This window comes from Gymnoscopelus microlampas (assembly GCF_963454915.1).
Source record: "Gymnoscopelus microlampas genome assembly, chromosome: 20".
In the NCBI taxonomy this organism is placed as follows: domain Eukaryota; kingdom Metazoa; phylum Chordata; class Actinopteri; order Myctophiformes; family Myctophidae; genus Gymnoscopelus; species Gymnoscopelus microlampas.
Genome location: NC_139957.1, coordinates 8,687,451 through 8,831,629, shown reverse-complemented (window position 1 = coordinate 8,831,629; position 144,179 = coordinate 8,687,451). Strand labels below are relative to the sequence as shown.

Sequence of the window (144,179 nt, the reverse complement as noted above, 5' to 3'; positions counted from 1 at the left end):
TGGACTGGACTCCTCTCTGTGTGGACTATAATGATGCAATAGTTGACCGCAGCATAAATCTGTCTGGGCATGTCCGCACGAAGCTCAATGTTTGTGACCGCGCGTACAGCAGTGTTCACATACTGGCATTGGCTCAGCGTGAAACTGTTTCTTTCTTTTCTTTTTCCTTTATTTATTCAGGGAAGCCCATTGAGAGCAAACTCTCTTTTTCAAGGACGCCCTGATGACAACATATAAAATGCATATATAATGAGAAACAATAACAAACAAACATAGTGTTGCATGAAACGGGTGCAGTCACTATGTAGTGTGTCCTCATGAAGCACCCTGAATGTCTCTATTGAGACCAGTCGCACCAGTTTCAGAGAGTCCTGAAGTTTGTTCCATTTGTGTGGAGCATAATACATGAAAGCAGTCTTTCCTTGTTCACTGCTCTTACGTGGACTGGTATACAGTATCTAATGTGTGTTCGTGAACGTGTTGAATGTCCAGTAACCTTTGGTTCCAAAAGCGAGGCTAGATATAAAGGAAGTTTACCACACAAGGCCTTATAAATAGATGCAATACAATGTTGCTCTCTACGAACTGAGAGAGATGGCCAACCCACTTTATCATATACAATACAGTGATGGGTGAGATAATCATCGTTTCACATCAACATGCACAATCACAGTGAAAAGGTATTTCAGCTGTTCTGTCTTTAGACATGGCAAATATAACGAGCATTGTGTATGTTTTGTACATGCATAGATTGTGCTTAAGAACTACAATGCAATTTTGATGAGGTGGCATTTCATTCTGTTGTCACCGTGGCCAGGTTTGTGTATTGTTGCTGTGTCTGTAGCTCGGAGGACAGGAGTGTTGTGATTGGCTAGTAAGCAGTGGTGTAAAGTAACTACGTACATGTACTCAAGTACTGTACTTAAGTACAATGTTGAGGTGTCTTTACTTTACTGGAGAGCATCCCATTTTCAATACTTTTACTTCTACTCCACTACATCTCAGAACCAAATATTGTACTTTTACTCCGCTACAATTGTTTGAAAACTTTAGTTACTATGCAGATTTCGATTACTATTACAAAACATACATGAACCACTCCAGCACTTTATATACTTCTACAAGCTGAGCTTGTAGATCTGCTTTTTTATACATTTATAGCATTTTCATACATTTGGAAACTTTTGAAATGGGACGTTCTGCAAAATGAGTACTTTTACTTTCAGTTCTTACGTATATTATGTGAATACTTTTGTACTCTTACTCAAGTCAGTTTTGAATACCGGACTTTTATTTGTAACAGAGTATTTCTACATTGTGGTATTGGTACTTTTACAAAATACGCATACTTTTTCCACCACTGTTAGTAAGTTGGTCCATAGCCTGGCAGGATGCGTATCTCCTTAGCCTGGAGGGATTATTGCTCTGTGATTATTAATTCACACAAATAGTTCTTGACCGATTTGAAAAATATTCGGGAATTGAGGTCCTTGGCCTGCTGGCAGCATGCAAAATAAATATAATTGCCCTAGTAGTTTGCAACATTAGCTGTGGACACGCACACACACACACACACACACACACACACACACACACACACACACACACACACACACACGCACACGCACACACAAGTGATCCCAGTGTCCCACTATCTCTGCCTGCCTGGCGAGATGACGAGACTCGTGTGTGCTTCATTGTGAAACCAGCCTAAGCTTTCTTAATTACATCCACAGAATACGCACCTTGGAGACCGGTCAAAGAGATAGGAGAATGTCTGTTGATCCAAAAAGGCCTGCCAAATTGAGTCCCATCATGTCCAAATGATTCAGACACAAGACACATTGAGGCTTTCCTTCCGAGCCAGTGGGGGAACCGCAACACTATAAAGGCTCTGGCCAATTCTGTTCTGTGATTTGGAAGCCAAGGTGTTGGCTGGCCTATTAACCACAGTCCAAAACAGAGACGCCACATTCATTTTTTTTGTTTTTTCTTTTACTCTGTAAGATAAATACAACAAAATTCCATTTCATTCAGTGGACATTTCTGCACTGGAGGTTATAGGTACTCTGCTACTATTTAACCCATTGATACCTGGAACGCATCTGTGTCACTTTAGATGTCTTTGGCTATTCAAAAATAGCAGACCTACAAGCTCATAGCGCGGCACCGAGTGCCGCGCTATGAGCTTGTAGATCTGCTATTTTTTTTAAATCGTGAAATAAGAAAATTGGGGATTTTACAAAAAAAAAAAATAGGATTTAGAAGACATTTCTAGAATCGCCTCAGGTCTTAAAGGGTTAAAGTATTTTACACTACACACAAACTGGAATGAGGAGAGGAAAGTTAATCCCTGTGGTTAATGAATTAGCCACTTTACAGCATGCCAATAACCAGGTTCAGTGAGCACAGCTTGCAGCAAATTCCAATTAGCAATCAAAGGTGTGCTGACAGGCTTGATGTTGTGGTACACTGTACTGTACTGTACTGTACTGTACTCACTGGCTGCAGCCATCTGTGAAACTGTTCAACAATTGTTTCTGAAGATGTTTAACAAGTAAAGCTGTCCTGTTATACTGCACCTCCTGTTTTCATTTGCAAAATCACAATCACAATCAACTTTATTATCACATCACAGGATTACAGGTGCATTGCAGGAGTTAGAATAGGAAAGACAGAATAGAGAAGAAAGGAACACAGAACACGCCAAATAAAAGGTCTGCGTTTGTTGAGTATTTTACCAAACATTGCAACATGACACTAGACAGTAGTCCATACCCGTGGGGGGATATGCGCACATGATCTGGCAACCCGGGAGGCAGTTCGTCCCATAGCTCGCGCAGCCGTAACCATGGCGACATAAAAAAAAACTGGCTTTGCTGTTCCGTGCACATGGTAATGGTCAATGGCTGTGTGCAAATTCAGATCAATTGCTCCAGCCACTGAGGAGAACCGGGCAGAACACATTTAGGCCTCACCACCACAGAGCTTTGTAGAATTATAGGAGGATATCACAATATATATATATATATATATATTTTATATTATAACAATTTCAATTTAAAGAATAACTTCTATAAGAAAGTTGTCCCCGCGCCTGCCTCCACAAACAAGGAAGTCTTTGTGCAAATGCATGGGAGGTGTGCGTACAGAGTGGTACGCGTTGTGGTATCTGCCTTGTTTTAAAGGGGGTCATCCCTATGTTCCCCGGGTTCTATGTTCCCCCACTAAGGTTAGGGTTAGGGTTAGGTTTAGGTTAGGTTCTATGTTCCCCGCTCTCCCTAGGAAAGCGCAAAGTGATTTGTAAAACCTTGCACGTACACAAAACGGTAATACAGTCATGAAATGTTACGGTGAATATTGTAAGCGAAAGAAAGACGTTAGCGGAGTAATACTGATACATGTGGGCCTTATAGGTGGGTGTTTGAGTATTTTACAATGGAACTCAGGTAATGAGAATCAAGCAATGGAATTAAACATTTTAGAATATCATTTTTAATTTCTGAGACTGGAAGGCTTGAAATCGCAGAGAGCAATGAAAGAGGTGAAGTGCAAATTGACTACAACGATAAGATATAAAGAGAAAAACTCACAGCTGAACTTAATTTCTGCTGTAATTGTTATTGCCCTGTAACAAATCTGTCCCCAGTGAAAACCTGAGATGGGAACTGTGAAACAGTGCAGTAGTAATTGGAAAGCTTAATCTGAAAGGTTCACAATAACACACACAGTACAGTTAAGCAATATTACCAGTTACAGTAATTTAGCTGAAATAAGGTTGGCAATTTCACTAATGAAGTGTTGTAATTTCACACAATGTTCTGAAAGCTACTGTTGCAGTTTACAGCCAGTTATTTTAGTTAAGTTATAATACTTCAGCACTGATAACCTGCACAGCAACATCCTTGTGAGTGTTGATTTACAAGTCCATTTTACACTCTCAGAGTGTGTGTGTGTGTGTGTGTGTGTGTGTGTGTGTGTGTGTGTGTGTGTGTGTGTGTGTCTGTCTGTCTGTCTGTCTGTCTGTCTGTCTGTCTGTCTGTCTGTCTGTCTGTCTGTCTGTCTGTCTGTCTGTCTGTCTGTCTGTCTGTCTGTCTGTCTGTCTGTCTGTCTGTCTGTGTGTGTGTGTGTGTGTGTGTGTGTGTGTGTGTGTGTGTGTGTGTGTGGGGGGATGGTTGATTCATCCTGTATGTGTCGATTAGCTTAATGCACAACAGGTGTGTCGTCACACCCAGCTAAGAGTCTAATATTAGCTTAACTCATGGCGGGCCGAGATCACTCCTCACTACTGGCACTGATTATGCCATTTTATAATAATGTATAGTGATAATTATTATACCTCATAGAGTGGAATCATCCCACAATGCATTGTGGGAAGTAAGGTACCACCGGTGGTCACTATTGCAAATCCTACATATCATGCATTTGGCTGAAAGAAAAATGCCAATATTTATTGCTCACTAATAGTCCCCATACAGTAGAACGACCTAAGACCTAACCTATGCAGGGAGAGTAGTGAATGAATGAGTGATTTTGGACACAGCCCATACAGTTTTGTGGGGACTGTGATTGGTGCAGCACGACCAGCTGAGCTGTGCAATTTGCTGTGATTGGTCTTCTTTCGTTGACACACACACACACACGCACGCACGCACGCACGCACGTGCGCGCGCGCTTTAGCAGTGTTGTGACAGAAAGTTATATACGGCCAGGGGCTGGCATGACAGTATTTACAGTAGCTGCTCACCAGGGCCCCGATGACGCCATCTCCAAGTTCTTATTACATTTTGTTATAGCAGATCTGCAAGCTCACAATGTTTGTTTGTTTGGTAGTGGAGGTTCTTCTTATGGGGTCCAGGCAAAAAAACATCGATGTGGCAAAATATTAGCCTGGTAAACCATCCCGGTCGCGTGAATTCACATTACCATGTGCAGTGGTGGAAAAAGTACTCCAATTATTTACTTAAGTAAAAGTATCAATACTGTAATATAGAAGTACTCTGTTACAAATAAAGGTCCAGAATTAAAAGTACAAAAGTATTGGCATCAAAATGTACTTAAAGTACCAAAAGTAAAAGTACTAAAATGTTTGAAAATAGCCGATCTACAAGCTCACAACGCGTCGCGATAGATCTGCTATTTTCAAATAGCCTAGGTATAAAATAGGGCTGAAGTGGTTAATGTATGTTTTATAATATCATCATTTATATCTGAAAAGTAACTAACTAAAGTTTTCAAATAATTGTAGTGGAGTAAAAGTACAATAGTTGCCTCTGAGATGTAGTGGAGTAGAAGTAAAAGTATTGGAAATTGGAAATACTCAAGTAAAGTACACATACCTCAAAATTGTACTGAAGTACAGAACTTAAGTAAATGTACTTAGTTACTTTCCACCACTGACCATGTGTCTTCTGCAGACCGGTCTATCCCCAAGCGCTGGGTGGGCGTTTTGCAGAAACCGAAAAGGTGTAGGAGCCAATCAGCATCTGTCAATCTGTCAGGCGACTGGGATGGTTTACCAGGCTAGCAAAAATGTGTCAACATGTTATATGAGCTTGTACCTCCACTCAATTGTTTCCCCACATATGTTTCATGCTTTTTGAAATAATTCACTGTAATTTCATAATGGAAGTCAATGGGGCTCTGGTGAGACTGAAACCTTGCCAACATTTGGAGTCATACATCACAGATATGTCATAGACGACTGAATTCACAGGCTGGCCACATTAAGTCTGAGATCCACATAGGAGCCACAGCATTCCCATGTGGATCCCGAGATCCACGATTGGATTGTTTAAAGATTTTCCAGGCATGATATATTAGAAGTAGAAAAGAATAGAAAACAAATACTGTAGCTTTGACATATATGATGCAATATGGGCAGAGAAACCGCCCTGAAGGAAGACCAGAATTACCAAAACGCCACAGAACCCTAAATTCATATCCATTCCTACAGTATAACACAAAGTCTACCTCACCGCGTAGCTCATATGTATCCACTTGAAAAGGTTTACAAGGACACAGCAGCAAAGTTAATATAGCAAATGATAAAGAAGAGCACTTAGAAGTTGTGCGACAGCACACAGACCTTCATTTGTGCCAAGGGCCAACTTGGCCTGTCTCACACACTGCAATAATGGCACCAGTACATTTATGGAGGGCCCTGCAGAAGGCTGTTAACAGGCGCAGGTGAGAGCGAAAACCTCGCACTTGGCAATTTCCTGCGGCGAGAGCCACTCACATGGATAACAGGCGGCGTTATAACGGCCCTCCGCGGACAGAGATATCAAGATCCTGACACACATACTATATTGCACCCGGCAAATTCATGACATCTGCACACGCTGCCGAAGATGAAAGCCAGAGTGCGGTGCACTTTGGGGAATGGATGTTGTAACTAGAGCCTTGGGGCCTGCCTTAATGAGGCGGATTAGTGAACCGCGATAGGGTTCTCAGCCACAGCGTTTGGATGGATGAGGGTAGCGGTAGCAGCGTGGTTGGTTTGTCAGGTAGAGGATGATCTCACCTCTAGCACCATGCAGGAGATCCTTGATTTATTAGGCTGTGGAATACAGGAACTGCGGACGCGACCAGATTGTGAAGTTGACAAGTGCAATCAATAGATTGCATGGGGATGTGAACTCGCCCCTGTTATTTTGGGTGCCCCCGCCGCGTTGGGACGGGAGGATGGTGTGTACAGTATTCTGAAATGCTATGCTGTGTAATCCGCTTGTTCACCACTTAAGCCATATTTAATGCTTTGTCTAGTTGCGAAAAGCAACACACACACACACACACACACACACACACACACACACACACACACACACACACACACACACACACAACCACATCCTCTGTCGTGACGTATTGTTTGATCTGCCCTTGTTTGGATTGTATTTCTCGGTGGTAAACATACTACCGATTATACAACCTAAGGAATGACAAGCAGATGAATGGTTTCTGGTGCTATACAGATTTATGTATGGGCAACTTTGAAGGAACCCCGCTGTTTGCTGTCCCTTTGCTGCCGAGCCCATTGCATAGACCGATCAGCGAACTACACAGCTCAGCTCATACTCCAATCACAGCTCAGCAACATTACCACAAAAGCTCACGTTGGCATCTTAGCTTAAGGAACTGCAACGGAAATAAGCTTTTAGCTTTCTCGCGTTTTATCCTTTTGACAGTGGTGTGCAACTGTATGTTTTCTTCCTCTTCATGGGCATAGAGATGAAAGGAACACAATCACACAGAACAGGTTGATAATAGGAAGGCATAGACCAGTGGTTTTCAACTTTTTTCATGCCAAGGACCCCTAAATGGATATACATTTGGCCGCGGACCCCCATCTGAAAATGTTTTGTGCCAGGGACCCCCAGAAGCAAAGATTTGAGCTAAAAATGTTAGCTTTAAAAAATATGTTTACAAAGATATGCACACATTTTCAAGATTTTTCAAAAATAGCAGATCTACAAGATCTATATCTGCTATTTTTGAATAGCCAAAGCTAAGTGGTTAAAATGATAATGACGCTAACCTAATTTAGCTGGGGACCCCCTGGTACCCCCCCAAGGACCACTGGTGGTCCCCGGACCACTGGTTGAGAACAACTGGCATAGACAAACCAAAATATGCAAAGTCCAATATACATAAGTAAGATTTTATTTTATTTCATTTTTTTGCAACGGATATAGGTAGCAGACCGTATAGCACTACGGAAACTAGAAATGCTTCTCTTGCGGGTGCCGGGAAACATATCCAGCATATAAAAATAGCAGCAAGGCATATAAAATCGCATTGGAAAATGTGAAATGGATAAATATATGAAAAATTTAGCAACGGGTATAAACTCGCAGTTGGTTAAGTGGCAATACAACATTGCGACGGGGCTCAGCACTTGTTCATCGGTCCGACAGTTGCCAGGTGAAAAATATAATGAGGGAACATAGACATGCTCCCCATATCTCTGTAGCCCAGTGTGAAAGAATGAAGGAAAACTATTCTCCCACTATAGTAAGACTGACGAAATCAGTCAATTCAATTTACATTTTAAGATGATGTAGGCTAAAGCACATGCAGGTGTGTGTGTGTGTGTGACTAAGTACATTTACTTAAGTACTGTACTTTGTACTGTACTGTAAAATGTTTAGGTATTTGTACTTTACTTGAGTATTTCCAATTTCCAATACTTATACTTCTACTCCACTACATCTCGGATCCAAATATTGTACTTTTATTCCACTACATTTATTTGAAAACTTTAGTAACTAGTTACTTTGTAGATTTTGAGTATTATTACAAAACCTACATAGCTCTGCATGTCGGCCATTTGAAAATTGTGAGCTTGTAGATCTGCTATTTTCAAAAGATCTCATTTGAAATGAGACATTCTGCATAATGAGTACTTTTACTTTTGGTACTTTAAGTACATTTTGATGCCAATATTTTTGTACTTTCACTCAAGTAAATTTTGAATTCCGGACTTTTACTTGTATTTGTATTTGTATTTACTAGTATTTCTACATCGCAGTATTAATATTTTTACTTAAGTAAAGCAACACTGTGTGTGTGTGTGTGTGTGTGTGTGTGTGTGTGTGTGTGTGTGTGTGTGTGTGTGTGTGTGTGTGTGTGCGTGTGCGTGCGTGTGCGTGTGTGTGTGCGTGGGCTTGGGCGTGTGCGCTTGTGCGTGCGGGCGGAAGGCATAACACCATGTTACTGAGGAGAAAGTTAATGTGTCTGATAAGGTATTGAACAGTGAGAGCATGGAGTGTTTTAAGTGATAAACAGCAAACAAAGACTGTTATCATTATTTTCAGATATTCCATGCCACACACTGTCTTCAAATGCAATTAAAACGTTTTAATGTGAAACATTCCATGCTAAATTCAATTTAAATGTAATTGTCTGGCTCAATATGACGTCCAAACTTCAATAACACCTCCAGTCAGTCGCAAAGAATATCAATCTGCATGATCAAAGCCGACTCGCTCGCTTGTGCGATCCCAAACATGCTTGACAATTTTGCATTGGAAGTAGCCAATATGTTGAAATGTACAAATGAGGCTTATACTTACTTTATTGATTATATTAAGCATCAACTTTAGTATTTTATTGCCATTCCCGTATCATTCCTTTCATGCTTCTGGTAATTCATCCATTCTCAATATCGCTACAGAGGCCATGCTGTCACATAAATATTGACCAACTGCATCTGAAACGAATACGATTCTGTGCCAGAGACCATGGTCTGTTGGTGCTGGTCGATACCTCTCTAACGCAGGCTTCAGTAACAGGATCATTATGCGCTAACAAGCCGCTGGGCATCGTTGCTAGTCAGCATGGCGGTATAATCTCCGTGTTTTGTTCGCTTGCCATGGGGCCATTCATGTTTTATCAGAGCAGTCAAACATGTTATTCTTCTATTCCACTTTTGAGAACCCGAGGTCAAGGGGTAGTGCATCCTTTAACTGAAGATAACGTTGCAGTAGCAATATAGCACACACATATATTCCTCTTAAGCAACAGTAATACAGACAGATCCACTGAATGTTCCATGAGTCACGTACATATTGTGGATCGTGCAGCCCATTCTTCTGCCAAAGCTTTGACGTGACAAACTCTTTCGGAATGCTAATTATTGAACGTAATTATAACTATCAATTAGCCGAGTTGTAGCAGGTTGCATATACTGTACCTGTTTTTGTTCTTGTTTTTTTTGTCACTTTTTAGTCTGCTTGTATCTCTCCCAGCACTTGGCACTCAGTTTACACACACATTTGCACTCAAAGGACCACAATGGAAATGAGCTCTATAGCTTTTTTTGTGGTTTATCCTTTTGACAGATATGCATTTTTGTCAATAAAACATCAGTCAATCAATAGAAATGCTAGCTTGGTTATATAGTTTGCTTAGTAAAATTATTATGCAGAAAACAACTTGAATCGTCAAGACGAAATGCTGTAAAATGGTAATGACACACACTCAAAACTCCATTTGGAGGACAAGCACAGTGCGAACGGCTAGAACTTACTGAGGTGAATCAAGCAATGTTCTGAGGATGTACTCATTTACTCAGGCCCTTATCCATTTTTTATGTTCTTGTCTCAAAACAAACACTCCAGACAAGGCAATGCGCTACATTTTAATGCCAAGCGCCTTAAGTAGTTGCAGGGAAAATTAACACACTTTTTTCTCTCTCCACTCTGATCACAATTTTCAGTCTCTAGTGCGAGCGAATCAGAGCGCAATGTTTTGCGTGTTTGTGTTGTTTTTGAATCTGCATCAAAGGTTACCGTGATGTATTCCACATGAACTCTTTGGCTGCCAGCTCAATAGTGAATTAGTGTGCCACTGCTGGCTGAAAAAACAGCGATTTTACTGTACCTTTGAAAAATCATGGAATATTCTCTGTGACATCGGCGCATTACACACACGGGGTTGTCGTAGTAGAGGGGGAAAAGAATAGTCTGGTCCCGATCCTCCATTCAAGAACTATGGCCATTTCAATGAGCTTGTTTTGCTGTAAAGCTGGAGGAACGGAGATCTAGCAGAGATATGGCCATTTCACTGCAGGAAATAAACAATATATTCTTTTTTTAAACGCCGTCATTTTTGGGTCTGTCAAAGCACCAGCCCCCCCCTCGGCTATCTCTCTATCCATGTTCAGAGGAAGCTAGTGTACCCTGACTGTCTGAGGTCAGAGGCAGTATGGGTGTTAAAGAATTGACACCGCCATGCACCTTGAGTGCTAATGTAGGACAAAATGGGCAAAATGTCTTGATGCTGCTGCTAGCTTTGATTACAGTTGTTTGTGTTATTCCGTTGGCATTGCATAATATGTTCTATGTATATTCTTATTCTTATTATTACTGATGCTACAGTCTCTAAGGATACCGCACAAAATAAAGAAACCTTGAGTCCTTAAGCTTCACCAACACTGCTGCACTCAGCGACACAAAATCGTCTACGTGGAACATTAAAAGAACAACTATCCTGCAAGGCCATTATGCAACAATTGACTTGCGTGTATGAAGTCACTTCCACTGCAAAAGGAGATTTATTTTTTGACCACTTACCTACTTTGTGCATGCCATTGTAGGCGAGAATTTTCAAAAGATTCCCAACGATTTTCATGAACAAAAAGTGAAAATAGCAGATCAACAAGATCGGCTACTTTGGTTATTCTTCTTACAACAGAAGTATATGAGGGCTCAACCCATTAAGACCTGGAACGCATCTGTGTCATTTTTTGATTTGAGCTATTCAAAAATATCAGATCTACAAGCTCGGTGCCGCGCTATGAGAAAATGTTTTAAAATGTGTGCAAATCTTTGATTATATATTATTTTAAAGCAAACATTTTGTATTGAAATCTTTGCTTCTGGGGGTCCCTGGAATAAAATATTTTGAGGTGGGGGTCCGCGGCCAAATACATATAATTTTGGGGGTCCTTGACATGAAAAAGTTGATATAGCAACAACTCCTCCGGATATGGGCGGATAAGTGACATTGAGGGGAAACCACAGAAAGTAGGTAATGGTGACAATGTGTGTGGATTTGATAAGCCCTTTTTCCCACGGGTACTACAGGCACCCTTGTGGAAAACGTGATTACACATCACCACAGGAGGTGCACTGTGGGACGTGGCTGCGAGTGAGGACTCCACTTGTCACCGAGGCCCTGACAACCTCCTCCTGATGCTCAACAGCAGCTTGTGATGAGTGCCCGCCCTGAGATTGTGAGGTTGGGGTTCAATCCCCTGGCTGGGGTCATACCAAACACTATAAAAATGGGACCCAATGCCTCCCGGATTGGCACTCAGCATCAAGGGTTTGATTGGGGGTAAGTCCCTGCCTGGGAGCTACTATCGTCATTTCCAGGGGGTGGTACATGTACTATCAAGCCGCCGCACGCTGCAGAAACTGTAGATTTGCTCCTGCCCTATGGGCCACATGGCTCGGGATCCATTGGCTCCCAAGTCTACTTACTTGTCTGCCTTTATGTTCTAATTCAGTGGTTTTCAACCTTTTTCATGCCAAGGACCCCTAAATTGATATACATTTGGCCGCGGACCACCATCTGAAAATGTTTTGTTTCAGGGACCCCCCAGAAGCAAAGATTTGAGTTAAAAAATGTTCGCTTTAAAAATGTATATACTCAAAGATATGCACACATGTTCACCATTTTTCAAAAATAGCAGATCTACAAGCTCATCGAGCGGCACTTGGTGCCGCGCTATGAGCTAATAAGTGTGCTATGCAAAATTGTACAAGTACAAGTGCATTACTTGAGTACCACCACTGTATTTTTGCTAACAATGTGAGGGGGGGGGGAAATATCAAAAGTTTACATTTTCTTCTATAATGTCAATCCCAAAATAGAGACGGCATGTTGAAAATAAGTATAGTACTGTAGTTTGCCACTGTATTGGGTAATGAGTGCACACAAATTACTGATAGTAAATAAGGAAAGTAATTCAGTAAAGCAGGGGTCTTCAACGTTTTCAGGCCAAGGACCCCCTAGCTGAGAGAGAGATGAAGCAGGGACCCCCTACTATATATTGCATAAAATTGTGTTTCAGATTCAGCTTTTTTTTGCTTACTTGGTCTGCTCTTTTTTCCCTCTACACCAAACACCTCTTTTTAGACAAAAATAGCCGATCTACAAGCTCACAACGCCTCGCAGCACGAGTGAGCTTGTAGATCTGCTATTTTTGGCTAAAGTTGTCCTCAGAAAAGGGATGCTAGGGTTCAAGTGGTTAAGGTAAAAAAAAAAATCATATCACACAAAGATTTGGCGGACCCCCTGTAGTAACTCTGAGGACCCCCTAGGGGTTCCGGACCCCCTGTTGAAGACCCCCTGCAGTAAAGTATCAAAAGGAGCAGATCTATAAGCTCAAAACACGTCGCTTCGTGCCGCGTTTCGAGCTTGCGGATCAGCTACTTTTGCTGCTTTTGTGTGATGCTGTAGTATGATCAAGTAGGGTGTTAATTTACGAAAAAAAAAAAAAAAGGTTATAATATGGAGATAAGAGGTCTCACGGTACACAGTTTAGGAACCGCTGCACTATTACAGTATATTACCAGAAACTCTCATGCTGTTTGCTGGAAGGGTCATAGAAAGGTGGGGTACAGTAGCTGAGCTTTGAGAATAGAATGAAAAGGAAAACATCCAGCCATATGTTCCCAATCCATGGATTTTTAACATCAGCCGCTAGAATTGTTTAACCCATTAAGACCTGGAACGCATCTGTGTCACTTTTTAATTTGAGCTAAAAAAGCATTGTTTTACACTTTGGCTATTCAAAAATAGCAGATCTACAAGCTCGTAGCGCGGGAAAAATCGTGAAAATGTGTGCATATCTTTGAATATATATATTCTTTTAAAGCAAACATTAACTCAAATCTTTGCTTCTGGGGGGTCCCTGGAACAAAATATTTTGAGATGGGGGTCCGCGTCCAAATTCATATCATTTTGGGGGTCCTTGAAAGTTTGAAAACCACGGATATAGAAACATACGTTTTTCAGAAAACCGTTAGGATTAAGAATACATTGTGCAGAATCGGAACCTCATGCCTCAGTGGGTCAATGGAATTTGCATCCCACTGAGTTCCATGCTGAGAACTCCACCAACTAATAACCCATGAATGGTGTGGTCTGAAGATATCGTTCCTCCTCCATTATGCCATTCTTTAGTGCGCTCTAATGTAGAAAATGTCCTAATATCATGCTAAAATATGCGGTATATAAGGGCCTAATCTAAGCACATTCATAAACGACCATAATTTGAGCGATGGGCTTGTCTCCGGCGACAATTACTTCTTCCAATCTAAAAGTCGGCCTCATGTTCTCGTTAAGAGTATTCTGCTACTCCCCATTACAGTAATGGAAGTTATTCTGATATTTCATTTGGATTTGAGTTTCCGGAGTTTTATTTCAGTTTAATGGCTTTATAATTTGATGAGACGCGGAACCATTTTAATCTCTCCGGCAAAGGGCAATTCATAATGTGGGTGTGCGAGCTTCAAGGCATTCCGTTTCCTTTATTTCTAAGTCATCTCTTTGTTCTCATTAGTCGCCATTCTTCCTCCACCGCTTATCGGGTTACCTCAACCTTTGTAACAACAAAATGCAAAACATTTGTCTCACAATCCATATATACAGAACCAACCGGAATTAATCATTGTATTATTCAAATGTTGCATTCTGCAGTAGTGAGCAGTAGTTGGTGTGTTTGTATACGAGCACATTTGGATTAAATCCCACCTCTGTATGAATTATACATGTATTTCTCACTCGTATTTCTCACTCTCTCGACCTTATTATTATGCAAATGTTCATGTCCCCACACAACTTTATCTCACATTGTGTATAGCTGAGGTATGTTTGAAAGAGGATAAATATGTATAGTACTTGGTCTGAGTTATGGTGCTAGAAGTGATGGAAAAGGATTCTCCCAAAATGTGTTTAGACTGTATAATAATTCATCTCAATCGCCCGGGTCCAAATTTAAACTCATGAATTTAGGATGGAATTGGATGGGAAGCATGAATACCGGTATGCAGTGGTGGAAAGTAACATTTACTTAAGTACAATTTTGAGGTATTTGTACTTTACTTGAGTATTTCCAATTTCCAATACTTTTACTTCTACTCCACTACATCTCAGAGGCAAATATTGTACTTTTAGTCCACTACAATTATTTGAAAACTTTAGTTACTAGTTACTTTTCAGATATCAATTATGATATTATGAAGCATACATCAACCGCTTTAGCCCTATTCTATACATAGGGCATAGGCTATTTGAAAATAGCCGATCTACAAGCTCACAACACGTCGCATCGCGGCGCGTTGTGAGCTTGTAGATCAAACATTTTCAAACATTTTTGTACTTTTACTTTTGGTACTTTAAGTACATTTTGATGACAATACCTTGGTACTTTTACCCCATTACATTTTTAATTCCGGACTTTTACATGTAATTTCCACATTGCAGTATTACTTTTACTTAAGTAAAACATTTGAGTACTTTTTCCACCACTTCCGGTATGCAACTCAAATCATTGTGGACCTTTTAATAGCAGAGAGCGACATAAGTCTTTGGACCAATGGAATTTAGAATAACTAGAGCGATGTCCGTTCCGTTACCAATATCGTTTTAGCAAAACGTTGCATTTATTGTCTATTACTGTTCCTCTTTGGGAATCTTCTCTCTGTTATTTTCACGTCGCATCATTGTATCAAACTGTGAAGCAGCAGAAAAAGTTTTCTAAGAGGTTAGGGTAAAGGCTTCAGGGCTGTGAGACGCTGCCGGTGAGGCTCTCCGGGGTCGGAATGCCAAATGACTTGTTCCTGTCTCCACTTGAGTCCCAGTCCGCGGCTTCTCCGAGAAGCAGTGACCCCGACAGTGCCTTCCATCACTGCGGTCTGCCGGAACGGGAGTTCACTAGACGTGCTCAGGTGGATTCAACTGCAGTTTTAGAGCTCATCCATTGGGTCATTGTTTTATAATATGATTTTGCAAAGAGATGTGGAAAATGGCACTAAATGGCCAATTTGATATCATTTACAGGTTTCTGTATGTCCCCATGATAGTAAATGATTGAATTATTCAGCAGTATAGAATCACAGGATGCCTGATCTCCTAAGAGTACTATCTACAACCTGGGCAGAATATAAAATAAATCACTAGTGACAAGCAGATAGTAAAGGGCCTCACCAAGCACTATAACTTGAACTATATTATTTACCACTGTCGTTCTTATTGGTTTTTCTTATCCACTTGAGTCAGAACGATTTTAAAAATGGTATAGTTTATAATTATAGTTAAATATTTATTCTTATAGTGCTTGATGTGAATGGCGCTTTTCATTCACTAGCTCATCCCTTCTGAACATGTGCTTGAAAACTATGAGCTTCAGTTTATGGAGCTTTCCCATGCTTGCAAACAAATGAACAAATAATGAATTAGGCTGATTATAGCTGATTGCTGTTTGTTGTGCATGCTTAGAAGTAGTAGCATGTATTTATAGGGGCGGCAGTGGCTCAGGTGGTAGAGTAGCCGTGTGGGAATCGAAAGGTCTCCTTATTAGCTCTTCCAGGCTTCGTGTCACCTGGTTTAGTGTCCCTGAACCCTTAACCCCCAATAGGCTCTACGCACAGCAGCCATATTGGAAAGAAATGAGGCCGGGTGCTGATGTTGTTTGTGCATGTTGGCTCACTGGAAACAAAGTGTGGTCCAGGGACCCTCATGGTTCCTTGAGAGGGTTCCAAATGGCCCCTTACGGGTGTGTAACTCTGAGAGTGTACAAATGGAACCAAATGGACCCGTAACCCAGAGGAAAGCATAATCCAAGTTTGAGCTCTCATCTCTGGCTCATTTGTTTCTTAAGCCATAAATGAGATAAATGTGAGGCAAAAAGGAGATATCAGCTTATGGCTCCTGTTTCTCATCGTTTTCTCCTGAGAAATAGACTCAGTATGTCTCAGATGGAACCTCTGATGAGCCATACAGGATATCTCAAAAATGGCTTAAATGTTGCTCAATGTAGCAGCATTGTTGCATCTCAAATGTATGTTTCTCATTGTTTTCTCCTGAGAAATAGACTCAGTATGTCTCAGATGGAGCTCTGTTGAGCTATACAGGAGATATCAAAAATGGCTTAAATGTTGCTCAGTATAGCAGAATTGTTGCTTCTCAAATATAGCTCAGAGTGAGAGCTCAACATAATCTCATTTAGAGCTCTTTAATACTGAGATCGATCAAATCCCATAAGACTCAGATAGGCACCAGACCTTAATTATTCATAACATATCAAAAGTCTACCAAAGTCTGACCACTAGAAATGACTCAAAAGACTCCTTAATTTATTATTCATCATAGACAAATCATTTTGGTGATCCAATTAGCACATATCAATTATATAATAGTTAAGTCATTATGAGCATATTTATTCATATTTATGGGTGGCAGTGGCTCAGGGGTAGAGTGGCTCACTGTGGCTGGATGGTAACCACAAGGTTGCCAGTTCAAACCCGGTTTCACTGAACCTCTACAGTATATTGCTCCTGATGTGCTGGTTGGTGCATTGCATGGTTTCTGCCGGCATCGGTGTGTGAATGGGTGAATTGATGCACAATCTATGTAAAGTGCCTTGGATAAAGGCGCTATATAAATGCACCATTTACCATTTATGTTAAAATCTAAAAAAGTCCAGTGTAATTGGACATTTCTCCTTTTTCCACAAGACAAAATGTCCAGTATCAGTGATTTAATTTCAGTTATTATTAACAATTTGTTAAAGCCTTCAGGATATCTCATTTGACACCAATAAGGAATGAATTCATTATTTCTGGGACTTACTATGAAATACAAATACAACAAGACCAGGAGACCTGGTTCTGCCAGACCCAGAATAAATTCCCTTTTATGCCCATGTATGGACGAAAGGGGGACAGACTTTTACGGCCATGTATGGACGAAAGGGGGACAGACCGTGTTATGCCCATGCATGGACAGTGAGGTCTACAAACTTACAGTAGCTTGTGTTATGTCATAGAGAGTTATGTAGGCTACAACCTCGCTGGGTTAAGGATATAAACCCGACACTCCAATATTAACGTGGCGGCAGTCGCGGAACGGTATCACTGCATTCCGCGAGTCTCATGACTGCTTTATTTAGTGTAACTCGAACACGCACTGCTCGGTATGGGTTGAATAAATGGGTATACAAACGTATTCCATTCATGGCGATATGATTGGTATCATAATGTGTCATTCATGTAGGCTACAAGCCTGCACTGTAACAAATTTCTGTAATTTCTACAGTAAAAATTTACAGTAACTTATTGTTCTGTCATTTTACAATGTTTAACTGCATTTTTCAATGCATCATGGGAAAAAAATCATTACAGAAAGTTACTGCATTTTTCCACAGTAACATAATGTAGAAATTACAGTCAGGTTATATTCTAACTGTAGAATGTAGTTTTACAGTAATATGTAAAGTATACATATTCATAATAATAATAATATAATTTATTTATACCACACTTTACATTTTTGGAAATCATAAAGTGCTTTACATGATGTGAACATCATTGTAGAGTCGTATATTTCCTTCAAAGTATATCTTCATAAAAAAGGTGAGCACGTAATTTGACGCACGACGCACTTTGTATCCGGTTTTAGAGACTTTACTGGTATTCAAGCAAAAAAATATAAGGCATACAGCAAGTGGTTCTTGTAGTGGTGTAGTGGTAAAAACAATGTGTGCTCTCAGCTTCAACTTTAGCTTCTTCTGACACAACTCAAACAGCACAGCAAAAGACTAATGATCAAACAAAAGAGCACCGATCACAAACATTCAATCAACAGTACACTGCTGCACATAATCATTAAGGCATTACACACAGCTGCAATAACTTGGCACAATTAAGATCAATGCAAAATCAGGTCATCATGACCTAAGCTCGTTATGGCTCTTACAATCATCATCATTATCAGTTATCATCATCATAATTAATTTTATCCTACAACTTCTTGTTTATGCCCCAAAAAAGCATTTATAGAAATATTAGACTTGATTGTCGAATGTTTAAGAATGTTCTAATCATGTATACTTGGCTTAACTTAAAAATGTTTACTACAATTTATTTTTTTATATTATATATATATATATATATATATATATTTTATTTATTATAATATATAAATGTTATCAATTTTCAGAACCGCTTGTCCGTGTGTGAGGAAAGTTATATTGGCGCGTTTGGGATGAAAAACTGATCGAGAATCCATTGTCCGATAGTTTTGGTGCCCCCTAGGGGCCGAGATAATAGTGAAAAACTGTTTGAAAGGATTAAAAACGAAATTGAACACCAAATTCTGGGCCAGCGCGTCACCCCGAACGCGAACATATAACTCTCCTCACACACGGCCATACCGTTCTCCTTAATTGGCTAGGGTCCAATGTCAAGTTAATACGTGCAATAAAGTGATATATCTCAATAACCATACATCTTTAGAATCCGCCTTTTGGATATGTTGTACAACTCGCTAAGGCGCACACGTGGATGTCTTGTTTGTCACGGTACGACACTCCTAAGTTGACCTTCTATACTTTCGGAAGGCTCATAGAGTCTTAAACCTTAAGACCATACCAAAGGACAAAGTCCAAAAAAAAAAAGTGCCGTAACGGGACAAACAAGACATCCATGCGTGCGTCTCAGCCAGTTCTACAACATATCCAAAAAGTGGACCCTAAGTCCTTATCGTATTCGAGATATTGAGCAAGATAGCGAAGCCGTAACCATAGCCAATTAAAGGATAATTAAATCATGATTTGATATCAGGGTTTGATCATCTCGACTTTTGGCATTATTTTACGTGTAGATTTAGGAAAAAAATATATCGGGGAAATCACGGGCCTGGAACACCCTAAAACCAACCAGGAAGTGGCCTTTTGAGGCACTTCCTGTTTTCAGAGAAAAATAAAACGTAAATATTTGGAATCAGTGTCATCATATTTGTCTAAAACCAGAGTCTCGAAGAAAAATACAATTTCAAAAAATTTAACAAGAGTTGACCTTTGCAGTCTTTTCGCTGAACTTTGAGCTTTATCAGTGTCAAAAAAAATCAGGGCTGGTGCCAAAATATCCGGCTTACTCTCAATATGGATGGAGAGAAGTTTTAGATTTTAAAAAAATATCTGGAGCGATTAGTTCCAGATTTTGTGCTAAATTTTGTGACAAAAGTCAACGTCCAATCTTTTTGGTGAGCTTTTGTATTTCCCAAGGTCCTAGAGAATCGAGACCTATTCCACTCAATTCAGCGTCCTTTTCTGAGTCAGAAAAAGTGTTTTTAAATTTAAAAATAAAATATTTTTAAAGAATGTGAGAAAAGATAAACTTTGAACTATTTCAAAAATCTATAACTTCCCTATTAAACAATACTAGACTATTGTGTAACCTATCATTCGACTCAAAATCATCTAAATAAGAGGGTGGAAGGGTCAAAATAAAATAATAATAATAATAATATGTTTGTGAGAAAAGCTTCCAAGTTTATGAAACTTTAACGCTTGTTTAAACCACTTTATAAGGGTCATACAAAATCGAGACCTAGCCTATTCGATTCAGCGTCCTCTTTTGAGTCTGAAAACATGTTTTTTAATTTAAAAAAAATATTTTTGAAAAATGTGAGAAAAGCTTAACTTTGAACTATTTCAAAAATCTATAACTTCTTATTGCAGATCAGCTATTTTTTTTTTTCTTTGACCATTTTTTTAATATAGTTTGTTGATTACTTTTGATGCAGTAATTCTTTTTTTTTTTAGGTATTAAAAGGGTTACTTAAATTGTCACTTCACTGTCACTGCCACCTACAGATCCCCCCCAATCAGGTGGGGATCCCCCTGGGGGTCCCGACCCACAGGTTGAGAACCTGACCAGACCTACAGTGCGACATTACGTCATTACGTCACGCAGCTGTTCAAGGCGGAGCTTATCAGTTTTGAACCGGCCGGGCGGGTTCAGCCAGAGAAACGAAACTAACTAACCGTCGGCTAAGCGAACATTTATTTACAAACCAGTTGCTTCCGTGCTTCTACTCTACTAGATAACAGGTAAGATGAATTACTTTATGGAATTAAAGTGTTATCCAACTTGTTAGTATCGTAAACGTCGTGCATTTGTCGTGTATTAGCTATGGATCACACGACGCTCGTCCATCACGAGCGTCACGGCCGAACTTCAACCATTTTTTTGCACTTTCTCCATTTACAACCTGTACATCTGCATAAACGTTCAGATTTTAAATATAAAGTGCTCAATCTATGGTCACGGATGTTAAAAGTCTATTCGGGCACTCAGCAATACCCGTATCGTCTGTATTGTTCAATAAAAAGCATTTTAATTCGATCGATGGCCATTTTCTCCGTATTTCTGTACGCTTTCAACTACTTGACCCTATCGGTTGGGAGGAGTACTGCACTCTGTTACATTATAACTCTATGACAAAATGGCCACCGATCGGATTAAAATGCTTTTTTTTAACAATCCGGAATATACGGGTACTTACACCGACCCGAAGTGGATTGTAACATCCGTGGCCATGGGGTAAGCACTTTATATTTGAAATCTGAACGTTAATGTAGATGTAGGGCATTACATGGAGAACGTGCAAACACCAGGTTGACGTTTCGTCATGACTGTCATAATACAGGGGGTTATACAGACTCGCGCATGCCCAAACATCACTGATCTACAAGCTCACAGCGACGCATTGTGAGCTTTTAAATCAGTTTTTTGGGGCGTGCAACACAGTCTTAGACATGGCATTAGCATATTAATTTCCATGTGGTGCATGATGTCATGTTTATTTCAGGTATAAATCAGACCACATCAGTGAGAGCTAATGTTGGCCTCATTTGTTTTAACTGTAATTCATTATTATTATTATTATTATTATTATTATTATTACATCTATGAATTTTGTTTTGAACCTACAGTACAAAGTAAAATCATTTAATTTAGGGAAAGAGAGTACAAGTGTACCAATGGAATGAATGGATCCTTAAGACCAGGGGTCTTCAACGTTTTCAGGCCATGGACCCCCTAGCTGAGAGAGAGATGAGGCAGGGACCCCCTCTATATTGTATAAAATTGTGTTTCAGATTAAACTTTTTTTGTTTACTTGGTCTGCTCTTTTTCCCTCTTTGCCAAAAATAGCTGATCTACAAGCTCACAACGCCTTGCAGCGTGAGGCGTTGTGAGCTTGTAGATCTGCTATTTTTGGCTAAAGTTCTCCTCACAAAAGGGATGCTAAGGTTCAATTGGTTAAGGTAAAATAAATAATCATATCACACAAAGATTTGGCGGACCCCCTGTAGTAATTCTGAGGACCCCCTAGGGGTCCCGGACCCCCTGTTGAAGACCCCTGCTTAAGACAGTTAAATTAACATATAATCATATCACACAAAGATTTGGCGGACCCCCTGTAGTAATTCTGACCCCTTGTAGTTATTCTGAGGACCCCCTAGGGGTCCCGGACCCCCTGTTGAAGACCCCGGCTTAAGACAGTTAAATTAACACTGAGTTTAGTCTGCACACTTTTTACTGTTTTTTTCTAATCTGTTTTAAAGCATTGCAAATACGGAGACTATATGGAGGTCATGTTTTAGTTTAACAGTCTATTGTTATGTGGAAAGCAACAGACAAACACTGTTAACATGCAAACCATATATGTCAAATTATCTTAGGTGAAGTTCTCACAGCTACACAATGGATGCTGAGCATTGAGGTCGGTCGTTGTGGCTCCACAGATCAACTGGAATGGCAGTTTTCCAGTTATTACAACTTTGGTGTACCAGGAGGAGCACGCCTGTTACACACTGGAATTCATTCAAAGGTAACTTTCTGCTTGAAGTAGAACCATCATGTGTAACTCGAAAGATGTGCTCTCTTGTAGAACAGCTGTGAGTGCACCTTTTCCATATGTGTTTTGTGATTTCAGATGTTTCGTTGGGATCAACCCATTGGCGCAATTTGGCGGTGGCACCAAACAACAAAGCTGCTCAGCCAGAAAAGTGGGTTTGTCCTCCTGTCTCCTCCCTCCTGAAGCAATTGATGGACTTCGATTGGCTTTGAGTGTAAGTTATGTGCAAAACATTTGGACCATTCTCTTCCCCACTATATGAATGACATTGTCATGGTCATATTTTAGTAGAGTTTTATTACTTAATTAGTTTTTTTTTAGATCTCTATCTCAGGCTCTGATTTTAGGAGTTGTTCAGAAGTAAAGAAGTGGTCAGAACACTGTCTTAAGTTACATTTTATTTATCTATTTGTAAGAACGTTTCGATTAGCTGACCTTCATTAGGTAGTTAAGCAAAAAAAAAAATCCTCAAATAAATCTTAAGTAATTGAATATGGTGTGCAGGACCACTTATTTTCTTCTCTACGTTGGCTGTCATCTCCTGTGTAACTGCATGTCCTTTGTAAGTAGGTGTGCAAAAGGACTTTACCTATTAGGTGTTGTTCAGAAAAGGGAAAGTCAACTAATGTAAGAAGAAAGGATCACAGGGCAGTTTCTGGATTGCCCCTCACCTCCCCAGACCTGCCATCTTCTAACTGTCCCCAATTCTCAGCCCACCTACACCTCATAATCAGCTTTCAATACTTATATTGTTCTTTTTTGTGCCCTTCCAGATTGTCATGTCACTGATTTCCAACCATGAGTTCCTCACCCCGGTGGATGCCTGCTGGTTTAGACATCCTGCCTGAATGGACTTTTGACATCTGCCATCTCCTTAACGGACTTGTTTGCCGTGTGAGTTTTATGCCTCAAGAGTCTACCTCCATGTTTTGGTTCCACGCCCTTTTTCTCTTTTTTTGTTTTGGTTTATTTTCAGATATTTTTTTCTAATGTTAGATTTCATGTCTCTCCAGCCTTCTGCTCAATGGTCTGCACCACAGCTAGCAAGCCCTAAGGCCATCACACCAGTCCATACCCAGGGCTTCTGTCCACAGACTCCTGACACGGTACAATGTTCTTTTCAATACTATGTAAGGTCTTTACTTAACCCATTTAGACCTGGGAACGATTCTACAAATGTCTTCTAAATCCTGACAGTTTTCTGAAAAAACCCTGTTTCTATGTCAGTCATTCTCAAACATTTTTATGTCAAGGACCCCCAAGATTATATGTAATTGGCCGCCGACCACCATCTGAAAATATGTTGTTCCAGGGACCCCCCTGAAGCAAAGATTTCAGTTAAAAACGCTCTGAAAAAATATATCCAAAGATTTGCACTACATGTTCACGTTTTTTCAAAAAGTGCCGCGCTATGAGATTGTAGATCTGCTATTTTTCAATAGCTAAAGTATAACATAATGCTTAAAACACCAAAAGGGGTCCCGTACAAAATGGGTTAAAGATAAAAATGTCGTAAGTGTTGGTTAGTTAATCTACAATTGGCTGTAGATTTTCAATTTGACAGACTACAAACTACCGCTAATGTTATTTTGCTATGTCTCCAGCTTTATGATCCGTTTTCAAGTGGGGCTAGCCCTTGGGCCACACCGGTCTTTCCCCAGGCCCTCTGCCCAGCTCTTGACACGGTAAAATGTTTTCAATACATTTAATGTCTACATTTAAGTTGTGACTTTGTAACATTTCAGATATACTGTAAGTGTTGGTTCACTAGTAGTAAGAGACCACACCTTCTGCTGAAATTTAACAGTATCGCAGGGCAGCTGTGGATGAAAAGGTTTGTTGGGGAGGAGGGGGGAATTCATTTGAGTCAACTGATCTCGGGTGTATTTATACTGTGGTGAATGTTATGTGATGAACACAACACTCCATTGAACACAACTTCATTTAGTAAATGTATTTGTACTGATCTTTGACAGACTACAAACTAATGTCATTTTTCTGTCTCTCAGCCTTATGACCCATTTAACTATGGTCTACAGCCATGCCCTCCGGCCTCTACACAGGCCTGTCGACCTGTTGAAGAGGTATGTTTTCTTTAGATTGAATTTATTTGTGACTTGTATTACATTCCACATTGCTTTTGATTGGTCTATCTAAAATCCACAATGCATTGCATAAAGGCATAGCTATTTTTTTAAAGATCTTTGACAGACTACAAACTAAGGTTACTTTTCTATGTCTCTGCAACCTTGTGATACCTTTTACCCCGATCTACAGCCATACCCTCCAGCCTCTTCTACACAGGCCTGCCGACCTGTTGATGAGGTATGTCTTTCTTAACCCATTTAGACCTACAAGCTCGGAGCACAGCACTCGGTGCTGCGCTATGAGCTTGTATATAGTAGCCTATAGTTTTGATGATTTTTGACCAAGTACAATTAAGGGCCTTTTCTCTTTTCTGCACAGCCGTATGCAGCTACATATATGGACTTGGATCAGTGGAACCAAGAAACACCCAGTGTACTGCAACCTCCATCTCCGTCCAGTGATGCTCCAGTAGAAGGTGTGGTTCCTCAGCTAAGTGTCAGTAGACTTGGCACTGTTGTCCTTCAAATTCAGGATTCATAGATGAGTTTTGCATTCTGCTTTTTTTTTTTTTTACTTTTCTTTACAGTTTTTGACGTGCTTTCAATCTTTCCAGGTCAACCAAATCCATCGGACCAGAGCATACCAGAGGGTCAAGGGTGGCAGCCTTGCGACTCTTGTCGGTTTGAGGTGGAGAAGCTCCAGCTCCAGTTGAGGAGGATAACCACTGTGCTCTCCAGTATCAGTAAGTTTTATTGCCTGTAATGTTGCAGTTTTCAGTTGTCTGCTAATGTCTTTGTCTCACTTGAAACTTTACTTTATCCTGTACCTCTTTTGTGAGTTCTCTGACATGACTGGAAAACTTTGGTATCCCAAAATATCCCTACATTTTCTGTTTACTGAAGAGCAGGGGAGATCGACCCCTGCTACTGAACAAATACTTATCAATGACTGCTATCAGAATAGACTGTAGAGCTATATATTGTTTTACAAATACACTCAGTAGACTCAGATTTTTTGGTCTTTTTTCTAGGCTCTGAGCAACTAGATGCACTGAAGGGCTTTATCACCCTGGTGACCTAGAGTCTGGAGTGTCCAGTCTCGGGCAGCAGGAGCTATATCCAGGTATGGATGTTTACGTTTGCCATACATTTCACACTGAACCTGACGTTCTTGGTAGCGAGTGATCCGTGTTGTGAGCTGCAACTAGATAGTGAAGTTTTCAGAAGGTCACAGTTGTCTGTTTTCATGGTGCACTGAGCGCAGAAAGGGGTCAATGTAGCTGAGCCTTACAAGTGCAAAACTGATGTCTTAAAATGCAGTTGGTTAATTGCTCGCTCTCTATTCACAGGCTGTGGACAGTTGATTTCCTCTGTGCAGCTGGCAGCCATACACCAGCGTGCCAGGAAGGACTGCAAGAGGCTATTCCACGCGTTGTTCGAGGTGTTCTTCACCCATGAGGAGTGCCGCAATGCCGTCATATGCGGAAAGCATGGTGTCATCCCAGAGGGGAAGAACAAACTGGATGAGGCGAAGAGGGATGCACTGTTCAGTAAGTATTTGTCACACCACTAGTTCCTCAGAGTAGTGTTATAGATGGCCAGTCAGTGGAGTTGGTAACCACTTATAGATATCTTGGGACCATAATCGACAATCGTCTGAAATTCGATTCCAATACTGAAATTGTTTGTAAGAAAGGCCAGCAGTGCCTTTTCTGTTTAAGGAAGTTAGCCAGGTTTCAGGTAAACAAATCAATGATATAGAGCCTTCATTGAATCTGTCATATACTTTGCTGCTATTTGCTGGTATGATAATCTAGGTATTAGACAGAAAAATGCCCTTAAAGGAGAATTCCATACTAAAAGGCTTTCTTACCTTTCTTTGTAGTTGTTAAGTACACACCAAAGAGGTCCAGGTGTTATTTTGTGCAAAAGCTCCTTATTGGCCTTATTTCCCCTACCATGAGCCCTAAATGAATTGCATTGAATGGGGCTATGGGGTGTTGTGCTAATTCGCTTATTTCTTTTGCTCAAAATTATTATTATTTTTGTATATATCCTCTTTTCATAATGTAAATAATATCCCAAGCGGCACACTTTACTACTTATTTCGATGGAAATAAGCAAATTAGCACAACACCCCATAGCCCCATTCAATTCCCATTCCATTCAATACAATTCATTGAGGGCCTATGGTAGGGGAAATAGGCAATAAGGAGTTTTTGCATAAAATAAACACCTGGACCTCTTTGGTGGGGACGTAACAACTACAAAGAAAGGTAAGAAAGCATTCTAGCATGGAATTCTCCTTTTAAGGGGGCTAGAAAGATTGTTGGGGGTATCTTGTGACAATATACACATGTCTGTCTTACTGTATTGTGTTTTAGGGCGTTTATTATCTGCTGTGAAAGGCCCAGCTTGGGACATATACTTGATCCTTGACAAATCTTGGTTTTGTAAATTATATTCTCAATTTATGATGTCACCAATACATTATCATTGGGCAATTTGGCTGCCTTTGTGCAGTAAAAAAAATGCATGTACCAGGTTGGCCTCGTCTGTGGCTATGCTGTGCTCAGTCTGTAGAGTCATATAGTCTTTAAAATGTATATATTTAACCGGGGGAAACCCATGTTGACTGACTTGTGTCATGTCATCTTCTCTGTCTGCAGACTACGTCTTGCGGTGTTCCTCTCTGGCATCATGGACCAATGGTTTCAGTGAAGAGGGCTTGAAGAAAGCCATGACCAACAAGTGCCGGAGCCGTGCTGCAAAGGACTATGTACTCCCCAGTGTTTTTGGCAGCAGATTTTAGTTTTAGTCATTAGTCTCTTGAATAGTTTTCACTTAGTTTAGTCACCTGGAATGTTTTAGTGTTAGTCTAGTTTTAGTCAACTAAATGTCATAAGATTTTAGTCGACTAAATCTACAGTTGATTTAGTTGACTAAAAATGTATTTTGTCGGGCCTTGATGCCGTCGTAATGACTGTTTTTACACTTGCTGTAAATAGCCAATCTACAAGCTCACAACACGTTGCACCGCGACACGTGAGCTTGTAGATCTGCAATTTTCAGCATGCAACTAATTGTAAGATGACATATACTAGATCGCTTGTCCACTAGTCCCTTCCTAACATTTTAGTCTAGTTATTTGTTGACGAAATTGTCAGTATATTTAGTCATCATAGCTTTTATTTAGTTTCCATTTAGTTTGTCAGTGGAAAAAGGTAGAACATTTTTCGTCTTAGTTTTAGTCTCCCCACTCCCAGTATACCTAAGTTTCAACTTTTATGTAAATTGATGCCAATACATTTTTGTTTTTGTACATATAAATATATGTTAAAGCTGCCTGCTGTTTGTGGATACTTCAATAAATGTGTTTTTGCCACAATTAATGCTGTTTTTTAAATATTTATTAGCATGTTCACTCATTTATACCTCAGTGAGAAATGGGAAATTAAATCTCAATTATTGCTAATGTATGTCTCAATGAGAAGCTAAAGAGACTTAACAAAGCCAATAGGGAGATCTCACCTATGCCTCATTTATCACTCAAATACAGCTCTTAATGTATCTCGCCTATGTCTCATGTATCTCTCAAATACAGCTCTTAATGTATCTCGCCTATGTCTCATTTATCTCCCAAATACAGCTCTTATTGTATCTTGTCTATTCCTCATGTATCTCTCAAATACAGCTCTAATGTATATACCCCTGTCTCCCCCTATGTCTCGCTTACGGATCCTAGTATTCAAGTTAGGAGCCATAAAAAGACATAGGTGATCTTTAAGTGATCTTCAAATGAGAAATAAAAGCTGGTTGCTCAAGAGAAGCATCTGAGATTAAAATGAGAAGCAGATTTTTCCTCTGGGAAGGGTCCATTTGGTTCCATTTGTACACTATCAGATTTATGGGGGTGCTTGAAATTAAAACGTTTGAGAACCACTGTGCTACACGAAATGGAACAGAGCCTTCATTAGTATCATTGGTAACACCTGTGAAGGTAAAGAAGAGGCCCAATTTCCTATAAATATGGCTGCTGCGCATAGAGCCTATTGCCCCTCCATGCCCTCAGAGTAAGCCACCGCTGGGTCCATGCAGAGAATTCCCCCTTGGGGATCACTAAATACTCTATTAGCAAATTATAGTAAGAAACTGTCAAGTTCACACGCATAGTAACATGGTAAATGCTTCCTCATGGGTCTTTACTGTAAAGATTGTTTGCCTCCAAAAAGGCATCATTGGAAACATCGGGCCTTATATACTGACGAATATCGTTTCTTTCTGTGATTATGAAACTGTACAGTACAATAACATATGGTACATTTACACTTCCAGATCGTATTGCCAACTTGAATTTCCACCACGTTATCGCATGGATCAGTGACTGTGTTTCGCCTGCCATTGGAGCTATAATTAGGCTGATAATGATGGCTAGCAAAGAGCCAGTCAATAATTGACTCTGTGGTGTTCTCTCTGGCGCTCCTATACTTTAACCCTTTAAGACCGGGAACGCATCTGTGTAACCACTTGAACCATTATTTACTTTGGCTATTTAAAAATAGCAGATCTACAAGCTCATAGCGCTATGAGCTTGTAGATCTGTTGTTGTTTTTTTGTTGTTTCCAAATCGTGAAAATGTGTGCAAATCTTTGAATATATATTTTCACTCAAATCTTTGCTTCTGGGGGGTCCCTGGAACAGCACATTTTGAGATGGGGGTATGTGGCCAAATGCATATCATTTTGGGGGTCCTTGACATGGAAAAGTTTGAGTACCACTGATTATACAGTAGCAACAAGTTTAAAAATAAAAACAACTTTTAGGATTTAGAAGAGATTTATAGAATCCCCAGAAGCAAAGATTTGAGCTACAAATGTTCGCTTTATAAATATACATATTCAAAGATTTGCAAAACATTTCACGATTTAAAAAAAAAATAGCCCAAAGAAATCTATAAAATAACACAGATGCGTTCCCGGTCTTAAAGGGTTAAGAGCCCGACAAGAAAATAATAAATCCTCGGAATGGTAAATCCCGTGCTATCAGCATCCTAATCCACCATCCATCTTCTCAGATCATTCCGGCTTACTCAACAGCAGTAAATATTCCGGTCAGGAAGCAGGCTCGAGCAGCGTTAGCTACAGTCTCCAAGGTGGGCATGCAAGCTGCGCTCTGTGTTAGCACGGTTATAGCGCTATACGCGATTGACAGTCTAAGCCCAGTTGGGGACGTGCTATAAATGGAGGCTTAGGTTGTCCTTTCCGTGTGCCCTGCGGTTTGATGGACAACTGGCGATGAGCATTGTTGCCAGATATTTGCAAGAGAGAAATAAGCAACCAGGTCTAGGAAAAAAAAAGTCCAAAAGGAGCGACTAGGCCACACGAGCACTTTAGACCTATATGCATCGGATATTTGAAAATAGCTGATCTACAGGCTTGTAGATCTGCTATTTTCAAAGAAATCATGAAAGAATTGCAACATTTTGAAGATTTTTTTGAAACATTTTAACCACACAAATCTGGTACCGGGTCCCTGGCGCAAAATATTTCCAGATTGGGGGGGGGGGGGGGGTCCGTGAACAAATACATGTTAATTTGGGGGTCCTTGATTTGAAAATGTTTCAGAACCACTGGTTTAAACCAATGCCAATAATTGACACGCAACTTTACAGAAAAACAAGCCCAAAGTCGCTTATAAATCAGCAGACATGGCAGCACTGCGCGATGAGCGAGATCTGTTCCTGGAAATCGTACCGCCGGTGGGGGGTGCTCCCCGCACGGCCTTTCTCTCATCAAACTGACAACCTCCGCGGGATCGCCAGGGACTGGGGGGTTGGGTTGGGGGGGGGATGGAGTGGAGGGAGGAAGGTGTGTGTGTGTGATTGTGTGTGTGTGCACGTGGAATCTGTGAGACGGGAGAAACGAGGTGCATCATGAGTCCGTGGATAGCAGGAGAGGGAGGAGGGGGAAAGCCGAGGGGTGTGAATGTTTGTGAACGTGAGTCACGGCGTTTGACAAGAATGTACAGGGTGTACTGTTGCATGACATCCTGTGGGAGGGGAGGGTGAAGCTATATGAAGAGGACCAAACACTGTAGAGGACAAACACTATTATTATGTTGTGTATACAACTAACAAGCCGACTCTTGGCCCTCTCCGTTTTTCCCTCTACACCAGGGGCCTTCAACATTTGACCCCTGGCCCTTAGCAGAGAGAGAGAGGTGATGCATGGACCCACACACACACACACACACACACACACACACACACACACACAAACACACACACACACACACACACACACACACACACACACACACACACACACACACACACACACACACACACACACACACACACACTCACACATTACATATCAGAACTATCATTGTGTATGTGTTGGATTCATGTCAATGTGTGTTTTCAGACAGTCAACCACTTAAACCCTCAATACCTTCCCTCTGCACCAAATCTCCAAAAATAGCCGATCTACGAGCTCTCAACGCCTCGCAGCGCGAGGCGTTGAGAGCTTGTATATCTGGTATTTTTCAGCTAATGTTACCCTCAGAATAGGGAGTGGTTAATGTAAAAAAATAATCCTATTGCACAAAGATTTGATGCCCCCCCTGTAGTATCTCAGAACAACCCCAAGGGGTCCCGGACCCGCTGTTGACGACACCTGCTTTACACCAAATATCTTTGCCGAAATAGCCGATCTACAAGCTCACACAACTTGTCACGTTGAGACGCATTGTGAGCTTGTAGATCTGCTGGGTTTAGCTGATTGTTCGGCTGCCCGTGCCCAGAATAGGGACGCTACAGTTCAAATGGTTAAGAGAATAACTCAAAATGTGTGGGCTCCACTTTGAGCAGTTTGCACTTCCATTCTATACCCTTTAACCTGGACTGTAGCAGAGCTTTAGAATGGCACAGATCGGCAACCTCATTGTGAGAGGATGACATCATGCCGAAACCAAGCAGTTGGTACATGACATCCTTAAATGACTTTTGTACCTTTTTTAAAAATTCGGTCATTCACATTCAGATACAATATGCACCAGCACACTCGTACGCACACACACAGATGCTCACGCATGCACGCACGCACACACACACACACACACACACACACACACACACGCATGCACGCACAGGCGCGCGCACACACACGCACACACAGAGTAAACTAATAACACTCCTCATTCATTCTGCATTCAGCACAGGAAACGGCTTCCAGTTCCAGGAAAACTGTCACAGAAATAAGTGGAGAGAGAGGGGAAATAATGTATTTTCAATCATTGTCGAGATCATAATGTCACTGGGGAGCTGGAGAAATGCGCAAACACCCCACTGTGCTCTATTTTCAATAGTTTTCCATAAACTAAGCCAGTCTAGCCCTTCCCCCTATGTGCTTTAAAGGGGTTTTTCAGAGTGTTTGTTTGAGAAGCGTGTAATGTGTTATGAATCATAATGTCACTGCCTGCACAGTGTGAGCAGCTGGCGCAATGTAAACTCATAGTTCCTGCTAATCTTTACAGTCAGTTGTGAGTCAAATTGCCTCTCTTCTATAGGTTTTGAGTTAAACTCTTAACCACACGCACCCTAGCTATGGCCAACATTCAGCGAAAAATTGCTGATTTACAAGCTCACAACACATCGCAATGTAACTTGTTGAGCTTGTTCGGCTAGATTTGGTGTAGAGGGGAAAAGGAGGGGGAGTAGTTTCTTATGTCATGAGTACATTCACATATATATATATATATATATATATATATATATATATATATATATATATATATATATATATTACGTCATTTTTTAGAGCGAATACATTTCCATTATGTCTTTTTTATTCATCCTTGCGAAGACCGTCTGCAGTCTCGGGCGGCTCAGTCCGGCACCTAGCCTGACAGCGTGTCGCGGGTTCAAATCCCGATCCCGACGACCTTTGCTGCAGGTCACTACCCATCTCTCTCTCCCCATTTCCTGTCAGTCTATCTATCAATAAAGACAGAAAAAGCTAAAACAATATATAAAATAAAATTTTAAAAAATACGTGCAAAAAAGACCTGCAACCTCCCATCATGCCTGTGTCCGCAGTTTGTGAGCCTATGCCCTGTCAGTCGACAGCAGTGGTGTAAAGTAATTAAGTACATTTACTTAAATACTGTACTTTTACTCCACAACAATTATTTGAACACTTTAGTTACTAGTTACTTTTCAATTATCAATGATTATATTATAAAACATACATTAACCCTATTTTATACCTAGGCTATTTGAAAATAGCCGATATACAAGCTCACAACGCGTCGCATCGCGACACGTTGTGAGCTTGTAGATCGGCTATTTTCAAACATTTTAGTACTTTTACTTTTGGTACTTTAAGTACATTTTTATACCAATACTTTTTGTACCTTTACTCAAGTAAACTTTGAATTCCTAAATTTTACCTTTAACACACTAAATTGCAGTATTGATACTTTTACTTGAGTAAAACATTTCAGGACTTTTTCCACCACTGCCTATGCCCGGTCAGTCGACAGTAGACAGTCGGCCTACGTTTCAAACTTGAGAAGACCCTGAACTCCCACTGAACTGACTGACATGTACTCCTCACCACCGACCTGGCAGTAGGGGATGTGGAGGACAATCCTTCACATGGTGGCTGAGATGTGCTCTACTATAGAGCAGAGGTTCTCAAACCTTTTCGTCTCAAGGACCCCCAAATGGATATGTATTTGGCTGCGGACCCCCATATGAATGTGTTTTGTGCCATGGACCCCCAGAAGAGAAGATTCGTAAAAAAAATCTTCAAACATTTTTGGACATTTTTGAATAGCCAACGTATAAATGGATAAATTGGTTAAAATGATGATCGGTCCCACCCAAGGACCCCACTTTGAAAAGCACTGCCATAGAGCAGTGATTCAACCTTTTTCATTTCAAGGATCCCCATTTCCCCACTTGATAGGATTCAAATCTCTGGGATCCCAATCTAATTCTCAGTGTTAATAGGCTCTATGCACAGCAGCCACATTGGTAAGAAATTGGGCCTCTTCTTACTTCCTTCACAGGTGTTACCAATGATACTAATGAAGGCTCTGTTCCATTCCGGTCAGGGTGCTGATTATTGAGCATGTTGGCTCACTAGAAGCACTAGTTCCCAAATGGCCCCTTATGGTGGGTGATGTGTAACTCTGAGAGTGTACAAATGGAACCAAATGGACCCGCAAGGGTCCATTTGGTTCCATTTGTACACTCTCAGAGTTATGGGGGTCCTTGAAAATAAGACAACCACTGTGCCACACTAAATGGAACGGAGCCTTAATTAGTATTATTGGTAACACCTGTGAAGGAATTAAGGAAGGGGCCAAATTCATTCCCAATATGGATGCTGTGCATAGAGCCTATTTAACTCGTATGGCACCCTTACGGGTCCATTTGGTTCCATTTGTATGCTCTCAAAGTGTCCAATAGGCACCTAAATATTCATCATTTAGCTGGGGACCCCCTGGAACCCAGAAAAAAGGGGGAAGCACGCACATCTCAATGTTTCGACCCCTTCGGGTCTTCGTCAGGTATACCTGACGAAGACCCGAAGGGGTCGAAACGTTGTTACCCTGTGAGCCTAAATAAAACTGGTCGCTGGAGCTTCAAAAGTGTGCGGACTTCTTCTTCTGTTATTGACCCCCTGGAACCCCCTCAAGGACCCTTGGGCGGGCCCCGGCACGCCACGTTGAGAACCAGTGCCATAGAGCCACACAGTGAAAATGTGTTTATTCTTTTCTACAGGCTGTTTGACTGCCTTACTGGGTGTGAATGTGTGGCCTTGCAGTTGTTACGAGGGACCATATGGCACAATACCACGCAATATAGGTAAGAGCTCTCCTTTGCTCCAGTGGATTTATTTTCTGGTGTTCAGTACTGAAATATTTTGATCCAGATGATGCTGTTTCTAAATCTTTTACTAAGGTTTTATTTTTTATTTTTTTGCCAAGGTGCGCACAAACCACCCACAGGCCTTGGCAAGCTATTCACTATATACCGGAACAATGCAATGATCCAAAGTTAATGCTAGGATAAGAAACCACAGTCAGCCTATAAGTGGAGGAGAAAATTATTTTTTCCATATTTCCCAGAGGACTAAGTATGCAGCAGACGTGGGGAAATACATGTTAGATTAATGCAGTATGCGGAGGGTAAACGATCAGCCAGTTCCTAGGAAACAGTCAAGTTAATGTAAAAACCTTGCTTTCTCACACAGCAACCTGAACAGACCAATATTATAGAACAGAATAAAGACATCAGTGGGGGTACAGGTAACATTGGGTGATATACTGCAGGTTCTACGTCCTCTTTTTGATGGCTCAGAATCAAACGTCACGGCTATGAGGTCAGTTGTTTTCAATCTGTAGGGAAAACATATATATAGTAAGATCGATTCACTTCAAAATGACATCTGCTTGTACAAACCAAATTAAACATGCTTTCTAAAAGACATAGATGTAACAGAAACAGCAATGAGCATGAAACACAACATATCTACAAGATAGGTACAAGGGGGTAGTTAGAGAGGTCAGAATAGGATTACAAATATGAACAAAAATAGACTTTTAAAATTAAATGACTTACAGTCTGATCCTAGTCATCTGCACTTGCCTGACTGGGTTAACATAATGTATATTCTATCAATAAACATACAAGCATACAGTAAGTATAATGTACAATCTATCCACAGTAAATGTGAACATATCTATCACCTGTGAATATAATACAGCAGAGGCTATCGACAGTGGATAAGAGGCCAATACTGTATACAGCATATACTGTGTCAGCATATAGTGGGTATTATTGATAGTACAGTATGTACATTATCGTTACTGTCGGGCAGACACCTTTAATGCCCAAGTTCATCAATTTCATCATAAAAAATAGCAGATCTATTAATAAGCTAAGCTTGTAAATCTTATATTTTCACTATTTCAAAATGTTTTTAAGATGATAATAAAAATCACACCTGTGTGAAGGTAGCGGCGCCTGTGATACATTTTGTATCACATAAATTTACATATTTCCTGACATCTGAGCCTTCTACGACGACTCCTTGAATTTTCCAGGTCATAGAGACTCTAAGTTCGGCAATAGGGGTTATTGAAACATTGGCTGCTACTTCAGTATTTGTGGTTCCATATACTTTGGTCTCGGTAATTCGTAACAGAGTATCTGCACTTGCACTGTTACAGATCGAAGGTCTCTCTAGCTGTTTTAACATCGGGTTCTGTGACATGGCTGCGTTTCTACCTCTAAAAGCGTCGAGTTCCTTGGTGAGCAACTGTATTTGAACATCACGTTCATTCAATTCGAACTTATAGGACATCATTATTTCTGTGATATCCTTTGAAATTATAGGGTCAATGACTTCGCTTGTTTCCTCTGGGATCCTAATTTTTGGTTCGATGACTGCATTTTTCGGCTCCTGAAAGAAAGGATCAAGGATTCTTGATCGTCTTTATCAAACCATTCTCTCATAACGGACGACGGGATCCCCGAGCTCAAACTTTCTACTACAAGCGAGGTCATAGGGTCAATAACATTGTTTGTGTCCCTACCTCCTCTTGTGTCCCCCGGGATAACATCACTCTTTGAGATCATTTTTGGGTCAATGACTGCGTTTTTCGGCTGCCGAATGAAAGGACTCTTGGACACTAGATCTCCTTCGTCAAACCATTCTCGCATAACGGATGACTGGATTTCCTCATGAACATGACGTTCTTGTATCTTTCTCTTTCTATTGGTCATATTGGGAGGAATCTTGGACAGATCCCAAGATTCCCAAGATAAGGTTAAATTGAGGATCTAACTTTAAATAACTTACCTAGAAGGAGACTTTAGCCAAATGAATAATAAAATGAAATTAATAAATATTTCTGTTTATATAGAGATCTAATTCTATATTCATGACATCATAGTGATGTCATGAATAGTAACATAGTGATGTCATGAATAGTGACCAATCCCAACGTTGATGGACCTGACCAATCAGAACGTTGGCGAGCCTGACCAATCAGAACGTTGACGGACCTGACCAATCAGAACGTTGGCGAGCCTGACCAATCAGAACGTTGACGGACCTGACCAATCAGAACGTTGGCGAGCCTGACCAATCAGAACGTTGACGGACCTGACCAATCAGAACATTGGCGAGCCTGACCAATCAGAACGTTGGCGAGCCTGACCAATCAGAACGTTGACGCAAAAGCCAGGTATAGAGGGCTACTATCCGCTCTATACCTAAAGGTATAGAGCGGCTAGCGCCGCTAAAAAATCACACCCTGTGTGAAGTGAGTGGTGCCTTTGATGAGCCCCGTATTGATGTTGTCATCAATGTTTGTTTATTGGACATACATACATACATACGGACGGACACACGGACAAAGTCAGATATAGGAGTGGTTGGCACCACTCAAAAAGGAACGGTTTTGAACGTACAAGGTTTCCACCCGACAGCAACGATATACTATCTATAAACAGTGAATATAATTACAACTAGAAAAAGTGCTCCTCGGAGCACAAGTCTCCGCCAGCAGACTTGTGTTGGGAATGTTGGGAATGTTCTAATTCTTATGTTCTAATTAGAACATGTTACTGTGTCATAGTAACATGACACAAGTGTCCTATCCGTGTCCTATCCGTCTGTTTTATCCAAACCTTAGTTGGATAAAACTGGTATCCCCACCTGGAGTTACTGTATAACTGTCCTATCCGTCCTGTCTGTATAAGTGTCCTATCCGTCCTGTCTGTATAAGTGTCCGATCCGTCCTGTCTGTATAAGTGTCCTATCCGTCCTGTCTGTATAAGTGTCCTATCCGTCCTGTCTGTATAAGTGTCCTATCCGTCCTGTCTGTATAAGTGTCCTATCCGTCCTGTCTATGTAAGTGTCCTATCCGTCCTGTCTGTATAAGTGTCCTATCCGTCCTGTCTGTATAAGTGTCCTATCCGTCCTGTCTATGAAAGTGTCCTATCCGTCCTGTCTATGTAAGTGTCCTATCCGTCCTGTCTGTGTAAGTGTCCTATCCAATTGTTACAGTATCCGCCATTTCTCAGCCATTTCGTGATTATTCATGTCTTACCTCACTTTGAAAGAGGCATAGACTCTTTCAAAGTGACACATGTATTTATAGCCCGTTATATGTCACTAGCCAATCAGATCACACTATTTCACCCTATTGTCAAGTGTCACGTGAGGCTCGACCAATGTTTGCTTGGCTGACGGAAAGTGAAAACAAACTCTCCTGGCGGAGACAACAATCTAGCAACAATGAGGTGGTTACACGGCAGTTCTAACAGGCATCCGTTATGGCATGCCCCCTTTTGTGCCCATATATGGAGCTGACTGATTTGTTTGCAGCCTGATGCCATGCATGATGACACATTGAGGTTAGACAACCCACTCCATATTTGGGCGTAGCTGCATTGGGCACTCCTTTGGCTGAGTCAGAGTGACATGAGCGTGAGCGTCACAACAGTATTCAACAGTATCCAACAGTATTCTGAAAAACTTGTGTTTCTATGTCAGTGGTGCTCAAACTTTTTAATTTCAAGGACCCCCAAAATGATATGTATTTGGCCGCGACCCCCATCTCAAAATATGTTGTTCCAGGGACCCCCCAGAAGCAAAGATTTTAGTTAAAAATGTTCGCTTTAAAACAATATATATTCAAAGATTTGCACACATTTTCATAATTTTTCAAAAATAGCAGATCTACAAGCTCGTAGCACGGCCCTCTGTGCCGCGCTATGAGCTTGTATATCTGCTATTTTTGAATAGCCAAAGTGTAAAATAATGCTTTTTAGCTCAAATCAAAAAATGACACAGATGCGTTCCAGGTCCCAGGGCTGGGACTCGATTAAAAAAATTAATCTAATTAATTATAGGCTTTGTAATTAATTAATCTAGATTAATCGCATATCAATATTTGACCTGAGAAGCAATTTCTGTTCAGTTAAAACAGATTTTGGTATATGAGTGAATCAATGAGTGAATACATAAGTTTAAGCAACAAAAAATAGTTCTGCACACAACCGTGTTTTTATCCACGCTTCCATCAGAGAGTTTTTTAAATCTAAATTTCCCATCCACTGGGCCAAGCAAAGCAGTCTGATTGGCTTCTTGTCCCATTGCGTGCACTGGGGTGTGTTGGCTGTTGGTTGGTGCACTGGTATGATCGGTACGCCTGAAACTCGTAGAGTGAGAGTTCTGTGGTGCATAAACTAGGCGCGATTAAAATGCGATTTATTTTTTAAATCGCGTTAATTTTCTGTTATTAATTAATCTAAATTAATCAGTTAAAGTCCCAGCCCTAGTTCCAGGTCTTAATGGGTTAAGACAATTTTAATATAGGGTGTTCTCATTAATGAAAAGATTTATGATAAAGCAGGGTATGCTTTCGGGGCTTGTGATTGGGTTATACCAGTGACTAGTGAAGACCCACCCCTCGCTCCGAGTCCCTACCCACCAATTTAGTTACGGTTGCACTCGCGGCCATTTTCCCTGCATTAATGGCTTCAAAACGGGTCTGTAAAAACCAACGGGTGACGTCACAATCGTCTTAGTCCATATTATAGTCTGGGAAAAAACCACACCCACCTGTTTCTCTCTATAAATCATAGCGTAAAGGTATGATCATGTGTGGATGTGTGAGCATGTGAAGATGCTACGGTCCACTCCCACAATTATGGGAGCAACATGGAGATCTTTTCTATGCATTTAGCCTAATGGTTAGAAAAATGCCCCTAATTAACCTGTTTAACATTTCCAGGTTCATCTTCATTTAGGCGAAAAGATTGGAGACAATGGCTGAGAGAAAAGGAGCATGAAAAATAATTGCAACTTCAGCAACTGTGGAATATAGAAACCGTAACCAATTAAGCCCATATATAACGTACTTAGTCGTACGGCAAATAGCGACATAGCCGCTCTGTAAGCTCATACCGTGTCATGTTGCCAGGCGTTGTGAGTTGTAAGTGTCAGAAGATCACTGCTGCAGTCAACACTGCAAGATCAGTACTGTGTATATTAGAACAGTGGTTCTCAACGTGTTTTTATTTAACCACTTTAAACCTGTGTGCATTGGCTATCTGAAAATAGCCGATCTACAAGCTCACAACGCGTCGCATCGAGCTTGTAGATCGGCTATTTTCGAAAAATCTTGAAAACATCATCCTATCATTATCCTATAATTCTACAAAGCTCTGTGCGTCAGCTGTTTATTAGCATTTTTGTGTTCGCTGGCTCCCGGGTTGCCAAATCGTGTGCGCGAAACAAGCGCCGGTGTTGCCACATCCGTGAAACAAGCGGACCATGACGCGTGCGTGGTGCTCATATTCCCCGACGGGTATGGTCTAGTTTGAATAATCTTGAATATTTTTTACAACACAAATCTTGTATGGGGGGGGGGGGGGGGGGGGACTATATATCTTCAGATAGGTGTCCGCTTTGGGGCGTCCTTCCTTGACATGAAAAAGTTTGAGAACCCACCGCATTTAAAGGCAAAGAAAAAGTTGTGTGACTTTTAGAGCGAGGAGGCCATAAAGTCAGTTGGCTGGAGAATTGGTGCCAAAGCCACTGGAGGAGGAGACGGGACCCCATCGCTCTCTCTCTCCACTCAGCCAGAGCAAGGCTGGCGTCCTTGGACCACGAGTCAGAGCGGTCTGGAAAGTCATGCTCACGTCTGATTAGATTGTTCTCGTGTCCTGCGGTGACCCCGATAGCCAAGTGGTTAGGGTGCAGTGGTGTAAAGTAACCACAAGTACATTTACTCAAGTACTGTACTTAAGTACAATGTTGAGGTATTTTTTACTTTACTTACTGGAGTATTTCCAGTTTTCAGTACTTTTACTTCTACTCCACTACGTCTCAGAGGAAAATATTGTACTTTTACTCCACTACAATTATTTGAAATCTTTAGTTACTAGTTACTTTGTAGATTTAGATTATTATTACAAAACATACATTAACCACTTCGGCCCTACATACATTTTGGCCATTTGAAAATAGCCGATCTACAAGCTCACAATGTGAGCATTGTTTGCTTGTAGATCTGCTATTTTTAAAAGATTTTAATACATTTTATACATTGAAAACTTAATGAGTACTTTCTACTTTTGGTACTTTAAGTACATTTTGATACGAATACTTTTGTACTTTTACTAAACTACATTTTGGAATGCTGGACTTTTACTTGTAATGGAGTATTTCTACATTGCAGTATTGACACTTTTACTGAAGTAAAATATTTGAGTACTCTTTCCACTGTTAGGGTGCAATACCGTACCACATCAGCGAGTCCCAGTGGCTCCATTCCTGGCTGGCCAGAGAATTTGCTGAATGTCAACCCACCCTTACTCTCTCTCTCTCTCTCTCTGCATTTCCTGTCTCTCACTTTCTACTAACACTGTCGAAATAAAGGCTTCTTCTCAGTGTCCTCACCAAAGGAGCCTTTGTGCTTGGTAATACTGTAACACACTCATTACACACTCAAATATAGTGTGTGACGCAATTCTGTTAGGCTTGGGCACACGCGTGCTTTAGATAATTAGGGGGAGCTGATATAACATTTCTGAGAGGTGAATCAGCAGAGTAAATAAATAACATCTTGCACCAGCGGGGTAACAATCCATTCAACAGGCGATATCTTAGACAGATTACACCCATTGGAAAACACTAATGGTAATTCTTATGTCATTGTCAACTTTTTATTGGATTAAACATACTGTAAACCGACTATTACACTGAGAGAGAAAAAAAAATCATAATTCTTTATGCCTAATTTTTTCTCGTCACGATACATTCTCCCCAAAAATCGGTGCCTGCCTGCTGCACCTTCTCACGTCATGTTTGCTTATCATACTGTAACTACCGATCTTTGGGTAGAAAGTCACTCATCGTCATTTTAATGCATACAAAACAGTACACACCCACACCCTTTCATGCATATGGCCCAAGGTGAGTGAGAGTGACACAGTGACAATAGCCAATCTGCAAGCTTTTTTTTGCTATTTTGCATACTGTACAGTACATACAGTACTCTGCAGGGCTTAACCATTTAAGACCGGTAACGCAGCATCTGTGTGTCATTTTTAGATTTCTTTGGGCTATTCAAAAATAGCAGATACTTTTGATAGCTATTTGATCTGCTACTTTTTGAAAAAATCATGAAAATGTGAGCTAATATTTAATTTTTAAAAACATTTTTGGCGGACATTAGTAACTCAAATCTTTGCTTCTGGGGGTCCCTGGAACTAAATATTTTACAAATGTTCGCTTTAAAATATAATATATATTCCAAGATTTGTACACATTTTCACAATTTTTCAAAAAAAGCAGATATACAAGCTCATAGCGCGGCACCGAGTGCCGCGCTATGAGCTTGTATATCTGCTTTTTTTGAATAGCCAAAGAAATCTAAAAATGACATTATTAATCCCGGTCTTAATGGGTTTAGTGACTTTCCACTCTCCCATACAAAATGTATTGTGCACCTCCCTGCATAGTAAATATCTGCTTTGTTGTTTGCTGCTGTAAGTTAATCACTATACTGCATGTAATTGCAGCGTAGCCACGCATTTTCCCAACTGCCCATGATGATAATGGCCATTCGGCTCAAATAAAAGGAAAATAGGCTATGCAAATGAACTCTGGCTTTGGAAATTAATATTCTAAATGCGTCTTTTTTTATAGAGACTTTTATTTTGGCAAGGAGGTGGAAGGCCTCGCCAATGGTGTACAGTGCGCGATGATGGCGGCTAATCCAGAAGGAGTCGCAAGGAAAATATTTTGTACAGATCCCTTACAGATGGGCCTCTGTGTGTGGTGGTATATAATTAGCATGATATTTACAGACGGACATAGCAGTGGGTTTCAATAGCACCGCGTCGTGTAATTTTAACAAAGCGATCAAAGGAGCTTTCATGGTTTTGAAAGCTTTGAAGCTTCAAGTTGCTTGAAGCATATGGAGGAGCACGGCGATATCTCCGACACAAAGGGATTCGATGCATTATTTAACAATCCTTTTGTTCTTAACCCTCTATGAGCTGGAACGCATCTGTGTCACTTCTTGATTTGAGCTAAAAAAAAGCATTATTTTACGATTTTTTCAAAAATAGCAGATCTACAAGCTCGTAGCGCGGCACTCGTGCCACGCTACGAGCTTGTATATCTGCTATTTTTTGAAAAAATCAAGAAAATGTGTGCAAATCTTTGAATATATATTCTTTTGAACCGAACATTTTTAACTCAAATCTTTGCTTCTGGGGGGTCCCTGGAACAACATATTTTGAGATGGGGGTCCGCGGCCAAATACATGTACATTTTAGGGTCCTTGACATGAAAAAGTTTGAAAACCACTGACATAGCAACATAAGTGTATTAAAAAAAAACTGTTAGGATTTAGAAGACATTTTGTAGAATCGGCTTCGGTTCTTAATGGGTTAAAACGTAAGGCTTCGTGTCTTGTTTTGCCAGATTGGCAGCAGATGCACTTCATTTCCTATAGGTGAGGTACAGCACTGTATAGGCGGGACATCCTCACAGACGGGAGGCCGGATCAGTGCTCATTGAATGATTACCTCTAGCTTGTGGGGCTTTTTTGGTTTCCTTTGACCGCCAATCCACCGTATGTCTAGTTTACAGCATAGTTAAAAAGGAGAGGCGTGGAGATATACTGCAGAGTGGTGCATCTGGCACCATTGTCGGACCTCAGCTGCTAAGCGGAAATGTTAATGCTAAAGAGAAGAGCCATGAAGAATTGATGTATAACATCCACTGCTTTATATTGCCACGTATTTGACCATGCCACTTTAACCATGCACGTGATTTTATACTGCTGTCGGATATGGATATGATTTTATACCAGATGCTCTGTTTTTCAATTCCATGTCACTTTAACTATGCACATAAAACTGCGATTTTAAATACCTGCTACTATTTTTATATGCTGGATATATTTTCCTCCTGCACGAGAAGCATGTCTGCCTTCCGTAATGCCGTCTATCCATTGCTATCTGTTTTTATTCATTTATATATTGATTTGACTGTGCCTTCCTGTTACGTGTGTTCCTTTCCTTTCTAATCTCTCTTATCTTCCCCACTCTAACTCTTTCTGTAATTACAATAATGTAATGTAATTTACTCAGTCATATGATGTGTCAAACGTCAAATAGCCAATCTAAAGCTCACAATGCGACAAAGTATAAATCAGGCTGAACCACTTAAGCTCTATTTTATACTATAAAAAATTGCAAAAAATGCTGATCTACAAGCGAGCCTTTCACTAAATGTGAAAGGCTCACACACAGGCGACACCCGTGAATGAGCAAAAACATTCCGCAAATCCCTCACTCTCCTCATGAGTAATTTGGCATACTGTGTAGCCATATCGTTACAGATAACCCTAACCCTGTTAACGTATGTAAGCATGTTTTTTATGAATGAAAGCTAACCTGTAACCCTTCCTTGTCCCTTTGGCGGTGAAGGATGGCCCTGTGTGGCCTTCCCAGTCGGTATAGAAAGCGGGGGAGTGTGTGAGTTAGAGACATACTTACAGCGTGTGACAGATGTGATTAATTTGGTATAATGCCCCTGATCCCAAGGGTTACAGTCATATGGTTACAGGTTCACTTTCATATACGTAAACATTGTTTTGTCTTAACTCATATACTGCCTAGAACGACTAAAACGACTTCTGTCCATAAGCCATGCCTGCCAAGAACGACTAAAACGACTTTTTATTTTTTTTTTTTTTTTTTTTTTTTTTTTTTTTTTTTTTTAGATTTTTTTTTTTTTTTTTGACCCAAAGACCAAGGAGATATGATTTTTCGAAGATATAGACTCCCATCCACTTCCTTGTTAACTTAAAACTTAAAAATTCTGTATCTCGGCTCCTGAGTACTTTTTTTTTTCAATGAAAAATATGGCAGTGTTCAAACGCAGCCAGAATAATTCTGGCAGTGAATGAGTTAATATGGACTCACGCTATACAGACAAGACAATGTTGGTTGGGTTGATGTTCCTCAAAATCAGATTCTCCCTGATGGGTAGTAATAGGTGGAGATGGAATGACGTTTTAAGAACGCACGATTGAGGCTGATGCGACGGGGCTAGTCCATTCATAAACGTACAGTCTCTGACCACATGTGGGCGTGCTGCAGAATTAATATTGAGCACATGCTTCAGTAAACAGCTGAGCGTTGGAGCTGACAAGCAGTGACTAGAAGCTCTGTAAGCTTTCATGACGCCTGAGTTGGATGAAGATACCATAAGTTTAGTCTGCCGTGAGAGGGGAGTACTGTGATGATTCCTTTTTTGACCGAGCCAGATCTGACACACTCCATCTCAATACAGCATAGTGAAGGCCGTCGCTTCCGTTGAATTTCTTATGAAAGCCACCATGTGTCGTTTCAATTAGCGCTCTCCTTTCATCCTTTGATTGTAAAAGGATGGTACCCCAATGGCCACACTTGCTGCACGTGTTGTTTTTTTTTGCCTTTTTGTATGCTTTATTTCAGATACTTTAGAGAGACAGGAGAGAGATTGGGGTTGGATTCAAACAGGGGCGTCTAGTGTTTTAAATTCAGTTCTTTTGTGCATATTTTCTCCAACTCTGAACATAATCTTTTACCAATTAATCTGATTTCAGATCGGTGCTAAGAGCATCTCAATCCACACCGGTCCACCTTCTACAGTACATGACATCTGCTTTTTTGGAAATATGGCTTAAGTGGTTACTTTTTGTTTTGCCACCCTCTACTTTTTACTGAAATGTGTGTGTGTGTGTGTGTGTGTGTGTGTGTGTGTGTGTGTGTGTGTGTGTGTGTGTGTGTGTGTGTGTGTGTGTGTGTGTGTGTGTGTGTGTGTGTGTGTGTGTGTGTGTGTGTGTGTGTGTGTGTGTGTGTGTGTGTGTGTGTGGGTGTGTGCACTAACTGGCTGATCCGCCAAGCATCCCCTCATTCTCTCATCTAACTCAAGGGTTCCCAAACTTTTCAGGCCGCGACCCCCCAAAAATGATATCTGAACTGGGGACCCCCCAGCCTGACAAGCACTTGGAATTGTAGGCATTCCATTTATTTTGACTCTGATAGTATACACTTATACTGTATGTTGGTTTGTTTACTGTTGAGTGAGAAAACAATGTTGCACATTAAGCTAATCCTCTGGGGACCCCCCAAAATCATTAGGGGACTCCCCATGGGGTTCCCGACCCCCAGTTTGGGAACCATCAATCTAACCCAGTGAGATCCTCCCTCGGTGTTTGTGTTCTCTGGGCATGTCGCAACCACACACGAAGAGAACGAGGGGGAGGCAGGTGCGATGGAAAGACAGGCGGAGAGACAGGTTGATCACAAAAAAAAAAGCGTGTAGGGAAATCTAATTTATTTTTCATACGCTTTCGAAATGGAATGCCATATATCATGCTATAAAGCAATTTCGTGGCAGTCCCCGGCTCACAAAAGATGAAAGAAATGGTGATCAAAGATACAGAGGGAAAAACTCTGCTGGCAGAGTTGCAGATGGCATCCGCTTTCTCGGAGAACAATATGTGCCAATGTTGAACTCGCCCTGTTGTACCACGCTGTCATCTGCTGTGGAACAACCCGGTGCAAACATGTGAGAGAGAATGATCTCCACCATTACTGTTCACCGCACTTTGTCAAAATAAGTTGGGATTTGAGCGTGGGATATGATGTGATGTGAAATGACACACTGTACAATACACAACATGATGTTGGAATGGTGATGTTGTGTTTTCTAGAACAGTAAGACGCTGTTGTTCATTGATTGCATTGCTGCAAGTGGAACTCTCTAGGTTGTCAAGCAATATTGTCGGAAGGGAACTATACCGTTGGGGTTCGATTGAGCATGACACGTAACCCTTAAAGTAGGAGTTTTAGTGGAGCTCAGTGGAAGACTGGTTGTGCTATCCCAAAATATGAGTGGCAGCCCAGAAGAACTCCAAACTAATGTGAAAGGCTCACACACAGGCGATAATGCTGTGCAGTAGCTCACACAATTTAACAACATGCCAGATCTACGCCATGTGTTTCTCAAATTGGGATACTTTGGAGTACTCCTAGGGGTAGCCTAGTTAAAACATTTCTAACAAAAAGTATTTTGTCTGATGTTGGTTATGAATTTATCACGCATTCATGAAGTCAGTTAAATCTGGAAATTATCATTTACATTTGGAAACTCTGTTATTTCAATACAATCAATCACCAACATGTATTTCAACCACCAGCCAATAACTTTTTTTTTTACCTGGCCTGAGAGAATTTTTAATATTTAAAGGCAAACAAACAAAGAAAATGGATAAGTGGTTGAAATGTACAACTGAAAACAAGGACAAAGAAGGAAAACTTGTGAAAAACTGAAAAACGCTAACAGAAACACCACAAACAAGAAAAGGTGCTCAGAGCACAGGTCTCCGCCAGGTCAGGTAGGTTAGTATGGGCTAGCAATGTTCGGAATTCACCGCAATCGGACCCTGCGTTCGTGATTTGCGTCATTTTGCGCAAAACGGGCCAGTCCTGCCAACTTTAGATGTCAATCTTAGCCAATCAGGATGGAATATGGAAAATCTAACCGATCCAGCTTGATCACATGACTATAGAGATCATGTGTACCGATTTGCGTGAATTCTGGATAAAATCTGAAGGAGTAATATCCAAAATTGTGTTTTACATAAGTCGGCCTCCTGGTGGCGCTATAAGGCAGATGTGAAAAATGCAGGGCAGAGGGTTTTCCGGACGGACGGACAGGGTGCAAAACATACTCTCTCGCCATGCCTTTCGGCCTGGCGGAGACAATTACTCAATATCAGGAATAATGTTAATTGGGGGCTGAAAAAATATTATTGTTTGGATTGTAAAAAAATGTTTTGATTCACGCCATTTCTTACTTACTACTGTATCTTCCAAGCAGAGGAAAAAATACCAATAATGCACACGAGGGACCTACAATGTTATCTCACTCTCAATCTAACCAGTTAGCAACTGACAGACTTCATTACCTGGGTCTATCTAACAAACAGCTTCTCCTTCATGTTGGTGAAAATGACACAAAACATTGATTTCACGAAGATGAAAGTACTGCCTGAAAGTCAGTTATATATTTAACTATATACAATAAACAATATATACTGTTCCAAAACAAAACCTGCGTTTTGCTGTATTACCGTAGATTGTTGTTGTTGTTGTTGTTGCTTTCATTGCTTTTACAATAGCCATTAAACCATGGAAGCTTTTGAGATTTATCAGAAGGTTTCCAATGCTTGCTGCTGTAGATGTATGAAGACATTATGAAGTTGGCCATGAATGCAAATAGGCTGCCTTCATTAACCCTTTCAGACCGAGAACGCATCGGTGTCTTTTTAAGATTTCTTTGGGCTATTCAAAAATAGCAGATCTACAAGCTCATAGCGCGGCACCGAGTGTCGCGCTATGATCTGCAATTTTTTTGAAAAATCGTGAAAATGTGTGCAAATCTTTGAATATCTCTTTCTTCTGTAGTGCACATTTTTAACTCTGTTACAACTTCTGGGGGGTCCCTGGAACAAAATATTTTGAGATGGGGGTCCTTGACATGAAAAAGTTTGAGAACCACTGATTATAGCAAAAAAAAGAACCCTATACCCTAACCCTTTTTTTTAAACCCAGGATTTAGAAGACATTTGTAGAATCCCCCAGAAGCAAAGATTTTAGTTAGTTTTTAGTTTGCTTTAAAATATATATATATATTCAAAGATTAAAAAAAAAAAAGAAAAAAAAACGATTTTTCAAAAATAGCAGATCTGCAACCTCATAGCGTGGCACTTGGTGCCACTCTATGAGCTTGTAGATCTGCTATTTTTGAATAGCCAAAGAAATCTAAAAAAGACAGATTATTTCCCGGTCTTAATGGGTCAAAGGTGCCTTAAGTGATTTGTTGATACAAAAAGTTAAAGCTCTGTTCTGATAGTAATCATTGCGGTAGAGTGTTTGTTCAATGACACGGGTCTCCCCATCTCTCCAGCTCTTTAAATAAACATGAAATACAAAGATCATTCTAGTTTCTCTGCAATTTTTGTTTTGTTTTGTTGCATCAATTGTATTTTCTGTTCACTAAAGAGATGTTACTGAGCAATAACTATAGCAATGATTACTATGGGGATATAGAGCTGAGCTGTTGAACACTTGTTTTAACAAAGAAAATATCAAAGCACCTTTTTGAGCCTCTCTAGAAGCGTACAATCCAATTGTTCCACTGTGTGGGATTTTGAAATTATTGTAAGGTTTCTTTTTCGGTTTGTTTTCCTCCTGCTCCCTTTTAAGTATAGTGTCTCTAAAAGGCTCGTATCAGTTCTCATTTGCATGCAGTATCGACCCCCCCCCCGCCACCCCCACCCTGCACTTTCACACATCCTGCAAAAATATCATGCAAGTTGCATAATACCGTTGGATCAAACATGAGATGGAGCAATGCTCGAGAAGCCCAGTCCTTGGTGCGGAAAGTCCATTGATCACGCAAATAATGGCAGAGAACAAGCCTGGGCTTTTCCTTTCAATTACCACCAGATTTATGTCCTCATTGACGCGAGCTGGCATTGCTTGTCTACATCAATATGGCCCACTTCCAACTCACAGTTTTCTTTTTCTTTTATTACCCTGAGGTTTGTGCATGCCGGCTGTCTTCATTATAAACCCATAGGTCAAGCAATTATCTGCATCAGACACAGAAATGTACGTATACTGTAACTCCACTCCCCTGTTAGCTACAGTTAAAATGATCCCTAGGAGGTAAAGTAATTGACAATGTTCTAACTCAGAGGTCGTCTAGGGCAGGATATTTGAGATATACTACATGTAATCGTACATTATTTAATACAATTATAGATCCCATTATGAGAGGACTTCTCACATTATCTGACAAATAAACATTCTCTACAGATTATTAGTCGTAACACTTGAATTGTTTTACCTTGCAGCTCTTTAGTATGGGATAATTGAGCTTAAGAGTTCAAGATTACAGTATGTGTCTGTTCAACTTTTGGTAGAATGATTCGCTCAACGCTGTCACTTTTTACCCAGCCGTCCAATCACAGTGGAAGAGGGGTGGGACAAACACCACAAAAGACCAGCTACTGCTTCTTCCTGAAATGCTTTGTATTTCACTATTTTCAGTACAACAAAAACAGTACTATATATAGTATAATAAAACATAATCTCTCAAGAACAGATTCTGCACTGAGGAGGAACGAACAGCAGAGCAGCAGAGGTCGCTGTTTTTCCTTTGCACTTGACTCTGGGTTCCGAGATTGAATATAATTACATTGTATTTGCTATGTATACAGTATAGTGGAGTTGTATTTTCTCGAAGGCAGGACTATTGAAAGGACACTTCACCCATTTTCAACCCTAACCCTATCTCATACATGGGCAACTGGTGGCCCGGGGGCCACATGCGGCCCCCACCTTCACTTAACTCATTCAGTGCCACATGACGTCTCAGACGTCACGTGGCCTGACGCCCCGTGCGCCACATGACGTCTAAGACGTCATGAAAAAAATGGGAAAAAAATATTTTGATTTTTTTTTTTTTTTTTTTTTTGAAAAACATGTTCAGAACCCAAGATATGATGATTTGAAGATTTGCTGCTCCATGCACTCTTTGTTTAACTTCTTACTTAAAAAGGCTGTATCTCGGCTCCTAAGCACTTTTTTTTTACAATGAATTTTGGCTGTGGCACTCAGAGCCAAAATTCCATAAATAAGCTGGGCACTGAATGAGTTAATGCAGGTCGCATGTTAATATCGGAATACTGATATATTATTGATTTCAGCTGTTCCCATTGCAAACATGACCCGCTTAAATACTTCAGTCTATATTAGTAGCTTAATGACTGGTATTAAAATTGTATTGTCTTTTTTATGTCCAATGTATTTGTATTTAAGTTCATATAAGTTAACATAAGTATAAGTAAATGCATTTGAAATTTAAAAAAAATGTTACTTAACAGGATTCCAATTCAAAAAGAGCAAAAATAGCAGATCTACAAGCTCAAAACGCGTCGCACTGCGATGCGTTTTGAGCTTGTAGATCGGCTATTTTTGATACTTTTGTGTGACATAGAATGGCCTGGCAGTATACAATGTGGCCCTCTGGAGTGAGTGTGGAAATAGTGGCCCTCTCCATCATCGAAGTTGCCCACCCCTGCCCTATCTTCATATAATTGATCCCCACTAATGTTCATATTTCTGTCTCTTTGGTTTGGTTTTGGTCTCAAAGGAGGGCTGCGGACAGTTCAGAAACCTGCCTACCAGTGACGTCATCGGTAGGCAAGTTTGGCCATTTCAAACAAGATTTCAAACTTTTTTATTTATACATTTTATATTAATGCAATTTAGCTTCTATTTCAGCATGCTAACTTTCCAGGAAGAAAAGGGCCGTAGCTTCTCAGTAGGCATTGGTAGGTTTCTAAACTGTCCATAGCCCACCAATGAGACAAAGCGTGAGTAGAAATTGTGGCTTATAATGAGCACTAGTGAGGACCAATTATATGAAGATAAGGTTGAATCTGACTGAAGTATTCCTTTAACTACAGTATATGACCCAGGGGTGTGCTGGGAACTTCAGCTCTTGGAATTTCCGAACCGGCCCACCGTTTTGTCAACGGGGGGGGGGGGGTTAACCCAGCCACCCTATGTAAATTACACCACTGCTGAAAAACGTCCTAGCCCAACAGTAACGTAACTAGGAATTGGGCCGCGCGACCCGGAAATTACCGTAGTAATCCTAAAACGGGAGCAAAAAATGGGTGGCCACTTTTTACGGGAGCAAAAATGGGTGGCCCACCGACCGTTTGGCGGCCCGTAAATGGCGCGGCCGTTCTGTAATTTTCCCGAATTTCCCAGTGGCCAGCACGTCCCTGATTTACCCATAAGTGAGTTGTGGTGCAGCGTGAGTTCCAGGTGGCTCAAGCCAGCAGCCGTGCCCAACAGGCGAGCTGATAGGCTGGTCAGGTGGTGCCCATCTATGGCAGCTTGTCAGTGTAGGATCTATACTATTTTACGTGAGAAGTAGGCCGTGCAGTTGCTCAATCTTGATTCATCTCACATCTACGCCCGCTAGTTTAAAACATCAAGTGGTATACCGTGTAGGTGTCTCAGCTGAAATATGACATCGCCCTCATGCGCTCCAGGATGGGCATAGAAGAGCGCCTTGTGTTGTCAGCTGTGATAATAAAAGAAAATCCTGAACACATAGTATCTTCAGTGACGTGTGACCACAAATGTTTCGAATTCAAAGGGAGCAAAAATACCTAAAAATCGTGAGTTAAAGTAATAAAACCACGGTACCAATGCCTAAAAATAAACGTACCGATGCTTCACAGTGATGAACAGGGTTTCTGTGTGGATTTATGCAGCCTGAGAAACCTGAAGGCGTTAAAAAACCACAGCGCAGTAACCGTACTGCAATCATCGTTCCTCACACACTGCCCAAATCAGGGAGCTCGGCGTCCGTGGGGAGAGAGTGCAGAGAGGACATGATCCAGGCAGTCTGACAGCACTCCCACGCTCCAGTTTTGCGAGTTTTCATGGCATGAACCAATTTAGAGGAGCTTTACACTGCTGCCCACATCTTTGTCCTGAACTGAATTTCCCAGGCAGTCGAGAGGTCTGGCAGCCCAGGTCTTCTTGTTTTTTTTGTTTGTTTGTTTGTGGTCCATCCGTCCTGTATATTCGCCACTCCCATGATGCAATTGTTCGATTAGGCCTATCCGCGCGTACTGTAACAATTGTCACTGGGACCTTTAATCGTCTTAATAGAACAATGACAGGTAATAGTCATAAACGCGGCGCGGCGTAACCGCATTAAATGACTGCAAAAGCATAACGTATACAAATCACAATAATTCCGCTCTTAATTGATAATTACCCCGGGATTGCGCTTGTGTTTTTTGTCATCATTATTTCACATAATAATTAATCACTTCACAATCGGGTCCTGGGTTGAAATTCCTCCTCCTGAATAGGCCCCATCATCAGCTAAAGCGGCTTATGAAGCACTGTAAAGTAGGCCACCTCTGCTGCACACAATGCACAATTCCTCGGGAAGGGAATACATTGATCTGTGCTAAAGCAGTGCAACTTCTCAATCCCCGGCCAATTCGGTGTGACAAAACCGCCGGAGCCGAACTAATGCCGTCAAAACGCCGCACCAGCTTCCGTTGTGTTTTTGTTTGATGTTTCTGTTCATGAGTCAACACCTTATGCTCAATTTATGCCTTGTCATACGGTGGTGCCGTGTGGCTAAAATAGCCGGTCTGACCTTGTGCGTCGGCTGTTTTAGCTGCGCGACACCGGTATAGTGTAACAAAGTGTGACACATGGAATGGCGTCAAAAGCAGAGGATGGCCACCCTTTGCAAAGTTAGCTCTTGACTTTATTGTAGTGCGTGCCCCATCATTTAAAATTTCACCCATGGGCGCAAATATAACTGCATTATGTGCATTCGTTCTACAGTACATAGATTTGCTGTTTCATTCTTACTGTATTTAACCATCGATGCAAAGTCGAAGTGTGAGGATGAGTGTGCTTGGGTACCCAGGATACGTTAACATTTCACCCGCTTGCATCATCAACTCAAAATTATTTTTGTATGTCTCGGTCTTTTCATGTCTGCGGTTTTGAGATGGATTCTGAATGCTAATGGTATTTTCTCTGCATTCTGATCACAGTGTGGCTTGGAGTGAGCTACAGTAAACCTCTCACTGGAAAGCCAAACAGTTTGCGTGCTGTGTTTGGTGTTCCAAGGCTGTGGTGTGGTGGCATTGCTTGTAGTGTGTGCTTGTAGTGGGCATATCAGAATTTAAATGCAGAACGGGGATTGGGGGCGAAAGCTCAGTTTGAAAGCTACCTCTACGATACACAAGCATCCATGTACCAAAAAAATAACAATAAAACTAGTGCCCTTGGCCTTTAGTTGTTTTTGGGGGTATTTGTCATGGTACATTTGCACATACCTGAAAATGTCCCTCTGCGTCTACCCATCGTAACTAGCCTCACATGCATCACCAGGAAAGCCTGGTTTTCGTTCCAAACTGGCTAGTGTGATCGGGTCTAGTCTACGCCTACTAAATATCCATATCCAGTTTGTCGCTGCAATGTTATTGTTCAGCACATGAATGCCGAGTTGAGTAGCCTAGTCTTGCAAGTCACTAGATTAAGTGGTTAGTTATAATAAAACATGGACATTATATCAAACAAAGTATACTAAGTAGTACTTGAATAAACGTGCTGGATTCATAAGATTACATAGGTTTATGGGTAGGCCCTACTACTTTGAGGCCCCCGGTTCCCGAGGGAATTATTTGTAGGAGCACAGAATGTGCCCGTGTCCGCTGACTTTCTCTAGACTGGATCAGAAAACTGCAAAATGAGTGGATCCCAGTCTAATCCTAACTAGAGGAGTGGGTGCCATTAATATGGCACCTGGATGAATTAAATACCCAGGACCACAATTGAATACGCAGGAGCACAATGGTACAGTACAAGCCCCTAGGGCTTTTTGTGTTATCCTTTTAGCAATCATTGTAAAATTGTACCACTGTACTGTTTACAAACCGCTAATAAAGTATTCAATCAATCAAAAAAACCTGGGGAGCAGTTAAGTGTCTGGCAGTTCCACTGTCAACCTGAGCATCCTCGGCTGTTGCGCCACTGACAAGAGGATAATTGGCAGATGACATTTCCAATAAGAACGTACAAGTTGAGCCGTGCATCGTACAGTACATGACGTGCATTGTAATAATGTTTTCACCAAGTCTTCATTCTCTCTTGCAAAACACTTCTCTTTTTTCATTTTGAGTGACAAGTGAAGCAGGAAGCACAGTAGTGTCAGTGTTGCCAGATTCTGTGAGAGAAACAAGCAACCAGGTCTAGGAAAACCAGCCCAAAAGAAGCAACTATGGGCCACATGAGCACTTTAACATATACATCAGCTATTTGAAAATAGCCGATCTACAAGCTCACGACGCGTTGTGAAATTGTAGATCGGCTATTTCTTGAGGGGAAATTATAATAAGCAGATCTGGCAACCCTGAGTCGCGTTTCTTTTTACTCCACACAAATGGCCCCGTGGGTCCATTTGGTTACATACGTACAATCTCACAGTTAAAATAACACTGAGGATTGTACTGTGTATACTGAAATTAAATCATTAAAAGCTATGGTATTTTTTGAGCAACACAAGATCGACGCGATGTGTTTTTTCTCCCAGAGAAATCTTTCTGCGGGTCATACTCTTGTCAAAAGAGCCAGTGAGTAGCCAACAGGAATCAATGGATGGATTTCAGGAGCCAGTGGCCCCCGCCGGGGCCACCTTTTGAAAGCATACATCCTCCTCCCACACAATCCCAGCTGTCTGTGTTGATGCCTCAATCAATGGACACCACTGACCCGCTTTCACTCGCTAGTATGACCATCTCCGTGACCCGAAAACCTCGCAGCTATACGCTTCAAGTGTTGCACACACCTGGCTGATCACACGGTTGACAGTGGTTTTTACATACTTCCACATGAAATGACTTGTTATTGCTGGTGCACGTGAATGCTTGTGTCAATAGCAGCAACATTTCAAGAAGGAAAATTAATACATTTGAATATTATGATTACACCAAACACATTTAAACAAGGCATAATAAGCCCATAAACCTATAAGGTGCATATCATATAGATTTATGGGCTTATTATGCCTTGTTTAGATAACAAGTAATTTCATGTGGAAGTATGTAAAAAACACTGTCAACCGTGTGATCACCCAGGTGTGTGCAACACTTGAATCATCATAGTTGAGTCACTTTAACATCCTCTGGTGGACAGAGTGACATACTGTACACAGACACAATAAACGGCCAGCTTTATATCATTACAATAGTGTTGCAGGTCAACTAATCGATATAAAACCATTTAAAAATAAAAGCCCTTAGTGTGGAGAATAGGAGAGAATTATGAAGAAAAGGGTGTGCGATAGCCTACATGTGGGCTAATCTTGAGACAACGTGACGGCACAAATAGTTGGGAAGTAATTAATATAAGGATGATGGGTAATGTTGCTCTGCAGTGTGGCTCAAACAAGCCCCCCAGAACCACGGTAGAACAGTGAAGCTGCCGTGGCCTGGTGGTCAAATCTGGGACTGCAGTACTTTCGCATTTAAAATGCCACTGTGCATGCCTCCACTGTTTGAAACCCAACATTTGGCGCTCAAATGAAAACAAATCTTCCTCCTAGTATAATCGTAATAGCTGATGATCATGTTTTAGGCGGGGGGGGGGGGGGGGTCACGGCACCACGTCTTAAACTCAAATCTTTACTCCAGGGGTTCCCTGGAACAAAAACATTTGAGATGGGGGTCCGTGGCCAAATAGGCCTACATATCATTTTGGGGTGTCCTTGACATGAAAAAGATTGAGCACCACTGATATATAGCAACATTTTTCAGAAAACTGTTAGGATTTAGAGGACATTTCTAGAATCGACCTCAGGTCTTAATGGGTGAAAAAGACCAGCATGTGTTTTGTGACACACAAAAGGCACCATGCAATGGACTGGAGTTATTCCACCATGCACTTCACGTCAAAGAGACAAATGTATACTCTATCACTATTTTCTTCAAAAAAACATATTGGGCATGACAATAATCCTATTTGTGCGATATCTACTGAATGAGCATCATTCATTTATTTGAATGTAGGAGTGCTAGAGAGAGAGAAGTTTATTTGCCACACACCTACATAGAATTAAAGGGATATTTCACCCCCCCCCCCCCGGATTCCTCATTCAATATTCCAATATTTAATGCATTGAAGTAAAGGAGGCCAACACAAAACTATATCAAATATAATTTATAAACTCCAAAACAACTCTTAATTACTCTTAAAACAATGCGTAATTACGACTACTACTATGGTGCTTATAAGTGATTGTTTTAAATATTGTATTGCTCATGTTAAGATTGGCCTCCTATTTACTTACAATTAAATACCAAAACAACCAAAACTCCATGAATTCAAGTTTTCAGGGGGTGAGAATGTTTTAGGAAAAAATGCAATATCTCTTGATGCAGGTGGGCGTGTGCATGAAACGAGCACGAATGCGACAGCTTGTCACTCCTCCTGCAAGATAAGCCCACGCCTCGTTACCTGCCCCGCTCACCTCAACCTCTCATTGAAAACGAACACTTGGCAACATCTGTCGCTGCCCGTATCAAAAGCCCTATAGAGTAGTGTATATATATATATATATATATATATATATATATATATATATACAAGTGCTGTTTAGCGTGTGTATGTGTTGTTTAAGTCGAGTATAGCACTTGGAAAGAATTCTATTCTTGAAACAGCTCGCTGTACATTTAATGACACGTTCGTGTTCGCCCGATGGGAGCAAGGAGAGTGGTGTGTCAGTGCAGAGTGGTCTCAGGGGTCTTTCGCGAGAGTGGGTGACACGCAGCGAGCACTCTGGATCTGTATATCCTGCCTGAAGTCTGGATGATGCGCACGCTATTCTTCCAACAACTTGTGCAGTAATGTTAACAGTGCCATACTGTAAAGTTACTGTGTATGGCACTCTATGGTTTACAGAGTGGGGTCTGGGGACCCCTAGGTGTCCTTGAGGGGGCTCCAGGGGCCCCCCAGCTAAATGTGGAACAGTTTAAACACAAGCTCTATTGTATTTTTGGGGTATTTTTAAGAAAATTGGACAAATCTTGACAAAGTAATGTTAAACATTTGGGGATCCTGAGAAAAACGCAAAATACGCTATTAACCCTTTTTGATGAGAACTGATTTTGTCAAACCAGGGGATTATCTAGACCTCTTGTGTAAAATCTCTTGTGTTACTAGTTACTTTGTAGATTTTTATTATTATTACAAAACATACGTTGACCACTTAACTCATTGAGTGCCAGGATTGCCAGAATTATTTCAGAATTGATTCTGAAAAGTGCCAGAGTTTTTTTCACAGAAAACAAAAAGTGCTTAGGAAGCGAGATACAGCCTTTTTCAGTTCTAAGTTAAACAAGGAGTGGATGGAGCTGCACACCTTCAGATGATGATATCTTGGGTTCTGAACATGTTTTTCAAAAAAAAATTTAAAAAAAATCATTTTTATGCAAATTTTTCAAAAACACGTCAAACATGTTAATGGCACGTTGAGCCATAGCGCTAAAAACACGTGAAACACGTTAATGGCACTCAGTGAGTTAAGCTCAGTATACATTTCGGCCATTTGAAAGTCGCCAATCTACAAGCCCACAATGCGTTGCGACGCATTGCGTGCTTGTAGATCTGCTATTTTCAAAAGATTTTAATCCATAGATTTTATACATTTGAACACTTGTGAAATGGGACTTTTTTTTGTACTTTTACTCAAGTACATTTTTAATGCTGGACTTTCACTTGTAATGGAGTATTTCTACATTGCAGTATTGATACTTTTACTTTTTCCACCAATGCCCCATAGCCCTCCTCCGGTCAGTACTGCACTTTTTTTTTTGCCAATTTAGATACATAGATGCTATAGTTGCTATATAGATGTATGATGTTTTGCTTGTCCACAGAGGCTATGTTATTTAAACAGATGCTAGGTGTGATGTCGCCCTGCTTTCCTAGTTGCTTTGTACAGTAGCATATTGCTTCCATGGCACTTACTTACCGTACAATGTTGTTGCAGTAATAAACCACTCTGGATAAGAGCATCTGGTAAAAAATGCCTAATCGTAAAAAGGCAGACACATTGTGATTGAGATAAGGTTGAGATTATTAGAGAGTACTTGACATGCACCAGTCAGCCAAGTTGCGTACTGTATAGCTGCCAGGGGTTGTCTTCACATGAATACAGAATGCCGCTCCCCTCAATAATATTTACACCAGGGGAGGCCTCAGAGCTAATATGCTGATTTAACAAACAGGCCAAAAGCAACAGCACTCTGATTGGTGTTGTGCCTTTCAGGTGCCGTTTATCGCGGTGGCTCACTGTCCCTGTGGATGTTTCTCTCCTTCAAACCGAGACTTGATAGTATGACAGTCAGACATTTTGTGAGCTATATAGCAATACAGTACCGGGTCCTATTTCAAAGCTGCTTGTCCCTCACTCACAGAGCTGAAGCTCTTTAACCCATTTACACCGGGAACGCATCTGTGTCATTTTTAGATTTATTTGGCTATTCAAAAATAGCAGATCTACAAGCTCGTAGCGCGGCACCGAGTGCCGTGCTACGAGCTTGTAGATCTGCTATTTTTTGGGGGAAAAAGTTGTTAAAATGTGTGCAAATCTTTGAATTTATATAGACATTTTTTAACTCAAATTTGCTTCTAGGGGTCCCTGGAACAAAATATATTCAGATGGGGGTCCGCGGCCAAATACATATAAAAGAAAAAGTATCAGAACCACTGATATACTGTATATAGCAACATACGTTTAAAAAAAATAAAAACTGCAAAGATTTTTGTAAAAAATGTTCGCTTTAAAATATATATATATATTATATATATATATATATATAAGATTTGCACACATTTTCATGATTTTTCAATCGGTGCCGCGCTATGAGCTTGTAGATCTGCTATTTTTGAGTAGCCAAAGAAATCTTAAAATGACACAGATGCGTTCTCGGTCTTAATGGTTTAACACCTGCAATATGAATTATATAACAGGCCCCCCATATGGACGGGCCGAGAGAGAGAGAGAGAGATTCCTCACCGTAAACAAACACATCTTGTTTGCATAAGGCCTTTGCTCTGAGTAAATGGAGACCAGTCACTTAGTGTCGTACAGCGTATGTAGCTGAGAGCGTAGAAAGAGGCCATCTGGGAATTGGAAGGTCGCTTGGTCGACCCCCGGCTCGCCCAGACTCTTTCTCAAGTGTCCCTGAGAAAGATACAGTTGTTAACCGCTAACAACTGCGGGCGTCGTATCAGTGGCATCCACTGCTACCCCTGTTTTCCCGTCTCTTTTTGTGATGAGCAGTTCAAATTGGCTCTATGTACAGCAGCCATATTATCACTTCCTTCACAGGAGTTACCAATGATACTAATGAAGGCTCTGTTCCATTTAGTGTAGCACAGTGGTTTTCAGACTGTCCACGACCCCCATAACTCTGAGAGTGTACAAATGGAACCAAATGGACCCTTACGGGTCCATTTGGTTCCATTTGTACACTCTCAGAGTTACACACCCGTAAGAGGCCATTTGGAACCCCCTCAAGGAACCAACATGCCAACGTGCACAACGAACCGACGTGCACAACATCAGCTCACTGACTCTGTTTGAGCAGAATGGAACAGAGCCTTCATTTGTATCATTGGCAACACCTGTGAATTTCTTCACAATATGGCTGCTGTGCATATAGCCTATATTGTATTCATAAACAATTTGTGGCGCTCGTTTTACCCCTTGGGTAGTGTTTACAGCTGCAGGATAGTATAGTGTAAACGTTGTCTACATTTGAATACATGGGACCACAGTGGAAACAAGTCCCCAGGACTTTTTTTGTGTTATCCTTTTAGCCTAAATGTTTTACTGTACCTCTGTGCTGTTTACATTCTTTTTTCTTTTTTTACTAATAAAGTATTCAATCAATCAATCAATCAATCAATCAATCAATCAAGACAAGGATGTCAAATTTGGATTGTGTTGAATATGGAAAAAGATGTGATTAGCCTCAAATACTGCCGTGTGAGTGTATAGATTTTCAACCATTTATTGAATGATAAAAATAAATGCGTAATTATTATTAACAATTTTTACCCAGGTCACGTGATGGGAGGTTGTTTTGAACTTGAAATCTAGTGGGTTAAATCGTAAGGTTTTTATATTTGGGCAAGGAGATGCTCTCTCTCTCTCTCTCTCTCTCTCTCTCTCTCTCTCTCTCTCTCTCTCTCTCTCTCTCTCTCTCATTCTTCTCATAAATTCTTGCTCCATTTTTGCTCATAAATTCTTGCTCCATTTTTGCTCCATTTTGTCCTGGTGGCTCAAGTGTGTACATTTGACTTCACGGATTTCCAAGTTGTTGTGCGTTTCTCGACTCTGTTTATTGACACTCGAAAAACACTTGAAAACAATGAAATGAAATGACAACGGGTGGTGGTGGGCTTTCTTCATCGCTCTCACTCAGTCTGACCGTTTCTCCCTCAAGCCTCTGCCTCTTTGAATGCTGTCCGATGCTGTGTGCACATCACGCTGGAGTGGATTTCATGGTGTTTGTTTGAGAGGGACGGACGACTGGTGCTGGTAATCAGCTTCCACTGGCTGCCAACCATTGTGTGTGTGTGTGTGTGTGTGTGTGTGTGTGTGTGTGTGTGTGTGTGTGTGTGTGTGTGTGTGTGTGTGTGTGTGTGTGTGTGTGTGTGTGTGTGTGTGTGTGTGTGTGTGTGTGTGTGTGTGTGTGTGTTTGTATTACTATACTTGCGAGGACCAAGTATAGTATGAAATATACATTGTGAGGACCGTTTTCCTGGTCCTCACAAGACAAATGGTTGTTTTATAGTTAAAAAAAACATAGAGATACGTTTACAGTTAGAAAAACATGCAGGTCAGGATTAGACATGTAGGTGTCTTAGAGGTTAGGTTTAGGGATTGGAATTAGAGTTCAACATGATTTATTGCACATGATTTATCACAACGCGTCGCAGCGCTTATAGATCTGCTGTTTTTCGGCATTAGGCTTACGGTTAAAATGGCAATTATTATTTTTCAATGGCATTCATAACATGGCTGTCCTAAAGTGTTGATGTCCTCACAAGTATAGTAATACAAACGTGCGTGTGTGTGTGTGTGTGTGTGTGTGTGTGTGTGTGTGTGTGTGTGTGTGTGTGTGTGTGTGTGTGTGTGTGTGCGTGCGTGCGTGCGTGCGTGCGTGCGTGCGTGCGTGCGTGCGTGCGTGCGTGCGTGCGTGCGCACTCATCTTCGAGCACGGCACTGGAAAGTGAAACTAAATTGAATTTCGGCGCTGTCACGCAGTTCACTTTCAGAATCCCGTCAAAACATAATCTCACGCGGCTTGATCAGACAGTCAGACAGTGCATCTCACTCGGGTAAAAAAAAGGGCCGTTGTTTTTCTTCCCCGCCTTCCCCATGTAAAATAGACGGAGCATCCGCCCACGTTCAAAGACAGCCTTGTGTGTACAGGCTCTCGTGCACAACGTGTGCGTGCACGCCTGGCTTCGCCTGTGGGCCCAGCGCCGTAACAAGGGTGATGGATGGAGCCTGCAACTCGGCAGCTGATTTGCATCTTTGCGCCTGATTTAGAGTTGGTTGCACTTCATGTCGCGCAACGAAAATAGCCGATCTACAACGTGCCGCGTCGTGAGCTTGTAGATCGGCTGTTTTATGTGCGCAAAACCGGCACACAACTAAGTATAAATCCGGCCTTACTGTCACCACAGCGCTGCCATGCACTGCCACACATCACTGCTTCTCTATTTCTTTTCTTTTCTCTTTTTTTAAATAAAAGGAACAGCTCACTTTCTGTCAAAACCCAACTAAAGTTGTCATGGGGACGGGGTGGGGGGAGTCTACTGTCTTTTGCCTATGGGGGGGGGGGGGGGGGGGGGTGGAGAAAAAGGGTTTCGGTCTTTGACGCTATATACCGATCCACTCACTTCTCTGAGCCTCCCCGCTGCTTCCTATCAACCGCTTCAGAATATTCTCCGGCTGTGCACCCCCCCCCCTCTCCACACTTTCTCTCTCTTTCTCTCTCTCTCTCTCCACAATGTGAAAATGTCTTTGCATGGCCGTGCGCCTTCAGGCTCGGCGTGGGATGGCGGCACTGTGGGCAAGGCATCTGGCAGCCTCTGATAAGAGAGCGAGCGACTGAGCCCACCGCTATATACTCCCCGTGAGACCTTTTTATAGTCGAGGTGTCGAGGGGGGGGGGGGGGGGGGAGTAGGCCACCCCCCCCGATGGGTCAGTGCTTTTCTACTGTGTCAGAGAGAGAGAGAGAGAGAGAGAGAGGAAAACCTCTGTTGGACAATTAGCTCGAGACCACAGCATGGACATGTTAAAATGGGAGCCCTCTATAGTAAAATCGGGCCTTTTCCGCTTGTCTCGTTAAGTTCGCTTATGTCGTGATCTTGTTAGAGACTCCTTTTTTGTCTTTCGCGGCAGTTCATGCCTCGTTCGATTCATGATGTGTGACAAAGAAAGGCAAAGTAAAAAAAAAGGTCGCAGTTGACAAAAGGATCGGCCACATTTAAATATAGATCTGCTGGATTCTGATGGCACCAGTGTGGATCCTATATATGAGTACAACCGATGTAGTACTTGTACAGCCTTGTACAACCAGTCTGGTTAGAACACACTCCAGGCGAAGGCAGAAACATATTAACTAGATTATCTCACCCATGGCCATCCTGTCACTTATCGGCGCAAAGATCTCTTTCAAGATTTGTTCTCTTTTTTTTAAAGAGATAATTTCTCAGTGGAGGAATAGTTCAACTTCCTGTGACTGTGAGTTCCATGTAATGAGTACTTTTACTTTTGGTACTTTAAGTACATTTTGATGCCAATACTGTTGTACTTTTGCGCAAGCAAATTTTGAATTCCGGACTTTAACTTGTAACGGAGTATTTCTACATTGCAGTATTGATACTTTTACTTAAGTAAAGCAATTGAGTACTTTTTCCACCACCGTACCTTTTCTCAGAGCCTTATTTTGGGTTTGACTCGGGGGGGTTGCTGTGGGGGGGCTAAGGTTATTAGTCATTCAGTAATTAAATCCAAATGTAACTCGGGGGAAGGTGGCGAAGCACGCTGAGCCAGACATACCTAATTGCTGCTAATCATCTCCTCGTTGGGCCTCGCATGCGCCGTCGCGGGCCACGGATGGCTGCTGTCTTTTTGGCTCGCAGAGGTGTTGGGAGGAGAGCTGGGCTAGGTGGCTTCATCATCATAGGCAGTGGTGTGTAAAGTAACCAAGTACATTTACTCAAGTACTGTACTTAAGTACGATTTTGAGTTTTTTTTTGTTTTTTTTACCTAACTGGAGTATTTCCAATTTTCAGTACTTTTACTCCTACTCCATCTCAGAGGCAAATATTGTACTTTTACTCCACTACAATTATTATTTTCAAACGTTTTTTTAAACATTTTACACATTTTGAAAACTTGTGAAATGGGACATTCTGCACAATGAGTACTTCTACTTTCGGTACTTTAAGTATTATTTTCATGCCAATACTTTTGTACTTTTAATACTCAAGTACATTTTTAATTCTGACATTTACTTGTAATGTATCTCTAAACATTGCAGTATTGATACTTTTACTTAAGTACAAAATGTGAGTACTTTTTCCACCGCTGATCATATAGGGTGAGAGGGCTTTCCCCTGGATGAGCGGTAAATATGAGGTTGTTCCCCATGCGGGAGACCCGGATTTGAATTCAGGTCGCGCTACACGACGGTCCATCTGTTTTACAACACAGCTCTTTTGCTCTAACTGTCAAGAGATGAGACATTAAGGCAGTGGAACAGCTAATGCCTGGCTGTGTGGTGCTGAACTGTGTCAGTGAGCTGTGACAGGTGTGGGCAGGCTCCACTCCTTCTTTTATATTCACTCAACCACAGTCAGAGTGTGAACTTTGATTGGTTCTCATATTTAAATGTGAAACACCCCCGTGCCTGCCAATCGATTAGCCACACGCCCACTAGAGATAGCGGGGGGGGGGGGGGAATTAAGGCCGATGCATAGATTGTGATTTGTTCGAATTCAAGATGGGGATATCCAATCAGCAGAGGGACCCCCCAAGGCTCAGCCCTTTTATTATCTACGACGTAACATGCTGACAAGATCAAAGCAGCCTTCACCAGACTCTGGTTAGCCAGGCTAGCAGAACTGTATTTGATCTGAATATGGGGAGAGGAGAGGAGAGGAGAGGAGAGGAGAGGAGAGGAGAGGATGTAAATGCGATTCATTAGCCTAGGGGGCTTTCTGTTTGGAAACGTAACACTCCTTTAGTCAGTATAGCTATAAATTGGCTCTTGTAGATAAACATTCACTGTTAGAAACTCACACGCACAGAGGCATGTGTACGCACACACACACACACGCACGCACGCACGCACGCACGCGCACACACACGCACACACGCACACACACACACACACACACACACACACACACACACACACACACACAGGGTTTTCATGAACACCATCTCATGCTTCAAAAGCTCAGGTTTGGGCTAGAAAGCTCAGTGGTCTGAAGTGATGCGCGGTGCAGGGGAAAGAGGGAGCCAAAATATCAAATTAATAATCAGAGACACATCAGTGACCTTAGAGTGTGACAAAAGGGCAGACGTTTCCAAGCATGGACATTGAGATGGCTATTACCCAGTCATTCAAAGTGTGTGGGTCACCGTTGTGGGTTTGTTACAGGATGTGATGCAAGACACGAGGTGGTACTGGGAGACTTACAGGATCTTGTGTGGGAGCTGTGGTTAGGTAAACACTGACATAGGGTATGGGATCTAACTATAGACGAGTGAGTCACACAAACAGTTGTAGCCCTTGTACACAATATCTTTATGTTATCATTGATTTGTACAATGGCATGTGGATGTTGCAGTGTGCAGTATCTAGAGGAGAGAGGCCTTTTCCCGTTGAAATGGTTGTTCATCTCACTCATCTCCCTCAATGAACGGTTTTTCATATTTATACTTCTGTGATGGAGTAGGCTACTGCAGATATGGGGGCCAGAAAAACATAGTTTAAAAATCGGAATATGTGATTATGTTGATTGTTGAAGTTCATGAGCCCAGCTGTTTTTAGCCTTATGCCTTCTGTTCATGTCACTGGCTTCCATTGAAAATGAACTGTAGCCTGTCCCTTTGTCGCTGCTAGTGGGAACGCAGTATTACTCACTTCAGTTCCTGTTACAGTATATCAGAAAATTACTACAACTTAGATAACCTACTCAGTGGCCTTGTGGCTAAAGTGTCCGCCCTGAGACGGGTTGGTGGCGCCGGTTCGATCCCCGGCCGGATCTTACCAAAGACTATAAAAATGGTGCTCAGCATTGACTGTTGTATTGGGGTTAAGTCCCTCCGACATGCTAGCTTCATGTCCAGGTGGTGTACTTGCATATTAAGTTGCCTCAAGCTACAGAAACAGGAGATAGGCTCCTGCCCTACGGGCGGCATGGCTCGACAAGGCTTACTTAAGTTGCCTCAAGCTACAGAAACAGAAGATAGACTCCTGCCATATGGGCCGCATGGCTCGACAAGGCTTACTTACGACTTGGCTACTTACGTAACAATTTCTGAAGACAATTACTTTAACTGTACTAGATTTTTTTTTTTTTTTTCAAGTTATGGCGTTAGATTATCATCTAACACCAATACTTGAAAAACTAATATAGTACAGTTACAATGTGAGTTATGGTAAATATTGACATCACCTTTGCTCAATGAATGACACTTTGATTGTAATACCCACATCCCGCAGCTACGAGTAGACAATTGGTTTAATCTATTAACAGGACAATAGGTTGCATTTACTGATCAGTGTGATCATCATTGGTAACCTTCCGGTTACTTAATCTGAGAATACTTGCCCTACTTTTTGTTCCACTGTTATGCAATGCAACCCTGTCAAAACCCTCAACCTGTAAAGTTCAGTGCATACGAGCTTTTGATGCATCTGCACGTCAAATCTCCCTGAACTACTTGCACAACCCGCTGAAATGAGACGATTCAGGCTGTCTCCTCTGTGACACAGTGAGTTGTGGCTGAATAGCTGTCGCAGTATAGCAAGCATTCAGCCGCAGCGCTAATCTGGAATGCATTTTCCTATTCAAGTCATTATAAATGGCACGATAACAGGAGCCTGGCGTATCTTTCCACGGCACATCTGTCACCTTATGCTTCTTCTATACATTTTTTTACCCCTCCGGCTTCTATATAATTTCTCTCCTGAATTAATTTGTTTAACGTAATTGTATTTGTCAGAAGAGCGGAGCACTAAGTGCTGGCTGTCCTCTGGTCAGGTCTTAATTCATACTTAGTTGCAGGCCGGTATCGATTGCCATAAACAACCAATCTGCAAGCATCATGGTGCGACGCGTTGTCGAGTTTTGGCAAGCGACACACCGGGGGCACGACTATAAATCACGCTTTAGATCGGTCTGGGATCAGAGAAGCTTGATAAAACATGGGACCGACTTGATTGCCAACTCATTTCCCCAGGAAATGGATTAGAGTTTCTGTAGAGAGGCAGGAGATTGGACGCATACAGGTACAAAAGACCAGAGAACATTGCAAGCAGACAGACAAACCTAAGTCCCCGCCAAAAATGTTAGTTAGCAAGACAATAAAAAGAAAACAATTTCATTCTTCTTGTTCCAGCAGCATGAATTAATTTCATTCTTGTTGTGTACTGTTGAGACCCTACTGTGCTGACATTCATTATTGTACAACGGAGCTTTCATCAAAGACCACGGAGGGCTGTGAAGGTTGGTCGGATTAATCATAGTATGTGCGAGGGTCTGTATTTGTGCGTGTGTGCGTGCGTGCGTAGGTGTGAAGGTGATTAGCGCAAGGGAAAGGTAAACCAGAGGAACGGTGAGGGAGTGCACTCTTTAATAGATCTGACCTTTCCCACCACAGCGGCTTGTTAAGGAGCCAGTTGCCTGGGCTGATGTATGAAACCGTTCTGTGAGAAATAAACAAATGCCGTACGCTACAAAACAGTGCTGTGCAACGTTCAGTTCACTCACATGCGCTTCCTTCTTAGTTCCCCCGGACAGTAACAGTCACACTCCCCTCTGTTGGTGAGACTGGTGCGGTAAAGGCATGGTTCAAAGACCAGTGGTGGTTACTTAAGTAAAAGTATCAATACTGCAATGTAGACATGCTCTGTTACGAGTAAAAGTCCGGAATTCAAAATTGACTTGAGTAAAAGTAATGGTATCAAAATGTACTTAAAGTACCAGAAGTAAAAGTACTCATTATGCAGAATGTCCCATTTCACAAGTTTTCAAATGTTTACAAATCTTTTGAAAATAGCCGATCTACAAGCTCACAACGCGTCACCACGCGTTGTGAGCTTGTAGATCGGCTATTTTCAAATGGTCGAAATGTATATAGGGCTGAAGTGGTTTTGTAATAAGAATCAAAATCTACAAAGTAACTAGTAACTAAAGTTTTCAAATAATTGTAGTGGAGTAAAAGTACTACATATGTATATTTGGATCCGAGATGTGGTGGAGTAGAAGTAAAAGTATTGTGAATTGGAAACACTCAAGTAAAGTACAAATACCTCAAAATTGTAGCCTACTTAAGTACAATTTTGAGGTACAGTACTTGAGTAAATGTACTTAGTTACTTCACACCACTGTCAAAGACACTGTACATAGTGTAGCGCGGCTTACTAGCCTAAGTGGACGTTCATTACCGCCATTTCCTCAGGAGAACAGACAACTTGCTACCGCTCGACGTTGTCCTTCCTGATTTAACTGACAACGGACGTGTGTTTAATCGCTTCTTAGATGCGGGGGCGCGCTGGTTGGTTGATACACGCCTCGGTTGCTGATTTTCATTACTGTGGGAAACGCAAGTCTATTTATGTATTCTCTTCTGCGCCGGCAGACAGAGAGGCTACGTGTCTGTCTGTCTGTCTGTCTGTCTGTGCGCACGGGGGGGTGTGCATATACGTTTGCACGCGCACGTTTGATTGAGCAAAAAGATTACTTTTGGTTATCGTCGAGAAAAGCGCAGCTTTCAGTCACAATGTGTTACTCCCATTTTCCATTCTGATAATCCCTGTCTTCTTTTCCCCGTAGATTGTCTGTGTCAGCAGCACAGGGGCGCTGGTTCAGCCCATAAAGCTCCCAGAGAAATTCTCCACTCCCAGTTATTACTCATAAAGTCATTTCTTTAACATGCAGTCTGAACTGTAGAATGGTGGTATTAAAGAATAAACATTAAGTCACTCCTCCTTAATGGACTCAAACCTTGATTTAGGAAGTTGTTTTGCTCTCTATTACATGCTTGGGAATTGAGCTGTTTGACAGGCATTCTCCTATAAATCCACCCATGCACAAGAAAGCAGAGGACTGTATAAGGAAAGATCAATCAAACAAACCATTATTGGATTGATTTGAGTATATTTAGATCATTGTCGCCTGCTCAAAATGTTCATAATGACGGTGCAATTGATATATATGCATGATATATATGATAAGATATTCAGACTAGGCTACGGTTTTATTCCTTTAAAAAAATGAAGACAAAAAAGTGTTGAAATACAACAAACGTGTAATAGTCTGTAGGACTGAAACTTGAAACAACTAATACAAAAAAACTGCTGAATGAATGATCGACTTAAACATTGATCACAGTTTTCCAGAGATACAGTATAGTGCATTTCAGTATCTACAAGTTTTGTCAGGTGGGACACTTTCACTCAGACTGTTGTCCTTGACACAGATCCCATCCCCTGGACAGCCCATCGCAGAAGAAATTTAATTGGAATTTGGCTGCTGAGTGACTGACTGATGAAGTTACAGCAATTAACTAGCCTCGAGGAATCGTCCCTCCAGGCTATGGGATGTAGTGTATCCTTATCGTTATCATTTGACGCGGGGGCTGGTACTACCACATGGTCGAGCACATATTGTACATATCTCCAAACCTCGGTTCCAGTCAGCCTGGATGATCTGTTAAACTGGCACAGTCACCTCTAGACATAACGCGGAAATATGAACATCGCTAACTGATGAATTCAGTGTGTCGCGGGTTCCTTTATCCATCGTTTCAAATTAAAAGCCCTCCAGCCTCTCATACTTGGTCCGTCCATATACTCGTTTTTGACCTAGTTCTGTTTTTTTTTCCCCTGTATGAGAGACTTCTAAGGAAAGGTGGAGGGAAAAAGTATTTCAGTACATCTTAGGTGAGAGGGCAAGGACGAACCAACACAAAATGTTCATCAATCTTCCACTGGTGTGTGCGTGCATGCGTGTGTGTCTGTGTACACACACACACACACACACACACACACACACACACACACACACACACACACACACACACACACACACACACACACACACACACACACACACACACACACACACACACACACACACACACACAAACTAATGACGTGGCCTTTGATTGATAGGTGCTATAGATCGTGGGGTGCCAAGGGGGAGTTGAGGAGTTGAGAGCCATCAGAACTGCCCTCCCTCAACACCCACCTGCTTTCTCCTTTTTTGTGCGTAACAGATGGCTATACAGCTGTGCACGTGCTCAAATCTGAAGGTTACCTTTGTCTACACAAACTTCCTCTCTGAAAATACACGTCACCTTTAGCTGCAAACTACCCCGTCTCTCTCTCTCTCTCTCTCTCTCTCTCTCTCTCTCTCTCTCTCTCTCTCTCTCTCTCTCTCTCTCTCTCTCTCCCTCTCTCTCTCCCTCCCCAGTGGTGGAAAAAGTACTCAAATGTTTTACTTAAGTAAAAGTATCAATACTGCAATGTAGAAGTACTCTGTAACAAGTAAAAGTCTGTAATTCAAAATTGACTTTAGTAAAATTACAAAAGTATTTGTATACAAATGTACTTAAAGTACCAAAAATAAAAGTACTAAAATATTTGAAAATAGCAGATCTACAAGCTCACAACGCGTCCCCATGCGACGCGTTGTGAGCTTGTAGATCTGCTATTTTCAAATAGCCTAGGTATAAAATAGGGCTTAAGTGGTTAATGTATGTTTCATAATATCATAATTTATATCTGAAAAGTAACTAGTAACTAAAGTTTTCAAATAATTGTAGTGGAGTAAAAGTACAATATTTGCCTCTGAGATGTAGCGGAGTAGAAGTAAAAGTATTGGAAATTGGAAATACTCAAGTAAAGTACAAATACCTCAACATTGTACTTAAGTACAGTACTTAAGTAAACGCACTTAGTTACTTTCTACCACTGCTCTTTCTAACTTCCCAGTATCTTGCCCTCCTCCTAATGCCACTGTGACATTCCACTACACTGAACAGCCATTACCTCGTTGATGGCCCCCTTCAAGCGCTCATTATGTACTTGTAGTGTCTGTAATGAATACAGGCACACCGAATAGACCGGGGGGCCGTTATTTACAGTCCAGAAAGCAGCTGATGCTGGGCCAGAGGAAAAGACATGAACTTGACCTGTAAACCTCATCTGGGGTAACCTTTAATGAGGTGTGTGGAGACACCGGTGGCCTTGTGAGCAGATTTTCAACTAGTAGACGGCATTGGTGGGAAAAGTAATCAAATTCTTTACTTCAGTAAAAGTACCAATACTGCAATGTAGAAATTCCCTGTTACAAGTAAAAGACCAGAACTCAAAATTTACTTGAGTGAAAGTACAAAAGTATTGGCATCAGAATTTACTTAAAGTACCAAAAGTAAAAGTACTAAAATATTTGAAAATAGCCGATCTACAAGCTCACAACGCGTCGCGTTTATATCTGAAAAGTAACTAGTAACTAAAGTGTTCAAATAATTGTAGTGGAGTAAAGGTACAATATTTGCCTCTGAGATGTAGTGGAGTAGAAGTAAAATAATTGGAAATTAGAAATAAAAAAAAGTACAAATACCTCAAAATTGTACTTAAGTAAATGTACTTAGTTACTTTCCACCACTGGTAGACGGTTAGGTCCTATGGTCCTGTCACAGCCTGTAATAACATGGATCAAAGAACTACGTGACGGCACGACGTCCCAAACCCCCTTTATCCTCGTGAGACGAGGCTTGACCTCTGAAGGACAAAACGCTGAATTTCTCATGTATTTGAGAGCATCTTTCATTGCACCACGGTCGCGTCCATTTGTGCTGGTTTCAATCAGGTTAAAGCTTCAGTTTTCTTTCGTCCTCTTCTTCTTTAGCGTCAGTGTGTCCTAATATCCCAAATGGACGTTGTTGTCGTGGTGTTGTTGGAAGCTTTGTCTCTCTACAGGAACCGCAGTAAATCGAGAGAAAACCCCCAGGGAGCCCTGCACCTTCATCCAAGGTTGTCAGCGTTCCGTGATTGGCACCCCATCTATCCCTTTCAAAAAAAGGTCACATCTGTTTGGCCCCATGCTGGCTCTCAAGCAGTACAACCACTTCAATCCTCCCAGGGAACCACTTTCCTGTTCTGCCACAGCCAGCTCTGTCCATCTGACGCGAGGCTGAAAATTATTCTCAACTTGTGTATTTTTGTTTGTGTGTGTGTGTGTGTGTGTGTGCGTGCGTGCGTGCGTGCGTGCGTGCGTGCGTGCGTGCGTGCGTGCGTGCGTGCGTGTGTGCGTGCGTGCGTGCGTGCGTGCGTGCGTGCGTGCGTGCGTGCGTGCGTGCACACTGTCAGGGATTTGTACTATACAGATTTTTTTCTAATGAAAAATGAAATTACCCTGCATTATCCATTTACACAGTATGGCTGTGTGAATGTTTGCACTTCAGTTAAAGGAGTATTCAGAATATGTGCATGGGTATGGGGTGTTATAAACTTGTTCAAACAAGAGTATGTCACTGAATAGGTTTTAGAATGTTAGCACGTATTGTATAGAACTAGTGGCGTGGCATGGCTTTCATTCAACACAATTGAAGCAACTGTCCACACTCTGCATTTTATTCTTGACGAATGTAGATTCGCCATAATGCACATTCTCATTCAGGCCCTGCCGTTTCGCTCCAATTATCTCTGTGTGACACGCAGTCGACACGCGGCAGCAGCACTACACAGTATAATTGCAAAACTGGTATTGGAAAAGAGTAGGCTTGTCATATATAACGTCGCCCATAATTATGAGTTATTGAAAAGCATGGTTTTACATATGATGGGGGTGTTGCAGGCAAGTCAAAGATAAGTAGGGCTCACGCTGCAGCCAGCATCTCAAACAGTGAATAATGGATGATGGTAATAACCTGTGCATTAAATCGTGCAAATTAAAACACAACTACACAGTACCACTGTGGCAGGTCTTCTGGGAGGCAAGGCAGACGACCCGGCCGAGTTTGTCATTAATAAACGCTGCCTCATGGCGGACGATAAGGTGATTGGAATAGATTTTTAAGTTTTCAGTGTATTCGGAATTAATGGTACAAATGTCTGGGGGAATTAAAGGCTTGCATGGAAGGAGAAAGTGTTGCCATCCATTTCGCAGTCGCCCAGGTACGAGGACTGTGCAGATGTCCTTAAAAGCATGTATAGTCTGCAGCTTTTATTTTTCTTATTTTCCACAATACATAATCTTTTAGCAAAAGATGAAGAGATAGTGTGAACAGCATTGGAGATATACAGAGTAGAGATGGGGAAAGACACAGACAAACAGGGGCTGTACTGTGAAATAGAGCAATTCTGAGTAAGAAAGAGGATTAGTTACTTTGTTACATGCAAAGCGCTGCCATGTGGCTAACATTTGCATGCTATTCCTCTTTTGAACTTCTAATGCCTGGCATGGAAGGATGAAGCTAAAAGACAACTGTATTGTATTGTAAATGCGCTGTGGTTGCATCTTAGAAGCGCATGAAACCCTCGGCTGATTTGGAAGTTCGTTTTCCGGTTCTGTAAAAACGGCAGAAAGGTACTACTGCGTCTGTCTATGCTTGTACATTTGCACACCGAAATCAAAACAGCAAACACACCCATTATTGATTGTATTCGCTGCCGGTGTGCTGCTTGCTAGCATAGCCTACCATGTTTTTATCCTTAAATCCAAATTGGCCTAGGGTTCCATTCCCCTTTAAGTATGCTAATAAGTTTATGTCCGTATATCTTTAATGATACGCATCAGTGTAATTAAAATACCATTAGCTTCTTAGCACCTCATAATGCAGGGTTTGCAGCGAGCAGACCTCATCTGATATCCGGCATGTTCTTTGCATCACCAAGTGGAAGCAGGTGAAAAATGCTATTATTAGTGAATCAGCTGGAACTTTGGCTGTGTGCCCGTTTAGTGCAAGATGATGAAAGAATCGTATCTGTTATGGCTACCCACACACACACACACACGCACACACGCACACACACACTTCCAGCTGTTGAAATATTTGCTCATTCGCTGTGACAAAAGATGCATTTATAACATGGATTTGTCAGGATATCAGAATACTCACCGCTGTATTACAATGTCTTATTATTGGCTTTAACCACCAAGTCTTTTGAAAATCTTTTTTCGACTATAATGACACTCCCAAAATAGAGACGCCAGGTTGAAAGTGGTTGACCTGGAAATGATAAAAAATGTCAGAAAAGACGACCATCGTACGGTGTCTCATCTCTCCTCTCTGTTCTCCTTTCAGGTCCCTGCGTATGAACTACCATGGACAAAGTGGTCATCTGTCTCCTGTTTCTGGGAACCGCAGTTACGATGGTCCATGCATGTCCCAAATACTGTGTCTGTCAGAACCTTTCTGAGTCCCTGGGCACCCTGTGTCCATCCAAAGGCCTGCTGTTTGTCCCCGTGGACATCGACCGACGAACTGTCGAGCTCCGGCTGGGGGGCAACTTCATCCTCAAGGTCTCCGCGCATGACTTTGCCAACATGACGGGCCTCGTGGATCTCACCCTGTCCCGGAACACCATCAGCGCCATCCAGCCTTTTTCTTTCATTGACCTCGAGACCCTGAGGTCGTTGCACCTCGACAGTAACCGCCTGACGGAGCTGGGTGCCGACGACCTCCGGGGCCTGGTCAACCTCCAGCACCTGATCCTCAACAACAACCAGCTCAGTCGGATCAACAAAGCGGCCTTCGACGATCCGCTGCTGACCCTGGAGGACCTGGACCTATCGTACAACAACCTGCGCAGCGTGCCTTGGGATGCCATCCGTAAGATGGTCAACCTCCACCAAATGAGTCTGGATCACAACCTCATCTCCTTTATCACCGAGGGGACCTTTACGGACCTGGACAAGTTGGCCCGCCTGGACCTCACGTCCAACAGGCTCCAGAAGCTCCCGCCGGACCCCATCTTTGCCCGCTCCCAAAACGGCGTGGTGTCGAGCACGCCGTACGCCCCTCAGCTGTCCCTGAGCTTCGGCGGGAACCCGCTCCACTGCAACTGCGAAGTGCTGTGGCTTCGACGGTTGGACAGAGAAGACGACATGGAGACGTGCGCTTCCCCCGGAAGTCTGAAGGGCCGTTACTTCTGGTCCGTGCGCGAGGAGGAATTTGTCTGCGAGCCGCCCCTGATAACCCAGCACACACACAAGTTGCTCGTGCTGGAAGGCCAAACGGCCAGCCTGCGCTGCAAGGCCGTGGGCGATCCGATGCCGGTCATACACTGGGTCACTCCCGACGACCGCTTGATCAGCAATTCGTCGCGAGCGACCGTGTACGAGAACGGGACCCTGGACATTACGATCACCACGGCGAAGGATTACGGCGTCTTTACTTGCATAGCTGCCAACGCGGCGGGGGAATCCACCGCCTCCATAGAGCTGTCAATTATCCAGCTGCCCCACTTGAGTAACCCTCAGTCGAGTAACGCCACCAACCGCACCGCGCAGCCTAAATCGGGGCTCTCCGACATCACCAGCTCCACCAAGGTCAGCAAGGGGGAGCCCAAGCCGCTGCCCGAGAAGGTGGTGTCCGTGTCCGAGGTGACCTCTGTCTCTGCGGTGATTAAGTGGACCGTCAGCAAATCCACGCCGAAGGTCAAAATGTTCCAGCTTCAGTACAACTGTTCCGAGGACGAAGTGCTCATTTACAGGTAAGAGCAACTACACCGTCTCCACCAGTGATTCTCAATCTCTCTAAATGTCAAGGACCCGCAGTTTGATATGCATTAGGCCACTGACCCCCACACTTTTCATCTCTGGGACCCCAATCTACACTCCTTCTCCCCAATCTAAATCCTTAGTGTTAACCCATTAAGACCTGAGGCCGATTATAAAATGTTTTCTAAATCCTAACGCTTTAAAAAAAATATATATATATTCAAAGATTTGCACAAATCTTCACGATTTTACAAAAATAGCAGATCTACAAGCTCGTAGCGCGGCACTCGCTGCCGCGCTATGAGCTTGTAGATCTGCTATTTTTGAATAGCCTAAAGAAATCTAAAAATGACACAGATGCGTTCCCGGTCTTAATGGGTTTTAAATGAACTCTGAAACTGTACAAATGGAACCAAATGGAGGGTCAATTTGGACACTCTCTGTGATACAGGCCTGCAAGGGTCTATTTGAATCATAACTCTCAATCATTTATAACCCCCTCAAGACCCCTGGGGTTTCCCAGGATCTCACATTTAGAACCAGTGGCCTACACAAAATCCAGTGTTAACCTTACCTTATTATATATACCGTAAAAATATAAATGATGAAACATGCATTAACCACTTCAGCCCTACATAGGCTATTTGAAAATGGCCGATCAACAAGCTCACAACGCGTCAACGCGTTGTGAGCTTGTAGATATGCTTGTAGATCTGCTTGCTATTTTAATTTTATTTTAGTACTTTTACTTTTGGTACTTTAAGTACATTTTGATGCTAATACTTTTGTACTTTTACTCAAGTACATTTTGAATTCTGGACTTTTACTACTACGTAACAGAGTACTTCTACATTGCAGTATTGTACTTGTACTTAAGTAAAACATTTGAGTACTTTTTACACCACGTTTGTGGTGGTTTTAAAACTTCCATGTGGTGCATGGCGGTGGTTTAGGCTGACTGAGTGTCCTCTCAGTCATACTGACTCATTGAATAGGCCCCTGAGCCCCTTACTATTGAATTAATCACCATTATCTGGAGGAATTTGATGTATTATTGTTCATATGTTATCAGGGACCCCCCAAGCTCCCACAGAATGGGGTGAAACTCCCCCGAAATAAAAAGTAATGTCGCCGAAGGTTAATTTCACCCTAAAGTGTTAGAGATATAAACCTTGGATTCTTCATTATCTGGGTTTAAAAACTCAAAACCAATATGAAGCCTAGGTGAAATCCTCTTCTGAATCGCTCATTAGAAATCCGACAAAGAAAAGGATTATGAGCCTTTACTCTTCAAGCCCCTGTATTGTAACCTTTGAGATTGAGATCTTGGGCTCTGTGAAATCAATTTCCTGTAGCACATGAGGTATTCAACTAAGATAATTAAGCAGTAAGTCATTTTATGCTACGCTTGTTAATTAACTTTGCCACTGAGGAGGAACCAATTGGGAAACTATTTTGCGGTTTCCACTTTCGAATGTGTCCACATCATACCTAATACCTTGAATATCTACTTCCTCACTACAAGACCCTCCGCCGTTTGCGGTTTCTAATATTTCTTATATATCTCTGCTGTCCGGCAGGAACCAGCTAACTCCAAAATGTACATTTTTCAGGAAATGACAAAAACAAAACAAAAAGTGGAGTTAGGAGGTTGTGTTCATCATTGATAAGAACAGCTGAATGGACCTCCAAGCTCACAATGAGGTTGGAGGTCAAAAGGGGGTGGAGCCTGGAGTCAGCTCAACCAGCTAACTCCACCCCCCTTTGGTGGAGTTAGCTGGTTTAGCAGAAAGTTTGAGGATCCAATGGAGTTAGCTGCTTTTGTCAGAATCACTTTTTAATACATTTCATTGGTTCAATATTTTTTTTACCAACACACAAACGTAAAGGGTGTTCAATAGCACTGATTTATGGAAAGAAAAATGCAAAAGCGGAAAAATGGAGTTAGCTGGTTCCTGTCGGACTGCAACGATTATACTGTACTAGACCATACCCGGTCGGCGCAGCGCAGCCGTGGGGGGATATGCGCACATGATCTGGCAACCCGGGAGGCAGTTCGTCCCATAGCTGGGCAGCCCCGTAACCATGGCGACAGTGTTTGACAGAAAAACGCTAATAAGAAGCTGAGATTTGATGAAATTGAAAAACGGGCTTCACAGTTGTGTTCAGATGGTAATGGTCGTTGGCTGTGTGCAAAATCAGAGCAATTGGTCCAGCCAGTGGGGAGAACCGGGTGTCTTCACCACCACTACAGAGGTTACTAGAATTATAGTAGGATAGTAGGATAGTAGGATAGTAGGATAGTAGGATGTATTTTATTTGTATTAATGTATTTTTTGCTTTTGTTTTTATTGGTCAGTCACAATTGATTGAACATTGATACACATAATTTGAGTGGATGGCCTTTAGTTTTTATGCTCCCTGGGCCTGGAATGAGCTCCAAAATGAGGTTGTAATGCCTGCTTGAATGCTTTTTTGGCCAGGACCTCCCTTGCAAAAGAGATTTCCACCTCAATGGGACGTGTCCTGGTTAAACAAAGGTTAAATCAAATAATAATGTTCAAGCTGTATAGCGCTAGCAAAGGAATTACATTTTCTATTATTCCAAAATATCTACTTTATTGGCTAGATCCATGTTTAAGTCAATGATTGATTGACCCTAAAGATTGACTAGCCATAACGGCGGTATCTCCTGCCTCTGAATTGCGTAGGAATTGGTTCAGGGGGTCTGGAGGGCCTATTGTGGAATGCAGTTACAGTAAGTTATGTGTCAGCCATAAACCTTCCCAAACACTCCAACTTGAATCCCAATGAACCCCTTTAGCTATACCTTATCCTATAAAAGGCTAAGGCGCCATCGCCCAACGTGATTTACTCCTCCTGCATATTCCAGCTTGTGAGTTGTTTAACCCCTTAAGACCGGGAACGCATCCGTGTTGTCATTCTAAGATGTCTTTGCCTATTCAGAAAATAGCAGATATACAAGCTCATAGCACGGAGTGCCGCCCTATGAACTTGTAGATCTGCTATTTTTGAAAAATTGTGAAAAATTGTGAATTGTTTTACTCAAATCTTTGCTTCTGGGGGATTCTACAAACGTTTTCATGTCAAGGACCCCCAAAACTATATGAATTTGGCCGCGGACCCCCCATCTAAAAATATTTTGTTCCAGGGACCCCCAGAAGCAAAGATTTGAGTTAAAAATGTTCGCTTTAAAACAATATATATTCAAAGATTTGCACACATTTTCATAATTTTTCAAAAATAGCAGATATACAAGCTCGTAGCGTGGCACTCGGCGCCGCGCTATGAGCTTGTAGATCTGCTATTTTTGAATAGCCAAAGTGTAAAATAATGCTTTTAAGCTCAAATCAAAAAGTGACACAGATGCGTTCCCGGTCTTAATGGGTTAATAAAGGATACGGTACGCTATGGGCAGGCAGAAGCCCGGCTATTAGCTCAGATATTGGAATAGCGTGTTCTATCGGAAAGAGATATTACATTGTCTATGTCGTCTGAGTGGAACTCATCATCCCCGAGAGTACGGTAATAAGGTGTGTTTATTTGATTTTGAAGCTGACACTCTCCATGCTGTTTTTCATGTTGGAGAAAATAGAAGAATATGCTTTTTCTTTGTGCCAATTTACAGTCATATAAACATCGGCTGACTCAACTGCCGTTTTCAGAAAATATCTCTCATCTTAATTCAAGTGGACCAAATGCACTCAGTATACTGAAAATATAAATGCATTTCTGTTGAGCTCTGGAAATGCCAGTCCAACCATACATAATGAGTAACAACAAAATATGCTGTTGATATAGAATATAGAATATCAATAGCATATTTTGTCATCACTCTTTCATTTGCATCATCTGATTATTCACTCGGTATTGTTAATTGAATAACAGTTGCCATTAATACTGGTTCATTTTAATGACATTAGTTGAGTTTATGCCAGTGTAACGAATGCATTAAAACATCGTTAGAAAGAGGTTTAGATATGTATTGAACTGATCTCCAGGACATTACCAGCTCATTTGTTTAATAGCATCTTCCCTAAGGGAATATTAGCTAGACAGAGGCATATTATTTTATATTTAACAGTACGCGTGAATTAAATTGAAAAATGTTTACAATTTAATATTAGGGCATAAAATCCTTATACTGTAAGGTTGATAATGTAACCCCAACCCAAAGCAGTGAAGTCTGTTATGTTCTACTGTATTATAATGGCTTTCATCCAGTGGTGGAAGAAGTACTCAGATATTTTACTTGAGTAAGAGTAGCAATACCACCATGTAGAAATACTCTGCTACAAGTAAAACGCCTGTGTTCAAAATGTTACTTGAGTAAAAGTACTAAAGTATTGGCATCAAAATATACTTCAAGAACCCAAACTAAAATCTTTGAAAATAGCCTATGTATAAAATAGGGCTGAAGTGGTTAATGTGTGTTTTATAATATAATAGTTGATCTGCAAATTAACTAATAACTAAAATGTTCAAATAATTGTAGTGGAGTAAAAGTTATGCAATATTTGCCTCTGAGATGTAGTGGAGTAGAAGTAAAAGTATTGGAAATTGGAAATACTTGGAAATTGGAACTACTCCAGTAAAGTGAAAGTACCTCAAAATTGTACTGAAGTACAGTACTTTGAGTAAATGTACTTTACACGTTACACCACTGCTTACAGTACATCCCCCTGGGGTTTGAATGTCAAAAGACAAACGAGATGATTTTAAATTGGAGTGAAGACGTAGAGAGCCCACAAAGAGGCCAAGTACAGCTCATACATAAACAATATTGCCACTGTACGATTTCTGTCTCCCAGGCCATACTTTAGAACGTGAAAGAGCCAGAGAAGGGTCCCAGAGTGCTGGTCTCCCTCAAGCCAAATGCATGATTAAAAATCAATCAGAGGAGAATGACAGGAGAATGATTGCATAAGCCCCCCCCCCCCCCTACGCTGTACATGTGAGGCAACGCGGCATCCTTCTGGTTGTGGGAAAGGCAATTAGCGATGAATAATAGAATGCATCGCCAATGGGTTGCCGGGTGAAATACTGACGGTCTGTGTGATTAAGGTGGGGTCCCGCGCTCTGCAGGATCAAAGCTTATAATGCGTATCGGCATACAGCAGAGTGTCGGGTCTATGTATCAATGGCTGCACCCTGGCAGAGAACTACAGTAGGAAAATGTTAGCAACAGTTAATTGAATGAATCGGTTGAATCGATTATTAAAATGATAATTGATCATTTCATTAAGATAATTGATTCATAATCGATCCCTATTTAAGGCATGGCATTATACAATAGGAGAAAAGTTTGCTTCTTGGGATTCTACAAATCAGTTTAAAACAGTTTTCTGAAACACTTATGTTGCTATAATATCAGTGGTTCTCAAACGTTTTCACGTCAAGGAGCCCTAAAACGATATGTATTTGGCTGCGGACCCCCATCTCAAAATACTTTGTTCCAGGGCCCCCCAGAAGCACGGATTTGAGTAAAAAACAATTGCTTTAAAAATATATATTCAAAGATTTGCACAAAATGTTCAAGATTTTTCAAAAAATAGCAGATCTGCAAGCTCATAGCTTGTAGATCTGCTATTTTTGAATAGCCAAAATATAAAATAATGGATAAAGTGGTTACACAGATGCATTCCAGGTCTTAAAGGGTTAAATGCGATGTTCAAGTCAACTGTCTGACGTTAGGAAAAAGAAACACTATGTTGTTACAGTGTGTAATGAATGTAAAATTAGTTTTATTTTATTCATAAATCAGTGTGTTGCCAGACAGTTGTCTGTCATCTTCTCTGTGGCTGCCTGCCATCCTCATGACTACGTCTCAGACTGTCTTCATCTACACTCGAAAACTAAAAGAGGAAAAGAGCATAGCCATAGAATGGCTGATATCCCATACATTGCATGCATGCATGTATTCCATATACAGCCACTTCATTTTCATCTCCACGGCATTCTAATTTGTCACGCTGTGTGTACTCAACAAATACTTAATTGCTGTGTCAATGGGTCAGCTCTTGTCATCAAATCCCTTTGAAAGTGGGGCAGAAAATGTATATTTAGTGAAATATCTCCACTTTTTCAAGAGATTCACATGGACCGTTTAGATGGGATGGCATTCAGAGCAGCACTAAACACATAATTAAGTAAACTTCTTTCAGTGAGTGCATAAGTAATCACAAATTGCCAGGTCTGATTTCTATTACTCTCACTCTGTATTAACCACAATGCAATGCACCTGTCAGAAGCATGATGTCGCATGATGTTGTTTATTTGCATCATTGTAATGTTATATGACTTGGGGGGGGGGGGGGGGGACATTGAGGGGAGGAATAGGCCATGCCGTTGCTCAATATTCATTAATTTCATATTTACAATGGGTAGTTATAAGTTTGTTTGTTCCGATTAATTTCCGTTTCCGGTGTGCTACAATGAAATGTGTCACTGCGAGGAAAAGAAAGGAAAAAAATACCACTTCACGTAGAACTACGCGACTGGTACGCTGCGCAATTATTTAGGTTTGCGTAGAACTACGCGATTGGCACGCAATGTGTTAAAGAATTAGTTGAAAAGATGAAGATACCTCATCAAGCGGTCCACGTGTCAATCACATTAAATTCTCATGTGATCACTGACAATGCAGGTGTTCATGCGTTACAATCAGCCGCACAAAATTAACTATTCCTGGAAAAACTCTCTTCTTTGGAAGATTTTCCTTCCCCAGAGACAGTGTTTCTTGTCTAATTACACGGTAGAATCCTGAGTGCAAGGGTCCATTTGTTTCCACGTGTACACTCTGAGTTAAGTTATCACTGACGATTTTACTGTGTACAAATTCACATGGGCTGGGTTTGTAGAGAGAGGAGGATAATCGCAGAGCACGCATTCAAGCACTGCAAGAACACAGCAGTTATCCAGTAGAGACGAACGGATTGTTTACATGCCGTGAGTTATTTTATGTCTCTTATTTAGACACTATGTTACCATTACTAATTCATGCACCAAGCTCTGTTGGTCTTGTCCTCCAGGCATGGCACAAGGTCAAGCTGAATAAGAATTACCTCATCGTAGCTTTCCAATCTCTGTCTAACCTTTGGGATGTAATAAAAGAAAAAAAGAGAACAAAAATGATAATGTCAGACACATTTAAATCTCTCTGTGGTTTACGGTGTCTGCTCTGACATTTACAAATCAAATCTGACTGTGCAAACTATATTCTAGGATGGATGGGCTTGTTGGAAGAAGGCTTTGCTCGGTGAGCCTAAATGCTGGAGCACAAACAGTGGCTCTTTCAAAATTTGACTGGACCGGCTGCACAGCTGGGGGATTAAAAACAACCTCTTAATTTCAGGCAAAGGGCATTGTAGCTATTTTCAGGGTTAGTATTTAATGGGAACAAGTTTGTATCAATTTACTGTAATCATTCTATCACCAAAACGAAATTGAAGCAACATCATAAAAAGTACCCAAAACATAGTCGGAGAGTGGCTGTTGAACCCGCAACTACTGTGTTGCTTCATGCATATCAAACTGTTCATATTGTGACCAATGAAGTCATCTTTCTAAATGACTCTGTGCATATAAATAGCTACTTAGCATGCTTCATTTGAACATTTCTTTGCTGATCTGCCCTGGTCCACAAGAACGAGTTGCTGGTGTAGTGCACAAAACGTGTTCTAACCTCATCTTGAACTCCCATATAGCTTAGCACGGCCATGTTGTTAATTTCATGCTTTTTTTCGTGTGCTCTCTCTGTCTTCCTGTAGGATGATTCCCATGGCAAACAAAGCCTTCTTAGTCTCTAATCTGGTCCCGGGGATGCAGTATGACCTGTGCGTCTTGGCCATCTGGGAGGACACTGCCACCGCGCTCACTGCCACCAACATCGTCGGCTGCGTCCAGTTTGTCACCCGGGACGACTACCCTCAATGCCAGTCCCTTCACAGTGGCTTTCTGGGCGGCACCATGATCCTGGTGATTGGAGGCGTCATTGTGGCCACGCTGCTTGTGTTCATCATTATCCTCATGGTGCGATACAAGGTGACCAGTGGCATTCCAACCAGCAAGCTGCCCGCCGTCAGCAACACATACTCGCAGACCAACGGCGGGATGAACCGGCTCAACGGCGCGCCGCCGCAGGTCAAACCCACCGTGGTGGTCATGTGCGAGGAGATGGTGGAGTTCAAGTGCGGCTCGCTCCAGAGCAGCCTCTCCTCCTCCTCCTCCTCGAACTCTCTGGACAGCCACGCCCACAGAGGGGACGTCGAGCGCTACAGCATGCACGCGAGCGAGTGCAGCACGCTCCCCGGCAGCAAGTTCAGGAGGCACGGGCCGGGCACCAAAGCGAGGGCCAACCTGGACCACCTGCTCGGGGCCTTCACCTCGCTGGAGCTGCGGAGCGCCGCGAGGGACCACCCGGCGGGGGCGCCCGGCACCTCCGCCATGTCCGGCGCCATGGTGGCGGTGGCGATGGCGCCCCCGTCGGATAAAGAGCCCCTGCTGGGACGCGCCGAATCCACCACCATGCTGGGCCGGCTCCTGGGGCTGCCCCAGGAGGGCAAGCCCAAGAGGAGCCACTCGTTCGACATGGGCCACGCGGGGGCCACGCAATGCCTCAGCAGCTACCCGCGCAGGATTAGCAACATCTGGACTAGGCGGAGCTTGTCCGTCAATGGCATGCTGCTGCAGTTCGATGAGGAGGGGAAACCCACGTTTGAGAGCACCGAGTGGGTGATGGAGAGTACAGTTTGAGTACTTACAGTCGAGCTGTGCGGCGTCGGGCCAAACTATGTATTCATTTCAGGAACTCGAGGGACCTCCGGGGGGGGGCATCTGCCATGCTGTACTGCATGAAGTTCATCCATGTGAATACTATCGTCTTTCTGTCCAAGTAAATAAGTGGAAAATACATTGAGATCGATGGTATGTTGGTGCCGGTGCACGGTTGGCCATGTTATCCATCCAACTGCGAATTGAAAAATAACGGTGTGTTTTTTTTTTTTAAACAACACAGAGATTGTGCGGACGTGCACAAAAACCACAGGGATTATCTCCAGAGGAAACAGGGGGGAAAGATAGACGAGAGAAATTCAAAGTGGATTTACCGCCGTGTTTATCAAAAGAGTTTTAAATTCCAAGAGGATCTGCCCTGACTGTGGTAAAGTGTATGCATATCACAATGCTCTTGGACTCTCAGCATGAAACAGGACTACTGCAATGGTAGCAGGAGCATGAGAGGAAATTGTGAAATGAAAGTCTTTTTTCTTTTTTTTTGGTTTTCGTATTATTTTTACTATTTATTATTTGGGGTTTCACGTCGCCTGGAAGGGGAAAAGCTCTGTTGTGGATGTTGTCATTGTAAATGGTGGCTAAGACTCAAACACAAAGATATTCTCTACCCCCCCCCCCAACACACACACACACACACACACACACACACACACACACACACACACACACACACACACACACACACCTCCCAATAAAGTATTATTTCCTTATTATAATTCCTCTCAAATTGCAATTACATAAGAATGAACAAAATTATAACATTTTAGAGTTACAATATGGATAGCTCTAAGTATTGCTAACGCTGACCCACAAGCCAGTCTACCTCAGGTCATGTATTATATGAGGTTATATACAGTACATACTGGAGAGAAAGAAACTACTACAAAACCCAAATGCACAAGTCGGTTTCACACAGACACACTGGAGCAAAAGAGAATGTCCCTCACTTTTCTTTTTCCCCCCCACATAAAACAGTCACTCAAATACCTTTCACAAAGTAAATTCCATTTGTTTCCGGCTCAGGTCAGAATTGTGCTGTGACAAAATTCCTATCTGAAAGCCCTGACAATTTGTGACAACTGTCTCTGTTGGCGGCAAAGGCCAGCGATGCGAGCAGAATGCTTGTCTCGGGATATGGTGTCCTAGTGCAGTGTTCCGCAGACAGGGGAGGAGTTCTTCCTGACCATTTTGTTTGCTTTAGCCCTTCTGGAGTGACAGCATGGATTTATAGGCGTGGTATAATTGACATTGACGAAGGTAAGAGAAGGTACCAGTCACAGATTTATCCACTTTAAAAGGGCGATTATGCTGCTTATAGGAAGAAGTTGAGAGGAAGAAGGACAACGTATCGCTAAGGCTAAATTTACGTTAGAAAGAACTGATTTCACATGATTGCATAGCACAAAACCACAGGTTTGTGTATTGACTGGGTTGATTTACTGGAGCTACCATTCATATTTAATTCTGTTTCATTCTCAATGGGAGTGTAGTGACATAATCACATGACAATAATTTGAATATGGAAATTATTTGAGATGGTGTTTTGTCTGTATTCAGATTACTGCCTTGAAACCACTGAGCTGTCACTGTTTATTACACACATTTTGATGCCTTCCTCAATATCCTGTCCATCTCTGCTGGGTTTCTTTTTTTTTTTTTTTTTTTTTACTGGTTCCTTCTCTAGGTGTACCATTCTGTATATTGGCATTTTGTACAATAACCGGGTGAGAATGTAAAAGGGGAAACTGTGCAGTCGTACTTATTTTTATTTTTGTTCAGCAAACAGTGAGAAGGTGCTTTACTGTGTTGTACCAAACATTGGTGGTTTCTTAGCCGGCACAATGACAGGAGGCTCCGCTTGGCATGACTTGGGAGAGAGCCTTATCTGTCAATACCTTCACTCCTGTATGGCAGTGGACTCTGTGTACGGAACATGCTGTTTCTACTGCATGTTCATGTCAAGTCCCCTTTCATTTTGAGATCTAAGAGCATCATATAAGTGTGTACTTGACTTGACATGCACTGTATACAATCCTGAGCGTTAGCGTAACTCTGAGAGTGTACAAAATGTAAACGTATTGGGTTACATTTGTGCACCTTCGGAGAGTTACGGTGTCGCTGAGGAGGATTTTACTGTGCAGTCATGATTCTCACCTGAGGTTGTAGGAACAAAGAAAAAAAAAAGAAGAAAAACAATGTTTCTCTGTGAAAACATTTTGCTACAAAAATGATATAAAATGTTGATAATTCTTACGAACCAAATTGGGTCTTTTGTGTTTGACTTTCTGGAATGTTACACATATTGCTCACGTTGTCACATTTAACAGGGTCATTCTCACACTAATTGTGGTAATTCTGTCAGTAGCATTGTGTAAAAAAAAAAAAAAAAGAGAAATAAATAATGTGCCTTTGGATTGTAGTTACATTCATCAATGTTGACAATAAAATATCCAAACCTTTTCAGAATGGTATACGCTGGCACAAATTAAGTTCATCCTTTCGCCACTAGACAAGTCACATCGCTGTCAACAGCAACAGAAGCTATACAATCAGGGGGAGTCGAGTCCCCCCTCCCCCCCGCTTGCTGCTTGTGTGTTCCTTGAATGAGAGGGCCGCTTCTCTCCCGAGGTCCAGATGCCGTAATCAGGACAGTCATTGCCTGACTCACCTCAGCACTGTCCTTATTACAAATCACCAGTACAGGCAGCTCCTGGCCAGAGCCCATAATAAGACCTTAATTCATATAATCTGTCAGGGAAGGTGCTTACGGCAGCATGAAGTAAATATAATCTGCAGAAAGGGCCAAGCGTTCGCTTGATAAGCTGCCTGTGTGCACCTGCTCTATAGCCCCGGGGGGGAACACGGCCCCTGGTTGTCAAACAGCTTTCGAATGCAGAGAGGCTGTTATATCACGCTGGCTGTCATTATACGGAGGGATTTTCAAGTTCTATTTCGTCGCTGTCAGGTGGAAACCTTGCATGTCCAAAACCGTTACTTTCCAGGAATTTGGGGGGGAAAAAGAAGAAAGAACCTGTCTTCTAAAGGATCCCATGTATTCATTATTTAGTCACAAGCTCTTGTAATACTTTTCACTGATTCAATATTTATAAAACACGCACACACACTTTTTTTTCATAGCACAAGCTTGTAGATCAGCTATGTTTTGCTATACTTTTGTGTGACGCTGTAGTATGCACAGTTTAACTGCTTCAGTAACTCCTTGGACCATGTCATTCACTCATCTCTCCATCGCAGCTTCTTGCTCTCAGGAGAACCTGTTCCCCTGTCGTCAGCCTCCAGCACAGAGGTACGCCCAGGCAAGGATAACTTTTATTACAGTTTGTAAAAGTGACAGCTTCATGCTCATTGTCTGATGTGACTTTAAGGTTGAAATGTAAATCAGTGTGAAAGACTTTGACCATATTCACGTTGCACCAGATCTAAGGGACACATAAGTACAGTCAATTATCATATTGTATTTTCATAATCTTTTGGAATATCTTTCCTCTCCCAAAATGTGTCACTACCGAAACATGTAGAATTACCTTAGAATAAAGATACTTATATGAATGTATTAATTTATTTTTTCATCCTCCCCTGTACAGACTATTTCAAAAAATTAATGTAGGTGATTTCTACAATTAAATACATTAAAATGAATATTCTAACTGATTTTTTAATATTGAATTCTTAAGATTTATCAAAATTAAATGCTATATTTCTTTGTAAAATTATAAAGTTGATTATATTGATTTCAGAATTAACGATAGTTGAAATTACACATACACCTAACCAATCATTATCATAAAATATTGGTTGATAACGCACTATCTTTGATTTTTGACAAAATAACTGGTGTTTCGGTTGTGACTGCACTATTTCGGTAGTGACTGTATTGTTACGGTAGTGACCATAGTATTTTGTTTACAAGGCTGTGCCATAGTCACTTAACTCTTTTTGCTAAACATTCATTGTTGACATAACACATACACCTAACCAATCATTATCATAAAATATTGGTTGATAACTCACTATCTTTGATATTAAACACGTCTATGGGAATTCAGAACAGGGGGGAAAAGGTTTTAAAGGTTTACGGTTCTAGAGGTTTTAAATCTTCTAAAGGTCTAAGCTCTAATTCTCTAAAATTCAAATGGTATGTCCTAAGTAGGCCGAACGTTGTAGAGTTGGAACGGAGTTTGTAGCTAAAAGTATGAAGGACTAGTTAGGGGTCAAAAAACGGGCCAAATACGTAGTGACAACAACGTCAGTGTGCTCGCTAAGTATATACTGTTAGGCACATACGTGAAATGTGTCCTCTGCACTTTAACAACCAACAGCCTCAAATCACTGTAAGATTGCCACATTGTTGACCTGACCTGGAATCGTACCCAGGACATCCAGGACCTCTGGTTCACCAGGCAGGCCCACTAACCACTCAGCTATGGCACTCCGATTAACATCATGTCAGAAAATGAATGGAAACAAAAGTCTGACTATACTGAGTCAGAGTCAAGCTTTACAAAATGTAAGTTGTGTAAAAAAAAAGTCTGACTATACTAAGTTGTTATTTGTTTGTTTAAGTCAGGCTATACTCTACTCAGAGTCATAAGTTTACAAAATGTACTAAAGTACAGTGAACGTCTGTGCGGTTTGTCTTCATCACTGAAAATAACGTACATGTAAACAGATATAAAACTGCTGTCATGTGCAGTTGGGGTGAAGAAACACAACCATTTCACTCCTAGTAGTACCTATTTGATTTGACATCCTGACTTGCTGCTGTGGCTGAGGCTTGAACCTGTTACCTGCGGCTCACTAGTCAGTGACTCTATCCATTCACCTACAGCTGTTTCCTTGTAATCTGTGGTTCTAAAACGTTTTGTTGTCAACCCCCCAAATTGACATGTATTTGGGCAGTGGACCCCAATGTGAAAAGATGTAGTGTCAGGGCCCCCCATGAAAAAGATTTATATTTATGCTGTAACACATTTTAAAGTTATTTGTCTTGTTTGTTGTTCAAGTCAAAGGACCAGGAAGACTGTACTTGAGAGCCATCTGTTAGCTCAATGGGTTGAGACACAGTATTCATGATCCAGAGGCCATGAGTTCAAATCCCATTGATGTCTTTCCTATGAGTCTTTCCTTTGCAGACTGGCTTCCAGAAGATCAAGTGAAAACCAGCAGGAAGGCTGTATTTGTCATCCAACTGTTAGCTCAATGGGTTGAGACGCAGTATACATGATCCAGAGGCCATGAGTTCAAATCCCATTGATGTCTTTCCTATGAGTCTTTCCTTTGCAGACTGGCTTCCAGAAGATCAAGTGAAAACCAGCAGGAAGGCTGTATTTGTCATCCAACTGTTAGCTCAATGGGTTGAGACGCAGTATACATGATCCAGAGGCCATGAGTTCAAATCCCATTGGTGTCTTTCCTATGAGTCTTTCCTTTGCAGACTGGCTTCCAGAAGATCAACTGAAAACCAGCAGGAAGGCTGTATTTGTCATCCAACTGTTAGCTCAATTGGTTGAGACGCAGTATACATGATCCAGAGGCCATGAGTTCAAATCCCACTGGTGTCTTTACTGTGATGCTTTCCTTTGCAGACTAACTTCTAGAAAAACAAGTTAAAAGCACCAGGAGACCTGTAACTCTCAGCCAACAGCATAGCTCAACTGGTAGAGCGTCTGTCCAATAACATGACTTGACTTCACTTGAGTGGGTTCGATTCCCACTTGAGTGAAGTTTCCCCGGTATCTTGGGGCAACGGATAAATTGACTGATATCCTTAGTGATGCTTCCCTTTGCAGACTAACTTCCAGAAAACAAGTTAAAAGCACCAAGAAACCTGTAACTCTCAGTCGACAGCATAGCTCAACTGGTAGAGCGTCTGTCCAATAACATGACTTCACTTCACTTGAGTGGGTTCGATTCCCACTCGAGTGAAGTTTCCCCGGTATCTTGGGGCGACGGATAAATTGACTGATATCCTTAGTGATGCCTGATATCCTTAGTGATGCTTCCCTTTGCAGACTAACTTCCAGAAAACAAGTTAAAAGCACCAAGAAACCTGTAACTGTCAGTCGACAGCATAGCTCAACTGGTAGAGCGTCTGTCCAATAACATGACTTCACTTCACTTCAGTGGGTTCAATTCCCACTGGAGTCAAGTGTCCCCGGTAACTTGGGGCAACGGATAAATTGACTGATATCCGTAGAATAACTTGTAGGAGTGTGCTGGTTCAAATCCAGTTCAACCCAGGACCGAGCGGTCCTGGGTTCGATTCCCACTAACGTCAAGTCCCCGGTAAATTGGGGCAGCGGATAAATTGACTGATATCCGTAGAATAACTTGTAGGAGTGTCCTGGTTCAAATCCAGTCACCACCTTAGTAACTGAGACCGAATCTGGCCAATTCGGTCTCAGTTACTGAGATAGATAGAGGGTGTGTAGAGTGGGCGGAGTAGAGTAGGGGTAGAGTAAAGAGGGAATGTAGTGGGAGGAGTAGGACTAGGAGTAGAACTAGAGTAGGGGGCCAGAGTAGGAGTAGAGGCCAGAGTAGGGGGAGGAGTAGGGCCAGAGTAGGAGAAGGGGTAGGGCCCAGAGTAGGGGGAGGAGTAGGGCCAGAGTAGGAGAAGGGGGAGGGCCCAGAATAGGGGGAGGAGTAGGGCCAGAGGAAGAGTAGGGGGAGGGCCCAGAATAGGGGGAGGAGTAGGGCCAGAGTAGGAGAAGGGGGAGGGCCCAGAATAGGAGGGGAGGAGTAGGGCCCAGAGTAGGGGGAGGAGTAGGGCCCAGAGTAGGGGGAGGAGTAGGGCCAGAGTAGGAGAAGGGGGAGGGGTAGGGCCAGAGGAGGAGTAGGGGGAGGGCCCAGAATAGGGGGAGGAGTAGGGCCAGAGTAGGAGAAGGGGGAGGGCCCAGAATAGGAGGGGAGGAGTAGGGCCCAGAGTAGGGGGAGGAGTAGGGCCAGAGGAGGAGTAGGGGGAGGGCCCAGAATAGGGGGAGGAGTAGGGCCAGAGTAGGAGAAGGGGGAGGGCACAGAATAGGGGGAGGAGTAGGTGGGAGGAGTAGAGGCCAGAGTAGGGAGCCAGGAGAGGGATATGGTTTTGGTTTCTGTATGGAGGTGAAATTTTATTAGAGATTTGCAATAAGAGGACAACTAGAGGGAAATAGGAATGTTGGCCTTAACTACATTCCCTCCACCACCTACATACAGAAACCAAAACCATGGCCCTCTACTCTCCCCCCCCCTACACTCCTCCAGCCTCTACTCCTACTCCGGGCCCTACTCATCCCCCTACTCCTGGCCTCTATTCCTACTCCTGGCCCCTATTCCTACTCCTCCCCCTATTCTGGGCCCTACTCCTCCCCCTATTCTGGGCCCTCCCCCTTCTCCTACTCTGGCCCTACCCCTCCCCCTTCTCCTACTCTGGCCCTACTCCTCCCCCTACTCTGGGCCCTACTCCTCCCCTCCTATTCTGGGCCCTCCCCCTTCTCCTACTCTGGCCCTACTCCTCCCCCTATTCTGGGCCCTCCCCCTACTCCTCCTCTGGCCCTACTCCTCCCCCTATTCTGGGCCTTCCCCCTTCTCCTACTCTGGCCCTACTCCTCCCCCTATTCTGAGCCCTCCCCCTTCTCCAGCCCTACTCCTCCCCCTACTCTGGGCCCTACCCCTTCTCCTACTCTGGCCCTACTCCTCCCCCTACTCTGGCCTCTACTCCTACTCTGGCCCCCTACTCTAGTTCTACTCCTAGTCCTACTCCTCCCACTACATTCCCTCTTTACTCTACCCCTACTCTACTCCGCCCACTCTACACACCCTCTATCTATCTCAGTAACTGAGACCGAATTGGCCAGATTCGGTCTCAGTTACTAAGGTGGTGACTGGATTTGAACCAGGACACTCCTACAAGTTATTCTACGGATATCAGTCAATTTATCCGCTGCCCCAATTTACCGGGGACTTGACGTTAGTGGGAATCGAACCCAGGACCGCTCGGTCCTGGGTTGAACTGGATTTGAACCAGCACACTCCTACAAGTTATTCTACGGATATCAGTCAATTTATCCGTTGCCCCAAGTTACCGGGGACACTTGACTCCAGTGGGAATTGAACCCACTGAAGTGAAGTGAAGTCATGTTATTGGACAGACGCTCTACCAGTTGAGCTATGCTGTCGACTGAGAGTTACAGGTTTCTTGGTGCTTTTAACTTGTTTTCTGGAAGTTAGTCTGCAAAGGGAAGCATCACTAAGGATATCAGTCAATTTATCCGTTGCCCCAAGATACCGGGGAAACTTCACTCGAGTGGGAATCGAACCCACTCAAGTGAAGTCAAGTCATGTTATTGGACAGACGCTCTACCAGTTGAGCTATGCTGTCGACTGAGAGTTACAGGTTTCTTGGTGCTTTTAACTTGTTTTCTGGAAGTTAGTCTGCAAAGGGAAGCATCACTAAGGATATCAGTCAATTTATCCGTTGCCCCAAGATACCGGGGAAACTTCACTCGAGTGGGAATCGAACCCACTCAAGTGAAGTGAAGTCATGTTATTGGACAGTCGCTCTACCAGTTGAGCTATGCTGTTGGCTGAGAGTTACAGGTCTCCTGGTGCTTTTAACTTGTTTTTCTAGAAGTTAGTCTGCAAAGGAAAGCATCACAGTAAAGACACCAGTGGGATTTGAACTCATGGCCTCTGGATCATGTATACTGCGTCTCAACACATTGAGCTAACAGTTGGATGACAAATACAGCCTTCCTGCTGGTTTTCACTTGATCTTCTGGAAGCCAGTCTGCAAAGGAAAGACTCATAGGAAAGACATCAATGGGATTTGAACTCATGGCCTCTGGATCATGAATACTGTGTCTCAACCCATTGAGCTAACAGATGGCTCTCAAGTACAGCCTTCCTGGTGCTTTGACTTGAACAACAAACAAGACAAATAACTTTAAAATGTGTTACAGCATAAATATAAATCTTTTTCATGGGGGGCCCTGACACTACATCTTTTCACATTGGGGTCCACTGCCCAAATACATGTCAATTTGGGGGGTTGACAACAAAACGTTTTAGAACCACAGACTACAAGGAAACAGCTGTAGGTGATTGGATAGAGTCACTGACTAGTGAGCCGCAGGTAACAGGTTCAAGCCTCAGCCACAGCAGCAAGTCAGGATGTCAAATCAAATAGGTACTACTAGGAGTGAAATGGTTGTGTTTCTTCACCCCAACTGCACATGACAGCAGTTTTATATCTGTTTACATGTACGTTATTTTCAGTGATGAAGACAAACCGCACAGACGTTCACTGTACTTTAGTACATTTTGTAAACTTTTTCAAATATGAGTGACTGACTATCATAAACAATGCCGAGGCTCCTCCCTGACAATATCGCCGTGGCAGTTTGTTTATTTTTGGACCACAATTCTTATGAGACGATTCTATGATGACCCAATGTTATTCTCCATAGGGAAATGACTTTACAACCCAGGGGATGGACGAGTGACGTCAGGACTTCTGTACTCTGGGTTAACATGTGCATGTACAAACTGGATGTATCCACTAGAGGGCAGTGTTGCCCTTCCACCCCGGTACGCCTCTCGGTCGGTCGGAAGGAACGATCAATTATAACAATTGGGGGTCAGGCAAACGAGCTCGACCATTTCATCTTCAGGGAACAACAGGAATGGAACAGATGTTTTCACATATACAGTATATTATTTTATTCCCAATGTGCAATGAGGTCATTTTTGAACGTCCCATTTTGGTCCCTGAAGGGTGCAGAATGAAAGTTTTAATTGCGTCTTTGTCGGATGTCTTCTGAACGTCCAAACCTCTACATAAGGGCTTATTCTAGTCCAAATGTGGTCATCTTTTCTACGTCAAATTTAGACTAATTATAGACATCTTTACCCCAATCTTAGTTTTTGTTTAGTTGATGTTTAGTCTTCTGTTTGTCCTTTTTGAATTTGTAAGTTTTATTTGGCCTTGTTTTATGTTATTATATTGTATTGTATTGTAGCTCCCCATGTCCCCTTTCCCAAAGGACCACAATTGAAACAAGCCTACGGGCTTTCTTGTGTTTTTTATCCTTTTGAATTTTAATATTCAATAAACTAATCAAACAATCCACTTCTTCTAGGCTCGGTGCATAACTGTAATCCCCATTTCCTGTTCATTTTCCTGTAGCTTTAACATAGTTAGTAGTTAACATGCTGCTAAGCTAATCAAACAAAGCTACAGGAAAATGAACAAGATCAAATGGTTATGCCACCTTCTGAAAACTGGGAATACAGTACACAGAGGTTTACAAACAAATCACAATTCAATACACACTTATTTCCTTATTATCTCTTTATTCTTCTTGTGAATACACAGCTGCGCAAACAAATGTTCCACAATTACAGTATTCCACATATTGAATATTTGTGGACTGGAACTAGACCCCCTGAAATGGAATCTAGTTCATAGGACCACAATGGAAACAAGTCCCCAGGACTTGTGTTATCCTTTTAGCCTTAACGTACCTCATGACGTTTACCTTCCTGACTAATTAAGTATTAAAACAAACAGCAGATCAAGCCAGCTTTAAATTATTTTTGACAGAACAGAAGCGGGACAGCCACTTAACTCCCACAATGTTGTTCCATGCAGTCTAGCTCAAGACTGAATACAGAAGGTCATACAGAAGGACACACACACACGCACAGAGTAGTCACTAGGGCTGATTAAGCTTGATCCAGAACAGAACAGTTAACTTCTCTTTTTTTTGTTTTTACACGTCAGAATCAGGTTTATTGTCACATCACAGGTTTACAAGGTACAAAAGTGGGTGAAATTCGTTTTTGTACATCGTTCCCATTGCAACGTTAATTTCCATAGAAAGAAGAGGGGGGGGAGAAGAAGAGGGGTGGGGGGCAAGTGGGAAGGAGATCAAACAAGACAACAACAGAAGGCCAAACAAGTTATCTACATATTTACAAAGTACCTGAGATAATAAAAACTAAGGTGCCAGAGCATAGCAGCAATGTATGTATACTGTGCATGATATACTTATGGACGTTAAGGTGCTTAGAGAAAAAGAGCACAATTAAAAAAAAGACAAAAAAGTCAGTGGGTTATACATGGGATTAAGGTGCAAAAGGTCAGCGCGTGTCCACCTAGGGTGGACTGACCCTGGTATAATCCGCAAGTAGCTCCATGAGGGAGAGCAACAAAAAAGTCATTTGTACCTGGTGTAGTCCACAGGTATGTCCGAGGGGGGCTAAGTCCACGTCACTAGTCGAATGAAAATAAAATAATAATAAAACATAATAGCACAGCCTACTTTGCAGGGACACCCTTTTTGCTTGGGCCGGTTCCACAACAACTGAAAAATATTAAACAAGTGCTGTACTGAATAGCCAGGGTAAGGTCCAACCAGAGCTACTTCGTTGAACACAACACAAGTTCAAATTACACAATACTGTACAATACTGTGACACTAAGATCCCCCACAATGGACAGTGAAAGTTCAAGTTAAATCAGTCCTGAGTGCCTGCTGTGTGTCCTCCGCCTCCCCTTCTCGCTGGAGCATGCTTGAGGTGGTCTGCGGCATGCTGCCTTATGAGGTCCTCTGTGGCTTCTGGGTCGAATTTCATGACTGCATCTGCATAGTAGAAAAAGACAATAAAAAATGTGCAACGGCAACATGCTGTCCTAGTCCCTATCTGACATAATACACAGCTCGATTGAACTCCTGCCATCTGGTAGGAGGTTCAAGAGCTCAGGGGGAAGCACCAGCAGGTCATCCAACAGCTGCCCCAAACCATCAGAACCCTGAACCCATGCTCGCCATATATTGCCCCCAAAACCAACATCTTGAAAGACGGATTGCACTTTGAATGCATCAGCACTTTTTACCAATGTTGTCTGCTCTTTACTTTTTAATGTTTGCCTCTTTTTAATGTGCACCATGAGTTGTGGAGAATGGTATTTTGCTCCCCTGTTTGCCTAGTGTGTATTGTGGAAGTGACAATACAACTGATTGTGAGTCTCCATATTGACATGCAAAAATGCTTGTACATCCACAACTTGTTTAATACAAAGCCATCTCCCTTCTACACCTAACCACCAGTTATTTAAAATGTTATGATAGCAACGGTAACGGTAGACAGTTGGCATTGTATGTTTTTATGTCAACAGGGAAGGACATGTTTTACCCAATTACGTTTAGATTTGTCCTTGGTCAACATGAAATATGGGCTTACCTTGTATTGCGCTGAAAGTCGCAGTCTTCTCTTTTTCCCCCTTCATGTTCAACTGTGCCATCAGACTGTTACTGAAGAGCCTTAAGAAAAACAAATTACATTTAATAATGTAGTAGGATTAGGATTTATTGTAAAACATGGTATAAACCCTTTATACTACTAATTTTCACTTCATGTTCAACCATTATGTCATTGACATGACATAACAGTGGATTCAGGTGTTAAGCTAAAAAAAAAAAAGGCAAATTAATGGAAACATGCAGTCAGGCGCTCATCTAGAAGAATTAACCAAATAAGTGTTCACACATTGAAAACCACAGCGCACCCAAACATCACACAGGGGTTAATTCATAGTGTATGTTGAAACATACCTGTCAAGAACTTTGTGGACACAGTCCTTAACGTCCTTCCCTCTATAACGGGAAAGTTGCAGCACCTGTTGGAATAAGTCCATGAAAACTTTCACTGACATATCCCAGAGGAACGTAAAAAGTGTGCGAGTGCATCTTATGCTGTTCATTACTTCCAGACTCTTGAAAAGCCTACCAGGGTATTAAAAGCTTGGACATCACTGAGGAGTTGCTCCTCTCTCTGGAAGTCCTCCATTCTCTCAACATGACTGGCCACTGAAGAGGCAGGTTCTTTAATGAATATTGATATGGTCAGGACCTTCTTCTGGTATACTGAAAAATAAGTGTACATTTACACAGAGAAATGTTATAGACACCACCCTACAATGATACAAAACACTGATATAATTGAAGAGCAGTTTTTGTGTCCCGAGAGGAGACAGAGAGAACAGTAAATGAAGAAAGGAGAGAATGGGCATTAGAGAGAAGGGTTGCAAATTAAGTGTCCCCCAGTTTTTTGGGGTCTTCATTGAAATAGCTCAGAACTTACCTTGTGTTGGCAATGGGAATGCCCATGTTGGCCTCTCAGTCACTGCATAGCACCTGTAATAAGAACAAAAGTACATTTTAGAAATTACAAAGTGATATTTTTGCATTAAAACTTTCCAAGACAGATGACTATACATTAGATGAGAAATAATAAATATGTCATATTGTAACAATTAGGGGTGCACGATACTACTTGCTGAATTGTAAAGGTTTTGATTACTGACAACTCACCATGCCTGACCGTGTTCCTGGATCTATCATGTCTGGACCTGACAGAGTGCCTCCGAGCTGTTGCTGTACCTGGAGTCGTGGCTGGTCCTGGACCTGATGCTGTGCCGGTATCTGACACTGTGTCTGGAGCCATCACTGTGCCTGATGGCTGGAGCCATCACTAAAGACTTAATACTTGGACATAATACTACTACAATACCATGTCACACTGAAAAAGACTACCCCTACTGGTTGGTCTTAGATGTTGACAATCACACATCTCCTCTGATACACATAGTTCAACACATTGAGCCTGTAACTACTTACTCATTGCTTGTGAATTAGGTATGGTAATGATTTCTTTAGTATGCACAACATGTAACACCTTGTACTGACTGTACTTAAAATGTGTTGGTGCAATGGAGAAAGTGAATACTCACGGGGTGTGGACATTTCTCTGCTCCGAGGTGCTACACTTGCATGTCGGGAGCCTGGAAAAGACAAAGAATGTTCTTAGATACCAAATATTGATTTGTAAACAAAAGGTGACTGCTCAAATGTGATTCATACTCACTGTGTGTAGACTTTTCCCTGTGCCAACACCCCTCAGCATGCTCCAACTCGACAGACATGGTGTCCACCACGACATCCACCAGGCCATCCAGGGCTTGATTTTCAGAGTCTGAAACATAACAATCAGCTTGTAACTGATTTCATGTTGTGTGTACCCAATACATCAGTATCATATTTCATAAATTGACATCAATACTCAACAAGCATTGAGTAACACATTGTTGTCCTGGCTGGACTGCAACTTCCTTGGTGCGATAGGAAAGGAGGGCACCTATACGGCTGCAATATAAAGTAAAAATAAACATATCCATATCTAAAATAGACAGCCTTATTAAAGTATTTGATTGTCATTTTTGACATTGGACTTATAAATTGATTATAGAAGAAAGTTACCCATAATGCTCCAAAACGTCATATAAAACATGAATGATCTACAATGTGAGGCCCAGTTTCTTTTAACACATTTCATGTTTAGAAGTTACTTGAGAAACATATGAACTCTACATCAGTCATCATCTTGTCTTTTAACAGGTTTCCTCTTCCCTCTTATCACCACATCCACATCCTCCTCTTCCTCCTCTGCTTGGCTGGTCAGGTTGTAGTTGTCACATTCACAAGCTTTAACTAGAAGTTATACAATTCAACTGTAAACATTGATTCAACTATTTGTACTTGAATTATTGAGTAAATGATCCAAAAACAAAACCTGCCTGAAGTCATCTTTATCTTGACTAACTGGGACGTCAGCCAGTCCTCCTGGGGGTCCTTTCTCATCTTGTAAGTTGTGTTTGTTTGGCATTCGGCCATCTAATGGTTCCCTTACCCCTGTCGATCCAATTATTAGGAATTGTACCCTCTGTCTCCTTTCCATCCTCCAACCACACATCCCTGGCATACATGACCTGAAAAAGACAGCACAAACATGTTAGTGCAATATCAGAAAATAAATGATGTGAACCATAGTCAATAAATCACCGGGCAAGTGGTCATGTTAGTAGAGGGCAAAGAACTAGAGGCGGCCGGATTGAAAATGCTACGATTCTCATTAGAAGCAACATGGAGGGATGAGAACAGAAATGACTACATTTGAGTATAAGCCCAGGTTAGAAGGTTAGACGATAAAGCAAGAGAGGTGGATAAAGCGAGAGGTGAGGTAGAGATGGTTTATCTGCGGCGGAGGGAGAAGGATGCTGAAACGCAAGACAAATAGCAGATTTAGGGTGTGCTGAGAGAGACAAGCAGGTGATGATCGAGGAAGGTGCAGCCGTGATGGGAACTAGCTGAAAGAAAAATAAAATGTAACCTTTAATATTGCTGTTCCAGACCATGGCGAAAGGGTATGAGGACATAACCACCAACGTTTCTTGTGGGAGGCAAGCCACCTTGCGGAACAGATCCGTTTCACGCAGTAGTCCATCTTTCATCCTACCCTGACTTGGCTTCCATTTCCTTGCTTGTTCTTTCACTGAAGTCCTGATTGTTTTTCTGGATATATGATATGATTGACAGCCGCAGCAGTGCAGCCCGTCTCATCCCTGACATTGTTGTCTCCTATCAAGGGACCATAGATGACCCACCCCAATAGGGTCCTCACAGCATATGGTCCATCTGCCTGGCTGTTAACCACCTCCAAAGGTTCCAATAACTTTGAAGCATTTCTGCCGATCAGTAGGTCAACACCAGAGTCTATTTCTTGCAGTTTGATGTGTTTCAAATAAGGCCATGGTGACAAGCCCTGTTGTTTTTGGAATATTGTGTTGTGAGCAGGGCAGGAATTTCACGGCGGCCACGACGGCCATGGCCGTCGTTGCCCCTCTCATTGGCCGTGTGCCCCTCGAATAATGACATGCCTTCACGGCCACAGTGGCCGTGGTGCCCCAGCTGCGCCCATGGCTGATTTCACAGTTTTTCCTCTGCGCGATTTTCCTGTCAATACGTTTTTTTTTAAAGACATCAGTCCCTTTGGTTGAGCTGCGCAGCTACAACATGCACAGTGGTAGATAGGTTTGATTTTGAGCCTCCTATGAACCTTCGGAATCCCGCAACACCGTGTAATAGACACAAAAGCATTACCGGGCCAAACAGGAGATAAATCTAACGCAGCCTGAACTAATCAATGGTAGGTTTGATTTCTAGCCTGAGAGAGAGAGAGAGAGAGAGAGAGAGAGGATTCTGTAGTCCTACAGACCGATGTGCCCCGATGTTTTTTTCAACAGCAAAATATAGATGAATACATCTAATAAAATACAGCAACATCCCCAAATTATGAGTCTTAATATAAAGCAAGCAACAGAATAACTGCAAACAAATTAAAAGTTTAGGATGTCAATATCATACAAAAGAGTGACCTCACCGCTCTGATGGACAAGAAATAAATCCTTTTGCAAACCACAGATATCTGTTCGTTTGTCAACAATGTTCTAATTGGGAAGTTTATTTCAGCAGAATGTGACAGTTTTAGTCAGTTCTCCAGTTTTTTGGTGCGCAACACAGCCCTCGTTTAAATTATTGCTTTCACCTGCTGCTGCAGTGTGCGGAGCTTGTGCGCAACAGGGCATATCTCCGCCAAGCCAGGGTGACCTACCCAGGGCCATGAAATTCATATGCAGGCATAGTAGCCAATTAGAATGAAATCTGCAAAAACGGACTAATATACTGATACAGAACCATATATTGGCTATATATTATGGATGTCGGGTGGAAATCTTGTATGTTCCTTTTTTATTATTATTTAAGAACAATTTAAAATCATGAAAATAGCCAATCTACAAGCTGTAATTATTAATAATTAAGAAATACTATATTTTAAAGAGAGATGAAATCAACTAAAGTCATTATTAGTGCAAGTTCAATCACGTTTCATTTGAATGAAAATAACTTGTGGGGAAAATACATAAAATCTCTAGAGGTCTTCAACAGGGGGTCCGCGACCCCTAGGGGGTCCGCGAAGGTACTGCAGGGGGTCCGCGAAATTGTTGTTTGATTAAAAAAAAAAACGTTTAAAAAACTTTTTTTCTTCTTTTTTTTCAAAAATGTAAATTTGTCTTTAAACATAACATGACATATTTTAATAGCTTAGTAATGAATGCACAATAACATGGTATGTTTATACATATTTTGTAGAGAAAGATCAGTGGTGTCAGTTCAGCAAAAGCTAAGGTATGGCAAGGTTAGGGTTGCCAACTCCCAGAGATTAAAATAAGGGACATCTATCCTTTTTTTTACGGGGTCAACCCCCCCAAAACCCCTGAAATGCATAGAAACTATGCATTATACCTATAACACAATGCAAACACAATGGTCTTACACCTGCATTAGGCTACTATTCATGATTTATTTTTCTCTTTTTTTTTCTGGAGCCAAGGTATGGCACCTGCCATGCCTTGCCATACCCAATTGACGCCCCTGAGAAAGGTCCTTTTGCACACCTACTGGGTCAACCTGTGCGTAGGAGCAGGCAATTTTGTCATGTTTATTTATATAAAACACAATTTTATACAATATATGATATATATAGTAGCCTACCCCCTACCCTACGAGGTAGGGGGTCCCTGCTCCATCACCCCATCAGTTTGGGGGTCCCTGGCCTGAAAAGGTTGAAGACCCCTTATTATTCTGTGAATCTAATGTGATTAATGTGACCCCTACTTCAGTCAGTGAAGTCCAGGGCTGAATGTGACATATTGAGACCTATATAACTAAATATTGGTCATTTGCCAACACATTATTTTGTGAAATAAATGGGTTATATTTCACAGATAGTTATACAATTCTTATAATATATTAAAATACAATCATCCTTAACCTTCAAGTTAAATGCATTATTTCCGGGGACTTAAACACTTTTTTTTTTGGATGGCCTTCCTGCCCTGGCATTTGGCCTTTGTGCCCTCCAAAAAATTACAACACCAAAGGCCAAGTGGCCTTGCCCCTAAAATGACGAAATTCCAGGCCTGATCAGAACAAAGTATTAAGGCATTCAAACAGAAAAATGGCTGCAAATACCAGTCAAAACATTTTCCAGTAAAGATATCCCATTCTAATTGAGAATAGAATGGGAATATATTTATTCAGCAAATACATTTGAAAATGAGAGCCAAACTGTTATTGAGATATTGCAGTTAGTCAGTAACTGGCTGTGGTCGGGAGAGGAAAGGGAGGATTAGTTCCTTCAGGCCCAAATGCTGCTGCTGTGAGGTCATGTTGTCAAACTGATGGCTAAACTCCTTCAAACTGGTGAATCAAACACAGAATGAGAAATACTTAATTCTTAGCTTATTGGTGAAGCTAGAGAAAAGGCAACGGAGTCATCAAAATCAAAATCATCCCCCAGGAAGAATGAAGGTGCACAGAAATGTCTATGGAAATCCAGCAGTCAGAATTGCCACTCTCATCTCACCAATCACATCCAGAACCACAGACGCTGATGGACCAGTCATGGTCATGGACTAGGGGAAGGATTACATGGATCAATATTTAATATTATTACATTTGCATTAATATTACGTGATGATATTTAGTGTATGGAATAGTAGATAAAGATTCTGGCTCTATAATAGAGATATTCTTTCAAATCTTGATAGACTGTTTGCCTGACAGTGAATAGGGAATTTTTATTAGCATTTTTTATCATTAGCAAATCTTTTTAAGATTATTAAAAACATGAGCTTTAAATTTAAATAATTTCAGAATTCAGATGTGTTACTTTTAATTAGTTTTTAGAGATTGTTCATTCTGTCTTCACCATAAAAGTTGTTTTCAGTGTCTGGTTAGAGCTACTTTTTGTACCGTGTTGGCAAGAAGATCCAGAGCTGCGACCCCAGAGGTCTTAGAGAGGAACAGCTTCCAGACTGGTCTGGAACCAGTGGAGCTGGGGGGCTGGTTACACTTCATCACTGCTGCCAGATCCTGTGCTGTCAACATGGACACCTGGGTGGAGATAATGGACAAAGCAGAACAGAAAAAACAGGAAACCTTTAATGAAGTCAAAATTGAAAAATAATAACTGTTGCGTTCAATGTGAGAGACTTAAGTGGCTTACTGAAGCACACGTGTATTCTTCAATGCCAAAGTCACAAAAACGTCCATTCATCTGTCCGTTGTTGAGGAGGAGCTGTAGTGCAGTGCTTTGGTAGCCGAAAAGGAAAACATTTGAGTTGCAAAACGAAAAGTTTGTTCATTAAATATATTTGAGATATTGTAGGCATTGCCTCAGAACACTCACCTGTTAATTCCAACACAAATGTCTGTTTCTGTGAAAACATTAATTAATTAATTCATTATGAAAATAAATCACAATAAAATTCATAACAATGAATCAAAACTACTATACACTTACCATTTGCTGAAGTAACATTGCACTTGGGAAAGAAAGAAAGAGTGAAATGTTTTTAATTTGGTGACATTTAGTCAATTAGACTTTAAAATGTGAATATCATTTCAGGTACCTACCTCTCCACTGTAGATGATGCAGCCTAAGTATAGACAGAAAAAGTTTTGTTGATTTTAGAAATGCAATGGGAAAAACATAACCACTGCCAATAACATGTGAACATAACAGCATAGTGATACATCACTTTTAACTCAGTCGAAGATCTCACCTGGTGGAATTTGATGAAGCAAAGTCAGCTTGTTGTATGTGATGGATGATGCTACACTCAGTGGAAGAGTAAACATGGCCAGGTCCAGTCTGGTGGAACTGAGACCCAACAAGTTGGTGTTAACATAGGCCAAAAATAATGATTTGAATTATTTCTACTTGGTCTTCAAAAAACTAAATATACTGATAGATAACTTACATTATTTTGTACGACAAGCAGGAAATTTCACCCTGAAAAATGACAAAAAGAGTTTGTGATTTCAAACCAAATGTGCATAGTTACAGTTTATATTACCATCATTACTTCACAGTTTTTACCTTTCCAGAGAACATAACAAGGTGGGACACAAACTCAGCCAATCCTCTCTCCTTTGGAGATTCGGTCAGATAGTCAAACACTGCGTGGATGACAACGTCTTTCTCAGGAAGAAGAGGCAACACCACAAGTTCTGCACTCTGCTTTGGAGACAGGAGCCTTACAGCCTCCAGCTAGATGGAAAGAAAGTCAAGAAAAACTTGATCACCACCACTGGACTTTATTTTATATTTAAAAAGTAATTATCTCTTGGAGTTAATAATTCATCATTGTTATGTAATGTAACAACTTTAAAGTCTTACAGGGGAGAAGCCTGGGTTTAGATTCAGGAATTCACTGACAGACACAAGACCTGAGAATGCACCAAAGTTGTTCTCCAACCATACCAGTAAACACTGCTGTTGGACACACGGCCTCGGTCTGAAGGGGACAGATCAGAATGAAACATTAAGGCATTGAAAGGTGTCTGGAAATACAGTCAATATATTTTCCTGTAAAAAATATATAACATTTTAATAGATTGTAAAAATAGATAGATAGATTGCAGTTAGTCAGTACCTGACTGTGGTCGGGACAGGAAAGGGATTATTAGTTCCGTCAGGACCACTTGCTGCTGATGTGAGGTCATGTTGTCGAACTGATGGCTAAACTCCTGCAATCAGTGGATCAAATCAAAATACAATGAAAAATACTTGTTTTCACTTCTTCGTTTTTCGGCCAATTCCCATCAGGGTGCGCCACATCATCCGTTTCCATCTGCTTCTGTTTTCGGCATCTTCCTTGGTCACTCTAGCCACCTGCATGTCGTCTCCCTCCACATTCATAAACTTCATCTTTGGTCTACCTCTTCTCCTCTTGCCTGGCAGCTCCATCTTCAGCATCCTTCTCCCAATATACCTCTCATCCCTCCTCCGTATATATCCAAACAAACATCCAAACCTCGCCTCTCTTGCATTATCCCAAAACCTTCTAACCTGGGCTAATCCTCCAATGTAATCATTGGCATCCTCAATTTTGCCACCTCTAGTTCCGCCTCCTGTCTTTTCATCAGTGCCACCATTTCCAAGCCGTACACATCTTCCCTCTCACTCTAGCTGGAACCCTTCTCTCACAAATCACCCCTGACTCCATCAGTTCCACCCTACCTATCGCTTCTTCAGCTCTCTTCCACACTACCCATTACTTTGGACTCAATTCAACTTCACTATTATATGACTTTTTACTCACGAGAAAAAAGAAAAGAAATTCAAAACATTGTGACTTAGCTATGCTTTTCACCCAAACACCCCATTATGGGAGATGAAATGTGAAATACATCCACATAAAGATGATAGCCCCAGGTGGGAAAATTCAGTCAAAGGGTATACAGATGGAAGAAGTCTCCAGCTCAATACTTACACTTGCTGGTATGTGTTACAGCTGAGGTTCCTGCTGCTGAGGCAGTATAGAAACTCTCCTGATGCAGACGACAGGAACCCTCTCAAACGTCCAGAGAACCACTTCCCAATGACATCACTGTCCCTCAACTGTTCATCCGTCAGAATCGACACTCTCAGCTCTCCAATCACATCCAGAACCGCAGACGCCGATGGACAAGTCATCGTCATGGACTAGGGGAAGGATTACATGGGTCAATATTTCATTTAAATGTGCATTACGTGTGAGCTCATTTGGTGTAAAGAATAGTGGACAGGGCTTTTCGCTCTACAATAGAGAACTTTCATTCCAAACCTGGGTGGACTTTATGTGGACAAATAACAGCTTCTGGCCAGAAATAATTGTTTTTTTATTTTTATTTTGCATTGGTGCATTTTATAATTACTAATTATAAACATAGACTGTAATTATGTGTAGGTCTGAGATGTACTAACTCAGTCATCATTGTTCATTTTAATTAGTTTCAGTGATTGGTCATTCTATCTTTGCCATTACACTTAGCAGTTTAGTTTCAGTTTGTTTCAGTGTCTGGTTAGATCTAGTTTTTGTACCGTGTTGGCAAGAAGATCCAGAGCTGCATCCAACACCCCAGAGGCCTTGGAGAGGAACAGCTTCCAGACTGGTCTGGAACCAGTGGAGCTGGGGCACCAGTAGTTCGGTAGGCTTGCGTGCCGCACGTCTGGGGGCCAACATCCTCCGAGACTAGGCAGTGGTACTATTTAACCCATAGTTGGGGGCTGGTTCGTGGGCACCAGTAGTTCGGTAAGCTTGCGTGCCGCACGTCTGGGGGCCAACCTCCTCCGAGACGAGGCAGTGGTACTATTTAACCCATAGTTGGGGGCTGGTTCGTGGGCACCAGTAGTTCGGTAGGCTTGCGTGCCGCACGTCTGGGGGCCAACCTCCTCCGAGACGAGGCAGTGGTACTATTTAACCCATAGTTGGGGGCTGGTTCGTGGGCACCAGTAGTTCGGTAAGCTTGCGTGCCGCACGTCTGGGGGCCAACCTCCTCCGAGACGAGGCAGTGGTACTATTTAACCCATAGTTGGGGGCTGGTTCGTGGGCACCAGTAGTTCGGTAAGCTTGCGTGCCGCACGTCTGGGGGGCCAACCTCCTCCGAGACGAGGCAGTGGTACTATTTAACCCATAGTTGGGGGCTGGTTCGTGGGCAACCGTAGTTCGGTAAGCTTGCGTGCCGCACGTCTGGGGGCCAACCTCCTCCGAGACGAGGCAGTGGTACTATTTAACCCATAGTTGGGGGCTGGTTCGTGGGCACCAGTAGTTCGGTAGGCTTGCGTGCCGCACGTCTGGGGGCCAACCTCCTCCGAGACGAGGCAGTGGTACTATTTAACCCATAGTTGGGGGCTGGTTCGTGGGCACCAGTAGTTCGGTGAGCTTGCGTGCCGAACGTCTGGGGGCCAACCTCCTCCGAGACGAGGCAGTGGTACTATTTAACCCATAGTTGGGGGCTGGTTCGTGGGCACCAGTAGTTCGGTAGGCTTGCGTGCCGCACGTCTGGGGGCCAACCTCCTCCGAGACGAGGCAGTGGTACTATTTAACCCATAGTTGGGGGCTGGTTCGTGGGCACCAGTAGTTCGGTAAGCTTGCGTGCCGCACGTCTGGGGGGCCAACCTCCTCCGAGACGAGGCAGTGGTACTATTTAACCCATAGTTGGGGGCTGGTTCGTGGGCACCAGTATTTCGGTAGGCTTGCGTGCCGCACGTCTGGGGGCCAACCTCCTCCGAGACGAGGCAGTGGTACTATTTAACCCATAGTTGGGGGCTGGTTCGTGGGCACCAGTAGTTCGATAAGCTTGCGTGCCGCACGTCTGGGGGCCAACCTCCTCCGAGACGAGGCAGTGGTACTATTTAACCCATAGTTGGGGGCTGGTTCGTGGGCACCAGTAGTTCGGTAGGCTTGCGTGCCGCACGTCTGGGGGCCAACCTCCTCCGAGACGAGGCAGTGGTACTATTTAACCCATAGTTGGGGGCTGGTTTGTGGGCACCAGTAGTTCGGTAGGCTTGCGTGCCGCACGTCTGGGGGCCAACCTCCTCCCAGACTAGGCAGTGGTACTATTTAACCCATAGTTGGGGACTGGTTCGTGGGCACCAGTAGTTCGGTAGGCTTGCGTGCCGCACGTCTGGGGGCCAACCTCCTCCGAGCATTATAATTGTACAAATTTAATGACCAGAAGTCTAGCTTCACATTTGCGCTTTTTATAGAATTGTCACATCAGAAGACAGACCCTTGCAGCGTAGAGAATAGAGAATAGTTATACCCTTCCAGACAAGAGCCATATCCCTGCAGACACGGCCGTCTTCAAGGCAAGAGTACAGTCAGAGTGCAACATATGCAACATACGCACTCATAAACCTTATAGAGCCGGTAGGGAGGGGCTTTATTATATTATTCGCTTATAGATTCCAAGGAGTTGGAATCAACACTCGATTAATGTTAGGACGTATCAACAGATAAATCCTATTGACACACTTCCCTAAAGGCAAGGCTCCTTTCAGTCAGAGGAGGCATTTATCTGAGCTTCAGAGCTTGCTCTATCGGCTACGGCGATCGGATCCCTTCAAGACAGACTTCAAGACTGGAAGGGTAGAACTATTCTTTACACTGCGAGGCTCGGTCTTCTGATATGACATTCTATAAAAAGGTATTGAATTCATTGTTGACGAGGCAGTGGTACTATTTAACCCATAGTTGGGGGCTGGTTCGTGGGCACCAGTAGTTCGGTAAGCTTGCGTGCCGCACGTCTGGGGGGCCAACCTCCTCCGAGACGAGGCAGTGGTACTATTTAACCCATAGTTGGGGGCTGGTTCGTGGGCACCAGTAGTTCGGTAGGCTTGCGTGCCGCACGTCTGGGGGCCAACCTCCTCCGAGACGAGGCAGTGGTACTATTTAACCCATAGTTGGGGGCTGGTTCGTGGGCACCAGTAGTTCGATAAGCTTGCGTGCCGCACGTCTGGGGGCCAACCTCCTCCGAGACTAGGCAGTGGTACTATTTAACCCATAGTTGGGGGCTGGTTCGTGGGCACCAGTAGTTCGGTAGGCTTGCGTGCCGCACGTCTGGGGGCCAACCTCCTCCGAGACGAGGCAGTGGTACTATTTAACCCATAGTTGGGGGCTGGTTCGTGGGCACCAGTAGTTCGGTAAGCTTGCGTGCCGCACGTCTGGGGGGCCAACCTCCTCCGAGACGAGGCAGTGGTACTATTTAACCCATAGTTGGGGGCTGGTTCGTGGGCACCAGTAGTTCGGTAGGCTTGCGTGCCGCACGTCTGGGGGCCAACCTCCTCCGAGACGAGGCAGTGGTACTATTTAACCCATAGTTGGGGGCTGGTTCGTGGGCACCAGTAGTTCGATAAGCTTGCGTGCCGCACGTCTGGGGGCCAACCTCCTCCGAGACGAGGCAGTGGTACTATTTAACCCATAGTTGGGGGCTGGTTCGTGGGCACCAGTAGTTCGGTAGGCTTGCGTGCCGCACGTCTGGGGGCCAACCTCCTCCGAGACGAGGCAGTGGTACTATTTAACCCATAGTTGGGGGCTGGTTCGTGGGCACCAGTAGTTCGGTAGGCTTGCGTGCCGCACGTCTGGGGGCCAACCTCCTCCGAGACTAGGCAGTGGTACTATTTAACCCATAGTTGGGGGCTGGTTCGTGAGCACCAGTAGTTCGGTAGGCTTGCGTGCCGCACGTCTGGGGGCCAACCTCCTCCGAGCATTATAATTGCACAAATTTAATGACCAGAAGTCTAGCTTCACATTTGCGCTTTTTATAGAATTGTCACATCAGAAGACAGACCCTTGCAGCATAGAGAATAGAGAATAGTTATACCCTTCCAGACAAGAGCCATATCCCTGCAGACACGGCCGTCTTCAAGGCAAGAGTACAGTCAGAGTGCAACATATGCAACATACGCACTCATAAACCTTATAGAGCCGGTAGGGAGGGGCTTTATTATATTATTCGCTTATAGATTCCAAGGAGTTGGAATCAACACTCGATTAATGTTAGGACGTATCAACAGATAAATCCTATTGACACGCTTCCCTAAAAGCAAGGCTCCTTTCAGTCAGAGGAGGCATTTATCTGAGCTTCAGAGCTTGCTCTATCGGCTACGGCGATCGGATCCCTTCAAGACAGACTTCAGGACTGGAAGGGTAGAACTATTCTTTACACTGCGAGGCTCGGTCTTCTGATATGACATTCTATAAAAAGGTATTGAATTCATTGTTGACGAGGCAGTGGTACTATTTAACCCATAGTTGGGGGCTGGTTCGTGGGCACCAGTAGTTCGGTAAGCTTGCGTGCCGCACGTCTGGGGGGCCAACCTCCTCCGAGACGAGGCAGTGGTACTATTTAACCCATAGTTGGGGGCTGGTTCGTGGGCACCAGTAGTTCGGTAGGCTTGCGTGCCGCACGTCTGGGGGCCAACCTCCTCCGAGACGAGGCAGTGGTACTATTTAACCCATAGTTGGGGGCTGGTTCGTGGGCACCAGTAGTTCGATAAGCTTGCGTGCCGCACGTCTGGGGGCCAACCTCCTCCGAGACGAGGCAGTGGTACTATTTAACCCATAGTTGGGGGCTGGTTCGTGGGCACCAGTAGTTCGGTAGGCTTGCGTGCCGCACGTCTGGGGGCCAACCTCCTCCGAGACGAGGCAGTGGTACTATTTAACCCATAGTTGGGGGCTGGTTCGTGGGCACCAGTAGTTCGGTAGGCTTGCGTGCCGCACGTCTGGGGGCCAACCTCCTCCGAGACTAGGCAGTGGTACTATTTAACCCATAGTTGGGGGCTGGTTCGTGGGCACCAGTAGTTCGGTAGGCTTGCGTGCCGCACGTCTGGGGGCCAACCTCCTCCGAGACTAGGCAGTGGTACTATTTAACCCATAGTTGGGGGCTGGTTCGTGGGCACCAGTAGTTCGGTAGGCTTGCGTGCCGCACGTCTGGGGGCCAACCTCCTCCGAGACGAGGCAGTGGTACTATTTAACCCATAGTTGGGGGCTGGTTCGTGGGCACCAGTAGTTCGATAAGCTTGCGTGCCGCACGTCTGGGGGCCAACCTCCTCCGAGACTAGGCAGTGGTACTATTTAACCCATAGTTGGGGGCTGGTTCGTGGGCACCAGTAGTTCGGTAGGCTTGCGTGCCGCACGTCTGGGGGCCAACCTCCTCCGAGACGAGGCAGTGGTACTATTTAACCCATAGTTGGGGGCTGGTTCGTGGGCACCAGTAGTTCGGTAAGCTTGCGTGCCGCACGTCTGGGGGGCCAACCTCCTCCGAGACGAGGCAGTGGTACTATTTAACCCATAGTTGGGGGCTGGTTCGTGGGCACCAGTAGTTCGGTAGGCTTGCGTGCCGCACGTCTGGGGGCCAACCTCCTCCGAGACGAGGCAGTGGTACTATTTAACCCATAGTTGGGGGCTGGTTCGTGGGCACCAGTAGTTCGATAAGCTTGCGTGCCGCACGTCTGGGGGCCAACCTCCTCCGAGACGAGGCAGTGGTACTATTTAACCCATAGTTGGGGGCTGGTTCGTGGGCACCAGTAGTTCGGTAGGCTTGCGTGCCGCACGTCTGGGGGCCAACCTCCTCCGAGACGAGGCAGTGGTACTATTTAACCCATAGTTGGGGGCTGGTTCGTGGGCACCAGTAGTTCGGTAGGCTTGCGTGCCGCACGTCTGGGGGCCAACCTCCTCCGAGACTAGGCAGTGGTACTATTTAACCCATAGTTGGGGGCTGGTTCGTGAGCACCAGTAGTTCGGTAGGCTTGCGTGCCGCACGTCTGGGGGCCAACCTCCTCCGAGCATTATAATTGCACAAATTTAATGACCAGAAGTCTAGCTTCACATTTGCGCTTTTTATAGAATTGTCACATCAGAAGACAGACCCTTGCAGCATAGAGAATAGTTATACCCTTCCAGACAAGAGCCATATCCCTGCAGACACGGCCGTCTTCAAGGCAAGAGTACAGTCAGAGTGCAACATATGCAACATACGCACTCATAAACCTTATAGAGCCGGTAGGGAGGGGCTTTATTATATTATTCGCTTATAGATTCCAAGGAGTTGGAATCAACACTCGATTAATGTTAGGACGTATCAACAGATAAATCCTATTGACACGCTTCCCTAAAAGCAAGGCTCCTTTCAGTCAGAGGAGGCATTTATCTGAGCTTCAGAGCTTGCTCTATCGGCTACGGCGATCGGATCCCTTCAAGACAGACTTCAGGACTGGAAGGGTAGAACTATTCTTTACACTGCGAGGCTCGGTCTTCTGATATGACATTCTATAAAAAGGTATTGAATTCATTGTTGACGAGGCAGTGGTACTATTTAACCCATAGTTGGGGGCTGGTTCGTGGGCACCAGTAGTTCGGTAAGCTTGCGTGCCGCACGTCTGGGGGGCCAACCTCCTCCGAGACGAGGCAGTGGTACTATTTAACCCATAGTTGGGGGCTGGTTCGTGGGCACCAGTAGTTCGGTAGGCTTGCGTGCCGCACGTCTGGGGGCCAACCTCCTCCGAGACGAGGCAGTGGTACTATTTAACCCATAGTTGGGGGCTGGTTCGTGGGCACCAGTAGTTCGATAAGCTTGCGTGCCGCACGTCTGGGGGCCAACCTCCTCCGAGACGAGGCAGTGGTACTATTTAACCCATAGTTGGGGGCTGGTTCGTGGGCACCAGTAGTTCGGTAGGCTTGCGTGCCGCACGTCTGGGGGCCAACCTCCTCCGAGACGAGGCAGTGGTACTATTTAACCCATAGTTGGGGGCTGGTTCGTGGGCACCAGTAGTTCGGTAGGCTTGCGTGCCGCACGTCTGGGGGCCAACCTCCTCCGAGACTAGGCAGTGGTACTATTTAACCCATAGTTGGGGGCTGGTTCGTGGGCACCAGTAGTTCGGTAGGCTTGCGTGCCGCACGTCTGGGGGCCAACCTCCTCCGAGCATTATAATTGCACAAATTTAATGACCAGAAGTCTAGCTTCACATTTGCGCTTTTTATAGAATTGTCACATCAGAAGACAGACCCTTGCAGCGTAGAGAATAGAGAATAGTTATACCCTTCCAGACAAGAGCCATATCCCTGCAGACACGGCCGTCTTCAAGGCAAGAGTACAGTCAGAGTGCAACATATGCAACATACGCACTCATAAACCTTATAGAGCCGGTAGGGAGGGGCTTTATTATATTATTCGCTTATAGATTCCAAGGAGTTGGAATCAACACTCGATTAATGTTAGGACGTATCAACAGATAAATCCTATTGACACACTTCCCTAAAGGCAAGGCTCCTTTCAGTCAGAGGAGGCATTTATCTGAGCTTCAGAGCTTGCTCTATCGGCTACGGCGATCGGATCCCTTCAAGACAGACTTCAAGACTGGAAGGGTAGAACTATTCTTTACACTGCGAGGCTCGGTCTTCTGATATGACATTCTATAAAAAGGTATTGAATTCATTGTTGACGAGGCAGTGGTACTATTTAACCCATAGTTGGGGGCTGGTTCGTGGGCACCAGTAGTTCGGTAAGCTTGCGTGCCGCACGTCTGGGGGGCCAACCTCCTCCGAGACGAGGCAGTGGTACTATTTAACCCATAGTTGGGGGCTGGTTCGTGGGCACCAGTAGTTCGGTAGGCTTGCGTGCCGCACGTCTGGGGGCCAACCTCCTCCGAGACGAGGCAGTGGTACTATTTAACCCATAGTTGGGGGCTGGTTCGTGGGCACCAGTAGTTCGATAAGCTTGCGTGCCGCACGTCTGGGGGCCAACCTCCTCCGAGACGAGGCAGTGGTACTATTTAACCCATAGTTGGGGGCTGGTTCGTGGGCACCAGTAGTTCGGTAGGCTTGCGTGCCGCACGTCTGGGGGCCAACCTCCTCCGAGACGAGGCAGTGGTACTATTTAACCCATAGTTGGGGGCTGGTTCGTGGGCACCAGTAGTTCGGTAGGCTTGCGTGCCGCACGTCTGGGGGCCAACCTCCTCCGAGACTAGGCAGTGGTACTATTTAACCCATAGTTGGGGGCTGGTTCGTGGGCACCAGTAGTTCGGTAGGCTTGCGTGCCGCACGTCTGGGGGCCAACCTCCTCCGAGCATTATAATTGCACAAATTTAATGACCAGAAGTCTAGCTTCACATTTGCGCTTTTTATAGAATTGTCACATCAGAAGACAGACCCTTGCAGCGTAGAGAATAGAGAATAGTTATACCCTTCCAGACAAGAGCCATATCCCTGCAGACACGGCCGTCTTCAAGGCAAGAGTACAGTCAGAGTGCAACATATGCAACATACGCACTCATAAACCTTATAGAGCCGGTAGGGAGGGGCTTTATTATATTATTCGCTTATAGATTCCAAGGAGTTGGAATCAACACTCGATTAATGTTAGGACGTATCAACAGATAAATCCTATTGACACACTTCCCTAAAGGCAAGGCTCCTTTCAGTCAGAGGAGGCATTTATCTGAGCTTCAGAGCTTGCTCTATCGGCTACGGCGATCGGATCCCTTCAAGACAGACTTCAAGACTGGAAGGGTAGAACTATTCTTTACACTGCGAGGCTCGGTCTTCTGATATGACATTCTATAAAAAGGTATTGAATTCATTGTTGACGAGGCAGTGGTACTATTTAACCCATAGTTGGGGGCTGGTTCGTGGGCACCAGTAGTTCGGTAAGCTTGCGTGCCGCACGTCTGGGGGGCCAACCTCCTCCGAGACGAGGCAGTGGTACTATTTAACCCATAGTTGGGGGCTGGTTCGTGGGCACCAGTAGTTCGGTAGGCTTGCGTGCCGCACGTCTGGGGGCCAACCTCCTCCGAGACGAGGCAGTGGTACTATTTAACCCATAGTTGGGGGCTGGTTCGTGGGCACCAGTAGTTCGATAAGCTTGCGTGCCGCACGTCTGGGGGCCAACCTCCTCCGAGACGAGGCAGTGGTACTATTTAACCCATAGTTGGGGGCTGGTTCGTGGGCACCAGTAGTTCGGTAGGCTTGCGTGCCGCACGTCTGGGGGCCAACCTCCTCCGAGACGAGGCAGTGGTACTATTTAACCCATAGTTGGGGGCTGGTTCGTGGGCACCAGTAGTTCGGTAGGCTTGCGTGCCGCACGTCTGGGGGCCAACCTCCTCCGAGACTAGGCAGTGGTACTATTTAACCCATAGTTGGGGGCTGGTTCGTGGGCACCAGTAGTTCGGTAGGCTTGCGTGCCGCACGTCTGGGGGCCAACCTCCTCCGAGCATTATAATTGCACAAATTTAATGACCAGAAGTCTAGCTTCACATTTGCGCTTTTTATAGAATTGTCACATCAGAAGACAGACCCTTGCAGCGTAGAGAATAGAGAATAGTTATACCCTTCCAGACAAGAGCCATATCCCTGCAGACACGGCCGTCTTCAAGGCAAGAGTACAGTCAGAGTGCAACATATGCAACATACGCACTCATAAACCTTATAGAGCCGGTAGGGAGGGGCTTTATTATATTATTCGCTTATAGATTCCAAGGAGTTGGAATCAACACTCGATTAATGTTAGGACGTATCAACAGATAAATCCTATTGACACACTTCCCTAAAGGCAAGGCTCCTTTCAGTCAGAGGAGGCATTTATCTGAGCTTCAGAGCTTGCTCTATCGGCTACGGCGATCGGATCCCTTCAAGACAGACTTCAAGACTGGAAGGGTAGAACTATTCTTTACACTGCGAGGCTCGGTCTTCTGATATGACATTCTATAAAAAGGTATTGAATTCATTGTTGATGAGGCAGTGGTACTATTTAACCCATAGTTGGGGGCTGGTTCGTGGGCACCAGTAGTTCGGTAAGCTTGCGTGCCGCACGTCTGGGGGGCCAACCTCCTCCGAGACGAGGCAGTGGTACTATTTAACCCATAGTTGGGGGCTGGTTCGTGGGCACCAGTAGTTCGGTAGGCTTGCGTGCCGCACGTCTGGGGGCCAACCTCCTCCGAGACGAGGCAGTGGTACTATTTAACCCATAGTTGGGGGCTGGTTCGTGGGCACCAGTAGTTCGATAAGCTTGCGTGCCGCACGTCTGGGGGCCAACCTCCTCCGAGACGAGGCAGTGGTACTATTTAACCCATAGTTGGGGGCTGGTTCGTGGGCACCAGTAGTTCGGTAGGCTTGCGTGCCGCACGTCTGGGGGCCAACCTCCTCCGAGACGAGGCAGTGGTACTATTTAACCCATAGTTGGGGGCTGGTTCGTGGGCACCAGTAGTTCGGTAGGCTTGCGTGCCGCACGTCTGGGGGCCAACCTCCTCCGAGACTAGGCAGTGGTACTATTTAACCCATAGTTGGGGGCTGGTTCGTGGGCACCAGTAGTTCGGTAGGCTTGCGTGCCGCACGTCTGGGGGCCAACCTCCTCCGAGCATTATAATTGCACAAATTTAATGACCAGAAGTCTAGCTTCACATTTGCGCTTTTTATAGAATTGTCACATCAGAAGACAGACCCTTGCAGCGTAGAGAATAGAGAATAGTTATACCCTTCCAGACAAGAGCCATATCCCTGCAGACACGGCCGTCTTCAAGGCAAGAGTACAGTCAGAGTGCAACATATGCAACATACGCACTCATAAACCTTATAGAGCCGGTAGGGAGGGGCTTTATTATATTATTCGCTTATAGATTCCAAGGAGTTGGAATCAACACTCGATTAATGTTAGGACGTATCAACAGATAAATCCTCTTGACACACTTCCCTAAAGGCAAGGCTCCTTTCAGTCAGAGGAGGCATTTATCTGAGCTTCAGTGCTTGCTCTATCGGCTACGGCGATCGGATCCCTTCAAGACAGACTTCAAGACTGGAAGGGTAGAACTATTCTTTACACTGCGAGGCTCGGTCTTCTGATATGACATTCTATAAAAAGGTATTGAATTCATTGTTGACGAGGCAGTGGTACTATTTAACCCATAGTTGGGGGCTGGTTCGTGGGCACCAGTAGTTCGGTAAGCTTGCGTGCCGCACGTCTGGGGGGCCAACCTCCTCCGAGACGAGGCAGTGGTACTATTTAACCCATAGTTGGGGGCTGGTTCGTGGGCACCAGTAGTTCGGTAGGCTTGCGTGCCGCACGTCTGGGGGCCAACCTCCTCCGAGACGAGGCAGTGGTACTATTTAACCCATAGTTGGGGGCTGGTTCGTGGGCACCAGTAGTTCGATAAGCTTGCGTGCCGCACGTCTGGGGGCCAACCTCCTCCGAGACGAGGCAGTGGTACTATTTAACCCATAGTTGGGGGCTGGTTCGTGGGCACCAGTAGTTCGGTAGGCTTGCGTGCCGCACGTCTGGGGGCCAACCTCCTCCGAGACGAGGCAGTGGTACTATTTAACCCATAGTTGGGGGCTGGTTCGTGGGCACCAGTAGTTCGGTAGGCTTGCGTGCCGCACGTCTGGGGGCCAACCTCCTCCGAGACTAGGCAGTGGTACTATTTAACCCATAGTTGGGGGCTGGTTCGTGGGCACCAGTAGTTCGGTAGGCTTGCGTGCCGCACGTCTGGGGGCCAACCTCCTCCGAGCATTATAATTGCACAAATTTAATGACCAGAAGTCTAGCTTCACATTTGCGCTTTTTATAGAATTGTCACATCAGAAGACAGACCCTTGCAGCGTAGAGAATAGAGAATAGTTATACCCTTCCAGACAAGAGCCATATCCCTGCAGACACGGCCGTCTTCAAGTAGGGTAGGGAGGGGCTTTATTATATTATTCGCTTATAGATTCCAAGGAGTTGGAATCAACACTCGATTAATGTTAGGACGTATCAACAGATAAATCCTATTGACACACTTCCCTAAAGGCAAGGCTCCTTTCAGTCAGAGGAGGCATTTATCTGAGCTTCAGAGCTTGCTCTATCGGCTACGGCGATCGGATCCCTTCAAGACAGACTTCAAGACTGGAAGGGTAGAACTATTCTTTACACTGCGAGGCTCGGTCTTCTGATATGACATTCTATAAAAAGGTATTGAATTCATTGTTATATGGGTATTGAATTCATTGTTATATGGGTATTGAATTCATTGTTATATGGGTATTGAATTCCCATTATATGGGAGCGCCAATGGAGGGGGAAGGCTGCTTCTGTACACGCTCCTCAGCGTCGCAACGTTTTTCCTTCTTTTTAGTATTTTTAAGCTTTTATTATTTTACATGTACTTAAAAGACGTATGAAAAAATTGCCTTTCCCTGTTCTCAAGTAAAATATTGATATGCGATTAAAATGTGATTAATTGTGATTAATTCATTACAAAGCCTCTAATTCATTTGATAAATGTTTTTAATCGAGTCCCAACCCTAGTTCTTATATATATTTATAATGTTCTTACCCTTCATCACAGACACCTGTAGCAGAGTCTCCAAACTTTGTAATCCAGTGTACACAAACTGACCGTTGGAGATTTCCCCAGCAGAGCCACATGACTTCCCTGTGGAAGAGAAAGAAATGTCCTTCAATACACTGGTATGAAATATCCAGTGGTGTAAAGTAACTAAGTACATTTACTAAAGTACTGTACTTAAGTACAATTAGAAGGTACTTTTACTTTACTGGAGTATTTCCAATTGTCTATACTTTTACTTACATCTCAGAGGCAAATATTGTACTGTTACTCCACTACAATTATTTGAAAACTTTAGTTACTAGTTATTGTAGATATACATTATTATATTATAAAAACATACATTAACCACTTGCCTTTCACAACCACAAGGACGCACGCACACGCCACTAACCTGTACACACTCGGGTCCAGATTGACAAAGGTATCCAGGTCCATGTTGACATTGGAGCCAGCGGCACTTCTCACATAGGAAAGGGATGCACCACCTACAGGTCATAAAGAAAATACTGAATTTATCCATCTCTGAAGTGTGCGTGTGTGCGTGCGTGCGTGCGCAATAAAGGACAAGGATAGGATAGAACGCAATGGTATGAGACAAAAGCGTCGTGTTTATTGAATTCCTAAAGGAAGCGGAAATATGGAAAAATGAACAAAACCAGTTGACTGTGCAGCCCCAGGACAGTATATATTTCAAAACACTCAAAAGCGAAATCAACCAAATCAACCACTTCATCAGTTACCGCAGCCCGACTCAAGGCTGAGGCTGAGAAGGCTGTGCTCCTTTTAAGGGCATCGACTTTAAAGGCAAAGCAGGCTCTGGAAATGGAGCAGGCTAAAATGCAAGCCAGCCAGACTGGAACAAATGGAACTGGACATATGCCTGGCTGAATCCGATGCTAGATTAAAAATCCTGGCGGATCTTGACTCCATTTCACAACCACCAGCACCATCACTGCTTAAATCACAACCACAAATGTTACAGCCAAAATCACAGGATGATGCCATGAATGAGTATCTGGAAAATACTAAAACCCCAAGCATCATTATGGACTCATTTCCAATTAATTCACTTGGAGCCAGACAAAAAATAAAATTACAAGGACCATCAAACCCAGGCCTAAGGCCACCAGAAATCACAGCAACTCATACCCAACAGCAAGCAATTGGGACAGGAACTGGAATTACAGTGTCAGACAATGACGACAAATTCTTGACTGTAATACAGAGGCAAAATGAGATTGCTGATTTACTGGTTGTACAGCTAAAATTCACCTCACTTCCCTCTAAGGAAATCCCAGTTTACGATGGCAACCCTTTAGATTACCAGGCATTGATGAGGGCATTTGAGCATGGTATTGAGGAAAAGACTAGAAGCCACCAAGATAGGCTATATTACTTGGAACAGTACACCTCTGGACCCTGCAGAGAATTGGTTAGGAGCTGTCTTCATATGAATGCCAACACAGGCTACATTCACGCTAAAACACTGTTAAAAAAGCATTTAGGAGATAACATAAAAATCTCAAGTGCCTATATGGAAAAAGCTTTAAATTGGAAAAGTATTAAGGCAGAGGATGGAGATGCACTGCATGCTTATGCACTCTTCCTGAGAGGCTGTTGTAACGCAATGAGAGATTTGGAGGATATAGAGGACCTGGATCTGACTTCTAACCTGAAACTCATTGTGTCCAAACTGCCTTGTAAATTGAAGGAAAAATGGAGAACGACAGCTTGTGATATTTTAGAGCAAAGCAAAGGAGAGCAAGATTGAGCCACTTGGTACTATTTATGGAAAAGCAAGCGAGAATACTCCAGGACCCACTTTTCGGCGACATTCATGATCCTCTTGCCAATGTGAAGGTTTCAAAACCAAGGACTGCAGCTGAATCAACCTCAGGCAGATTTAAGAGCAAGGGGAGTAGTTTTGCTACTACGGTGGCAACAGTGTCTGACAGCAAAGCCGAAAAGTCACCTGTCAAAAGCAACATGCCTTTTGGTGCATATGATTTCGCATGTATTTTCTGTACCGGCAAGCATCCCTTACCTGAATGTCAGAAAATGAATGCACAGGCACATGAAGACAAAGTTCAGTTTCTCAGGGAAAAAGGACTATGCTTTGGATGTTCGAAAGTGGGACATTTGAGTAGAAATTGTAAACGGAGACTGACCTGCCAGAACTGCCAGGGCAGACATAGTTGGGGGCTGGTATACAACACTTACCACTTGCTGGAATAAAGTTGCACTTGGGGGAGAAAGGGGGGAAATAGTTGTGAATTTGATGACATTTAACTAATACTCTACTTAACGTTTAAAACTTGAAAACAAATGAAGGCAAATACCTCTCCACTGTATATGATGCAGCCTAAGAAAAGAAAAGTGCAGATATTAGGATTTTGTTAATTTCTAAAACACCATGGAAAAGCAAAATAACCAATACAAATAAAATGTAAATGTAACGGCAATGTTTACGTCATGTAGATAGAAGATCTCACCTGGTGGAACGTGATGAGCTAAAGTTAGCTTCATGTATGCGATGGATGATGCTACACTCTGAGGAAGAGTAGGCATGGCCTGGTCCAGTCTGGTGAAACTGAGACCCAACAAGTCAGGGGTTAACATCAGCCAATAATAACGAATGAAATCACATCTACCTGTCTTCAAAAAACATAATACTATATATTGATGGATCTACTTACATTATTTGGTACGATGAGCAGGAAATGTTTCCCTGAAAAGTGGCAAAAATATGTTGTCATTTCAAACCTTAATGTGCATGGTTACATTTTCTATTATCTTTACTTTATGTGTTTTACCGTTCCAGAGAACATAACAAGGTGGGACACAAACTCAGCCAATCCAGTTGGAGATGCAGTCGGAGTCAAACACTGCGTTGATGACAACGTCTTTCTCAGCAGGAAGAGGCAACACCACAAGTTCTGCACTCTGCTTTGGAGACAGGAGCCTTACAGCCTCCAGCTGGACAGAAAGACAGTCAAGAAAAGATTATCACCACCACTGGATTTTATTTGATAATAATAAGGTAACTATTTGGTCTAATCATTCTTTAGAGTTTTTTTTATGTGGCAGCGATGAAGTCTTACAGGGGAGAAGCCTGGGTTGAGATTCAGGAATTCTCTGACAGACACAAGGGCTGAGAATGGCCCAAAGTTGTTCTGCAGCCAGTAAGCACTGCTGTTGTATGGGACAGATCGAGACAGGCATGGTTTTATGAGTGAACACATTAGGGAGTTGTATGAAATCATTTTTGTCCAACTTGGCTATTTCCAAACCTGAGATATGGTGACTGGTCTCAGGCTTCACTTGGTTCATTGTGCGGAGAAGAATATTTGTTTTTTGTCCGGTAATGTTTAGCCTTCTCATTAAGTTTTCAATGCAGAATGTGGATGTGCTTCCATGGTCCAAAAATGCATATGTTTGCAACACTGTCTCCCTGTGGCTCTTCACTTGAACGGGTACTATGGAGAAGATGGAGGTTTCATCACCGGCCCCAATACGACCACATGTGTGAGGTGAGACGACAGCATTGTTTCCTATTGATTTCTTTTCTGTTTCTTCAATGTGGAGTATATCAGGATGGTTTTGTTCACACGTATCACAGGTTAAACGACTTGTGCAGTCTCTGCTTAAGTGTCCTCTTTTCAAACAGCCAAAACAGACTCCCTTTTCCTTTAAGTAGTCCATCTTCTCTCTGTGTCTTATCTCTTTCATCTGTGGACACCGCTCCAATGTGTGACCACTTTTATTGCAGAAAAGACAATAATTATGATAGCTGATGAATACACTTCTTTCCATCCATTTGACTGCACTGCTGTTTCTATGGGTGTTACTGTTGTGGCAAAACTGCTTCTTGGAATGTCTCTTGTGTCTCTTGGTTTGATGATGGTTGAGGTTTTGACAGTTGTAGTTTGCTTAGCATCTTTCCAAAGAGTGGGTCAGACCGTATTTTTATCTTGTACAAGGTCAGAAAGCTTAGCACGATGTCCATGCCTCTCCTGTAGCTTGCATGCCTTGATCCTCCAGGTTTATCTGAGCTTGTATGGATGGCCTTTTGTTTATTGTTCAAAGTAATGTAAGCAGTCACTGTAATCGTCAGTCTTTTTCTCCACTCCTCTCTCAAATGCCCTGATAAACATTTCATATTGCAATGGGTCACCATCATAAACTGGAATGTCTCTTGGTGGTAAAGTGGAATACAGATTTTGCTTAACCAGTAAAGCAGTTTTTTCATTCTGTCTTCGTAGCACATTACAAATATCACCTGCAGGGGGTGTAGTGTGAGTGACATGACCTTGAACATTCTTTTTCCCATGAAGCTGTACATTTTCAGTTTGCACATTTTGATTTATTATATGTTCGGTTTGAACATTTTGCCTGGGGAGAGAGTATTGCATTAGAGGAGTCATGTAATGAGCTTTGGCAGATTTTTCATGAAGTGGTTGTTTTGGTCTCACAACCTGTGGCTGGGAGGGAGGCTTTGTGGTTTCCATTGTTTCCTTTTTGTGGAGTTTGATCAGGTAGGTATGTATTTGCATTTGGGTTGAATGGGGTTGTTTCCTTTGGAGCAGCAGCTCCTTTCTTTGAGTTTGTCCCACTTGACACTCTTGATGAGTTCCTTGGCCCATGGTTTCCAGTACATGGGCCTTTGCATTTGCTGCTGCCAGCTGAGTCTCCATTTCCAGTTGCTCCTTTTGCATGTCACAAACACACAGCAGTCACTAGGGCTGATTAACACATTAACCGCCAAGAATGTAGTCCTACGGTCCGTTAAATCCAACTTTTAAGCGCCGAGACCGTAGTCCTACGGTCCGGGTGTTTTTTCGTTTTTTTTTTTTTTTTTTTTTTCAATTTTCTAGGGGGACCATTTTCAGTGTAACACCACCGGAAGTCGACCGGAAGTGCGATCCCGTTTTTTGTTTCCCGTCTGCCTCCATTCTAAGTCGTACACTAAAACCCTTGTAAAACCTGTGTAGTTTTTCCTCCTCGCATTTCCCATGTTAACATAAACGGTCAGAACTCAAACATGGCGGCTCCGTTTGACACGCGGTCTGGACGAGTAGACGCAGGGAAATGTGCACGTTGTTTACAAACAGTCCATCGTGCATTCTAAAGGATTTTAACGGGGCCTATGGCGACCTGAAAAAAAGAAAAAACAACAATAAAACCTTGGCACTGGTGAGTACATTATGAGATTAGCCCTTGGCGGTGGATGTGTTAAGCTTGATCCAGAACAGAACAGTTAACTTCTCTTTTTTTTTTTACACGTCACTAGTCGAATGAAAATAAAATAATAATAAAACATAATAGCACAACCTACTTTGCAGGGACACCCTTTTTGCTTGGGCCAGTTCCACAACAACTGAAAAATATTAAACAAGTGCTGTACTGAATAGCCAGTGAGCTACCAGGGTAAGGTCCAACCAGAGCTACTTCGTTGAACAGAACACAAGTTCAAATTACACTATACTGTACAATACTGTGACACTAAGATCCCCCACAATGGACAGTGAAAGTTCAAGTTAAATCAGTCCTGAGTGCCTGCTGTGTGTCCTCCGCCTCCCCTTCTCGCTGGAGCATGCTTGAGGTGGTCTGCGGCATGCTGCCTTATGAGGTCCTCTGTGGCTTCTGGGTCGAATTTCATGACTGCATCTGCATAGTAGAAAAAGACAATACAAAATGTGCAACGGCAACATGCTGTCCTAGTCCCTATCTGACATAATACACAGCTCGATTGAACTCCTGCCATCTGGTAGGAGGTTCAAGAGCTCAGGGGGAAGCACCAGCAGGTCATCCAACAGCTGTCCCAAACCATCAGAACCCTGAACCCATGCTCGCCATATATTGCCCCCAAAACCAACATCTTGAAAGATGGATAGCACTTTGAATAGTACTGTATCTATATTGCACTTTGAATGCATCAGCACTTTTTACCAATGTCATCTGCTCTTTACTTTTTAATGTGCCTCCTTTTAATGTGCACCATGAGTTGTGGAGAATGGTATTTTGCTCCCCTGTATGCCTAGTGTGTATTGTGGAAGTGACAATAAAACTGATTGATTGTGAGTCTCCATATTGACATGCAAAAATGTGTTGCTTTGTGGCTTTGTGTTAATACAAAGCCATCTCCCTTCTACACCTAACCACCACCGTTATTTAAAATGTTATGATAGCAACGGTAACGGCAGACAGTTGGCATTGTATTTTTTTTATGTCAACAGGGAAGGACATGTTTTACCCAATTACATTTAGATTTGTCCTTGGTCAACATGAAATATGGGCTTACCTTGTATTGCGCTAAAAGTCGCAGTCTTCTCTTTTTCCCCCTTCATGTTCAACTGTGCCATCAGACTGTTACTGAAGAGCCTGAAGAAAAACAAATTATATTTAATAATGTAGTAGGATTAGGATTTATTGTAAAACATGGTATACACCCTTTGTACTACTAACTTTCACTTCATGTTCAACCATTATGTCATTGACATGACATAACAGAGGGTTCAGGTGTTAAGCTAAAACAAAAAGGCAAATTAATGGACAAATGCAGTCAGGCCCTCATCTAGAAGAATTAACCAAATAAGTGTTCAGACATTGAAAACCACAGCGCACCCAAACATCACACAGGGGTTAATTCATAGTGTATGTTGAAACATACCTGTCAAGAACTTTGTGGACACAGTCCTTAACGTCCTTCCCTCCTTTACGGGAAAGTTGCAGCACCTGTTGGAATAAGTCCATGAAACTTTCACTGACATATCCCAGAGGAACATAAAAAGTGTGCGAGTGCATCTTATGCTGTTCATTACTTCCAGACTCTTGAAAAGCCTACCAGGGTATTAAAAGCTTGGACATCACTGAGGAGTTGCTCCTCTCTCTGGAAGTCCCCCCATGTTCTCCAGTCTCTCAACATTGGCCGCTGAAGAGGCAGGTTCTTTAATGAATATTGATATGGTCAGGACTTTCTTCTGGTATACTGAAAAATAAGTAAGTGTACATTAACACAGAGAAATGTTATCTGACATTATAGACACCACACAATGATACAAAACACTGATATAATTGAAGAGCAGTTTTTGTGTCCCGATAGGAGAGGAGACAGAGAGAACAGTAAATGAAGAAAGGAGAGAATGGGCAGAAGAGAGAAGGGTTGCAAATTAAGTCCCCCAGTTTTCTTGGCCAGTGTCCTGTCTTCATTGAAATAGCTCAGAACTTACCTTGTGTTGGCAATGGGAATGCCCATGTTGGCCTCTCAGTCACTGCATAGCACCTGTAATAAGAACAAAAGTACATTTTAGAAATTACAAAGTGATATTTTTGCATTAAAACTTTCCAAGACAGATGACTATACATTAGATGAGAAATAATAAATATGTCATATCGTAACAATTAGGGGTGCACGGTACTACTTGCTGAATTGTAAAGGTTTTGATTACTTGGGGCCTTTGGATAACTCACCATGCCTGACCGTGTCCCTGGATCTGTCATGTCTGGACCTGACCGTGTTCCTCGACCCATCACTGCGGTGGGACCTGTCATCATGTCTGGACCTGACAGAGTGCCTCCGAGCTGTTGCTGTACCTGGAGTCGTGGCTGGTCCTGGACCTGATGCTGTGCCGGTATCTGACACTGTGTCTGGAGCCATCACTGTGCCTGATGGCTGGAGCCATCACTAAAGACTTAATACTTGGACATAATACTACTACAATACCATGTCACACTGAAAAAGACTACCCCTACTGGTTGGTCTTAGATGTTGACAATCACACATCTCCTCTGATACACATAGTTCAACACATTGAGCCTGTAACTACTTTCTCATTGCTTGTGAATTAGGTATGGTAATGATTTCTTTAGTATGCACAACATGTAACACCTTGTACTGACTGTACTTAAAATGTGTTGGTGCAATGGAGAAAGTGAATACTCACGGGGTGTGGACATTTCTCTGCTCCGAGGTGCTACACTTGCATGTCGGGAGCCTGGAAAAGACAAAGAATGTTCTTAGATACCAAATATTAATTTGTAAACAAAAGGTGACTGCTTAAGTGTGATGCATACTCACTGTGTGTAGACATTTCCCTGTGCCAAGACCCCTCATTATGCTCCAACTCGACAGACATCCACCAGGCCATCCAGGGCTTGATTTTCAGAGTCTGAAACATAACAATCAGCTTGTAACTGATTTCATGTTGTGTGTACCCAATACATCATTATCATATTTCATAAATTGACATCAATACTCAACAAGCATTAAGTAACACATTGTTGTCCTGGCTGGACTGCAACTTCCTTGGTGCGACAGGAAAGGAGGGCACCTATACGGCTGCAATATAAAGTAAAAATAAACATATCTAAAAAAGACAGCCTTATTAAAGCATTGGATTGTCATTTTTGACATTGGACTTATACATTGATTATAGAAGAAAGTTACCCATAATGCTCACATCCCCCGGATCATCATCAGATTCTGTTAAAGTACAAAACGTCATATAAAACATGAATGGTCTACAATGTGAGGCCCAGTTTCTGTTAACACATTTCATATTTAGAAGTTACTTGAGAAACATATGAACTCTACATCAGTCATCATCTTGTCTTTTAACAGGTATCCTCTTCCCTCTTATCACCACATCCACATCCTCCTCTTCCTCCTCTGCTTGGCTGGTCAGGTTGTGGTTGTCACATTCACAACCTTTAACTAGAAGTTATACAATTCAACTGTAAACATTGATTCAACTATTTGCACTTGAATTATTGAGTAAATGATCCAAAAACAAAACCTGCCTGAAGTCATCTTTATCTTGACTAACTGGAACGCCAACCAGTCCTCCTGCGGGTCCTTTCTCATCTTGTAAGTTGTGTTTGTTTGGCATTTGGCCATCTAATGGTTCCCTTACCCCTGTCGATCCAATTATTAGGAATTGTACCCTCTGTCTCCTTTCCATCCTCCAACCACACATCCCTGGCATACATAACCTGAAAAAGACAGCACAAACATGTTAGTGCAATATCAGAAAATAAATGACGTGGACCATAGCCAATAAATCACCGGGCAAGTGGTCATGTTAGTAGAGGGCAAAGAACTAGAGGCGGCCGGATTGAAAATGCTACGATTCTCATTAGAAGCAACATGGAGGGATGAGAACAGAAATGACTACATTTGAGTATAAGCCCAAGTTAGAAGGTTAGACGATAAAGCAAGAGAGGTGGATAAAGCAAGAGGTGAGGTAGAGATGGTTTATCTGCGTCGGAGGGAGGTGACATTGGGAGAAGGATGCTGAAACGCAAAACAAATAGCAGATTTAGGGTGTGCTGAGAGAGACAAGCAGGTGATGATAGAGGAAGGTGCAGCCGTGATGGGAACTAGCTGAAAGAAAAAGAAAATGTAACCTTTAATATTGCTGTTCCAGACCATGGCGAAAGGGTATGAGGACATAACCACCAACGTTTCTTGTGGGAGGCAAGCCACCTTGCGGAACAGATCCGTTTCACGCAGTAGTCCATCTTTCATCCTACCCTGATTTGGCTTCCATTTCCTTGCTTGTTCTTTCACTGAAGTCCTGATTGTTTTTCTGGATATATGATATGATTGACAGCCGCAGCAGTGCAGCCAGTCTCATCCCTGACATTGTTGTCTCCTATCAAGGGACCATAGATGACCCACCCCAATAGGGTCCTCACAGCATATGGTCCATCTGCCTGGCTGTTAACCACCTCCAAAGGTTCCAATAACTTTGAAGCATTTCTGCCGATCAGTAGGTCAACAACAGAGTCTATTTCTTGCAGTTTGATGTGTTTCAAATAAGGCCATGGTGACAAGCCCTGTTGTTTTTGGAATATTGTGTTGTGAGACAGGCATGGTTTTATGAGTGAACACATTAGGGAGTTGTATGAAATCATTTTTGTCCAACTTGGCTATTTCCAAACCTGAGATATGGTGACTGGTCTCAGGCTTCACTTGGTTCATTGTGCGGACAAGAATATTAGTTTTTTGTCCAGTAATGTTTAGCCTTCTCATTAAGTTTTCAGTGCAGAATGTGGATGTGCATCCATGGTCCAAAAATGCATATGTTTGCAACACTGTCTCCCTGTGGCTCTTCACTTGAACGGGTACCTTGGAAAAGATTTAGGTTTCATCACCGGCCCCAATATGACCACATGTGTGAGGTGAGACGACAGCAGCATTGTTTCCCATTGATTTCTTTTCTGTTTCTTCAATGTGGAGTATATCAGGATGGTTTTGTTCACACGTATCACAGGTTAAACGACTTGTGCAGTCTCTGCTTAAGTGTCCTCTTTACAAACAGCCAAAACAGACTCCCTTTTCCTTTAAGTAGTCCATCTTCTCTCTGTGTCTTCTCTCTTTCATCTGTGGACACCGCTCCAATGTGTGACCACTTTTATCGCAGAAAAGACAATAATTATGATAGCTGATGAATACACTTCTTTCCACTCCATTTGACTGCACTGCTGTTTCTATGGGTGTTACTGTTGTGGCAAAACTGCTTCTTGGAATGTCTCTTGTGTCTCTTGGTTTGATGATGGTCGAGGTTTTGACAGTTGTAGTTTGCTTAGCATCTTGGATTTTTCCAAACAGTGGGTCAGACAGTATTTTTACCTGTCTCTATGAATTGTACAAGGTCAGAAAGCTTAGCACGATGTCCATGCCTCTCCTGTTGCTTGCATGCCTTGTTCCTCCAGGTTTATCTGAGCTTGCATGGATGGCCTTTTGTATATTGTTCAAAGTAATGTAAGCAGTCATTGTAATCGTCAGTCTTTTTCTCCACTCCTCTCTCAAATGCCCTGATAAACATTTCATATTGCAATGGGTCACCATCATAAACTGGAATGTCTCTTGGTGGTAAAGTGGAATACAGATTTTGCTTAACCAGTACAGCAGTTTTTTTCATTCTGTCTTCGTAGCACATTACAAATATCACCTGCAGGGGGTGTAGTGTGAGTGACATGACCTTGAACATTCTTTTTCCCATGAAGCTGTACATTTTCAGTTTGCACATTTTGATTTAGTATATTTTCGGTTTGAACATTTTGCCTGGGGAGAGAGTATTGCATTAGAGGAGTCATGTAATGAGCTTTGGCAGATTTTTCATGAAGTGGTTGTTTTGGTCTCACAACCTGTGGCTGGGAGGGAGGCTTTGTGGTTTCCATTGTTTCCTTTTTGTGGAGTTTGATCAGGTAGGTATGTATTTGCATTTGGGTTGAATGGGGTTGTTTCCTTTGGAGCAGCAGCTCCTTTCTTTGAGTTTGTCCCACTTGACACTCTTGATGAGTTCCTTGGCCCATGGTTTCCAGTACATGGGCCTTTGCATTTGCTGCTGCCAGCTGAGTCTCCATTTCCAGTTGCTCCTTTTGCATTCTGAGTTGTTCCTGTTATGCTTCAATTTCATGTTTTTTGTGTAAGGCAGCCACCTGTTCCATGAGAGCAGCCTTTTCAGCCTGAGCTATGATGAGCAGATGAAGTTGAAGATGCTTTTGATGGAGTGGATTTGTGTGTGGATTTTGATACATTTGATATACTGTCATGGGGTCCAATGTCATCAGAATGTACAGCACTCAACATTTCACTTCCAGCAGTGACCGGTGTTTGTGGCTCCTTTTCAACAGTGACATGTATTGGTAGTTCCTTCTGAACAATGACATGCATTTGCTGTTTCACCTCTGATAGCCACAGGTGTACATCCTGTACAAAACCTTCCAGAATATACATTTTTGGTTGAAACCATGCATTTTTGTGTGTGTGTGTGTGTGTGTGTGTGTTGTTACCTTGCCATGATGTAACTCCAAAGGTCACTGAAAATCAACAGCGAGACAAAATGAAACATATATTAACAAACAGATCATACATATATTACAATATATTAAAAACAGAAGTGATACTCTGGCGTCTTCCTTCTTTCGTGTGTCATCATCAGATGTCCAGCTCAATGACGTGCAGCCACGCCCTCGTCTCAGGTCCCACATCAAAGAGATCGGCCTCCGATGGTGGTGCCTGCTGTGTGTCCTCCACCTCCCCTTCTCGCTGGAGTATGCTTGAGGTGGTCTGCGGCATGATGCCTTATGAGGTCCTCTGTGGTTTCTGGGTTGAATTTCATGACTGCATCTGCATAGTAGAAACAGACAATAAAACATGTGCAACGGCAACATGCTGTCCTAGTCCCTATCTGATATAATACACAGATCGATGTGTCAGGAAGGCCATGAGCATAACGACTGACTCGTCCCACCCTTCCCACCAGCTTTGAACTCCTGCCATCTGGTAGGAGGTTCAAGAGCTCAAGGGGAAGCACCAGCAGGTCATCCAACAGCTGCCCCAAACCATCAGAACCCTGAACCCATGCCCGCCATATATTGCCCCCAAAACCAACATCTTGAAAGATGGATTGCACTTTGAATGCATCAGCACTTTTTACCAATGTTGTCTGCTCTCTACTTTTTAATATGCACCATGAGTTGTGGAGAACGGTATTTTGCTCCCCTGTATGCCTAGTGTGTATTGTGGAAGTGGCAATAAAACGAGTGTGAGTCTCCATATTGACATGCAAAAATGCTTGTACATCCACAACTAGTTTAATACAAAGCCATCTCCCTTCTATACCTAACCACCACAGTTATTTAAAATGTAATGATAGCCAACGGTAGACAGTTGGCATTGTATTTGTTTTATGTCAACAGGGAAGGACATGTTTTACCAAATTAAATTTAGAGATTGGCAGGTGCCACTTGTCTGTCATTGGTCAACATGAAATATGGGCTTACCTTGAATTGCTTTAAAAAGTATTAGTCTTCTCCAAAGCAGTCTTCTCTTTTTTTCCCCTTCATGTTCAACTGTGTTCAACTACTGAAGAGCCTGAAGAAAAACAAATGACATTTATTTTAATAATGTAGTAGGACTAGGATGTATTGTAAAACATGGTATAAACCCTTTATACTACTATTTTTCACTTAATGTTCAACCATGTCATTGACATGACATGTCTATAATTGAAGAGCAGTTTTTGTGTCCCAATAGGAGAGGAGACAAGGACAGAGAGAACAGTAAAGGAAGAAAGTTGCAAATTAAAAGTGTCCCCCAGTTTTCTTGGCCAGTGTCCTGTCTTCATAGAAATAGCTCAGAACTTACCTTGTGTTGGCAATGCCCATGTTGGCCTCTCAGTCATCGCATAGCACCTGTAATAAGAACAAAAAGTATGTTTTAGAAATTACAAAGTGATATTTTTGCATTAAAACTTTCCAAGACAGATGACTATAAATAGTACCCAGAAGAAATAATAAACCTGTCATATTGTAACTGATGGAGCTGTTTTTTCCTTATCACCCACACAAAGTACCAGACACTTTCATAAAAGGCAACAAAGAAAAAACACTCAGAACACAGGCAGCCATTGGATGTAGTGAAATATATTCAGACAATTCCGACAGAGAGACTGGGAAGGTTACAGTATCACAGGTATTGAAGGCATCATCGGTCGTGTCTCTCTCTCCTTAAACAGAGAAAGCACTGGATTTTAACAGCATCCGTTAACATAAACATATGACATCATAGGATGTGACATAGATGAGTTTCCGGGCGAAGGTGGACTTCTTGGATTGGATGAGAGTGATGATTACGTCGTCGTCAGATGAGGATGATGATGGTAGATGATGAAGATGATGATGATGATGGTGTGACCGTTTATCTTTGGACAAACAGCGTCCACATGTCTCAAACAACACGTTGACCTCGGCTCTGACCAGTCACTGGTCAGTGGTGACTTTGTGATACTGAAAGAAGGGTTAGCGTAGAAAAGATACGCCGAGATGAAGTGTTCTCAAAACATTCCATATTGACATAACTTGAGGAGCCAAGAGATAGCCACAGAAAGCCTGTAGCTAGTTTGACCTTGCATAGACAGAGAAATAGCAGAATAGAGTACAAGACTGAATTTAGGCCAATATGACACCATTTATATTAATTTGACATTTTAAGCAGGTTTATGACCCTAGACACATTATGATAATCAAGATTAACTATATCAGTAACAATTAGGGGTGCACGATACTACTTGTTGAATTTATAAAGGTTTTCATTACTTGGGGCCTTTGGACAACTCACCATGCCTGATGGTGTCCCTGGATCTGTCATGTCTGGACCTGACCGTGTCCCTCGACCCATCACTGCGGTGGGACCGGTCATCATGTCTGGACCTGACAGAGTGCCTCGAGCCACTGCTGTTGCTGTACCTGGAGTCGTGGCTGGTCCTGGACCTGATGCTGTGCCGGTATCTGACACTGTGTCTGGAGCCATCACCGTGCCTGGACCTGATGCTGGATCTATCACTGTCTGGACCTAGAACATTTGTGGCCATTTCATTTTTGGACATAATATCACTACAATACCATGTTACACTGAAAGAGACTCACCCCTACTGGTTGGTCTTAGATGTTGACAATCACACATCTCCTCTGCTGACAGGTGGCCTAGACCAAGCTGTAGGAAATCACTAGGGCAGCGATAAGGGCTGGAGACCAACCAGTAGAAGTCAGTCGCTACTGATGCTGTGCCCTAAACTTACCTGGAGCGATAGCCAAGCCTTGGAGGACCTCTAGCTGCTTTTTGGTTTGCTTGTTGAGCTCTTGAAGAACACACATGTTCTTAGATTTAACATGGCTCTGTTAGTAAGCAAAAAGGTGACCTTTTAAAATGTGACAAATACTCACTGCGTGTGGAGGACGTTTCTCTGCTCCGAGGTGCTAGGCTTGCATGTCCAGAGCCTGGAAAAGACAAAGAATGTGCTTAGATTCCAAATATTGATTTGTAAAGAAAAAGGTGACTGTTTAAATTATATTTATACTCACTAGGTGTGAACGTTTCTCTGCTCCTAGGTGCTAAGCTTGCATGTCGAGAGCCAGGAAAAGACAAAGAATGTGCTTAGATTCCAAATATCAATTTGTAAACAAAAAGGTACATGTTTAAATGTGATGCATACTCACTGTGTCTAGACATTTCCATGCACCGCGATCCCTCAGCACGCTCCACCGGGCGAGGCAAGCCTGAAACACGTGATTGAGCCTGTAACTACTTACTCACTGCTTGTGAATTAGGTATGGTAATGCTTTTTTTTAGTATACACAACATGTAACACCTGAATGTACTTTAAATTTGTTGGTGCAATGGAGAAAGGGTCGTGGACATTTCTCTGCTCCGAGGTGCTACACTTGCATGTCGGGAGCCTGGAAAAGACAAAGAATTTTCTTAGATACCAAATATTGATTTGTAAACAAAAGGTGAGTGCTTAAATGTGATACTCACTGTGTGTAGACATTTCCCTGTGCCGAGACCCCTCGGCATGATTCAACTCGACAGACATGGTGTCCAACACGACATCCACCAGGCCATCCAGGGCTGGATTTTCAGAGTCTGAAACAAAACAATCAGCTTATAACTGATTTAATTGTTGTGTGTACCCAATACATCAGTATCATATTTCATAAATTGACATCAATACTCAACAAGCGTTGAGTAACACATTGTTGTCCTGGCTGGACTGCAACTTCCATGGTGTGATAGTAAAGGTGGTCGCCTATACGGATGCACTATAAAGTCAAAATAAACATATCCATATTAAAAATAGACAGCCTTAAAGCATTTGATTGACATTTTTGACATTGGATTTATAAATTGGTTATTGAAAAAAGTTACAGATCAACATCAGATTCTGTTGAAGTACAAAACATGATATAAAACATGGTCTACAATGTGAGGCCCAGTTTCTGTTAACACATTTCACAGTTTCTGTTAACACAATTACTAAACCCTGAGGAAGACTATATTTGTCGAAACGTTGGTTTCATTTCATTAAACTTTATGCATCGTGGCTAAAGAGTTGTGCGGCTTCATCTATTTCAACAACACAATTACTTGAGAAACGGATGAACTCTACATCAGTCATTTCTTTATGCAGTCTGGTGTGACCTCGTTCCACTGTTGTGGTTATTGTGTGTACCATGGTGTCCTTAAATGCTCTCATTTCATCCTGCATTTTGGTGTGATTTCGAGCACTCAGTGATTGTAATGTGTGAGTGAGGCTGTCTTTGACATCTCTCAGTGACTCTGTATTATGTTCTTGCTCTCTCTTTAGTTGCTGGAAATTTATTTTGACCATTGTTTCCAGGTGGTGATGGGCAATACGCATTCCTTCCATAGCATCAGCCAGTTCCACCAATATGGGTCCCGGTGCTATAGAAGAGGTTGGCCGCGACATTGCCGCAAATGTCCGTATCAATTAGACTGATTGATTGATTGTCCATCTGGCTCGTGGATTTGCTCTGGTTCATTGATTTGAATTATTTCACTCATTGCAGCAGAATGTCCATCCGGTTCATTGATCTGATTTATTTCACTTATTGCAGGTGAATTTCCATCCGGTTCATGTATTTGAGGCTGGTTAGCTTGAGTTGACATTGTTTGAGGCTGATTTGTTTGAGGGTGGTGGGTTTGATACCGGTTGTTGAGTTTCCATTTCATCAAAGTCCCGCAAGTTTCCATCATAATTTGCCATTTTGAAATTGCAAATGTTCCCTTTTCGATTGCGTTTGAATAAACAAAATTGTTATTTCCCACTGAGCTCGTTTGCACAGTTTTGCTTGTTTGTTCCTTTGTTGTTGAAAATGATCCGGTTTTGCACCTCTCTGCTTGAGATTGAGGTCCTTTTAAACATCTGGGGTGCCACTTTTTGCAACGGTGTAACGGTTTAGCTTTGGTTTTACTGTTTGGGGTGCCAGTTAAGCCAAAGCCTAACACCAATTTAGTCCAGTTTGGACAAAAAAACGGATTTAAATGCACAATTAGTAGAACCAAATGAACCTTAAAACCTGAAACCAGGGATTGATTACCCACAAAAGAATACCTTCAACTCAAACAACAGAATGAATGAAATACACAGATACAAAAAACCTCAGTTTGACTTTGTATTGTAAAATAATCACCAATCCAGTCCACAGTTTGTCCAATACCACACAGTTTAGCTTCAGTTCACAGAGAGTCACTCACAACCCACTGTTCCTTCAAAACAGGTTATTCACAAATGTATTGAAACCTTGGTTAAACAAAAATAAATAAATAAAATAAAAAGACAAAATAAAAATGCCCCACGACCTTTACCGTGGTGGCGAACGAATGAATGAGGCAACCAGTGGTATACCGTGTTTGTGTGAGAGAGGGGGGGGGGGGGTAGCTCCAGGAATCCACTCTGCTTTTTCCGGTCAGCCTGTGTGTTTTTCCGGTGTGCTTGTGTGTGTGTGCGGTTTGGATTGTGTAGTTACCTTGACATGATGTAACTCCAAAGTTCACTACAGATCAACAGCGAGACAAAATGAAACATATATTACAAACATAAATAAACAGATAATACATATATTACAATATATTACAAACAGAAGTGATACTCAGGCGTCTTCTTCTTTCGTGTGTCATCGTCAGATGTCCAGCTCAATGACGTGCAGCCACGCCCTCGTCTCAGGTCCCACATCAAAGACACCGGCCTCCGATGGTGGTCTTTACAGGACACAGAGGTGATTATGTGATCGGCAGTCTGCATAAGCATACTGTGCAGTCTGTCAGGCCCAAACTGTGGGAGGAGTAGTGCCATAGATATAGAAACCTAGATACCTCATTGGGCTCTGCAGTTCGTTGGAGTGACCTGTTTCGTATGGTAGCCGCCATACGTGTTGTGATTGGCCAGTGCCCGTTCCCCCGGAAATGGGGGGGAACGGGCACTGGCCAATCACAGCGCGTCTTTTCCAGGCCTTGTCAGAATCTAGTAGTCCCGCCCCCACCTTCCTCTGATTGGCCTACTGAACGCCCCCTTCTGTGACGCACGCGGAAATTTCCAGCTGCCCCCCCAGAAGCGGAAGCACGTCCGCCATACAGACGCTTCAGAGCCAGAGGAGGCGTCTATCTTTTTATGTCTATGAGAGTAGTGCGGCCAAATAAAGTTTATCTAGAAAGAAAGAAGATCATTTGTGGTGCAGTTGATTAGTCAGGACAGTCTTTTATTTCCTATATAATTAGTATAGAAAGAGAACAATAGAGGGGGAGGGAGGGAGAGAGCCTATTTAAACGCTGTCAGTGTAAAAACTGAAAAGCTTCGCTCCATGTGTTTTTCCTGTAGACATTTTATACAGTATTATTGTTCTACAGAACACCATTGCTGAGGTACAAAGAAAAGGGAAAATAAAGTGGTTTGAATGTGGTCTGAATGAGGACACTCATTAGAGTTTTATTGATCACCAAGGGGAAAAGTGTCCCTTACATTAAGCATGCTAACTATCCACTGTCCTGCATCAGGAATGGACACAGATGGTGTTAAATAGCAGTGCCGCACTATGAGCTTGTAGATCTATTATTTTTGAATAGCCAAATAAATCTAAAATGACAGATACTTTCCCGGCTAAATGGGTTAAATGGCTTTTTAAAAGCCATTTAAGCTATAACTAGGCTAAGTTTGGACTTAGTGTGAGGTGGTGCAACTGGCTCCTGTATCAGGAATGGACACAGATGGTGTCACTCTATAAAAACAAGCTGACTGTAGAGGTTCAAATTGTCCACTGGAAGGAAGCATGTGGCCTACTCGGTCACTCACTTTCATATTTAACCAAAAACTGTTATGTCTTCTTAAAATAATTCACTCCAGACGGTTGTAAAAATGTACATGAAGTTTTACTTCTCAAAAGACAAAAAATAATATTCCACAGGTTTCAAATAGCCTAGGTATAAAATAGGGCTAAAATGGTTACGGTATGTTTCATAATATTATAATTTATATCTGCAAAGTAACTAGTAACTAATTTTTTCTAATAATTTTAGTGGAGTAACAGTACAATATTTGCCTCTGAGATGTAGTGGAGTAGAAGTAAAAGTATTAGAAATTGGAAATACTACAGTAAAGTACAAATACCTCAAAATTGTACTTAAGTGCAGTACTTAAGTAAATGTACTTAGTTACTTTCCACCATTGCCCAAAAGTAATCCAAAAGTATAGTAGATCTTCTATTTTCCAAGAATCCAATAATCCAGCAAAGTCAGCAAATACAAAGGCAATGCATTGCATAAAAAGGAAAAAATATAATCCTCACCCAACCTTCAAGTCAGGACTCAGGCCACATGGGTTCCTTTGTCCAAACGCTCTGACTGGCTTCAGAGCTAAACCCTCAGAAATGTTCCTCGACCAAACTTCTCTCCTTCCAGATCCTTAAGTTCTCCGGCTACTCAGTGGTTTATCAATTCCTGATTTTGGTTTAGTACAGGCTTACAAGAGTCTCCTTCTCAAACACCACCAAACATCTTTTTCAAAACATAAAATGGAACCCCCGGCCGCCTCACTTCCTGTACCTTTATAGCTGTTACTGATACCTCACTTCCTGTGGAACTTTTGCTGCTTTTTCCCCACAAGCTCCCCCCATGCCCGAACCATGTCAACATAAAATGAATCATAAGGAATCACTAAGTGTGGAGGCCAAAATCGTCCCCCCAAAAACCTGTTAGGAGTACGTTTCAGGCAATTTAGAGTTGAAAAATAGCAGATCTACAAGCTCGAGCTTGTAGATCTGCTATTTTTTGAAAAATCGTGTACATTGAGTGCAAATCTTTGAATATATATTTGAGAGAGAGAGAGAGAGACAGAGAGACAGAGAGAGAGAGAGAGAGAGAGAGAGAGAGAGACACACAGACAGACAGACAGACAGACAGACAGAGAAGGGGGGGCACTTATTTGGATTTGAACGTGCCACAAGTCAACGTGTTGTTTCGTGTAGTTAACTGTAAAACAGTAATTATATTGATCCTGACCTGATCTAAAGAGAAAATAGAGACTGTACATTATTACATTAAAAATGGTTTGCGGAGGATATGGTTTACAGTGCATTTATAATAAATGTAAATAAGTGTGATTTACTCTCTACTCTTCAAGAGTCATGGAGATTTGATGAGCTTTGGGGGGTGGGGGTTGTATTTTTATTCAAGGTTTGCACGCACTTAAAATGGATAATAGTGGGGGAAAGCCCCATTCTGTATGGAAGTGGTAGGTTTTTGGGTTCTTTGTAATGCTACTGACTGTTGAAAACAAAACATTGCATTGGGGGGTTGCCTACATTAGAAGCAGTGAAGGGAGTTGACAGGCCCTTCTTGATGTCAATCAATCAATCACCTTAATTCAAGTGTCAGTTGCCAAAATGAGGGGTTTTGTGATTTTTGTTTATAAATATTTTTCCTTTACAATTTAACTATATATTTTTAGGGGCATGTCATGTGGTCTACCTGCACAGCCTTTGTGATCTATTAGTAGCAGCTAAGCTAGTGTCCCTTAACAAAGAGAAGAGAGTACATTTCTCTTAACAATGTTACCAGTTAGGTGAAATGTTCTTACATTACATTACAGTCATTTAGCAGACGCTTTTATCCAAAGCGACTTACAATAAGTGTATTCAACATAGGTAGGGAACGAAAACTACTAATCACCAGAAGTCTTAAGTGCATTTCCTGCAAAAAACAAGCAACCAAGAGTATACCTAGCGCTAAGGTAAAAGTGCAATATATCAGCTACCTACTTTCCTAAACAGATGAGACAAAATAGCAAAATCAAATGAGCACGAGCTCAGACAAATAAGTGAATCGACTAAACAAGATCCAATAAAACAATACAAAACTAAAACAAGAGTTCGTACAACTATAGTTAACAACAAGTAGGCCAGGCAAAGAGGAAGGGTAGTGTTTCCTGAAGAGGTGGGTTTTCAGCCTGCGGCGAAAGATGGGCAGTGACTCTGCTGTCCTGACTTCAGTGGGAAGTTCATTTCACCACTGTGGGGCCAGAACAGAAAAAAGTTGTGACCGTGTCGATCGACCAGAAGGACCCCTGAGTGACGAGGCAATCAGTCGCCCCGAGGTGGCAGACCGAAGTGGTCGGGCAGGGGTGTAGGCATCAACCATAGCCCGGAGGTAGGAAGGAGCTGTTCCTTTCACTGCCCTATAGGCTAGCACCAGGGTTTTAAACTGGATCCGAGCTGCTTCTTCTCTTTAATGGGGAAAACCACCCATTTTAACACATTGAGTGCCAGATGTTTTTTCAAAAAAAGATGTAGTGTCATTTTCTGTTTTTAACCATTTTTGGTTTTAAAAACATTGGGTAAATCCGTTCCATAGTTGCAGCCAGTTGAAAATAGTCAAAAACACATAGTAAAAAAAAAAAGTACACAGGAGCCGAGATACAGGCTTTTGAAGTCATAAGTTAACCAGGAAGTGGATAGGAGTCTAAATATTAGAAAAATGATATCTCCTGGTGCTGTGAAGAAAAAAAAAGAAAAAAATTGAAAAAAAAACAAAAACGGTTATAACCGTTTTGGCACTCAATGTGTTAACTTTGAACTATGTCATTAATATACCTTAGAGTTGTTGTGTAGAGTTGTATTGTATTTGTATTGTTGATGTGTCACTGATGTGATGACCCCACAATACATTTTTATTTCCACACAACAACTCTAAGGTATATTAATGACATAGTTCAAAGTTGAAAATGGGTGGTATTCCCCTTTAACAACAAGAAACAAAAGGTTATTATTGTTTCCATCATTAGTTTCCCATTTTCATCCCATTTTTAATATGGATAATCCATAATGTATGTTTTGTAATAATAATCGAAATCTACAAAGTAACTAAAGTTTTCAAACACTGCACATCGCGCGCGCGTGCGTGCGTGCGTGTGTGTGTGTGTGTGTGTCTGGCTTGAGACAACATAAGCCTTTTCAAATGCAGCATCTCATCCCTCTACTACAAACATAAATACATCAATTCATATTCAAACGTATATTCTACAGCATGAGAATATACGTAGATCTACAAGCTCATAGTGCGGCACAGAGTGCCGTGCTCTGAGCATGTAGATCTGCTAATTTTTGTTTTAATCGTGAAAGATTTGTGTAAATCTTTGAATATATACATTTTTAAAGCAAACATTTTTAACTCAAATCTTTGCTCCTGGGGGATTCTACACATGTCTTCTAAATCCTAACAAAAATCCTAAGAAAAAACTTCTGTTGCTATAATATCAGTGGTTTTCAAACTTTTTCATGTCAAAGACCCCCAAAATGATGTGTGTGGCCACGGACTCCCATGTCAAAATATGTTGAGAGAGATATATATATATATATATATATATATATATATATATATATATATATATATATATATATATATATATTTTTTTTTTTTTTTATTTTTTTTTTTTTTTTATATATATATATATATATATTTTTATTTTTTTCAAAGATTTGACTGAATCTATTCATTAGCCTACTATGCAACAACAAAACACAACAGTATCACATGAACAGACCAGAACAGTTTCAAGAGAATAAGCCAGCAGTAACCTAAGCCTATAATGCCTTAAAAATGATGTACATGGCACACAGACACACACACAACAAGAAAGCAAAACAAATAAGAAAGACAAGTGCTGTCTTACCTTAAGATGAACTTAATGAAACAGGCATGATTAGTCAAACAGTGGTACAACTGACTGCCACTGACTAGAAAAAAATCTTAACAATAATGCATTGCACCTGTGCTGACCTACTGAACCGGGGAATATACAATTTGTCAAGATAGAGGGAATACAAGTGTTGTGGAGAATATAATACCTTGTGAAAGCCATCATTTTGTTCTAATTTGAATTTGTAGTTATTTTACAGTAATTTAATAACATAATAATCAATGCTGTAGACATAGATCACATTCATGATTTTATTTTAAGAAGCACATGTCTTGTAACTATTCCATTTGGAAAATAGCAAGCAGCATATCCTTTTAATGCTTGCATGTATGATTGAAAATAATGCCATACCTTGCTATACCCAATTGACGCCCCTGATAGACCAGTAGTGGAAAAAGTACTCAAAACAATCAATACTGCAATATAGAAATACGTAAGTAAAACCAGAATTCTAAATTGACTTGAGTAAAAGTAAAAAAGTAATGGCATAAAGTACCAAAGTATATGTACTTAAAGTACCAAAAGTAAAAGTATTCATGCAGAATGTCCCTTTTCAAGTTTTCAAATGCATAAAAATCTTTTGAAAATAGTTATAGCCGATCGACAAGCTCATAATGCATCGCGATGCGACACATTGTGAGCTTGTAGATCTGCTATTTTCAAAAGATTTTTATACATTTTGAAAACTTGAAATGGGACATTTCTGCAAAATGAGTACTTTTACTTTTGGTACTTTAAGTACATTTTGATGCCAATACTTCTGTACTTTTAACTCGAGTACATTTTGGATTCCAGACTTTTACTTGCTTTACTTTTACTTCTGCTGCTGGGGCCTTTCAGTAGGCCTGTCATGAGCCTCTAGCTGAGGTTGGCTTGGGGGTCCTCTGGCTACTGAGAACCAGGCATCAACATCTTTAATGAATCCATCTTTATATTTATTGACCTTTGAGAACCAATCATTTTGCCTTTCTTGTTCATCATGTGGAATAAGAGGCATCAAAGAATCATGCAGTGCATTGGAATTTTCATCAAGTTGTGTGTAGCGGTCCCCACCGAAAGATATAAGACTTGAACTGATGATCATGAATTGATTACGATCCAAAGATCAACGTAAGAACTGGCAAAACAGTACAAAAACAAATAAAATACTCTGTTAGTTTCCCATCCTTTGTGCAAGAACAACAGGTGGCTATCATAACACTAGCTCACTTAAGCTCCAAATGTAAATAATAGAACATTCAAACTGTACTGAAAGTGCTTTTTAACATGGCTTTGACAATCAGTCAGCATTACTGTAATTACTTTACAATGAATCAAGTCAGATGACTTCGACATCATCACTTATTCTAATGAACTTGTCTTTTTTCTTTTTTAGCAGTTGTTTTTAACTCATGAAACACTGTTTTTAACCTTTTTCAAGTGCTTATAATGACATGAAATAATGACGTGTTTTTTAACCATAATGTATGAAATACAGTCATATCAAATACCTTCCTTTGCAATGTACAATTCAAACCTTTCATTTTCAACACACTTTACAGAAAGAGTAGCAAACTCAACTCTGGTTTAGTTTGTTCTTATTATCCATAGCACCACATTCCTTTGTTGCAGAAATACATTTCTTTCATTCAAAGTCCTTCAATATACCTTATGCTGAACAAGAGGTAAACAAATCAAGCAATGCATTTTTAGCAATAGTCCTGTCCTTGTATCACTACAAAACACCTGCTTAGCTGCTAAAGTAGCTAACAAAAGTTTGTAGCAACTCACCAATGTTATCAGAAAGGAACTCTTAGCCCTCTGGCAAGACTGAGATGATGGGCAAGGTGTGTGTGCTGTCTTGTGTGGCTTCCATATGTATTTAGATTAGTATTAATTTGTTTGGGCTCTGTGACTCTGTCGCTCTCAGTGATCTCTCCTGCAGTGCAGCTGCAGTGCAGGTTGCCAGGTTGGTTCTGTGGGAATAGGGATTCACAGCAGAGAATGTGGCAGAGACAGAGAACGGGCGGGGCAAGTAGTAGAGGGCTGTCATGTCATTGGGGGAATTCATCTGTCAGTCTTCATATCCTTGGCTGGCTATGCGCTTGTAGATATGCTATTTTTGTCGTGAAAATATGTGCAAATCGTTGAATAAATATTTATATATTTTTAAGCAAACATTTGTAACTCAAATCTTTGCTTCTGAGGGAGTCTACAAATTGTTTTAAAAAATGATGCTATATCAGTGGTTCTCAAACTTTTTCATGTCAAGGACCCTCAAAGTGATATGTATTTGAACACGGACGTAGGGGAGACCATGTTGTTCCAGGGACCCCCGCCTAGAAGCAAAGATTTGAGTTACAAATGTTCGCTTTAAAAGAATTTACATATTCAATAGGCCTACATATATTTTTTTAATAGCAGTTCTACAAGCTCATTGAGCTCAGTTCGGGGCTCTCCCCCAGGCTGGCAGAGGGAGAGTAGTGCCCAGGATTACAGCTTAGTCAATTGGCACTGGGTGAAAAAAATGGGTTACAAAAATCGTGGGATAAAAAGAGAAAAGAAAGTGTATTTGAAACAAAACATTAAACAGATCACTAATAGGCTTACACACCTAATTAACAACTCAGTGATGTTTGTCATTTTTTTGTAATACTTTTCAATCTGTATTTCATGAACCGATAACCAACCAAGCTAACCGTCCATAAACTCAACACAATATTAGTCCGGCCGTTTCGGGCAAAAACCGTACACTTTACGATAAAAGCATGACATTTGGCACACCGTTAGGGCATGCCATAAGGAACATTTTTGGCTATAGGGCCATCGCAGTTTTGTCCTGTGGTAACTATGGCAGCCATTTTCCAAAATGGCCACCACCTGCTGTCATTTCACCAATAACTCAGGTGCTAGACCACCTAGGATCTTGATTCTGGTGACTAATCCTACATTTTCAATCGACCTCCATTATAAATCTCTGAACTTTTAAAGGAGTACTATTCTAAAACAATGAAACATTTCAAAGATCCCTTTTCAGGCAAAAATGTCCATATGAGGATGAACATTTTAAAGTTTGAATGGGGTTTCTATTCTATATATGACATTTTGAATCATTACAGTCAGTTCACCTTCATTCTGCAGTTGTAGTGTAGAAACATGCACTATTGAAATAAAAGATCTACTAGTGCAGCAAGTAGTTTCTGGGATATGCTTGACATAAAATTGTGATGCCAATTTGGTATTGCAGAATTGTAAAAACACAGATCCATCACAAACACATTCAAATTGGCCACATTCATAAAATAACATAATAATGATACACCACGCCACATCCTACAGTATGCTGTAGGATGGCTATATGGCTGAGGGAATGAATGAGTTCCTGATTCTGTTTGCTTTAACCTGCAGAAATCTTTATCTACATCCAGGTGATAACCTTGCCCTCATAAACCCTATACTTTGTTGACCAGTGTCCCGCAGGGATCTAATAGCCTACAAGGCCCCCAACTTTTGATATCTTCTCCAAAAGACAAAAGAGATTGCAACATGTTTTGAGCTTGTAGATCGGGACTTTTTGCTGCATGTTCGCCCCGAGAATAGGGATGCTAGGGTTCATGTGGTTAAACTACTGGTTCAGGGAATAGTAAGTAAGTAAGTGGGCAGTAGCCTATTTCTTTTCTCTGTAGCATGAGGCGGCTTGATGTACACAAGTGCATCCCCCAGCCATGATGTAAAAGTACAACCCCTGGTCATGACGCTAGTATATCGCAGGGACTTATCCCCAATAAAACCCTTGATGCTGAGTGCCAAGGAGGGAAGCATTGAGTTTCGATTTATTTATCTGGAACGGATCACCAGTTGCTGCCGCCAGTGTTGCCAGATTCTGTGAGAGAAACAAGCAACCAGGTCTAGGAAAACCAGCA

The 144,179-nt window shown here is 42.4% G+C and overlaps 3 protein-coding genes and 1 long non-coding RNA gene across 4 annotated transcripts; 2 read left to right on the top strand and 2 right to left on the bottom strand.

The window, feature by feature from the left end:
* The first annotated feature begins 22,294 nt into the window (after window positions 1-22,294).
* On the top strand, window positions 22,295-27,919 carry LOC311036440 (uncharacterized protein). Its single transcript, XM_084045135.1, has 12 exons — window positions 22,295-22,413; window positions 22,519-22,654; window positions 23,214-23,334; window positions 23,454-23,546; window positions 24,045-24,125; window positions 24,450-24,524; window positions 24,718-24,765; window positions 24,907-25,003; window positions 25,142-25,270; window positions 25,559-25,650; window positions 25,877-26,077; window positions 27,197-27,919. The coding sequence occupies exons 3-10, from the start codon at window positions 23,239-23,241 to the stop codon at window positions 25,606-25,608; spliced, it is 669 nt and encodes a 222-aa protein (XP_083901261.1). The 5' UTR covers window positions 22,295-22,413; window positions 22,519-22,654; window positions 23,214-23,238; the 3' UTR covers window positions 25,609-25,650; window positions 25,877-26,077; window positions 27,197-27,919.
* A 6,401-nt stretch (window positions 27,920-34,320) lies between these two features.
* Window positions 34,321-84,272, top strand: LOC311036523 (leucine-rich repeat and fibronectin type-III domain-containing protein 2). The gene is made up of 3 exons (XM_084045253.1): window positions 34,321-34,404; window positions 73,884-75,294; window positions 83,092-84,272. The coding sequence occupies exons 2-3, from the start codon at window positions 73,904-73,906 to the stop codon at window positions 84,074-84,076; spliced, it is 2,376 nt and encodes a 791-aa protein (XP_083901379.1). The 5' UTR covers window positions 34,321-34,404; window positions 73,884-73,903; the 3' UTR covers window positions 84,077-84,272.
* A 10,920-nt stretch (window positions 84,273-95,192) lies between these two features.
* Window positions 95,193-96,972, bottom strand: LOC311036674 (uncharacterized protein). Its single transcript, XM_084045513.1, has 4 exons — window positions 96,905-96,972; window positions 96,730-96,794; window positions 96,359-96,438; window positions 95,193-95,757 (listed from the first exon to the last, which is right to left on the bottom strand). Exons 1-4 carry the CDS (start codon window positions 96,962-96,964, stop codon window positions 95,633-95,635), a joined length of 330 nt encoding a protein of 109 aa, XP_083901639.1. The 5' UTR covers window positions 96,965-96,972; the 3' UTR covers window positions 95,193-95,632.
* A 27,690-nt stretch (window positions 96,973-124,662) lies between these two features.
* Window positions 124,663-125,822, bottom strand: LOC311036265. Its single transcript, XR_014599832.1, has 5 exons — window positions 125,799-125,822; window positions 125,665-125,715; window positions 125,192-125,393; window positions 124,951-125,003; window positions 124,663-124,709 (listed from the first exon to the last, which is right to left on the bottom strand). It is a non-coding gene; the product is annotated as an uncharacterized lncRNA (long non-coding RNA).
* Between the last annotated feature and the right edge of the window lie 18,357 nt (window positions 125,823-144,179).

What these genes read in the sequence shown, in the direction of transcription:
- LOC311036674 (XM_084045513.1), bottom strand. Translation starts at nt 96,964, where the DNA reads ATGGAGGACTTCCAGAGAGAGGAGCAACTCCTCAGTGATGTCCAAGCT. An exon ending in TCCAAGCTTTTAATACCCTG is followed by an intron (nt 96,795 to 96,904) that starts GTAGGCTTTTCA and finishes TTATTCCAACAG; the next exon opens with GTGCTGCAACTTTCCCGTTA. An exon ending in GTCCACAAAGTTCTTGACAG is followed by an intron (nt 96,439 to 96,729) that starts GTATGTTTCAAC and finishes GTTTTTCTTAAG; the next exon opens with GCTCTTCAGTAACAGTCTGA.
- LOC311036523 (XM_084045253.1), top strand. Translation starts at nt 73,904, where the DNA reads ATGGACAAAGTGGTCATCTGTCTCCTGTTTCTGGGAACCGCAGTTACG. An exon ending in GACGAAGTGCTCATTTACAG is followed by an intron (nt 75,295 to 83,091) that starts GTAAGAGCAACT and finishes GTCTTCCTGTAG; the next exon opens with GATGATTCCCATGGCAAACA.
- LOC311036440 (XM_084045135.1), top strand. Translation starts at nt 23,239, where the DNA reads ATGAGTTCCTCACCCCGGTGGATGCCTGCTGGTTTAGACATCCTGCCT. An exon ending in GTCCACAGACTCCTGACACG is followed by an intron (nt 23,547 to 24,044) that starts GTACAATGTTCT and finishes CTATGTCTCCAG; the next exon opens with CTTTATGATCCGTTTTCAAG. An exon ending in TCTGCCCAGCTCTTGACACG is followed by an intron (nt 24,126 to 24,449) that starts GTAAAATGTTTT and finishes TCTGTCTCTCAG; the next exon opens with CCTTATGACCCATTTAACTA.